Source organism: Malania oleifera, chromosome 3 (genome assembly GCF_029873635.1).
Source record: "Malania oleifera isolate guangnan ecotype guangnan chromosome 3, ASM2987363v1, whole genome shotgun sequence".
In the NCBI taxonomy this organism is placed as follows: domain Eukaryota; kingdom Viridiplantae; phylum Streptophyta; class Magnoliopsida; order Santalales; family Ximeniaceae; genus Malania; species Malania oleifera.
In genome coordinates this window covers 22,813,409-22,957,587 of record NC_080419.1, presented here as the reverse complement: position 1 = coordinate 22,957,587, position 144,179 = coordinate 22,813,409, and the positions used below count along the sequence as shown (strand labels likewise).

At 35.5% G+C, this 144,179-nt stretch overlaps 4 protein-coding genes across 5 annotated transcripts; 2 read left to right on the top strand and 2 right to left on the bottom strand.

Moving 5' to 3' along the window:
* Positions 1–40,201: 40,201 nt before the first annotated feature.
* Positions 40,202–80,252, top strand: LOC131152419 (cullin-1). 2 transcript variants are annotated; one of them, XM_058104288.1, is made up of 21 exons: positions 40,203–40,366; positions 40,962–41,134; positions 41,257–41,356; positions 71,676–71,861; positions 72,055–72,102; positions 72,187–72,390; positions 72,474–72,551; positions 73,150–73,233; positions 75,870–75,959; positions 76,085–76,165; positions 76,276–76,338; positions 77,608–77,643; positions 77,730–77,816; positions 77,899–78,048; positions 78,124–78,179; positions 78,281–78,401; positions 78,503–78,664; positions 78,774–78,917; positions 79,000–79,218; positions 79,324–79,491; positions 79,574–80,252. In XM_058104288.1, exons 2-21 carry the CDS (start codon positions 40,995–40,997, stop codon positions 79,673–79,675), a joined length of 2,319 nt encoding a protein of 772 aa, XP_057960271.1. In that variant the 5' UTR covers positions 40,203–40,366; positions 40,962–40,994; the 3' UTR covers positions 79,676–80,252. The 2 variants fall into 2 exon arrangements, with proteins under 2 accessions (XP_057960272.1, XP_057960271.1); XM_058104289.1 differs by lacking the exon at positions 73,150–73,233 and having other exon boundaries at positions 40,202–40,366.
* Positions 80,253–82,769: 2,517 nt separating this feature from the next.
* LOC131152064 (protein SRG1) lies at positions 82,770–85,548 on the bottom strand. Its single transcript, XM_058103669.1, has 4 exons — positions 84,978–85,548; positions 84,634–84,881; positions 84,094–84,421; positions 82,770–83,983 (listed from the first exon to the last, which is right to left on the bottom strand). The coding sequence occupies exons 1-4, from the start codon at positions 85,362–85,364 to the stop codon at positions 83,723–83,725; spliced, it is 1,224 nt and encodes a 407-aa protein (XP_057959652.1). The 5' UTR covers positions 85,365–85,548; the 3' UTR covers positions 82,770–83,722.
* Positions 85,549–124,311: 38,763 nt separating this feature from the next.
* LOC131151203 (pentatricopeptide repeat-containing protein At4g15720) lies at positions 124,312–126,172 on the top strand. The gene has a single exon (XM_058102450.1). It carries the CDS (start codon positions 124,312–124,314, stop codon positions 126,133–126,135), a length of 1,824 nt encoding a protein of 607 aa, XP_057958433.1. The 3' UTR covers positions 126,136–126,172.
* Positions 126,173–129,506: 3,334 nt separating this feature from the next.
* LOC131152031 (cysteine-tryptophan domain-containing zinc finger protein 7-like) lies at positions 129,507–140,676 on the bottom strand. The gene is made up of 11 exons (XM_058103609.1): positions 140,078–140,676; positions 138,854–138,926; positions 138,620–138,753; positions 138,102–138,488; positions 136,549–137,927; positions 135,887–136,287; positions 133,820–135,789; positions 133,551–133,708; positions 133,034–133,194; positions 131,277–131,434; positions 129,507–130,206 (listed from the first exon to the last, which is right to left on the bottom strand). Exons 1-11 carry the CDS (start codon positions 140,171–140,173, stop codon positions 129,991–129,993), a joined length of 5,133 nt encoding a protein of 1,710 aa, XP_057959592.1. The 5' UTR covers positions 140,174–140,676; the 3' UTR covers positions 129,507–129,990.
* Positions 140,677–144,179: the final 3,503 nt, after the last annotated feature.

Here is a 144,179-nt window from a genome sequence, read left to right as displayed (position 1 = left end):
GCTATATCATATAAAGTTATTGTTTTATTTGATATAGGTGTCACTCACTCCTTTATATCGGCGGGATATGTAAGAATGACTGGAGTAGAGACACAGCCATTAAATGTAGAACTATCTGTGGGTACACCGATAGGATCTGTAGTAAGATGCAGGAAAGTGCTTCAAAATTTCCCAGTGAATGTTCAGGAGAGAGTACTACCCGCGGATCTCATGATTCTAGATATGTAGGGGTTTAATGTGATACTAGGCATGGACTGGCTAGCAACTCATCACGCCAATATAGATTGCCACTAGAAAGAAGTGATTTTAAGACCCTCGGGTGAGCCAGAATACAGATTCGTAGGATCACGCGTACGTGCCTCACCACAGTTGGTATCAGCTATTCAGGTGAGGAGGTTGCTTCAGGATGGTTGCCTGGGGAATGTCGCATACATAAAAGAATTACTAAAAGAAGAATTGAGACAAGCTGACATACTAGTAGTGAAAGTATTCCCATATATCTTTCCAGAAGAATTGCCTGGTTTCCCGCCTGACCGTGAGATTGAGTTTACTATAGATCTATTGCCGGGATCTGTACCAGTATCTAAAGTACCATACCGTATGACTCTAGTCGAGTTGAAAGAATTGAAAGATCAATTACAAGAATTGCTGAACAAGGGGTTTATCAGGCCCAGTGTGTTGCCCTGGGGAGTGCTAATTTTGTTCATGAAAAAGAAATATGAAACTATGAGATTGTGCATCGATTATAGGGAGATAAACAAACTGACAGTCAAGAATAAATATCCTCTCCCTAGGATCGACGATTTATTTGATCGACTCCAAGGGACCCGGGTTTATTCTAAAATTGAAGTGCGATCGAGTTACCATTAGGTGAAGGTTAAAGCAGAAGACATATCGAAGACCGCATTCCGAACTAGATATAGGCATTATGAGTTTCTAGTGATGCCATTTGGGTTAACTAATGCACCAACAATATTCATGGATTTGATGAATCGAGTGTTCCATCCGTATTTAGATCAGTTTTTAGTTGTATTTATTAATGATATACTGGTTTACTCAAGAACTTTTGAGGATCATGAACATCATTTGAGACTGGTGTTACAGATATTGAGAGAGAGAAAATTATATGCAAAATTCAAGAAATGTTAGTTCTGGTTAAGGCATGTTACTTTTCTCGGCCATGTGATCTCTAAAGTGGGAGTATCAGTTGATCCAAGTAAGATAGAGGCTGTGGTGAGTTGGTAAAGGCTGGGAAGTATTCAAAAAGTTAAAAGTTTTCTAGGATTGGCAGGCTATTACCGACGCTTCATAGATGGCTTCTCCAAATTGTCTGGTCCGTTAACACGACTTACAAGGAAAAAAGTGAAGTTTGATTGGACCGACGACTGTGAGCAGAGTTTTTAGGAGTTAAAGCGGTGGTTAGTTTCAGCCCCAGTACTGGCTATTCCTTCAGGGGAGGATGGGTTCGTAATATATAGTTATGCTTCCCTGAAGGGACTTGCCTATAGGCTAACTTTATCGCTAGCTCTGGCTCGAATTCATGACGTGTTTCATGTTGCTATGTTAAGGAAATACGTCTTAGACCCATCCCACATCATCAGCTATGCAGAGATAGAACTTAAGGATTCATTGGCTTATGAAGAAGCACCAGTACAGGTCTTGGATAAAAAAACACAACCACTACACACAAAAAAAATTCCGTTAGTAAAAGTTTTGTGAAAAAATCACGCTATAGAGGAAGCTTCTTAGGAACTCGAGGAGCAAATTAGACAGAGATACCCGCAATTGTTCTAAGAGAATTAGTGATAGCAGGTAAAGTATAAGTAGTTAGATAAAGTTTCTTTTTCAGGTACATGTATTGAATTAGTTAGTAGGTGATCTTTTATTTTTATTTGTGTAATCTCCCAAAGCATAGTATATAACCACAATATTCCTCTGCCATAAGTTAGGGTAAGTAATAAAATAAATAGACTCTTTACCTTTATGAAATGGTAGAGTGTATAATGGTGTTCAATCCAGATAGTAAATTTCGAGGACGAAATTTTATAAGAAAGGGAGAATGTAATAACCCAAGGAATTTTTCAGCATCTCATTGACGAACACAGGGGATTCGTCGACGAGGATATAAGCAGAGCTCGTCGACGAGGACAGGTATCATCGACGAGAAAATACTGAGAGAGGTTCTTGGGGCAATCTGTCGTCGACGAAGGAGGAAGTTTGTCGACAAAATTCCCTAAGGACTCGTCAGCGAGATGATGTGTCTTGTCAAAAAATCTAGGGCTATAAATAGTGAAAACTCGAATTTTTCAACAGAAAACTGGCACAAAAAATTCCTCTCTCTCTCTCCAAAATGTCTCCCACTCCTTCTCTCTTCAATTTTGGGTCTGTTGCTCGCTGAATTGAAGATCCGAAGCCACCACGACGCTCCTGACAAAGTTCTCTATAAGTCTACTAGAGTTGATTGTTGGTGGAGTTAGTTTGGAATTCATCCCAAACTCAGGAAAAGGTGTTTTATTTAGAATATGTTTTCCCTGCAGTTATAGAAAATGTTGTATGCAAGAAAATACTGATGTTTTGTTTTGCAGGATGTCGTTTTCAGGGTGTTGAGTGGAGAACCCTACAAGTGTAGGGCTAGAGTTCAGTGAAGGCTTTTTAGAAACTAGGTAAGGGAAATATGCTATGCTAGGAGATTTACTTACGCTATCAGAAATTTTATATATATATATATATATATATATGCATGTATACGAGTTATTATATAGAATACAAATTTTTAAAGTATGTGTGACCTGAGTAAATTTTATCTGATATGGAGTTTTATACAGTTTTTCAGTATATCAAGTTGTATAGATATAGTTAGATATTTACAGATTTTATACAGACAGAATGTGTATACATATATAGTTTTTATTCAAATGATTACACAAACATATATATATATATATATATATATAACAGTATAGAGACATTTATTCAGATCAGTATATATAGTATTTACAGAATATTATGTTTTTCCTAAATGCCATAACACTCAGAGTGTAATGCCCCAACCTAGGTCTGCCAGGAAGCACTGCGTCTCTCCTCCTCCACCTGGACCAGACAACAGGGGATGGGCCTTATCAGACTAATAATTGGCCCCATAAACCAACATATGTTTTTTTCAGTGTGTTTTGTCCTCACTTACACACTTCCTGAGAAAACTTCCCAAGTGGTCACCCATCCCAAGATTGCTCCAAGCCAAGCACGCTTAACTATGGAGTTCTTATGGGAGAGCTCCGGAAAAGAAAGGTGCACCTTGTTGATATGAGTAGTAACATCTAATCCTTTTTAAGTCTTTCATTCATAGGGTATTACATTCTCCCCCACTTATAGAACGTAACGCCCTCGTTCTGAACCCACATTTCCAAACCCAGGCGATGTGAATCTCATCACACTTTCGACTGGGTGTTGGCTCTGATACCATTTGTAACGCCCCAACCTGGGTCTGTTAGGGAGCACTACATCTCTCCTCCTCCACTTGGACCAAACAACAAGAGGTGGGCCTTATCAGACTAATGACTGGCCCCATAAACCAACATGTGTCCTTTTCAGTGTGTTTTGTCCTCACTCACACACTTCCTGAGAAAACTTCCCAGGTGGTCACCCATCCCAAGATTGCTCCAAGCTAAGCATGCTTAACTATGAAGTTCTTATGGGAGAGCTCCCAAAAATTAAGGTGCACCTTGTTGATATGGGTAGTAACATCTAATCCTTTTAAGCCTTTCACTCATGGGGTATTACACAGAGTATATAGACAGATTATATAGATAGAAGATACAGACAGATTATACAATTAAAGCATCAAGATGCTATAGATATTACAGAATTTATAGTACAGAATTATAGTGTTATGGTTATTTTTGGAAACATGATGAAAACAGTAAAAGAGTATATATGTATATATAGTATTATATCCTTGTGAACAGATTACAGACAAATACAGATACAGATACAGAATACAGAGAATGGTATCGTTGCTAATACAGATAGAGTGCAACCACATATTTCAGATAGTGTGTGGGAACCATCAACTGTGCTCAGAGAGTATGCAACTCCCCAATTCGCTGGGTTGAGGGTGCCAGTTTGACGAGGTAGCAGCCAGTCCCGTGCCTAGGAGAGTATGCAGTTTGGCCAGGTTGAGGTAGGGTAGAGTATATTGACTTATCTGGAGGGCCAACCAGATTAAGTCCCGCCTACGGGCCGCACAACCCTTCCATGATGGGTCAAATCATGACATACAGAGTTCTAGGGATAAAGCACAGTTATGTATATGTATACAATTTTACAATATTTGATAAATATAGTATGATATTAGCAGTATGAAAAGTAGAAAACTTAAATGATATAGTTATGTTTTAAACAGCGAAAAATGTAAGATATGCTTTACAGATTTACTCTTTATTACAGTTCAGATGTTATTTAAAGTATATGTAACTAAGTCGTCACACACTAGTAATAGCATATTTCCACTTACTAAGCGTCGACTCACCCTATTAATCCAACATTTTTCAGGTGAGCCAGTTAGGCGAGTAGATCAGGTTCGCGGATAGAGATTTCTTGGTTACCCTAGTTACAGGGTAAGATGGTGCAGAGTTTTGTATTTTTGAGATAGATTTTACTGGGGAGAGATGTATTTTATGACTATGTGACGGAAATACCTAAGTTCTGGTATTGTATGGTATATGTGGTTGTATGATTTATGTTTCCACTGCATAGGTATGATTTTTTATACAGGATTACCCTAGTGCCTTCTGAACCCGAGTTTCATAGCAGGGGGTATCAGAATAGTTCATCTGTAAAAAAAAATGATATAAATTTTGAAGTCGTTACATGCACTTTCTACGAAAACATAAGGCTTTAATTAGGAGAATTGATCTATAGAATAGCCCAACTCAGCCATTGGATGGTCCTGCCCCCTATTTGTTCACACCACCTCAGTCATAAGCTATTGTGTGAAATCCTGTAGTATCACTGTAGAGTCACTGCTAGCCTCATGGTCGGCACCCTCACTACTACTGTCTCCTATGTTGGAAATATTATCCATGGACTCCATCTTGAAGAAAAAATTGTGAAAATCGATTAGAAGTTTAAATAACCTACTTATCAGTTAATAACACAATACTATAAACTCATTTCCTAAAATCAACATTCCTACTACTAGCGTACCTTGATAATTCAACATTCTCATTCTAACTCAAGTTTCGCCCCTTCACTTGGAAACGAAGCCGTCAATGGATTGCCGTGATTTTTTGAACCCTAGATTGATCCAGAAAAGCACAAAAGTCTGTCAATGGATTTTTGTCTCCAGGTATACAAAGCTAAAGTCGAAGATCTTATTCTCATCCTATACTCTGGTAAAGTCTAGTCTACAGAACCTAGAAACCTAAGCTCTGAATATTTCCATAACCAGGCAATGTAAATCATATCACACTTCCGGCTGGTTAAGGCTCTGATACCAACTATAATGCCCCAGCCCTTTATACAACCCCGGAGTGCTATTACACTTGTATAACACACCTATCTATGATAAACATACATATACAACCCGCCCTGAAAGGGACATACGGGTGTTTCATACTGATATGTATTCTCATGTACAACAAAAAACATAAACATTCATACATAATCTAATAGACATACCAGAGTTCTAACTGTATCTTTACATACATTCGTACATACTTAAAACATAATCTTTTTTTACATTCCCAAAAAGACATTCTAAACTAAGTCTTTTACATATACAAAACACTTACGTAAACTGCACACAATACTACGCTCCAAGGCCCTCTAGAAACTAGGTCCGACGTTTTGCGGGGCTTGAAACGAAGGTTTCGTGTTGGGCTGAGACACTTCTTAGTAAGGTAGAAGATATTACATCAATGTGTGACAACATATGTTTAAGCCAGTAGAAATAGTTACATAGATAACATATTCTCAATACTATAATATAGAAGATATATATATAATTCTAGCAATAGATAATTCAGCATCATTACAAGTGAGAGTTCTCGAGGTTAGGGTAGGGCATGGACCCATACACTGTACAATACCTCCGCCCGGTACTCAAACCTGTGACTTTGCTCATTTTAGTTTTTAAATCATGTATATGCATATTTAAAACATTGTCTAGTTTTGAAACATCATAACTATGCCAACACTACCCCTTGGCGCGAGTTGTGTGATGATAAAGCACTAAACAAGCCCTACCTTGGCACTATCAAGCATTATACATATGATAGTTCAACTAAACCTCCTCCACCTAGTCCATTAATTCACCAGTGGCCCTTTGTGCTAGTCAACTATCTTAATACCCACACTTCAATCAACTATCTTGATGCCCACACTGAAAAACAAATGTGTGGTTACACTGTACCTGAATTATAACAACGATACTGCGCTTAAGCTTTTTAAGGCTTCCATATAACATTGAGCTTTTAAGGCTCTCATAGTAACAAGCTGCGGTCCTAATATTATATATACAATTTACAACAAGACAAATTAACTTGTTTATAATTCATAAATCACATGTACAGTTCCAGTATTTTCACAATTTCATTCATTCATACTGTGGTATCAATCGGCACACACACTCTTAATTTAATCCTTTTTCACATATAGAGCTTGGTATCTAACCGACACATGTTTTCCTGCATTTTCTGATAACAATTTGAAACTACGATTCCTATATTCCATATACATATTTATCAGTTCAGCATATCCTATTTCATGTCATATGCCACACTTATTTGGGTAAAAACATACTATACATAGTATATAGTTCAAAAATATCATTTGTACTACAAACAATGAATTCAAGTATCTCCTACTTTAAGTTTAATACAAATAAGGAGTTTTAAGAAATTTGGAGTTCATACGCCAAAATCCTAGTTTTTACCAAAATCGTAAAATTGTAAAACCAACATTTTTACCAAGTGAAACTTTGTAAATAAGCAGTCATATTGTACATATAAACATAAGCTATAGTTCTAGTTGTTTAGTTTTATGAAATAACTGATGTAAACAAATCCCTTTACTTATTTCCTGAAATAGACCGAACGCTCGAAAACCGACCTTTGACTTTTTTCACAAACTCAAGAATCTGCTCGGCTAGGATTGAAGATCTTAGCTCCCTCATCCTTGTGGTAACCTCTGATCGTCGAAACGAGCAACGAACGACGAAGGAATGAAGAGAGAGAGAGAGAGAGAGAGAGAGAGAGAGAGAGAGAGAGAGAGAGAGAGAGAGTGTGTGTGTGCTCACCAGTTCTAGCGAGAGAGAGTTTTGGGTTTCTTAACCCCTAAGCAATGAAAATGATATTTATAGACCTCTTGACCAGGTCAAATTCGTAGACGAAATGGTGCCTTCTTCGATGAACCACATAAGGCTCTTCGTTGCATGGGTAGAACGTTATTTGGGTGGTCGTAGACCGACTGACAAAGGCTGCTCATTTTCTATTTATTAAAGTCAACTACTCTATGAATAGACTGACAAAGTTATACATTCAGGAGATAGTTCGACCCCATGGTGTGTCAACATCTATAGTTTCAGACTGAGACCCATGTTTCACGTCACGGTTTTGGAGGAGTTTGTAGGAAGCTTTGGGGTATCAGTTATCTTTCAGCGCGACATTTCATCCTCAAACTAACGGGCACACGGAGAGGACGATCCAAATACTTGAGGATATGCTATGAGCATGTGTGTCAGATTTCGGGGGTAGTTATATTCAGTATATGCCGTTGGTTGAATTGGCGTATAATAATAGTTACCAGGCTAGTATCGAGATGGCACCTTATGAGGCATTATATGGCAGGAGGTGTCATTCTCCACTATACTGGGATGAAATGGGTAAAATGCGAGTTTTGGGACAAAGTTGGTGTAGTTGGCATATGGTAAATTCCAACTTATTAAAGATAGAATTAGTGCAGCTTAGAGTCGATAGAAGAGCTACGCAGATACTCGCCGCCGGATGTTGGAGTTTGATGTGCGAGATCAAGTATTTTTTAGAATAGGACCGTTGAGAGGAACTATAAGGTTTAGGAAGAAGGGTAAACTGAGCCCTAAGTTTATTGGCTCATTCAAGATACTTAAGAGAGTGGGTCCAGTTGCCTACAGGTTAGATTTACCACCAACATTATCCAAGATACATGGCATATTCCATGTTTCTACGCTGAGAAAATACGTCTCGAATCCCTCACACGTGATCATCTATAAGGAGTTATAGCTTAGAGATACTTTAGCATATGAGGAAATACCAGTACAGATTCTAGATAGAAAAGAACAGGAGTTGTGTACCAAGAAAATTCCACTAGTAAAAGTCCTATAGAGGAATCATGCAGTAGAGGAAGCGTCGTGGGAGCTTGAGGAGAAAATACGATAGAAGTACCCACATCTATTCAATGGGAATCAATATTAGTCAAGAAAATGAAGGAAATGGACCAGATAAAATCAGTATCGTCTATACAATGCAGGGTAATTAATGTATAAGTTGTATTTTAGATTATAGGATAGGTAGTATTTTTGGGTTTTGGGAGAATTTTATTTTATGTGTATACTTGTAATCTCCCAGAACCATAATTGCAATCACGGTATTCCTCGAAACCATATTTATCAGGCCCAGTGTGTCACCAGGGGGAGCATCAGTTTTATTCGTGGGAGGCCCGATCATATGACTCAACCGTGTCAGATGCCATCTAAATATGTAACAACTCCTATGCCATTTTGAAGTGGATATCAGGCGCCCTGTAGAGGCCAGCAGAGGAATACTACTCCGGCGAGGGTCTATGCGTTGACGCCGGGTGACGCTGAGATGGCTGGAAACATGGTCACAGGTACCATTATTGCTTTATCACATAAAGTTATTGTTTTATTTGAAACAGGCGTCACTTACTCGTTTATATTGGCAGGATATGTAAGAATGACTGGACTAGAGACACAGCCATTAAATGTAGAACTATATGTGGGTACGCCGATAGGATACATAGTAAGATGCAGGAAAGTGCTTCGGAATTTCCTAGTGAATGTTCATTTGAGAGTACTACCCGCGGATCTCATGATTCTAGGTATACAAGGGTTTGATGTGATACTAGGCATGGACTGGCTAGCAATTCATCACGCCAATATAGATTGCCACCAGAAAGAAATGTTTTCAGACCTCCAAGTAAGCCAAAATACATATTCGTAGGATCACGCGTACATGCCTCACCACAGTTGGTATCAGCTATTCAGGTGAGGAGGTTGCTTTAGGATGGTTGCCACGGGTATGTCGCATACATAAAAGAATTACTGAAAGAAGAATTGAGACAAGCTGATATACTAGTAGTGAGAGAATTCTCATATGTCTTTCCACAAGAATTGCCTGGTTTGCTGCCTGACCGTGAGATTGAGTTTACTATATATCTGTTGCCAGGATCTGTATCAGTATCTAAAGCACCATACCATAAGACTCCAGTCGAGTTGAAAGAATTGAAAGATCAATTATAAGAATTGCTGGACAAAGGGTTTATCAGGCCCAGTGTGTCGCCCTGAGGACCATCAGTTTTGTTCCTGAAAAGGAAAGATGGAACTATGAGATTGTGCATCGATTATAAGGAGATAAACAAACTGACAGTCAAGAATAAATATTCTCTCCCTAGGATCGACTATTATTTGATCAACTCCAGGGGACCCAGGTTTATTCTAAAATTGACCTACGATCGGGTTACCATCAGGTGAAGGTTAAAGCAGAAGACATATCGAAGACTGCATTCCGTAACAGAAATAAGCATTACGAGTTTCTAGTGATGTCATTTGGGTTGACTAATGCACCAGTAGTATTCATGGATTTGATGAATCGAGTGTTCCATCCGTATTTAGATCAATTTGTAGTTGTATTTATTGATGATATACTAGTCTACTCGAAGACTTTTGAGGATCATGAACATCATTTGAGACTGGTGTTGTAGATATTGAGAGAGAGAAAATTATATACAAAATTCAAGAAATGTGAGTTCTGGTTAAGGCAAGTTACTTTTCTCGGCCATGTGATCTCTGAAGCGGGAGTATCAGTTGATCCGAGTAAGATAGAGGTTGTGGTGAGTTAGGAAAGGTCGAGAAGTATTCAAGAAGTCCGAAGTTTTCTAGGATTGGCAGGCTATTACCAACGCTTCATGGATGGCTTCTCCAGATTGTCTGGTCTGTTAACATGACTTACAAGGAAAAATGTGAAGTTTGATTGGAACGATGACTGTGTGAGCAGAGTTTTTAGGAGTTAAAGGGGCGGTTAGTTTCAGCTCCACTACTAGCTATTCCTTCAGGGGAGGATGGGTTTGTAATATACAGTGATGCTTCCCTGAAGGGACTTGGGTGCGTGTTGATGCAACACGATAGAGTTATTGCATATGCGTCTAGACAGCTTAAAGAATATGAGAAGAATTATCTCGTGTATGATTTGGATTTAGCTACAGTGGTGTACGCTCTCAAGATCTGGAAGCATTATCTATAAGGTGGAAAGTGCGAGCTTTTTATGGATTACAAGAGCATGAAATATTTCTTCACCCAGAAATAGCTGAATATGAGGCAAAGAAAGTGGCTAGAACTCATTAAAGACTATGACTACACCATTGGTTACCACCTAGGGAAAGCAAATGTGGTAGCAGATGCTCTGAGTAGGAAATCAGTAGGACCCGTACTAGCAGCTATAGAGATTCAGCATTCAATTATGATGGATTTGGAGAGGCTCAGCATAGAATTGATAGAGGAGAGTTCTCAGGCAATCATTGCCAGTCTAGTGGTTCAGCCTACGTTATACGAGAGGATTAAGGCAGCCTAGGGTGATGATGGATAGTTGGCAGAGGTAATGGCTAGGGTGCGAGATAGTCAGGGTGAAGAATTCAACATATCAGATAACGGAGCCCTGCGGTTTTGTACTAGGCTCTGTGTTCCTGTAGATACCGAGATTATGAGAACTATATTAGAGGAGGCTCACAGATCCCCTATACATTGTACATTCAGGTAGCACTAAAATGTATCGAGATCTGTGGGAGTATTTCTGGTGGAGTGGAATGAAGAGAGAGATAGTTGAATTTGTATAGCAGTGCTTGACATGCCAACAGGTTAAAGCTAAGCACCATAGACCAGTAGGGCAGTTGCAGCCATTGTTTATTCCCGAGTAGAAATGGGATCACGTTTCGATGGATTTCGTTGCGGGATTGTTGAATGCGATTTGGGTGGTTGTTGATCATTGGATGAAAATTGCCCATTTCATTCCGATTAAAGTCGGTTATTCCATAGACAGATTGGTAGAAATATATATTCGGGAGATAGTTCGCGTCCATGGTGTGCCGGTATCCATAGTCTCCGATCGAGATCCTCGGCTTACTTCACGATTTTGGAAGAGTTTTCAAGAAGCTCTGGGTACACAGTTAGCATTCAGCACTGCGTTTCACCCCCAAATAGATGGACAGACCGAGAGAACAATTCAGACCCTAGAAGATATGCTTCATGCTTGTGTGCTTGATTTTGGAGGTAGTTGGATTCAGTTTATGTCATTAGTTGAATTTTCTTATAATAATAGCTATCAAACTAGCATCGGTATGGTGTCTTACGAGGCATTGTATGGTAGGAGATGTCGTTCTCCTCTCTTCTAGGATGAAGTAGGTGAAAGTCACGTGTTGGGTCCAGAGATTGTACAGCAGACGTGTGATAAGGTCCGACTCATTAAAGAAAGAATCAGCACCGCGCAGAGTTGGCAGAAAAGTTACGCAGACACTCGCCTTCGAAAACTAGAATTTGATGTGGGAGATCGAATATTTTTAAAAATAGCTCCTTTGAAAGGAATTATAAGATTTGGAAAGAAAGACAAATTGAGCCCTAAGTATATTGTCCCTTTTGAGATACTAGAGAGAATAAGGTCAATTGCCTATAGGCTAGCTTTATCGCTAGCTCTAGCTCGAATTCATGACGTGTTTCATGTTGTTATGTTAAGGAAATACGTCCTAGACTCATCCCACATCATCAGCTATGCAGAGATAGAACTTAAGGATTCGTTGGCTTATGAAGAAGCACCACCAGTACAGGTCTTGGATAGAAAAACAAAGACACTACACACAAAAGAAATTCCGTTAGTAAAAGTTTTGTGGAACAATCATGCTATAGAGGAAGCTTCTTGGGAACTCGAGGAGCAGATCAGACAGAGATACCCGCAATTGCTCTAAGAGAATTAATGATAGCAGGTAAAGTATAAGTAGTTAGATAAAGTTTCTTTTTCAAGTTCATGTATTGAATTAGTTAGTAGGTGATCTTTAAATTTTATTTGTCTAATCTCCCAAAGCATAGTATGTAACCACAATATTCCTCCGCCAAAAGTGAGGGTAAGTAATAAAATAAGTAGACCATTTACCTTTACGAAACGGTAGAGTGTATAATGGTGTTCAATCCGGATAGTAAATTTCGAGGATGAAATTTTATGAGGGGAGAATGTAATAACCCGAGGAATTTTTCAGCATCTGGTCGACGAACACAGGGGATTCGTCGACGAGGATATAAGAGGAGCTCATCGATAAGGACAAGTTTCGTCAACGAGAAAATACCGAGAGAGGTTCATGGGGCAGTCTGAAATTCGTCAACGAGGGAGGAAGTTTTTTGACAAAATTCCTTAAGGACTCATCAATGAGATGACGTGTCTCATCGACGAATTCAAGGCTATAAATAGTGAAAACCCAAATTTTTCAGCAGAAAACTGGCACAAAAAATTCCTCTCTCTCTCTCTCTCTCTCTATAAAATGTCTCCACTCCTTCTTTCTTTGATTTCGGGTTCGTTCCTCGCCGAATTGAAGATCTGAGGCCGCCATGACCCTCCTAATGAAGTTCTATACAAGTCTACTAGAGCTGATCGTTGGTGGAGTTAGTTTGGAATTCATCTGAAACTCAAGGAAATGTGTTTTATTTTGAATATATTTTCCCTGCAGTTATAGAAAATATTATATGCAGGAAAATACTGATGTTTGGTTTTGGGGGATGTCGTTTTCAGGGTGTTGAGTGGAGAACCCTGCGGGTGTAGGGCTAGAGTTCAGTGAAGGCTTTTTAGAAACTAGGTAAGGGAAAATATGCTATGCTAGGAGACTTACTTATGCTATCAGAAATTTTATATATATATATATACCAGTTATTATACAAAATACAAATTTTTAAAGTATGTGTGGCTTGAGTAGATATTATCTGATATGGAGTTTTATACAGTTTTTCAGTATATCAAGTTATACAAATATAGTTAGATATTTACAGATTTTATACAGACATAATGTGTATACATATTAAGTTTTTATTCAAATGATTACACAGACGGATATATATATAACAGTATAGAGATGTTTATTTAGATTAGAATATATAGTATTTACAGAATATTATGTTTTTCCTAAATGCTGTAACACTCAAAGTATATAGACAGATTATATAGATAGAAGATACAGACAAATTATACAGTTATAGCATCAAGATGCTACAAATATTAGAGTATTTACAGTATAGAATTATAATGTTATGGTTATTTTGGAAGCATGATGAAAACAGTAAAAGAGTATATATGTATATATATAGTATCAGATCCCTATGAAAAGATTATAGACAGATATAGATACAGAATATAGAGCACGGTACCGTTGCTAATACAGACAAAGTGCAACCACATATCTCCAAATAGTGTGTGGATACCGTCAACTGTGCTCGGAGAGTATGCAGCTCCCCAGTTCTCTGGGTTGAGGGGGCCAGTTTGACGAGGTAGCAGCCAGTCCCATGCCTAGGAGAGTATACAATTTGGTCAGACTGAGGTAGTGTAGAGTATAGTGACTTATCTGGAGGGCCGACCAGATTAACTCCTGCTTACGGGCCGCACAACCTTGTCATAAGGGGTCAAGTCATGACATACAAAGTTCCAGGGATAAAGCACAGTTATGTATTTGTATACATTTTTACAGTATTTGATAAAAATAGTATGATATTAGCAGTATGAAAAGTAGAAAACTCATATGATACAGTTATGTTTTAAACAGCGAAAAATGTAAGATATGCTTTACAGATTTACACTTTATTACAGCTCAGATGTTATTTAAAGTATATGTAACTTAGTCGTCACACACTAGTAATAGCATATTTCCACTTACTAAGCATCGACTCACCTTATTATTCCAACATTTTTCAGGTGAGCCAGTTAGGCGAGTAGATCAAGCTCGTGGATAGAGATTAGTAACAGGGTAAGATGGTGTAGAGTTTTGTATCTTTGAGATAGATTTTACTGGGGAGAGATGTATTTTATGACTATGTGACGGAAATACTAAGTTCTGGTATTGTATGGTATATGTGATTGTATGATTTATGTTTCCGCTCCATAAGTATGATTTTTGAATACAGGATTACCCTAGTGCCTTCTGAGGCCCGAGTTTCATAGCAGGGGGTATCAAAATAGTTCATGTGTAAAAAAAAATGATATAAATTTTGAGGTCGTTACATGCACTTTCTACGAAAACATGAGGCTTTAATTGGGACAATTGATCTATTGAACAGCTCAACTCAGCCATTGGATGGTCCTGCCCTCTGTTTGTTTGCACCACCTCAATCATAAGCTGTTGTGCAAAATCCCCAAGTACCACTGTAGAGTCACTGCCAACCTCATGGTTGGCACCTTTCTACTATTGTCTCCCACATTGGCAATATTATCCCTGGACTCCATCGTGAGGAAAAAATTGTGAAAATCGATTAGAAGCTTAATAACCTACTTATCAGTTAATAGCACAATACTACAAATTCATTTCCCTAAATCAACATTCCTACTACTGACGTACCCTGATAATTCAACATTCTCATTCTAACTCAAGTTTCGCCCCTCCACTTGGAAATGAAGCTGTCAATGGATTGCCGTGATTTTCTGAACCCTAGATTAATCCAGAAAAGCACAGAAGTCAATCAATGGATTTCTGTCTCCTGGTATACAAATCTAAACTCGAAGATTTTATTCTCATCCTATACTCTGGTAAAGTCTAGTCTATAAAACCTAGAAACCTAAGCTCTGAATATTTCCATTACCAGGCAATGTGGATCACATCACACTTTCGGCTGGTTAAAGCTCTTATACCAACTATAATGCCCTGACCCTTCATACAACCCCGGAGTGCTACTACACCTATATAACATGCCTGTCTATGATAAACATACATATACAACCCGCCCTGAAAGGGACATACGAGTGTTTCATACTGATATGTATTCTCATGGACAACGGAAAACATAAAAATTCATACAGAATCTAATAGACATACCAGAGTTCTAACTATATCTTTACATACATTCATACGTACTTAAAACGTAATATGTTTTTACATTCCCAAAAATACATTCTGAACTAAGTCTTTTACATATACAAAACACTTACGTAAACTACACACAATACTACACTCCAAGGCCCTTCAGCAACTAAGACCGATGTCGTGCAGGGCTTGAAACAAAGGTTTTATGTTGGACTGAGACACTTCTTAGTAAGGTAGAAGATATTACATCAGTGTGTGACAAACATATGTTTAAGCCAGTAGAAATAGTTACATAGATAACACATTCTCAATACTATAATATAGAAGATATATATATATATATATATATAATTCCGGCAAGAGATAATTTAGCATCATTACAAGCGAGAGTTCCCAAGGTTAGGGTAGGGTATAGACCCATACATTGTATAATCCCTCTGCCCGGCCTGTGACTTTGCTCATTTTAGTTTTTAAATCATGTATATGCATATTTGAACACTATCCAGTTTTGAAACATCATAACTATGCCAACACTACCCCTTGGCGTAGGTTGTGTAATGATAAAGCACTAAACAAGCCCTACCTTGCGTAGGCACTATTAGGCATTATACATATGATAGTCCAACTAAACCTCCTCCACCTGGTCCATTAATTCACCAGTGGCCCTTCGTGCCAGTCAACTATCTCAATACCCACACTTTAGTTGACTATCTCATTATCCACACTGAAAAACAAATGTGTGGTTACACTGTACCTGAATTATGACAACGGTACCGCGCTTAATTTATTAAGGCTTCCATATAACATTGAGCTTTTAAGGCTCTCATAGTAACAAGATGCGGTCCCAATATCATATATACAATTTACAATAAGACAAATTAACTTGTTTCTAATTTATAAATCACCTGTACAATTCTAGTATTTTCATAATTTCATTCATTCATATTGTGGTATAAACCGGCACACACACTCTCGATTTAACCCTTTTCACATATAGAGCTAGGTATCTAACCGACACCTGTTTTTCTGCATTTTCTGATAATAATTTGGAACTACAATTCCCATATTCCATATACATATTTATTAGTTCAGTATATCCCATTTCATGTCATATGTGACACTCATTTGGGTAAAAACATACTACACATAATATATAGTTCGAAAATATCATTTTTACTACAAACAATGATTTCAAGTATCTCCTACTTTAAGTTTAATACAAATAAAGGAGTTTTAAGAAATTTGGAGTTCATACGCCAAAATCCCAGTTTTTACCAAAATTGTAAAATTGTAAAACCAACATTTTTACCTGGTGAAACTTTGCAAATAAGCAGTCATATCGTACATATAAACATAAGCTACAGTTCTAATGGTTTAGTTTTCTAAAATAACTGATGTAAACAAATCCCCTTACTTATTTCCTAAAATAAACCGAACGCTCGAAAACCGACCCTTGGCCCTTTTCACAAACTCAAGAATCTACTCTACTAGGATTGAAGATCTTAGCTCCCTGATCCTCATGGTAACCTCCGATTGTCGAAACGGGCAATAAACGACGAAGAATCGAAGAGAGAGAGAGAGAGAGAGAGAGAGAGAGAGAGAGAGCTCACTGGTTCTGGAGGGAGAGAGAGAGTTTTGGGTTTCTTAACCCCTAAGCAATGAAAATGATATTTATAGACCCCTTGACCCAGTCAAATTCATCAACGAATTGGTGTCTTCATCGACGAGCCACAGAAGGCTCTTCGTTGCATAGGTAGAACGCTATTTGGGTGATCGTAGACCGATTGACAAAGGCTGCTCATTTTCTATTTATTAAAGTCAACTACTTTATGAACAGACTGGCAGAGTTGTACATTCAGGAGATAGTTCGACCCCATGGTGTGTCAGCATCTATAATTTCAGACTAAGACTCACGTTTCACGTCACGATTTTGGAGGAGTTAGCAGGAAGCTTTGGGGTCTCAGTTATCTTTCAGTGTAACATTTCATCCTCAAACTGACGGGCAGACGGAGAGGACGACCCAGATACTTGAGGATATGCTATGAGCAGGTGTGTTGGAGTTTGGGGGTAGTTAGACCCAGTATATGTTGTTGGTTGAATTCACGTATAATAATAGTTACCAGGCTAGCATCGGGATGGCACCTTACGAGGCATTATATGGCAGGAGGTGTCATTCTCCACTATACTAGGATGAAAAGGGTAAAATGCGAGTTTTGGGACCAAAGTTGGTGTAGTTGGCATATGATGAAGTTCAACTTATTAAAGATAGAATCAGTGCAGCTCAGAGTCGGCAAATTCTCGCCACCGAAAGTTGGAGTTTGATGTGCGAGATCAAGTATTTTTGAGAATAGCACCGCTGAGAGGAACTATGAGGTTTGGGAAGAAGGGTAAACTGAGCCCTAGGTTTATTGGTCCATTCGAGATACTTGAGAGAGTAGGTCCAGTTGCCTATAGGTTAGCTTTACCACCAGCATTATCCAAAATACATGGCGTATTCCATGTTTCTATGCTGAGAAAATATGTCTCAAATCCCTCCCACGTGATCATCTATGAGGAGTTAGAGCTTAGAGATACTTTAGCATATGAGGAAATACAAGTGCAGATTCTAGATAGAAAAGAACAAGAGTTGTGTACCAAGAAAATTTCACTAGTAAAAATCCTATGGAGGACTCATGTAGTAGAGGAAGCATCGTGGGAGCTTGAGGAGGAAATACGATAGAGGTACCCACATCTATTCAGTGGGGATCAATGTTAGTTAGGAAAAGGAAGGAAATAGTTCAGATAAAATCAGTATCGTCTATACAATGCAAGGTAATTAATGTATAAGTTGTATTTTAGATTATAGGATAGGTAGTATTTTTGGTTTTGGGAGAATTTTATTTTATGTGTATACTTGTAATCTCCCAAAACCATAATTGCAACCACGGTATTCTTCCACCATAAGTGAGGATAATTAATAAAATAAGTAGTAAATTTTCCTCAGATGATGGTGTATAACACGGATAGTAAATTTCGAAGTCGAAATTTTATAGAGGAGGGGAGAATGTAGAGACCCGGAAGATTTAAATTATGAAATTAATGATGGAAATTTCAAAAGGTAGGGTTTGTCAACGAACCACCTGGTTTTGTCGACGAACAGCCTCATATAATTCGTGGATGAGCCTCAGTGTTCTGTCGACAAAAAGATACCGAGGTAGGAAAATCTCAAACCTAGGTTCGTCGACGAACTTCCTTCATTGGTTCATCGATGAGGCCACATGTCTCATCAACGAAGCCACATGGCCAGCCATCTATATATAGTCGAAAATTACATTTTCAGCGAGAATTCTGCTCCTTCCTCCGTTTTCTCTCTCTAGAATTCGGATCCTCTGTCTTCTCTATTCATTTCTCGCTCCGATTCACCCCGTTTCGACGATTAGAAGTTACCACGATGATCCTGGGGTGATTCTCTAAAACTTAACAGGAGCAGAATTTTGGTTTGAGAAGTTTAGGTACCATCCCAAAATCAAGGTAAGTGGGTTATTCTAGGGTTTATATGGTTGTAGGCTTTTTCTGAACGCAGATCTTGTGTTAGATGAAAATATACTGAAATTTGAATTGATTTAACTAGAGTGTTGTAATTTTAAGGTTTAAGTTTTCAAACACCACAAACATGGGTTGAGGATCCTAGCGGGTGTTTTCTTAGGAACTCAAGTAACATCAATAAATAATTAATAGTTTAGAATTTTATGGATAAAAGAGACATGCGAGCCTGGGAAAAGGCGAGTATAATTATTATTCTGAGTATGGGATAATTGAATTAGGAAATGTACTGTAAAGACCTGAAAAAAATAAATAAATAAATAAATATTAATTGTTAATCAAATAATTAAAGTAATTAAATAAATGGTATGATAGATATATAAGTATATATATATATATAGTATAACATAATAAAGTAAGTTATAATAATATATATGATATTATTATAACATTATTAAATAGGTTAGTGGGTTATGGATGCTTGCTTGTAAGCCAACCAACGGAATCAAATTAGAATTGGTGAAATTGGAAATCAAATCCAATTTCAAACAGAACTTCACGCCCTCTCTCTCTCCAACTTTCTTCCACGGCCACCTCATCAATAGACTGACCCTAGGACTCTTGCATTTTATAAAAAATCTATAAACTTTTATCCTAGGATTGGATTTGCATTTTAGATGCAAAATAGGATTGAAAACAGAGGCCTCGTTGACGAATTCATAAAGGCCACTTGGAGACGAATGGATGTCCTCGTTGACGAGAAAATACTGAGAGCTCAAAAATCTCAAATAGTCCACCCGTTCACGAATCCATGTTATCGTCGACAAATGAGTGTTGAACACTCGTCAACGAATGTGTCCACCTGTCGATGAGTCCAACAGGCGAACTGACGCTCCAATGCTGAAATGGGCAGATTTTTTAATTAAAAATATCTATGATTGATCCAATGGCCAGAAATCTTTTAGATTCCGAAAATACTTATAAATATCAAACCCTAAACCCTAGTTGAACAACTTTTACATATCTTGCCAACACTCTATCACGTTCATACATTGTTTTGGACATTCTCTCAACTTTTCAAGAGCATTCACGCACACATCTTACGAACACGTTTTGATATTGAGGTTTGGTATACAAGGTTTTATATTTGGGCATTTAATCTTCATCGTAAAAAGTTTTTCTTCTCTCATATTTTTATTTAATATCTTATTAAGATCAAGAACTCTAATTCTTCATCGATTTATTATTTGAAATCTTTATTTAGAAAAAGTTTTGTTAGAATTTAAATCTTTGAAAACATTCATGTTTATACTTTATTCAAAGATTTCATAGTAATTCATTATTGCAAAAACTATTTGAGAGTAAATCCTAAAATCTCCAAAATACATATTTTTGGGATATCTTTTGTTGAGAAATTTTTAAATAAAGTTTAGATCTTTGGAGCAAACATATCATATATATTTTTATATACAAAGATCATATATTTAATTATTGCAAAAATATTATTGAAAATCACATACATTCATTGAGTTTCAAATTATATCATGTGAGTATGCTTAGGAATTTATTGTACTCATTAGCTTGTTGAGAAGCAATCTGAGTGAATCCAGATTTATTTGTTATCACTTGTATTAGCAGTTTGGGCTGTGAATCGGGAAGAAGGAAACCAAATTTGTGCTTGTGTGGTTGGGTTTTCAATTAAAGATTGAAATACCAAAATATTTTTAAATACTCAATTCACCCCCCCCTCCCCCCCTCTCGGGATTACACCTAAATTAACACAAACTGACGACGATTTCTTCCTGCAACTTAGCTGCCTTATTCTTGTTTCACCGTGCTTTTCCCTTGAACATGTATTTCACTCAATATAAGCCACATAATCCAACAAATTGATACAAAATTAGTTTGCAAAAGCATGAATAACCAATTCTTGGTGAATCAAAATAATTTAGTTAACTGAAATTTGATAGCGTAGCACAATTATTCACAATACATAATTTGATGTTTGGTTGATGTAGACCGAGTGAAATGATGTCACGTAGCATCATTGAAATGCCTTCGGCCTAGGTATGCACAAGACATGACCCGATGTGTGATTTGCATATGATATGCACGGTACATAATGATGCTTCCCATTATCAAGGATGATGAAATTTCCAATTTCGAATATTCTATGATCGAAAACTTAGCTCATAGGGTAACTAATTTATTGATTTGCCATTTGAAGATTGTGAGCATAAGCTTGGAGACATAATTTATTGATTTGCCATTAGAAGATTGTGAGCATAGGCTCGGAGACATAGAAGAGATGGTTTGGTGAATGTTAGTATTGATATGAATGATACTAGCAATTAACAACAATGTTCCTTCTTAGAGTAAAAGCCTACACGTACATAATGATATTATAATTGCTTCGACATGTTCTAAAATCAATGTGAAAGGCCTACATAATTTTTAGAAATAAAATTCTACACATAGAAGTACCTTCCAAATAATAAACTTTAAATTTATTTGAAGTTAAAAAAACTAATTAATTGATCATTAAGTAAAAAAATAATTATAAATATTTTAGGTTTCAAATCATAATTAAAATTTTCAATAAACTTAATGATATTTTCTTTGGAAGAAGTCATACGTTACTATTTTTTACAAAATAAGAAAGAATGAAAATTCCATGTGCATTTATCTATATATATATATATATATATATATATATATAATGCCATATAACTACTGAAATTTAATATTTTGTGTAGTTTTAGTTAGACCATTTTTGCCATATATAACATATACTATATTTTTAAGATTTGTCACTTCATCATATCTATTAATGTCAAAATAGTATTTCATGCCTATGTTTGGATTTATAATTTGTTCTAAAATAATTTTGTCTTTTTAAACAAATTTAGACATTCATACTTTAATTTTTCCAAAACTAATTGGGAAGATATATTAATAACTTGTTTTTCAAAAATATCTAAATTTTATAATAATTGATGAAAATATTTTAGACAAGATTATTCACATGCAAAGACATGTGTTTTACTAGCATGTATACATTTTGTCTATTTTTTATTATAAAAATATTTAAATTTTTTTATTATAGAAAAGTCAATTGATACTTCTTAAGAGGATACTTCTATACAAGTAAATAAGCTCATGCTCAGTAGGACTACTGGAACGTAAAATTAATTTATGGAATTAAAATACAAATATGCACCATACTAATATCCGAAAAGGATTGGCAAAAGTATGACAGATTCACACTAATATTTTGATTAAGTGCTTCAAATCTCATTTTAAGGCACAACATAATGGATTTGTCGTGAAGTTTAAAAATGATCTACAAATATAAATTGGATTTAGTTTTCTTATAAATAGCATTTAAATCTTCAATATATTAAAGCATAAATATGCAAAACCTATATACTTTTGTATTGTAAAACACAGTTGAACATTCACAAAATATATTTTATTTTATTTTGCTTTTTATTTAGAAATTAGAATATGAATACATCCTATATCTTATTTAAAAGTGAGTATAAATACATGCATGACATGCATATTTTATATTTTTGTAATTTTAGTTTGTGTAAATGTAATATGATATACACATCCCTGCTTTTTTTTTCTTCATAATTTGGATTTATTTTATAATTTTAATGCATGTAAGTATAAATAAAGGTGTTGGCTTTTTGAGTCAAATCCCTAATTTTGATAATGACAAACTGCAGGTTACTTATGTGTGTCTTTAGTGATTGAACATGTTATAATTCAACACATACATAAGGGGACTGATTATGGAAGTCAAAGACGCATAAAGTTCATATGATCAAGGGTTTTCCATGAAGATTAAAGAGTAAAGAAGATCAAGAAGAAGACCTTTTGATTTTATTTGTATAATGCATTTAAGTTTTTATATGTTGGTCTGTAATAACTACACACATCCAACATGATATGTCTTAATGCTCAGACAGAACCGTAAACGGACCTTAGGGCTGACTTCACTTAAGAAAAATAACAGGGGTAAAATATAACATAAGTTGAAAATTGAAAGGGTTTTAAGCGACCAAACCAGGCAAGTCAAATTGCCTTGGTTGACCAAACTGTTGACTGGTCAAATAGTTGACCTAACTTCGAGCGACCAAACTCAAATGATTGTAGCGTCTTCAGTCAACTGAACTTGTACCCTATCCTTTTCCACCAACTCAGGCGCTCGAACGTTTACATTCAAAATACCCTCGGGCGACTAAACATGTAAGTTCAGCAAACCGAACTTAAGGACGGGCGACCAAATCTTGGACATTTTGAAAATCGTATAGTTCAATCATCCGTTCAGGTGACCGAACCTATAGCTCGATTGACCAAAACTCTCGGGTTGGGGTATTTTTAAATGCTAAAATGGGTTTAAAATTTAATTAAACTTTTCTAATAATACCCAGCGTATCCTCAACGGTAAAAAATTCTTTAACTCTACATATACCCCTTCATAAGTCAAGATTAGCAACTTTGATTTACTCCCAAAATCCTCTCAAAATATTTTGTTAATGAAAGTTCCCCCAACTAATTTTTATTGCAAAAACTATTTCTTAGGACAAATCTTTTACTCTCCAAAACTCTCTTTCATTTTTTCTTGAAAATCATTTTTACAAGAGAGTATTATTTAGGCATTTTGTTTACATTCAAACCCTAGGTTCTCCTATGTCTTATTAAAAATATTTTTCAAAGAAATATTTAGTTTAAGGTTTAAATCTTTGAAGTGCTCATCATACATATTATATTCAAAGATTACAAAAATTATTTTGAAAGCACTCTTACTCTCTGAGCTTTATTTCATATCATACTAGAGTGTTTGTATTGAGCTTTAATGGTGTATATCCATGCTTGTATTTAGAAGTTTTTTCATATGTACAAAGATGTTTTACATGTATCAGTTGGGTTCAGCCCGTAATTGAACTAGGGAGTTTCAATCTCGTAAGTGAGACCGGTTCTATTCAACTCGAAAATTGAATTAGAGAGTCGCAGCCCCGTAAGTAAGACCGGTTTGATTCAGCCCAAAAATTGAACTGGGGTTTTCCTTACCCCGTAAGGAGAGGATGTAAACAGCTTCTGCTCCGCCTGTTTAAGTGAGCAGGTTTAGTGGAATCCTTGGGGGGTATGCCCAAGGCGAGAATATAGGCTGGTTTAGCCAAACCTCGATAACAAATATCTTGTGTCGCTCTTTTCTTATCTCATTTAAATTACTGCACTTTAAATTCAGTAGCCTATTTATTTACCTTTATATTATTTGCATGCATACTCTTATTAAAATGAGATATACTGCACGTGTATATTTACATTTATCATTTTATTAATTTACATACTCACATGAAAATGAGATATGAATTGTGGTGAATCGAAATATTTTAATTAGCCGAAAAGTTTTTAAATATTCAATTCACCCCTCTCTTGGGATCACACCAATTCCAACAAAAAGACATAAAAAAGTGGAAGCCAATAATTTGGATTGCTCATAATTTGAATTTATGTAAATATAAAGGTATATAAAGGTACCAAAAGAGGGGTTGAGGTGGAGGCCAATCAGAGAGAGAGAAAGAAGGAAGGAAGAAATTAAGGAAAAGGAAAAAAAGAAGAGGGAGAAGGAAAAGATAAAAGGAGAGAAGGAAAAAAGAAAAGAAAATCAATTAGAGATATTCGATGGGCGTCATGTGTGTATAGTGGGCTAACCCACATGGACACTTGAGAGGTTGCTCCAAATGTGCTTAGAGAGAGAGAGAGAGAGAGAGAGTTTTATAAAATAAAATAAAATAAAAAGGAAAAGACAAGGAAAAAAAAAAACAAATGAGGCCAGCATGTGTATGCATGGGACCTACTAACATGGGCACCCCGGATGTTGCCCAAAATGCCCTAAAAGAAAGAGAGAGAGAGAGAGAGAGAGAGAGAGAGTAAAAAGGAAAAAAAAATAAAAAATAGAACACATGTGTCCACCAAGGATAGAATTCTCAGATACATGAACATGAGATAGTTAATTGGAACATAAAAGATGCATATCTTGCAACATAGATTCCATTGTTTAAGTTTTAAACTAGATTAGAATATATATTATGAGAGTTTACCTCCCTCTTTCCTTTGCCCAAAATGTGTGACTCGATGGCGGATCACATTTGTTTAGGGCAAGGGTAGAAGCTCTCCTTGTTACTTAAAAACTAGTATAAGGAGCTCTCCCCATCACAAGCTCCTTGTGCAAACAAGACGCACACAGTACTTAAAATCTTATAACTTGGTGTTTAGGTGCAAAACTAGAATATGATGATCACTTGCCATAAGAACCTTTAATTCCATGCTCCCAAATGAGTAACATCCAACTAGTTTGAGTTTTATAAAACCAGCTATGTATGTCCACAAAATTATAAAACTCTTTGACTTGGACTATATATCTAAATTTTTGTATAAAATACAAAAAAAAAAAAAATTCTCCATTAAATCATATAGAATGTGGTAATAATGAAGAATGTTGAACATAAGCAAGCATCATCCATTCACAAAAAAGTTCTAAATAAGATTATGTTTATCAAACTATACAAAAGGTCATATTCAATGGAGATACTAACATCATATAGATCAAAATATACATAACCTCGTGACCATACACATAGATCTAGAATGAAATCATGCACATCCAAAGTGTAATTATTTTTACTCAATGGTTACTTATATCAAAACCCACACAATCTTGAGACCATCATGGCAAATTTTGATAAATATGCATGTTTTGCAAATGGTCCAAGCATTTTCCCAAACAATCTAAGCATTTACCTAATGTGCTCAAGCCCCAAATTTGGTTGCAACCCATAGATTCCAGTTCTTCCCGCATAGCCTCCATCCATTGTGATGCTAGAGGACTATCGATAGCCTTAAGACTATCAATAGCCTTTTTGCAAATTATCAGATCATCAGCAAACATATTCATGTTCTTATAGATATATCCTGAAATCATATGAAATTGTAGGTCTTCTAACTTGTTGAGATCTCCTCAATGGAAGATCAAGACATCCAAATCTCGGCCCCCATCATTAATTCATACTAGCTTATGATCTATGCTTTGTGGAACAATTGCTATGCTTGTAAAAAGAGAATTTTTGAATGTGGAACTGCAAGAATAGTAACAACAACATGTGTCTCTCACAAATTAACATTGTGTGCGTGCAAATTGTAACTGAAGATTTCATCATTAATGAAGGCATACAATTTGATCTAACTCTATTAATTTAGTGGGATGGGAAGGACAACATAATCTAGAGCCTATTGAGCTAGTGTAGTAGCCAATAAAACAATCACTATAGGCTTTGAGATCAAGCTTTTTCAATTGTAGACTATATGATCTAGCCTTAGCTTTGCATCCTCAAATATTTCAAAAAAATGCCTTAGGTTGGGCTTCTTGCACAACGAAAGCTTAAAGGGATTTTTAGGAACAAATTTGATAGACACTTGATTCATAATATATATATATATATATAGTATGTTAGCCCTAGTGGCTAAGGTTTTTCATTCTAGCTTGTTTTGATGATAACAACCCATTTTGTGGTTCTTTGGTTAACTGATATTTTTTCTTCAAGTTCAGATAATCAAGACAATACTAAAAGAAGAACAAGGATTAGACAAACCCTTAATGAAGTAATGAGCAAAAGCATACATCAGGAATACTCAAGGCACAACCAACTGAAGTCCACATAAAATTTTATATGTATAATGAGTTGTGAGTGAGGTAGAATATTCCTTTAACTCTTGTAGTATGATGTTGGTGAGAGTACTTAGCAAGAGTTGAGCAATTGCATCTACATGATAGATTATAGGATATCATTAACACACTTAATAAATTGTCAAATATACTTTTACAAGATATCCTATACTTTAACAAATTGTTATAAGGACAAGTTTTTAAACAAGATTAGTATTTTTAAATATCTCACAAACTTAGTCCCCATTTTCGTTTAAACAATGGTTAAGCACCTAAAGGAATGGAACAAATCAAAGTGCTTAGATGATTTTCTGAAAAGGGTTTGGCCTACAGCAACCGTCGACGGTTTGGGCCAAAATATGGCTATCCTACAGAAAACCGTTGACAGTTTGGAAAAGCCCAAAAAAACCGTCGACAGTTTTGTACGAAGGCATATTGTAATAAATGCACTAAAACAGCTAGTTTTTTTATTTATCTTGCCTCAATAAATGCCTAACGGCTAGTTTGTCTCCTTGGCCATAAATATACCCCTTTAGCATTCATTAAAGAGATTGATTGAAGCATTTGGTTGTTAAGATAATTAGTGAAGCATTCATTCTAGTTTTCTACTTGCTCAAAGCTCTCTTGCTACTTATTCTTAGTTACACATCTTTTGCAACAAAGAGTAGTGTGAGGTTTATACTTGTATTATCAGCTCAAGAAGGAGCATTCCATATTGTACTTACTTGCTTTCAAATTGTTGTATTTAGAGGTTGGTGGTGAATTGTTGAAAGGTGGTTCTAGGTGAACACCTTGTTGTTGCTTTTGGTGAGTAGTTGGGATACGGTCTCATCTTGTAAAGGCTTCTCAAGCTTGAAAGGAGTTCATATAGTGGATTTGGGAATCCTTGAGTTGGACTTAAGGCATGGACATAGGCTTAGAGCTGAACCACGTTAACATCGCGGTGTCAAGTCTTCTTTCCTTATCTTTGCTTTGCTTGATTGTGTTTTATGTGCTTTGATATATATATATATTGAAAACTAAGGTGTAGTCCCAAAAGGGGGTGAATTGGGTTATTAAAATTTTCTTTTAAACCTTTTATGAATTCTTAACCTCTTTTAATTTTTTTTAATGAATTCTTGACTTCTTGTTGATTTATCCAATACACAACAAGTTCTTAAGTCTTTATTCAATTCTCAAAAACAATATTTAATCTACAACCATTCACCAACAAAACAACCAATTGATCAACCAAACTTTAAACCATTCAATATATTCAACCAATCAAATATTCAATCAAGAAAGCTTTATAGCAATTCTCAACTTTTGTTAACAGCTCTATGTATAAAAATTTGATTTAAGCCCTGTAATAATGAAATTTGTTTCTTCAATGCAAAATACAACTCAAATTCCCAACTTAGAATTTAATAAACTCTTAGTTAATTTGTCTTTGAGTATTAACCAATCAATGTACTCCCTTTGAGGTTTCCACAAAGCATTAATCAACCAATGTACTCCCTTTAGGTTTCAACAATCCCAAAAACAAATTAAATTTTAGTCTATTTAATTTCCAAATTACATAGTATATATGATTAAGAAATTAAACCATCCATGCAGTTTATATGTTTGCTGGAATTTAAAAAGAGCAAAGGAAAGAGAGTGACACCAGGTTTTTACAAGGTTCGGCTTATCCCCAGTCTACGTCCTCGCTTTAGGCAAACTACCTAAGGATTCACTAAACTAGTTCCTTTCCGGGTGGAACAAAACCATTGCACACTCCTTCAATAGGCTAGAGCACCGCCTCTCCAAGTGATACCCTACACTCGGTTATTTCTTCATTAGGTTAGAGCTGCACCTCTCCAAGTGATACCCCACACTTGGCTAACGATCCAACAACTTGGAATCGTTAAAAAACTACAAAAAATACAAAATAAACGTTGCGTACAAGAACACTCTCAAACAGAGTAAATTAGTATAAATTCAGAACTATGTACTTCAAGAATTTAAATATCAAGATGAAATAGAATTGAAACTCAAGATAAGATATCACCACTTCCTTCTCTAGATGAATATCAGCAGTAGTTCAGTAGAATTCTCCCAGCAAGAGTGAGCTTTGTGAGAGATTGAAAGTAAGATACTTGATTTCTTTTTTTTTTTTAGATTACACACCGGGTATCCACGTGTCCGTTTTATGGTCCACGTGACTAATCCTGCGCCCCTTGAAGTTGACCCCACAACTCCAAAGGGAAGGTAAATTCAGGAGTCTAGGGGCAGAAACGAGTCCAGGAGGGTTTGAATACCTGACCTCATGAAAGGCACTCCTGCAACCCGCACTACCACCTGAACCACACCCTGAGGGTTTAAGATACTTGATTTCTTGATTGTATGCTTGGTGATTTGATTCCTTGAGTTAAAGGAGTATTTATAGACTTTTTAGAGTGAGGTTCCTTGTTTCCCAAGTTACTTGGAGTGTCCACCAAGTTTTTATAATGTTTACATTTGAAAAACTAATTTTTAAAATTTTTTCGTTAAAGTTCAAAATTTGAATTCTCATAGGGCCAGTCGGCTGGACAGATGGCTAAGACCTTTCTGTCTGTCAAAAATTAATTCCATTAAATTGTCAGTCGGCTGAGTGAACACAGTTCAAAAGTGTCAATCGGCTAGGCTTGCCAGTCAGCTAACTGATCATAAGTCAAAATGGTCAGTCGGCTGGGCAGTTATTCAACTTGTTATTTTTGTCAATCGACTGAGAAATTTCAGAGCAATCTGGTCAGTTGGCTAACCAGTCAATTTTTTCAAAACTTCTATTTTTTTTTAAGATTTTAAACATTTTTTTATTTGAAAAGCTTAAATGTGACTTTTTAAAAACATTTTCCAGGGTTTTCAAAATCTGGTCTCTAAGTCGTTGTTGCATCCTAATGAGCTTTAACATATTTCAAGAGATATTTAAAATATGAAGCACTTACATAAAGACTTCTTAGGACTTTTGACATTCTAAGTGCTTAAGTCTGCATGTTTGTTTTTCTTTGAGCTCTCTTGCTTTGCTTCGAGCTTTGATATACTTTAAGTTTTTTACTATCTATGCTCTCATATTCTTCAAGCTTTGATATACTTTAAGCTTTTTACTATCCATGCTTTAAGCTTCATATGATCATCCTTGTTTGAAATATAAGCTTTCATGAATCATTTTGAACCTTGCTTTCTCATGGTTGTGTCCTGAAATGTCATTACTTAACCAAATATGTTAAGTTCCACTTGTTTGTTAGCATTCAAATAGGATGTTTAGCCTTGTAGGCTAACAATCTCTCCATTTTTTATGATGACAAATAAGGAACAAAAATTTTAGTGAGCCTCAAAAAAACTTCCCCTTACAATAAGCATCATCTCAACAAACTTAACAATATCAATATCAATTTCAAAAACTCTTTTACTATCACGCTCATCACATTATTCAAGTTCAAGATCATCATTCAAGTCCAAATACTCGTCCTCCTTTTGATACATATATCATGTTCAATTTTTTAATACCATGCCCAATTTTTACTCAAAACTTCTCCCCCTTATGACATCAATCAAAAAGAGTAAATTATAAAAAATGATTAAGTTCAAATAAAATCATATTTTGAGCATATGAATATTAAACATGCATATCAAGTATATGTACACACTCAATTCATTATTTTTCAATATGGCACGTGTAGCGTGCTTCAATAGTCAAATAGTCATGTATATTTCATATTTGTAATTCATATATGTATTCCACTTGAAAATTTCATTAATTCAAGATACCAATTGAACTTTTGAATTTGTGATACCAATTAAAACATCAAAGAATAATACTAATTGAACATTTCATTACTTCATGATATCAATTGAAAATTTCAAATGATACTAATTGAAAATTAGGAAAAAATCATAATACAAGCAATGAGTCATAATACTCTCCCTGAGTTTAATACATTCAGATTTGATACCAATTATGTTTTTAAGTTTATCATCTCATGTTTCAAATATTGATTCATATCATGTATGTGCTCATGGATACTAATATCAAATACCAATATCATGTCAATATCATCAATATCATAACATGCTCATGGATATAATTACGCTATCTTGCTCAAATACCAAATGATATATTCATGGAAACCAATGTACTTCATGGATACTAATGCTAATGTCACATTATGCACTACTTATGGACACTAAATTATTTAGATGCCAATTTTTCAATTTATCCATGTGATCCATCATTAGCATGTATGGTCAATAATTAATTTCATATTCATATATCAATATCATATCAAAATTTATGCTTCTAAACTTAATAACTCCATGCTCAGATTTTCAATATATAGTGAGCCTCAAATCATCAATCATTTTCATGTCTTTGGAGATTTCAAGACATACACATGTAGCATATATCATATCAACACAACATTTAAGGATAGAGCATATCATTATCATGTGCATTGTACTACAATATTGCTCAATTTGTTCTCATTCTCAAATATCTTTTCTTAATTAAAAAACTCAAGCAATTAGCTCAAATTTTCTTACTTTTGATTTCATATAAATTCACATTGCTTTCCACATCTTTAATACTTTCTAAGTTGAGGCTTGTATGAATCATCTTATATTTTGGCCAACAATGTTATTTTTGTTTTTATTCATTTCAATAAGCTCTTAATTTCTTCTTTGAGATTTTATCAAGGCTTTTTATCTAAGTATTCATACTTTCTTGGATCTGGATGGTTTAACAAGAGATGTTCTTTTTACTTTCCAAATTTGTTTAATTTTTACACCCTTTCTATTTAATGGGCATTCGAACTTAACATGCCCCTTTTTTTTACATAGGTAGCATATGGTGTGAGTGTAAGCATTTGACGAGGTGCTAGCATAATTTTTTGAGGTTTTTGTAAAGTATCCCATGCAAATATTCTTTTTCTTTGTATTTTCAATTCCATTAAATCCTATGCATTCTTTATTTAAAGACATTCTTTGTGTGCCAACCATTCTATCAAAGTTTTCTTTTCCTCTTAAGAAATTGTAGATTATTTTAGCTTGATCTTCAATTTTCCCTTTAAGATCATTGATTTCTGAATTTTCTATATTTTTACCCTTTTCTTTCTCATTTTCTTGATTTTGAGACATCTTAGTAATTCTATTCTCTAATTCAGAAATATATAAGTCTTTTTCATTATCCATGGAAGTTTTGGACTTTAAATCCTCTAGTTTCTTTATTATCTTCTCATTCTTGCTTTCTAGTCTTTGGATTTTTAAATCTTTTTCATTTTTAGCAAGATTTTTAGATTTTAATTCTTTTATCACAACTTTATTCTTATTTTCTATTTTCTTGATTTTTAAATCTTTTTCTCTTTCAGCAAGTTTAAGGGATTCCAACTTCGTTATTGTACCTTCATTCTTATTTTCCAATGAAGTATATTGTTTAGTTACTTTGACTAAGATCTTATGAACTTTGAATAATTCATTTTGTAACTCATCATAAGATGACACATGCTCTCATCATTGGATTCATTAGATGAATCACTACTATAACCATTAACCAATTTGGATGAAGAGCTTTGTTCTTCATCATCGTCTCATGCCATATAACAAGCAACCTCTTGGTGACTTGATTCACTTTCTAAACTACTTTTACTCATGTTGTCCCAAGTAGTGACTTTCATTGCCTTTTTCTTTTTCTTTTTCTTTTTGGAATCTTTCTTAAGTAGTGGACATTCCGATTTTATGTGTCCATTTTTCTTGCAATTATAACATGTAGGGATTTTATTTCTTGATTTCTTTGTATTAGATTCTTCTTCATCTGATTCGGATTTTAAGTTCCTAATTTTTCTTGTGAATTTGTTCTTCCTTCTAAGAATCCTTGCTAGCTTCTTCGATATGTAGGCTAATTCATTTTCATCCATCTTTTCTTCATCTTTATCACTAGATTTTTCTTTTGATGTTTTAAAAACAACAGCTTCTTGGGCTTTAGATTTTCCACTTCTTTCACTCATTGTCATTTCATATGTGAGGAGAGAACCTATGAGTTCATCTAAGGAGGTGTTTTTAAGGTTTCTTCCTTCCGTTATAGCTATGACTTTTGGTTCTCATATAGGTAGCAGCCCTCTAAGAATTTTTCGGATCATTTCATAGGTGGTGTATGTTTTTCCTAAGGCATTGAGGGAGTTAATAATATGGTTGAACCTAGTGTACATGCTAATGATGGTTTCATCTGAGTTCATCTTAAAAGCTTCATACTTGCTAGTGAGCGTATCAATTCGACTGTCCCTTACATCAATAGTACATTCATAGGTTACTTCTAATTTATCCCTTTTTTTTTTTTTTGCTAATTTACATGTCATGACTCTATTGAATTCATTCATATCAATGGCACAATACAATGCATTCATAGTGCTTAAATTTACTTGTAACATCCTGTGGTCATTGTCAGTCCATTCTTTTTCTTATTTGGGCACTTCTTTGTCAACTACAAGTTTAGTGGGGATCAGGTCACCATGTGTGACAACCTTCCATGCCTTTCAATCCATGGTTTGTAGATAGATTCTCATCTTTTGTTTCCAAAATGTATAATTTAAACCACAAAAGATGGGAGTCTTAGTAGAGGATTGACCCTCTGCAAAGGGAGCTTCTTCTAGGTGTGCCATTTATATATTTTTATAACTACTTATTAAGATTTGCTATAACTGTAGTAATCCTAAAAAAAAAAAGATTTGTTATTAAAAAAATAAATTAAATTAAATTAAAATTAATTAATTATTAATTAAATAAGATAATATAATAATAATATGATATTATAATGATATATATATATATATATATATATATCTTGAAGGATTTTAGAATCCTCCAGGCGGAAGCAAGCCCCCCCTTATTCTTCATCTCCTCTACTCATCTCTCCCACTCTCTTCCATCTCGTCTCCGTTATTTGGCCGATCAAAAATCTGAAAATACCATTGGGCTCTACTCGCTGCCACGGACATTTCTACTAGAGCGGATCTGTCGTGGGAGCAGCGTAGGCATATCTCTTGGGGTAAGGTCAAATCTCAAACTTACCTCAATTTCTCTTAAACTATAAGCCCTATTAACGAACGGAAATTGTCAGGACACTCGTGGGGAGATTCTCTATAATCTAGTTGGAGCGAGTTTTCGAATTGGAGCTCCGGTGTACCAATCCTAAATCGAGGGTAAGTTTAATAATTTAGGTTTTTATTAGGCTATTTAGGGTATTCAGAACATAGGAAAATTTTAGGGAAAATTATTCTAGGAATTGTGACGAATAATATAGTAAATTTTGAATTTCAGGGCTCAGGGATTTTTTTAACGCCTGGGGCGTAGGCCGGGGTATTAGCGGGTTTTTTTTAGGAATCAGGTAAGGGGATTAAGTTAAGTCAAGAATTTTATTTAATTTGAATCAATTAAATTAATATATTTATTTATTTATTCATTTGAGAATTTAAAATGCTATTTTGGAAACCAATCGTTCGAAGTAGGTTTTATAAACGTAGGATATACGGTATGATATTTTTGAATAAAATGAACGGTGGAAAGCTTGTTTATTTATATGGATATGTTAGAATGTGGAAAATTGTGTGGCAGATAATTTAATTTGTATGGATTATTGTATATCTGCATTTGAGATTTTGAAATACTGGAATTGTTATGAAAAATACTAGAAATGCTTGTGAAAATACTGTAATTGTTTATAAAATGTAGGGTTTGAACTAATGGCTAGTGGTCGGGTACTATTTGATTGGCTAAGGGTCAGGATTATTATTTGACGGCTGAGGGCCGAGTTTTATTTGATGGCTACATATCGAACTGTATTTGTGGCCGGAGGCCAGATTTTTGGAATAATAGGAAATATATGTGAATTAACGTTTTAAATGGTGATTTCTATTATCTAAATTACATTATATGCTTTAGGAACCCTAAGGACCAGTGTAGTGTGAGCACGATACCGTTGCTAGAGATTTGTTATGTGGTCGTGTGCGCCCACACCTGTGCTGAGAGGTGTAGGGATACAATTTAAATAAAAGAATGCACCCCTGGGTGAGGGCAATTGGACCATCAATTGGTGTTGCATGTACTCGCGGAGTATGTTAGCGGAGAGTATAGATGACTACCATTTGGATGGATCCCCCAGGACATTAGTCCAGCCTTCGGGCCGCACAACCCGCGCCATGGGGATGTAAATGGCGTTTTTGTCACAAGGATTGTCTTATATGCATATCTGTTAATTTATGTGAATACAGTTAATTAATAAGATAACTTCGAAGGCTTACTGAGAAAGGTGAGTACCCTGGTAGTAGTAATGGTACTAGAGCAGAGAGAAGCTACTTGTTTGAGCAGGTAATCTTCCCTATCCTCGACTAATTGTGTGTGTGAGTGTAAACTAAGAATGTTTTTGTAAATGTGTTTATCTATTTAGCGAACTGGTTATTTTCTGTACACTAAATGCATGTTGGCTATACACCGACATTAACTTAGTCTTTTCCTTACTGAGCTGTGCCTCACCCCTACTTTACAAACTGTCTTTTCAAGAAATCCTATAGAGCGGATCTAGCAAGCTAGAGGAGTCGGGCTAGTGGTGTAAATTTTATGTAAGTAGTGTGTAGATATAGATTTTATTTTTGTTTAGTTTTATGGGATGTAATTATGTCAAAGTAGATATATTTGTGTATAAAGATAGTTAGAACTCTGGTAATGTAATTTGAGGTTTTTTATATTTTATCTCCGCTGCGTATGTGTGTTTTATATTTGATGATTAAGGTATCAGGTACACTGATGTCACTAAAGTAGCACTCCGGTTCCACGTAGTGGGTCGGGGTCGTTACAATAACCCCACTTTGATACCAATTGAAAACAAAGGTGTAGTCCCAAAAAGGGGGTGAATTGGGTTATTAAAATTTTCTTTTAAACCTTTTATGAATTCTTAACCTCTTAATTCTTCTAATGAATTCTTTACTTCTTGTTGATTTATCCAATACACAACAAATACTTAAGTCTTTATTCAATTCTCAAAAACAATATTCAATCCACAACCATTCACCGACAAAGTAACTAATTGATCAATCAAACTTTTCAATCAATCAAATATTCAATCAAGAAAGTTTTATAGCAATTCTCAACTTTTGTTAACAACCCTGTGTATATAAATTTGATTTAAGCCCTGTAGTAATAAAATTTGTTTCTCCAATGCAAACCACAACTCAAATTCCCAACAACTCAGAATTTAAATAAACTCTTAGTTAATTTGTCTTTAGGTATTAACCAATCAACGTACTCCCTTTGAGATTTCCGTAAAGTATTAATCAACCAACGTACTCCCTTTCGATTTCAGCAATCCCAAAAACAAATTAAACTTTAATCTATTTAATTTCCAAATTACGTAGTACATATGATTAAGAAATTAAACCATCCACACAGTTTACATGTTTTTTGGAATTTAAAGAGAGTAAGGGAAAGAGAGTGACACCGGGTTTTTACGAGGTTCTACTTATCCCCAGCCTACGTCCTTACCTTAGGCAAACCACCTAAGGATTCACTAAACCAGTTCCTTTCAGGGTGGAACAAAATCGTTACACACTCCTTCAATAGGCTAGAGCACCGCCTCTCCAAGTGATACCCCACACTCGGTCACTCTTTCAATAGGCTAGAGTTGCACCTCTCCAAGTGATAACCCACACTTGGCCAATAATCCAACAACCTGGAATCGTCAAAGAACCACAAAAAATACAAAATAAACGCTACGTACAAGAACACTCTTAAACATAGCAGATTAGTACAAATTCAGCACTATGTACTTCAAGAATTTAAATATCAAGATGAAATAGAATTGAAGCTTAAGATAAGATATCACCAATTCCTTCTCTAGATGAATATCAGTTGTAGTTTAGTAGAATTCTCCCAACAAGAGTGTGAGCAAGAGTGAACTTTGTGAGAGATTGAAAGTAGGATGCTTGATTTCTTGATTGTTTGTTTGGTGATTTGATTCCTTGGGTTAAAGGAGTATTTATAGACTTTTTATAGTGAGTTTCCTTGTATCCCAAGTTACTTGGAGTGTCCACTAAGTTTTTATAATGTTCATATTTCAAAAACTAATTTTTAGAATTTTTTTGTTGAAGTTCAAAATTTGAATTCTTGTAAAGTCAGTCGGCTAAACAAGCAACTGGGTAAACATTTTATACAGGGTCAGTCGGCTGGACAAGCGGCTGAGACCTTTCTGTTTGCTAGAAATTAATTCCAATAAATTGTCAACTGGCTGACTAAACACAGTTCAAAAGTGTTAGTCGGTTGGGCTTGTCAGTTAGCTGACTGATCATAGGTCAAAATGGTCAATCGGTTGAGCAGTTATTCAACTTGTTATATTTGTCAGTCGGCTAAGAAATTTCAGAGCAATCTGGTCAGTTGGCTGACCAGTCAATTTTTTCAAAACTTCTATTCTTTTTTTTAAGATTTTAAACCTTTTGTTATTTGAAAAACTTAAATGTGATTTTTCAAAAACATTATCCAAGGTTTTCAAAAACTGGTCTCTATGTCATTTTTGCATCCTAATGAGCTTCAACATATTTGAAGAGATATTTAAAATATGAAGCACTTACATAAAGACTTCTTAGGACTTTTGATATTCTAAGTGCTTGAGTCTTCATGCTTGTTTTTCTTTTAGCTCTATTGCTTTGCTTCAAACTTTGCTATATTTTAAGCTTTTTACTATCTATGCTCTCATATTCTTCAAGTTTTGATATACTTTAAGCTCTTTACTATCCATGCTTTAAGTTTTATATGATCATCCGTATTTGAAATATAAACTTTCATGAATACTTCTGAACACTTGACCTTACTTTTTCATGGTTGTGTCCTGAAATGTCATCACTTTACCAAATATGTTAAGTTCCACTTGTTTGTTAGCATCAAAATAGGATGTTAAGTCTTGTAAGACCAATATATATATATATATATATATATATATATATATATATATATATATATATATTTTCTTAACATTTGACCTTGCTTTCTCATGGTTGTGTCCTGAAATGTCATCACTTAACCAAATTTGTTAAGTTCCACTTGTTTGTTAGCATCAAAATAGGATGTTAGGTCTTGTAAGACCAACATATATATATATATATATATATATATATATATATATTTTCTTAACATTTGACCTTGCTTTCTCATGGTTGTGTCCTGAAATGTCATCACTTAACCAAATATGTTAAGTTCCACTTGTTTGTTAGCATCAAAATAGGATGTTAAGCCTTGTAGGGCCAACATATATATATATATATATATATATATATATATATAGTGGTATAATACTCTTGTCTCTTACCAAAGAATTTTGTGATTGTAGTAAAACTCAATATTTGCGCAAAACGTCTATTCATCCCCCCTCTAGACGCACACTTGGGCTGAAATAGTAGTCTTCCATGCATCACCCCACAAAAATTTTCTATAATGTTGAGTGATTAATCACGCATCTCACTATTTTTATAAGAGTGTGACTCCATTGCTATGCCATTCCATTTTTCTAGGGAGTTCCGGGCATGGTATATTAACTTCCCATTCCACACTCCTGAAAAAACCTAGCAAAGGTTTCAAGATTTCAACTTGTCTCACCAAACCTCCTATAATAACTCACCTCCTCTACCAAAACTCACATTTTTTTTTATCCTTTTCCCCATTTTGAGCTTAATCAAATCTTCGAATGCCTTGAATGTATCCAATGACTCATATTTCTGAGGGGTGAGCTCAATAAAAACCATAGTATGGGAAAAGTTATTAATAAATGTGATAGAGTATCTATAATTGCCTATTGCAATAGAAGTGAGAGGACTACAAATATCTATATGAAATAATTCCAAAATATAGTAACTTTTGTTAGCCTTTTTAGTCCCAACTCTAGTTGTAAGTTTTCTTTTTATACAATTAATACAAGTATCGAATCAGAAAAAAATTAATTCATGGAGAACACTCTTTAATTAGTCCTATTGAAATGTGTCCTAGGCGTCTATGCCACAAAGTGAAAGAATTATCATCTAATTTACCACTTGTAACCAACAATAACATTCATCGTGGATGAGAAAAAATAGTTAAGAAAAATTGGATGCAAATCAAGCATATAAAAACCATCACACAAAATCAAAACCAACAACAGAAAAATTAAATCTTAAAATGATTTTTCCATTATTGAAATGAAAAGGTTAACTACATAAAGACGTGAACCTCATCAACGAAGGTGTTAGAAATCAAGATAGAATATTACAGTCTCACATCGAATGTATGCTATGTAGATCAGGGCCTATAGGGTTGGTTTAGACTCCAACTATTTGACGCGCTTTTTATAGGACAAGATTGTGAGTTAGAGGACCAAAACGAACAATATCTGTTTGAAGCTGGGCCAAGACTTTTTGCATTGATTTCAAAGTTACCCTAGAGGCACTATTATGTTGGTAGATCTTACAGAAGGTATAGACTTTCTTTACGAGAGCGTCGAAGGTCAAATGAGCATGTCATGGTCCCACATAAAATGTGTGTTAGGGAGATTTGATATTTATAAGTTGGTTTATCAAGGTTGGGTCAAGACCGTCTCAGTAATTTCAAACTTCGTAAAAGACAGAAATATATTTGGGATATGGTATGAGCTATCTTGGTTATGTAATGTATGTTTAATAAGCCTCCTAATTCATTGAAAAGCCATAACTAATAATTTATATAATAATTTGTAACTTTTTATAAATAAATAAAAAAGCTCGTTTGTGATACAAAATAATAATAGATGCAATATGAGAAATAATGGGTAAAAATAAAAAAAATAAAAAAAAGTGAGATGTCATGGATTTCAAGCCATGGATAATAAATATAAGACACTCATGACAATAAATATGAAAGATAATAATTAAGACAAGCAAATCATAACAATGATATACTCAGTGTCTGAATCACCTAAGCTCGTTTATGTGATTATGATTCAAATTAAAGGAGAGTATAGGAGGGGTTTAGAGTGTGTATGTTTGATATTTGAATAGCCACACCTTAAAAAAGGACAAAAGAAAAAATAGTAATAGCAATTGAATCCTTGTAAATTTTATTATTTGGGTTGGTTAAATGAATTTTTAAAATATCAATTTTTTTATCAATTTTTTTAAAAAAGTAGGGAATTTACCAAATCATTATTTTTTTTTTGAATTATCAAATCATTATTTTTTTTCAAATATAATTAATTTTATTAAAATAGTATTTTCATTTCAATGGATTGCTTTGTCAACAACACATTTTGAGGGTAAAAATGTCATTTCATACAATTAATGAATAAAAAACAATAAACTAATGCAACAATTTAAGGCAACAAAAGCATAAGGGGAACAAGGCTTAAGTTCTGGATATTTCCCATTCCCATGCCGTAACATAAACATGGCGACGGAGGGCTTATCTGAAAATAATTAAAATAAATATGCCTAGTATCACAAAATCACGAAAATATGGGGGTTTCGATATAAACATAAATGTAGGAAGGAGGGCTTATCTGAAAACAATTAAAATAAATTTGCCTTGTATCACAAAATCATGAAAATATGGGGGTTTCGATATAAACATAAATGTAGGGGAGGTGAATGCAATAGGTGAATGTAATAGAGAGGACTTTGTACCCGGAAGAGACCGCTTTCCAATTCTCTCTCTCTCTCTCTCTCTCGTTTATTCCTTCTCTCATCAATGCTCTGTCGGAACTCTCCCCTCTCTGCTCTCTCCTGCGATTAGGGTTTTTGCGCCTCCACGAATCAGGTCTGTCTCTGTCTCTTTCTCTTTCTCGGAGAGTTTGATTTTAGTTGTTTGGTGGCTGTAGTCTAATCGAATATCTAATTCGTTTGTTCTGATTTTTTTGTTGATTTTTGATGAATTCTGTTGTTGAATTCAGTTGTGGTTCCGGTTTTGAGAATTTTAAGTTGTCGATCTTTTGCGAGCTTCGATTTGATTTCGTGATTTGAAAATGAGTGCCTTTTGGTTGTTGACAAACCCTTGGGAGGAGAAAAGTAATCATGACAAACATTTGCAGTCTTGAAACAGTCGTTTTGAGCTTAATTTAGCGCAAAATTTAGAGCATTTAGTTGTTCTTAGGATATATCGGCAACCAAAAGGTGCATCAGGGTTTTTGCTTTTTGGATTTCATCTTGTAGCCGAAAGGGGGTGGGAGATGCTGTTGGTGCCTTGATTGAGGGTTTATTTTATGTTTTTCTTACAGAATTAATTTCTTAGGGTTTCTGGGTTTTTGCTTGTTTTGGAGCTTACTGTTTGCTGGGCTAAGATTGCTTGGGTCATTTTATGGTTCCTGTTTGGTAACGTGAAGTACTTTCTGAGGCATTGAAGTTGTAATTTACAGATTTTCTGATTTGGAGTTCGAAATTTTGCGAATATGACGTTGAATGAACGCAAGACAATTGACTTAGAACAAGGATGGGAGTTCATGCAAAAGGGTATAACAAAATTGAAGAATATTCTGGAAGGACTACCTGAGCAACAATTCAGCTCAGAGGACTACATGATGCTCTATACGTATCCCATTTTCATGTTGTTTATATTTGCATGCTCTTGTCCAATGTTTCTTTGTATTATCTATTTTGATAGTTAATTATGTTGTGTTATAGGGAAGTTATTTTCCTTAATTATATTTATAGAACTATTTATAACATGTGTACCCAAAAGCCACCACATGATTACTCTCAACAGCTATACGATAAATATCGGGAGTCTTTCGAAGAGTACATTACTTCTACGGTGAGGTTTCTTTTTTAATGCTTGTTATGTTTATCTGTCTTCTTGGTGTCTGTATTTATTTATTTATTTATATTTATTTGCATGAACTTTTAAAATAGCTTTGTGTTATCTTTCTTGTCTTTCAAGGAATTTGAAATGCAGTGTTCTTAATGAGGAAACCACGTAATGTAGCAGATATTTAAAGTTTTGCTCCCCATTCTTGCTGAACCTGTCTGGCATCACCTAGGGAGCTATAAGACTTGGATAGAATGTCACTAAGTTAGATTTGAACTCTCTGTAAGAAACTAAAGACTGGGTTTGAGGCACAGCATTTGGTCTGCTTGGGAATTGCGATCATGCTGAATTCAAATTTTTTCTCCTTTCAGTGTCGATTGCTTTTACAGATTTGGGGTTCATGCATTAAAAGTCAGTACCAAATTCATTGATGAATCTAACAATTTGGACCCTTGATATGGATTTGGGAATTCCAGTTTCAATTCCCAGCCCCCAACTCTATGCAAACAGTTTTTGTTGTCACAAGTTTGATTTATCTTTTCTCATATGGGAAGTTCTGGCACTGGTGTAATATTGTTGACCTCCCTTTGGCCTTAAGTTGATCTCTAGACCTCATTGGCACGTGATAAAAGGCTTTATAACCAATAGTGTAGCACTTGCAGAAACGGGTAATGCTTGCTGCTTTTCATGAATATAAATATGTGGGCCTACAGGCGAAGTGTATGGCTTGTGCTGAATGAGATGGTTAGCTATCAAAGCCTCCTGATCTAGACCGGCAAGGGAAGGGGAGAACCGGGGAAATGAAGGGCTGGAGAGAAAGAAGAAAGAGAAAGGGAAAACAGAAGAGTTAGGAGAAGAAGGGAGGAAGAAGAAGAAGAGTGGAGGTGAATGTGAGGGAGGAGAGAAGGGAGAGAAGAGAGAGAAGAAAGAAAAAGGAGGGAAGGAATGGACTTATGGGGGGACAGAAAGGCAGGGAAAATCTAATTCAAAGTTTACAACTTTATTCTAACTGTACAATGCATATATATATGGCATACTTATACGCCCGGCATTAAAAGCAGAATAATTATTACAAAAAATTGGCGCTGGAAGGAGAAATTGGCATAATACTGAAGAGGTGCCCAGAGGGCTTTATTAGGAGGCTGCTGGTTGCAGAAGCTCTTTGCTGAGGCTGGAGCTTCAGTTTGCTGGAATTCAGAATAAGAATCGAGTTTGCAATGTATTGCTTTCAGAGATGGAGCATAGATCTGAGGGAGGTAATGTGGAAATAAAGGTTAACAAGGTGTGTGGTAAGGCTGATGATTCTAAGGTGTATATGCCATTGGACTGTGAGGCAGTAGAGGCTAGGTAAGAAAAGGTCTTTTGTTGATAATTGAATGAATTCTAATGTGCTTGTAGGTTTCTAAAAAGAAATATGTATGGGACTTTTTATATTGAGGAGTCTCAAAACTGTTCTAAGATAGGCTCAGAGAAGAAGGAAAATGAAGGACGTCTTATTAAGGAGGAAAAGGAATGGGATGATGTTTTAGAAGATTATAGTGAGTTTGAAAGTGATTTTTCCTATGATGGAGGTGTATTATTGTATTGAGTTCGTGAACAATTAGAATATGTTTCTAATTCATCTGATTGGCTTGGGGATATTTCTCATGTGCCACCATCTCTGCTTGAAGGTTTGGAAGATATATCTATTTTTTGAGGAGGATGGTTTGGATAAAGAGCTGCCGATGGGTAATTAGTGTAGGGATGGGATTTTACCCACTCTCGTGTAGGAGTTTTGTGCAAAAGACATCAAAGCTCGACAATTGTTGAGTAAGATGGATGGGATTGTGGCTGGCTGATCCTGGAGGAAATGAAGATGGGATTGTGGCTGGCTGATCTTGGAGGGAATGAAGCTCATTTGGATGGTAGTAAAAAAAATAAAAAAATTAAAGAATTGTCTGTGTAAATTGGTGTATTTGCAGTGATCTGTCGACTATGATGGGAAGGTTCTAAAGAGGGGTTTTCTTAATTAGATTTTGATAGGTTTCTTTTCTTGTTTTTGCCTTTTTCCTCCCCCTTCTTTTTTATTTTAAGGATCTCTTGCACTCTCCTTGATTGTAATTTCATTCTTATCTTTTTGTTATCTAAAAAACTTTAAGAACCCTCCTGGGGTGAATGAAGATGGGATTGTGGCTGGCTGATCCTGGAGGGAATGAAGCTCATTTGGATGGTAAAAGCAAAGAAAGAACGGCCTATGTGAATTGGCAGAGTTGCTGTCAACTATGATGAAAAGGGTTTAAAGAGTAGTTTTCTTATTTTAATATTGATCGTTTTTTTTTTTTTGTGTGCCTATTTTAAGAATCTCTTGCACTTCAGTAGATTCCAATTTCATTCTTCTCTTAATATATATTTGCAAAAAATCATTAGAGAGCTACCCAAGGTAACCCTAAGTCAACTAGAATTTTTGACATAACTATATTTTCCGTACTTAATAGAATGCTTAATTCTTAAATCTATTGCTACAATATAAGTGCCTAAAATTCTCCATAGGTGGTTCTCCGTCACATACCCTCTGCACAACAGCTTGATGTATGAAACTCAACTTCATGTTAATGTTTTAACATCCTTTTACCTTCATGGATTAACTCAATATTGGAGAGAGAAATAGTGAATACTTTTCCATTCATACAGGATTTAACAATTACTTCAGTGTAGCACATTTTTTATTTTTTAAAATTTCCCATGAATAATAGTCATACAAAATAGAAACTCTGTATTTGCTCACATAATCCTTCTCTATGCTCTGTATGCATACAATGTGCAAATCGGAAATTTCTTTTTGAATAGGTAATTGGGTGCTCAAGGCTCCTCTCACGTTGGAACCTATCAAGCCGGAGTCATTTGGATTGTTTTAGAATTGTTTATTGGAAATCTGTTTCTTTTATGTTGTTTGAGGTTACAGATAGGTTCCAAATTTGAGCTTATTTGGTTTTTCCTCTCTTTGCCAAGAATTTCTTAAATTTTTTTTTTAGTTAAAGTAGTTCTCACTTTTTTATTTTCCTTCTCTTGCTTTCATTTGCGCAATTCAGAAGAGGCTCATTATGACATTTTACAAGATTTCTTCATCAACAATGCAAAATTTTAATAGGTTATGCATGAAGATTGGTGTATGTTGCTTGCAGATGATATTGTCTTAATAAATGAAACTAGATGTGGAACAGAAGCTATATAGAGGGAAGCTCTAGAATGTCCCAAGGTTTCAGGACTGGAAGTCCAAAAAAATGGAATTGAGTTTCAGTGATTCCAGGATGATTGATGAAGAAAGTGTTAAACATGATGGTCAAGAAATTCCTAGTGGTAGATTCTGTTGCTTTGGGTCTGTTATACAAACAAAAGGAGAAGTTAAAGAAGTTGTGAAAGTGATACATAGAGTTACAGGTTGGGTTAGATGGAGAAGTACAGTTGTTGTGTTATCTGATTGTAAGTTACCTGTAACTAAGGGAAGGACTTGCAGAATGGCACAACTAAGGATCAAACTGTTTGGACAACTAAGGAAAAACTTACCCAAAAGGTGAATGTAGCCACAATAAGGATGTTAAGATGGATGGACAGCAGAGTGTCACGAACCCCCAAAATGGGACTCAAGTAAGGGCCGTGTGGCACTCGTTGAGAGCTCTCCCTCGACAAGTCAGCCAAGTCTCACACGTTCAAACCTGCAATCATGAGCACCTAGTGAGTCTCAATACTCAAGAAAACCTAGGAACAATAGGATATCACATGAGCAATATATTCTTATACACCGAATAAGACTATAACAATCAGAGACATCACAATCCAAGGCAACAAAACACCACAATAAAAGGGACTACTTATATTATTCAACAACAAGAGAATAATCATATAAACGATCACATAGATAATCATATATTCATTCCAAATCCCTGGATAATACAATTATAGTTGTATCTCTCTCCCCTTTTTACCCATTACATTGTCACTCCCTAACATCCTCCCCCACTCATTTTATCGACGCCCTCATCGATGTGTTGTAGAAGGCTGTCTCACTCTTCTGATGTCGAAGTTGATGTCATTGTCTTCAATTTTCTGAAATCTTCAATCTTCTGTATGGCATGCTGAAGGTTTGCTGCGGGTTCCCAACTATTCTCTTCTTCCCCCAGCCCCAGCCACTAAACTAGAAATTGCTGTTGTTGATGACCTTCTGCATTGACAACTCTGTCTGCAATGATCTCCTGGACTTCTTTGTTGATAGGCTGCCTTCTGGAAATGGTTGATCTCCTTAGCTTTTGTCGGTGCGGATCTGCTTCATCTGTGTGGAATGGCTTTAAATTGCTTACATGAAACACAGGATGAACTGGACGTTTGTGGCTTTTCATCCACTCGGGCTGCTCAAGCCGATAAGATGCATGTCCCACCTTCTCGATCACTCTAATTGGACCCTCGTAGCGGCGTAACAACCTTTTATCCTTGCTGCGAAGAAAGCGAAATGTCTTCGGCGGCACTTTTACAAGAACCAGATCTCCAGTTTCAAATTGTTGCGGTCGTCTCCCTTTGTCAGCCCATTTCTTCATGCGCTTCGATGCTTTTTCTAACTGAACTCTAGTGACTTCGATGTTTTGCAACCAATGTTTCGTGAATTGGTATGCTTTTGGGCAATTTTCTTTGTATGGACCATCCAGAGTGTGCGGGAGAGTTGGTTGCTGACCTGTCACGATCTCAAAAGGGCTTTTATTAGTCGCAGAAGATTTCATGGAGTTAAAACAGAATTGTGCCGTGTCCAGTAAAGTAACCCAATTCTTCTTATTGGAGTTAACGAAATGTCGCAAGTATTCTTTCAGCATCCCATTAAAACGTTCGGTCTGACCATCTATTTGTGGATGATAGCTGGTGGATAGATTAAGGTTTGAACCCATCAAGCGAAAGAGTTCACCCCAAAATCCCCCCGTGAATCTAACATCCCTATCACTGATTAGGCTTTCTGGAACACCCCAATATTTCACTACATGCTTGAAGAATAGCTGAGCTGTCTTCTCTGCTGAACATGGCTTCGAGACTAGTACGAAAGTTGCATACTTTGAGAACCGGTCAATCATCACCAAAATTGTGTCATACTCCTCTACTTTTGGCAACGAGGAAATAAAGTCCAAAGAGACACTCTCCTATGGCCTGGCAGGAACAAGCAATGGCTCCAATAAGCCTGAGGTCTTCTTTCTTTCAACCTTGTCTTCTTGACAGATCAAGCAAGTTTTGGTATAACTTATCACATCATCTTGCAAATTCGGCCAATAATACCCCTGTGTAATCAATGCGTGAGTTCTTCGCCATCCCGGATGACCAGCCCACAATGAATCATGGCACTCTTTTAGTAGGGTTTTCCTCAAGTTTCCCGCTTTGGGCACATAGACTCTCCTGCCTTTAGTCATAATCAGACCATCTTCTACCTAGAATTGTCGAGTTTTTCCTTCTTCTATTAGTGTGCTCAGGGACTGCGCCTGCTAGTCTGTACTTAAATGTTCCCTGATAAGATTCTTCAAAGATAACGCCACCCTACTAGTTGATAGATGACTGATGAGTTTCAATGCTGCCAATTCAGTTTTTCTACTTAAAGCATCGGCCACTTCATTCATCTTCCCTACTTTATATTCAAAATCAAAATTAAATTCAGCTAGCTTCTCCTGCCAACAGGCTTGTTTTGACGTTAATCCAGGTTGTGACAAAAAGTGAGTAACTGCCACATTATCGGTTTTTACCACAAACTTGGACCCCAAGAGATAGTGCCTCCACACCCGAAGACAGTGTACCACTGCGAGAAGCTCCTTTTCCTGTGCTGTATAGTTCCGTTCGGCACCCGATAATTTTCTACTTTCAAAAGCAACTGGATGCCCTTCCTGCAAGAGAACTCCCCCTAATGCAAAGTTTGAGGCATCTACTTGCACTTCAAACGGTTTTGTCACATCAGGAAAGATTAGCACAGAATCTCCTACAATCTTTTCCTTTAATTCAACAAATGCTAATTGGCACTCTTTTGACCACCCCCATGGTACCCCCTTCCTTAGTAAATTTGTTAACAATACAACTCTTCTGGAGTACCCCTCTATAAACTTTCGATAGTAGTTGGCTAGACCCAAGAAAGATCGCAGTTCTCTAACGGACGTAGGTGCTCGCCACTCCTTGATAGTTTTTACTTTAGCTGAATCCATCCGTATCTGGTCCTCCTCAATGATATGCCCCAAGAATTTAATACGCTTTTGAGCGAAAGCACACTTCTCCCCTTTTACATATAACTGATTTTCTTTGAGTTTTTGAAAAACCTTTCGAAGATGATCTTTATATTCTTCTAAGGATGCGCTGAAAACCAATATGTCATCAAGGTAAACAACAACAAATTGATCAAGGTAGTCCCGAAAAACCTGATTCATTAGAGAACAAAAGGTAGCGGGTGCATTTGTTAGCCCAAAAGGCATGACAAGGAATTCAAATGCTCCATACAGGGTGACACAAGTGGTCTTCAGTTCATCTCCCTCAACAATGCGCACTTGATGATATCCCGACCTTAAGTCCAGTTTCGTGAAATATCTAGCTGTACTTAACTGGTCAAAAATATCAGCAATCAGTGGAATGGGATACTTGTTGCGCACTGTCACCTTATTAAGTGCCCGATAATCTACACACAAGCGCAAACTACCATCTTGTTTCTTCTGAAATAACATTGGGGCCCCAAAAGGTGCTTTTGAAGGACGAATGAACCTTGTTGCAATAAGATCATTCAGTTGCCTTCTAAGTTCAGCTAACTCCGGCGGCGCCATTCGATAAGGGGCACGTGCTGGCGGCTTTACTCCTGGCAAAAGTTCAATTTCGTGGTCAATTTGCCGTCGAGGTGGTAAAACCCTCGGTAGCTGTTCCGGGATCGCCTCCTTGAACTCTTCTAAAACTTCCTTAATCTCAAGTGGATATTTTCCTACCTCTGCATTTTCTGAGACTATCGGTAGAACCACGAAAGAAGATTTTCTCCTTTTTACTCCCTTTTTGAATTGGAGGGCTGAAAGCAACTTCCTCTCATTGAAATTGTTGTAGGCTGCGGGGACCGCACAAGGTGCACTTCCCATAATCACAAGACAATCCGCAGCTGGGATCGGCATTGAGCGTGTCACTTTAAGAAAATTCATCCCCAATACCACATCAAAGTTGTCAAGGGGTGCCACAGTGAAATCAATTGTTCCAGACCATGATCCCATTTGGCATGCCACTTTAGGTTCCACCCCCACCGTGGTTAACGCTGGAGAATTCACTGCTTTTAACTTGCCCACATCCTTATCTACTTGCAATTCTAACCGTTGAGCTTCAGAATCAGCAATGAAATTATGGGTGGCCCCTGTATCAATCATGGCCCTGATTTTCTTTCCATTTAAAAGTAGATCAACATACATTAGTCCCTTCTCCTGAGACTTGTTTTTAATTACTTGACGCTCTAATGCCCCCAAAAATCTCAATGCTCCCACCATATTCGGTTGTTCTTCTGGGGTTGCTGTTGGGGTTTCGGTTTCCCCTCGAAGGGCCTTTATAGCATTCAAAGCCTTACGTTCAGGACACTCCGCCACTCGATGTGGTCCCATGCAAAGAAAACTGGACATCGGTCGACGCTCTCCACCCCCCGTTCGTCCGCCCCTCCACTCTTTAACCATGGGCGCTCTTTTATCTTTCCAAGAACTATTTGTCTCCCTATCCCTTCCCCCATTTGTGGGCTTATATACTTTACTGGGCCTGGAATTATTATTGGCGGACGTAGGGAAATTTTGCTTCCCATAATTATTTGAAAAATCATCCAACCGTTCGGCAGTAGCGAGAGCAAAAGAGAGATCACTAACACCCTGCCGACGCAATTCATTCCTTGGCCATGTCTTCAAACCCCGAAGAAAATGAATTAGTTTGTCTGATTCGGTCATGTCTATAATGTCCAACATCAAGGCTTGGTATTCTCGTACATAGCTTCTTATTGAGTCAGTCTGTTGCAATTCCATTACTTTGCACTTTGCTATGTACTCCACATTTTCGAGATAGAATTGAGTCTTCAACGCCTGTTTCAACCCCTCCCATGTGTTGATAACACATCTATTGTGCTGAATATCATTCCATTTAGTTCTCCACCACACTTTTGCATCCCCTACCAGGTATATCATTGCCAGATTTACCCGGTCCACTTCTAGATCCACTCCTGAGCACGTGAAGTAGTGCTCCATATCAAAGAAGAAATTATCCAGCTCCTTGGCATCTCGCGTACCCCCAAAACTTTTAGATTCCGGTACCTTAGATCGAAAACTCTCAATGGGATCTGCAACCGGCCTTCGGTCTAACTGTGCCACTGCATTCACTTTCACAGTGATCTCTTGTAAATCCCTCTGGACTTGGACCACTGCACTTCGGACATTGCCCATCTCCTTCAAATCTTCCTTCAAAGTAGTAATGGACTCCTTAACATCTTCTGCAAGGAAATCAAAATTATCCGTTAGCTCCCGTAAGGAGACCTCAAGCTCTATTGGCTCTCCTTGTTGGGACGAAAGAGATGGCAATATGCCCTCAATATGTTTCAGCCTACTCTCAAAGGCTTCCAACTGCTCGATACTCTTCTTGAAGGCCTCAAGCTCTCTTGGCCGTTTCTCCAGGGATTTCACACGTGGAATGAATTTTTCAAGTTTCTCAAGTCTCTCTACAACTTTTGATACCCAATAGAGAGTTTCTCTATGGTTTTCTTCAGCGGCCTCAAGCTCTGTTGGCATGCTTTTCTCTTTTATCAATGTTGCCACCAACCCTTGGAGTTCACCGCACGTTCTCTCTAGGGTTACAAGTTGTGTCTCAAGCGCCTCAATGCGCTCGACTTTTTCGGACTTGTTTCTCGTATTACCACTCATGGTGCTCGCACAAATTGTGCTCTAATACCAACTGTCACGGACCCTCAAAATGGGACTCAAGTAAGGGCCGTGTGACACTCGTTGAGAGCTCCCCCTCGACAAGTCAGCCAAGTCTCACACGTTCAAACCTGCAATCACGAGCACCTGGTGAGTCTCAATACTCAAGAAAACCAAGGAACATTAGGATATCACACGAGCAATATATTCTTATACACCGAATAAGACTATAACAATCAGAGACATCACAATCCAAGACAACAAAACACCACAATAAAAGGGACTACTTATATAATTCAACAACAAGAGAATAATCATACAAACGATCACATAGATAATCATATATTCATTCCAAATCCCTGGAGAATACAATTATAGTTGTATCTCTCTCCCTTTTTTACCCATTACATTGTCACTCTCTAACACAGAGCTTAAAAATAAATTGAGAAATGATTTTATATGTAGTAAGCAAGGAGTAGCCCTTGCAGAAGAGAAGATAATCATGGGCAGCTAAGATAGTATACACTCTTTTTTCTAGGATTGCTGGGATGAAGTGAAAGTGGATTTCTTGAAGGATTTTCAAGAGTTTTTCTTTGATGAGGTGATTGAGAAAGGCATGAATACCACCTTTATTACTCTAGTTTCCAAAAAAAGATCTCTATATTAAAGTGAAAGAGTTTAGGCCCAGTTGTGAAGTTCCCTTGAAGGAGTTGAGACATTCACTTGATTCTAGTTCTAAGCAAATTGTTACAATGATTTGTTCAAGTGAGGAGGTTGTATAAGCTACTTAGTCTAAGTTTGTGTTTTGTGTTAGTCTTCAAACGAAACTAATCTCACCTTCTTCTACACAGTAAGAATGGAAGTTTGTTATGGACCAAGTTGATTGATGTTTTTGATGAGTTTTTGAGTTTCTCTATTTATACTGGTAAATTTTTCATGACAATTTTTTTGGGGTTTGGTGGGGAAAGGGAGGGAAAGGTTTGTGATTTGTGTGCATAGAGGAAAGATAGGAATTTGTTAGGATTGGTTACTTGTCTTTTTTTATAGCACTAGATTGATTATTTTCAAGATTGATTTACTTCTTTGACTTTGCTTTGGGACAAAGTTGTTTTCTTAGCTTCTCTCTAGGTTTTGTTGTCAAGTTCTATTGTTCTTTGTTCTTGAATGATGTCTAGTTCTCCCTCGTGTCTTCTGTACAACAAGAGCAGATTAAACCTTAAGGCCCATTAGGTGGCGTTGACTACATGAATCCTTTTTCGCCAACTCACACGATCGAGGACATTTTTCCTTTCATCTTAAAAGCTTTTAAATCCTTCCTCACTTGCTCATTCCATGTTATCTTATGTCTACCCCTGCCCTTTCTACTACCAGTAACATTGATTAGATCGCTCCTCCTGTATTATTAGGCCTGCGTTTCAAATGCTCAAATCATTTAAGTTGTCCTTATCTAATCATCTACTAGTGCTATGCCTAACTTATTGCCAATATATTGGTTCCTTAATTTATCCTTTAATGTTATACCATCCATTCACCTTAACATTTGCATTTGACGACTTTTACTTTTTGGATATGTTGTTTCTCAGTTGGCCAACAGTCTAATCTATATAGCATCACTAGTCTTATAGCTGTTCTGTACTTTCCTTTTAATTTTAGGGGTATTCTACAATCACACAACACACGTGAAGCACTCTTCCATTTTACCTGACCTGATTTAACTCTTTATATTATCTTCTCTTTGTTTTCTCCTTTCGCTTGCATAATAGATCCTAGGTATTGAAATCTTCTAGTGTTATTAGTTTTTTGACCATCAAGACCAATCTTTTCTCCAATATTTCTCTTACCAAGGTTGAAATTACATTTCATATATTTTGTCTTATTTCCATCTATTCTAAAACCTTTAGACTCTAAAGCTTCCCTCTAGAATTCTAACTTAGATTCTATTCCATTCCTACTTTTTTTAATCAAATTAATATCATTTGCTAATGACGTACACCATGAGATCTTGATTTGGATACTCCTAGTGAGTTCATCAATCATTCAAGGGAAAAGATAAGGACTCAAAGTAGAACCTTGATGTACACCTATTATAATTTGAAATTCTCTAAACTCACTTCCTACATTCCTAAAGTTAGTCGTTATTGATCATACATATCCTTAATGACATCAATGTACCTACTACATACTCCCTTCTTTTCTAAAATCCACCATAGAACTTTCCTAGGTACCGTATCATAGGCTTCCTCTAGGTCAAACAAAAATCATATGCAAGTCTTTTTCTTTTCCATAATTTTTTCCATTAATTGTCCTAAAAGATGTATAGCTTTTATTGTCAATCTCCTAGACATAAAATCAAATTGATTCTTTTTTTTTTTAGAAGTAATAAGTTTATTGATATAAAAAATAAACACCAACTACACACGGAGTGTACATGGGGTAAACAAATCAAAAACAAAAGTTACAAGAATCAAGTAAATCAAAAACAGAAGAAAATGATTTGTTTCGCAAAGCAGCCAACCAAAAAATAGGGGGGGAAGGCCGCTGACCCGTGAGTTTGGTGCCTCATCGGGTGGTCCGAAGAGTGGCTCGTCAATGGCTGGAGTTCTCACGATAATCCAAAAAAAATATATATATATAGCTTCAGGTCCGAAATGGATCTTTCCTTATCTTCAAAACACCTATTATTTCTCTCCCTACAAAGACACCACAATTAACAATGAGGAACTATCAACCAAATAAACCCATTTCGATAACGACCAAATCTGCCTTGCCAACATGCTAGAAGTCCCACTACAGATTGCGGTATAACCCAGCTCACTCCAAACAATCCCAACACCATAACCCACAATTCCATTGCAACCGGACAGATTGATTCTTTGATACCCTCGTTCCTAACCTTATACTTTGTTCAATTACCTTTTCTCACATTTTCATCATATGATTCATAAGTTTAATTCCATGATTGTTATTATAGTTTTAAATATCACCTTTATATATATATATATATAGGCATTGATGTGCTTTTTCTCTATTCATATAGCATTTTCTTGGTTTTTTATAATTGTGTTCAATAAATTTGTGAACCATATACTTACATTATCCCCTAGCCATTTCCAAACTTCAATTGGAATTTTATCTAGTACTATACATTTTCCACTTTTCATTTTTTTTAAAGCCATCTTAACTTTGGTTATTCTACTTTTGTAAATAAATATCAAATTTTCAGTCTTTTTCCTGATTTGTCACTTCTAAGTTTAAGCTTTTAATTTGGTTTTTGTTAAACAACTTATTAAAGTAGCTTTGCCCCTCTGTTTAAGTTGTCTTCTTTAACTAAGACATTATCATCCCCATTCTTTATACATTTTACTTTACCTAAATGCTTGCACGTTCTTTCTCTAGCACTAGCTTATCTCTTTTCCCCTTTTTTTATCTAGCCTAGCATATAAATCATAAGCTCTGTGATTAGCTTTATTAATGTCTTTTTTTTTTCCCATCTTTTCTTGCCTTTTTATGCTTCTCAAAATTTTCTATGTTTTTGCAATTTTGTGATTGTTATACCGATATTGTTTTTCTTTGCAGATTTTTGAACATCTTGATTTGACCACCAACTTTCTTTATTGTCCAAGAATCTTCCTTTATATTCACCTAAAACCTCATTTGCTATCTTTTTCATAGAACTTGCCATCCTACTCCAGAGAATGTTTGCATCTTTTTATCCCCTATTGTCCAATCACTTTTTTTTTTATCATTTTTATCTTTAAATTTTACTATGTTTTCTCTCATTGGTTTCCCCGACCTAGTTCTCTTGCATTGTTTTGTGTTACTTTTTCTCTTCCATTTTTTAGTACATTTATGTAACACTAAAACTTTATGTTGTGTGATCAAATTTTCAATTGGGGTAACTTAACAATCCTTACATGATAAACGATATTTCCTCCTAGTTAAGGAAAGAAAATCTATTGGCCTTTATTTTGTCCACTCTTCAAGGTTATTTTGTTCATCTCTCTTCTTAAAGCAAGTATTCATTATGAAAAATCTAATGACATGGAAAAATCTAAAATCATATTACTAGGCTCATTTTATCTCCATATCCATGGCCTCCATATATCCTTCAATAACTTTTATTGCCTTTCCAATTTATCCATTCAAATAAACTCATATGAATGTTTTCTCAGACCTTGATATCCGTTATATAATACTATTTGAATCTTCCCAAAATTGTCTTTTGAGGTTCTCTGCGAAGCCTAGTTAGGGGGCATAATCACTAATGACATAAATTATATCTTGGCCTAAAGCTATCCTGATTTTTATGATTCTATCTCCTACTCTTCTAACATCTACTACACTATCTTTAGGTCTTTGTATACAATGATTCCCACTCCATTTTTATATTGTTCTTTTCTAGTGCACTAAAGCTAAATCCAAAATTTTCAATTTCTCTAGCTTTCTCTCTTACTCACTTATTCTCTTGAAGGCAAATTACGTTGATTTTTTCTTCTAATCACTGTATCAACTATCTCCATACTTTTATTTGTAAGTGTCCCTTGTGTCTTTTATCTCTATATTAAAATCCTTTTATTCTACTATATATATCATTACCGAGGTCCTTGCAAAGTTCTTTTAATCATTGTATCAACTAATCATTGTGTCAACTATCTCTGAAGGTTGTTAGAATCAAGGTCTTAAATTCCAATTTCGACTCAAATTTCGAAGCTCCAAAAGTAGGGAAATTTCGACGGAAATTTCGATTTGAAAAATAACAGAAAGTAGTAGTAAAATATGGAATTCTTTGTGAAACTTTAGGAATGGTTAACAAACATAATAATGTAAGTTTTAGGACTAATATATTACAAGTTAAATACATCTATGTTGTGTATGAGGTGGAAAAGTTGTAATATAATAGTATGTGTATCAAACATATTTGTAAGATAATGAACAGTAAACATATTCAGCTAATACAAATGAAATTCATAAATTTTTTAAATATTATTTATTATACAAATAATGATAATTTAGACATAAATGGTCAAATAAAATGCTGCTTTAAGTTTATTTTTTTCATATAATTTCAAAAGCATTTGTAATAATATTTTGTTTCGATAAAAATAAATTAAATAAATTAAGAGAGAAATTTCACTTTCACTCCTAAATTTCTTATTTGAATTTCAACAAAATTTCATTGTATGGTTAAAATTTTGTCAAGTTTTGCTGAAATTTCGAGATTTCGATAAATTTTGTGATGATTCATTGAGATTTCGATTGAAATTATGCAAGACAGAAATCGACCGCCATTTCGATTTCGAGGGTGATGGAAACTGGAAATTTCAACAATTTCATGGAAATTTAAGACCATGGTTAAAATCGGGATTCTAAGTGGGATTGTTGGAGGGGTTTGCAGGATCAAATTGTAGAATTGGATCGAGAATCGTAAGAGTCTACTTTCAATGTAAAATAAATGTTAAAAACTTATATATGTGGAACTTAATGACAAGTTTTAAGACTAAAAATTTGGTTAGTAACTTAGTAAGTGTAGAAGTTAGAAATAAAATGAAAATTCAAACAATAAAAAGAAGAAGAAGAGCAAAAAAAGGAGGAGAAAAACAGTGCTCAATATTGAGTCTTTTCAAGAAGCAAATCTGTTTCAAAGCATAACTCTGAGCTCTACTGGGCCTGCTGGCTTGGCTCTTTTGTTGGCTGCTGCTGCTGCTGATCAAACAAGAACTCTGAAGAGGACTGACGTGTTCTTGTCGAACACCAAAGAAGGAAGAGGACTGAGGACTGAGTTCTTGTCGAACCCCAAGAACTCTGGTTGTTGAACACCAAAGTACTGTTGATCAAACAGCAAGACTGCTACCTGCTGCTGATCAAACACCAGTCACCAGATGGAGGGCTCTCTGGTTGTCAAAACAGGAGAGAAATTTGTGTGCTGGGTTGCTGAATTTCAATGAGTAGAGGACTGAGGTGTCAAACTCTAGGGAAGGTAGGTGCAGATTCTGCTGAATCTGTTCATTGATGGGAAGCTGGGAGCCATTTTGCCCCAGTTTTAGAAGAGTTTGGCCCAAACATAAATCTTTTGGGGCCTTTAGGCGAATAAAAACATGTATTGGGCCATTATTGAAGCTCAATCCAGGTAACAAAGTAGGATTTATACGATTCTACTTACGTCTCTATGATTCCGATTCTACAATTGTACCGATTCTTTTATGATTCTACTTGATTCCACTTTTTGTTGCGACTTGGATCGTTTGGGTTAATTTGGATTGTAGTATCGTACGATCCTATGATCCGAATCGTGATTTTAATAACCATGCTATCTCCATGCTTTTCTTCTAATCTTTTTCTTTTACTTGTAAGGTACTCCTAGCACCCAAAGTTCTTTTGTTGGGGGTAGGAAAATTTTGGATGCTATGTTAGTGGTTAATGAGATTGTAGAGGCTTCTAGTGGAATGGATAGAAAGGGCCTAGTGTTCAAGTTGGAATTTGAGAAAGCTTATGATCATGTGAGTTGGAGTTTTCTTGATGAAGTATTGGAAAGGAAGGGATTTGGTTGTAGTTGAAGGAGATGTATTTTGGGGGAAGGGGTTGTTTGCCCTCAGGTACTGTTTTTTTTTTTTTTAATTTTTATATTTCTGGATCAATAGTTTGCATAAGACCTTGTGCTTTATCACTCTTTCTTGTTTACTCTTGTTGCAGATGTCTTCGGTATGATGGTCAGCATGGTCGTTGCTAGCAATTTTGTGCAAAACATATATATTGTTACATGTCCTTTAAAAAGATTGGGGTTTAAGGATTATTATGTCAAATCAAAGAGTGTCTTTCCTATTGTGGATTTTAGTTCTAGCAAGCTATGTCATTTGAATTTTTTGACTAGGTCTCTAAGTTTGCTTGTTTGGTTGATTCATGATTGTTTTTTGTGATTGTGTTTGCTAAAGGTTTCTAAATAGTTGATAGTTGGAAAGGTACATCAACATGAAGCCTAAGTTCCATTATGTGTGGTTTGTCTGTATGAATCCTTTTTGGCAAATTTATGCGATTGAAGGCATTTTTTTCAACTACCTTAAGTGCTGTTAAATGATAGTAGGAAAGGTGCTCTCTCTCTCTCTCTCTCTCTCTCTCTCTTGTTGGTCATATAATTTTATTCAGGCTTCTTTGTCTACCATTCCTCTTAGTTTCTCGTCTTTGTTCAAAAATCCTGCAGTTGTTGCAGTTAGGTTGAAAAAGGTGATTGAGATATTTCTTCTTTTGGTTTGGGTTAGGAGAAAGTTTGGTTAGTCAAGAGCTAGTTTGTAGGCTGCAAGCCTGATGTGGTTTTGATCTTAGTAATTTGGTGTTTAGGAACACCGCTCTAGTGGAAAAATGGTAATGACATTTTAGGAAATTAATTTCCTTTGGTTCAAAGAGATAAATAGTTAGTTTGGTATTGACTAGAATTGTTAGGATGCTAATTAGGTGGTAATTTATCCATAGTAGTCCTTGGAAATCCATTTCCTAGATTTCTGCTGTACCCCCTTGGGTTCAAATATGAAGTTGGAATTGGGTTCTAAGCTTGGTTTTGTAGAGGCCTTTGGGAATTAATTTCTCTCTAATCAAACACACCAAATGATTGCCATAACAATGCACTGCTACGGAGCTTTCCCTTCCTTCCCTTACCAAAACACCTATAGTGTTGAAAGTCTCCAAAGAAGGAGAGGTATGCCTAGTTTTGCCAAGGTCTTAAATTTCGATTTCGGCTCAAATTTCGAAGCTCCAAAAGTATGGAAATTTTGATTTCGATGTCAATTTCGATTTGAAAAAGTAACGGAAATTAGTAGTAAAACATGGAATTCTTTGTGAAACTTTAGAAATGGTTAACAAACATAATAATGTAAGTTTTAGGACTAATATATTACAAGTTAAATACATCTATGTTGTGTATGAGGTGGAAAAGTTGTAATATAATATGTGTATCAAACATATTTGTAAGATAATGTACAGTAAACATATTCAGCTAATACAAATGAAATTCATAAATCATTTAAATATTATTTATTATACAAATAATGATAATTTAGACGTAAATGGTCAAATAAAATGCTGCTGTAAGTTTATTTTTCATATAATTTCAAAAGCATTTGTAATAATATTTTGTTTCAATAAAAATAAATTAAATAAATTAAGAGAGAAATTTCACTCCACTCCTAAATTTCTCATTTGAATTTCAAGGAAATTTCATCGTATGGTTAAAATTTTGACAAGTTACGTTAAAATTTCGAGATTTCGATAAATTTCAGATGATTCGTTGAGATTTTGATGGAAATTATGGAAGACAGAAATTGACTGCCATTTCAATTTTGAGGGTGACGGAAATAAAAAAATTTGACAATCTCGAGGAAATTTAAGACCATGGTTTTTGCCAATAATACAAAATACCATGTGCCCCAAGTATAGGGACACGACTCTGTGAAAACAAATGTGAACAGGTCTCCCCACTCCTAAAGCATAGGACACAAACGTATGGTGCACCTCAACAGTGCCTTGTTAGGTCTTCACTTTTGAAGCTAGTCATTGTTATTGATTTTGTCAAGGATGAGTCCAAGTAGAAGCCTTTAGCTTTCCAAATTGAAGAATACAAGGCTGAACGAATAACATTAGATAACAAATCATATAAGAAAAGAAAGATTTGCAAGAATAATTCCCCAAAGAATCTAAGCTCTACTTCTTTTATCAATCCCCAAATGGACATGAAAAGAATCGAGTGTGTTAATAAAAAAGCAAGCTTCTTAGTCTCTCTGTCATTAAGATTCCTCACAACAAAATGGCAATCTCAAGAACACCCATTCTTTTGCAAACAGGGGAAAGCAGAAATGGGAGTTTCATGAAGATTAGATAACCATAAAAGATGAGGACACCCAAGTGCCAAAGGCGCCTCCTTAACTGAATGATCCTTAGAAAAATGAATCCTTTACCCATTACCAACTTCTTTCTTTTTCTTTTTTTCTCAGCAAAGAAAGTTTTATAAAGCAGCATCAAGGGGGTGCCACCCAAGTTCATATGAACAAAAGAAATTCACTCTCATTTGTGGGTGTGCAAAATGTCAAGAATTACAAGTGTCAGTCAAGAACAATGTACTGTATCAACTAGTGGCAGTTCTGATCCATTGGTCTTTAGTGACATGTAAAGGCATAGCCAATCCTTTGAGATCTCTCTTCTATCTTTTCCACCAACAAAAGAAAAGATGGCAAGGGATTGGTGCTACATGTGCAAGTGTAATAATGAGACGGTTGATCATCTTTTTATTCATTGTCCGGTTGCAATGGACTTGTGGGTTATGGTGTTGGGTTTGTTTGGAGTGAGCTGGGTTATGTCGCAATCTGTAGTGGGACTTCTAGCATGTTGGCAAGGCAGATTTGTTCGTTATCAAAATGGGTTTATTTGGTTGATAGTTCCGCATTGTTTATTGTGGTGTCTTTGGAGGGAGAGAAAGTAGGTGTTTTGAATATAAGGAAAGATCCATTTCGGACCTAAAGCTATTTTTCTTTACAACTTTGATGGATTGGTTGGCTGCTTTGCGAAACCAATCATTTTCTTCTGTTTTTGATTTACTAGATTCTTGTAATTTCTGTTTTTGATTTGTTTACCCCATGAACACTCCTTGTGTACGTGTTGTTCATTTTTTATATCAATAAACTTATTACTTATAAAAAAAAAAAAAAAAAAAAAGATGGCAAGGGAGATGAGGGACAAAGCTTTCCCCTTTCCTAGCCCATAACTCTCCTTCCACTGTTTTAGCAGTTACCCACTACTGCCTTATCAGAGAAGTGGCCGCAAGTTTCTGGTCCTGAAGCTGTGTGATCAATATATTCATCATTTACCAAACACAAGAATTACTCATAAACAAGGGGCAGCCCCTACTTCTGCAAGTTATCAACAGCAAGAATTTTTTCAAGAGTTGCCTCACATGCAACTGAAGTAACCTTTGAGGGGCTGTTGTTTTCTGGATGGGCATCCAGGGGAAGTTTTCGCTGGTTCCTGCTAGAGGAAAGAGATTTCTATATTAGGATTTGTAAATCTACCATTTTTTCAATCCAGGATTCACTTGGGATTTTTGCTTTCGATAATGGATTTTGTACAAGCTACCATAAAAATCCGTTGGATATCTAATTTCCCATTCAACTTCATTTCTAACCAAGGGAACATTCCAGAAAATCCCTTGATCTGTATTCTGAAGTTGATAACTGATTACAGCATCCTTGTTGCAAGCCAAACTGAATATGGAAGGGAATTTTGTGCTAGGAGGAGATTGGCCACATCAAGTACCATGCCAAAAGAAAACATTTTCTCCATTCTTGACTTGAAAACTGATGAGGGAGAAAAATATCCTGCTCTTCCACTCATTTTATAGAAATCCAAATTCAGTATGAATTATCTTATCCCAAAGAGAGTTAGGTCACATTCACGGAATAGGTATTTCTTGGAATAAGATTGAATACAATGTGAAATTTGGGAGTAGAGGTAATAGCGATACCTTGTATATTCCTTATTATTTCATCCAACATATAATAAGAAAGGAATAGATATTCCCATGGTGAAATTTGAGAATAGTTATTCCTTGTCTAGTCCTTATTATGGATTTATAAAAAGCTTCATGTTATCAATTTCTGTATGGTAACAACATGTTTTTTCCTATAAATAATTGTAATTAACCTATTATTACTAATCACTTCATAGGAATAGGCATTCTGTGAGCCAAACGTAACCTTAGGTTCTAAAGAAAAGTTCAATAACCACTTCCTCACCAAGAAGATGTTTTTAGATGCAAAATTGCCCAGACCCTATTCTTCCTTCCTTTAGACCCACTTAGAGTCGCCCAACTGACGGTCTCTTTCCCCCTCACCAACCATTAAAAGTTCTCCATCAACATCTCTAATCTCTTCATTATTCTCATAATTCTAAAAAGAACAATAAATATGAAGGAATGGAGGACCAACTCATGGACAAGAGTAAAGCAAGTTAGGAAATCTCCTCTCCACCCATCTAACCTCCTAGCAGATTTTAGGATTACCCCGGGATGTTTGGTTCAGGCCATCTCTCAACATTCTTGGGAATGTGATATCCATGGCATCCTAATTTTATGTTTGTTTTATGACTTGTATATGACATGGCAATAATATCTCATTTTTTGGGTAAGTTTCATGGGAATCCTATTTTTGGGACCAAAGTGCCCTCACTATTGCCAATTGTACATTAATGCCCCATGATATAGTATTATTGCACGCCACTACTATATTTAAAATAATAAATTATTGTATTAACGAAAGTAGAAATCAGTACAAAAAAATTGAAAATAATTTTGTTACTATCCTATAATAATATAGTATAATAATTGAAATTTTGAGGTCATATTGCCCCAATTATTTTGGTTAATTGGATTATTAAGTGTTGATGCGGATTCCTGCATTAAAATCAAACACTTGGGCATTCCATGTGCATTTATGAGAATCTTACAACACCCATACAAAACTGTTCCTATGAGGCAGGCATCCATTCCCAAGGATGTCACTTCAGGAGAATATTTTTTATTTCGTGAGCCAAACAACCCCTAAGGGACACCTGAATAGGAAGTTGGCCAACTTAACATGCTAACCTAGTAAAAGAACCTGAATCAATATTGAGTCGCACAATGTTACACTTAGGAAAGTTAATTCTTAACCCCAACACTTATTCAAACACCAACAAAATGGTTAGCACATTAGTGGAACTGCCCATAACAGAAAGAGATAGTATCATTTGAAGATGCACAATGGACAAATATTTATATTCCACCTTAATCCCTCCACCAAATCTCTATCAATGCCTTCGTCAATCATCCTGCTCTAGGCTTGCCACAACACAATAGTAAAAATAAAAGGGGAAAGAGGATCTCCATATCTAAGACCCTTAGAAGCTCAAAACCAAGACTCAACCTTGCTGCCCACAAAGACAAAAAACTGAGATGCCCGTGAACTTATTTCCTCCAATCTCACCTTAAAACCTCGTCTGTCCATAACACTGTCCAAAAACCCTAGCCCAATCACAAGCCTTTTTAATAACTAATTTCAAAACTAATCCCAGCCAATTTCTTCTAACCAATCACAAGCATTTTTAATAACTAATTTCTTCTAACCATATTTTTTTTGAACACCTCATTTGCTATCAATGATGCATCTGGGATTTGCCTATCACCACTGGAAGCACTCTGATTATGGGAAATAGTATTCTCCAAAATCGCAGCCAATCTCTCTTAGATAAAACTTGGTGAAGATCTTGTAGACACCAGTCACCAGGCTATGGCCTATAATCCTTGTTTCTAATAGCATAATCTCTTTTAGGCACCATGGTAAATAAAAGTTGGGTTAATACTTATCCCAACCATCCCATTATCAAAAAACTCAATAAAAGATTCTGAAAAGATTTCTCTTTGAAAAATCCCCAGTCCTGAGAAAATGCAATCTCATCTCTATCCATCTGTAACATTTCACCTCTAATCTCTCCCCTAAAAGGTCTTTCTAACTACTTTACTTTATCTGTTGAAATAGGGCACTAATCCAGCCCCTCTGGGCCCTAACCATAGGCTTTCCCTCTTCCCCCCTCTGAAAACAAAGTTCCTATAGGAATCAGTAATCATACCTGCAGTGCAACCAGGATCCCTAGGAACCTCACTTTTATCATCCTGTGACTATTATACAAAATTCCATGCCCAACCACTTGCCACCCTATGAAAGAGTCTTGATGTACAATCCTCGTCTTTGACAACTGAGCTCTTTTACCAGCTAGTCCTTGAGATTCCCTCTCCCTCTGCTAATGTATCCATCTTGAAAAGTGCACCTTTAATCTCCTCCTTAAAAGTCCTTTCTCATCACTCCGCTTTGTCCTCTGTTTGCAAGTTCCTATGAAAATCAATAATTATAGCTGCAATGCAACCAGGACCCTAGTAACTGAACCCCTATCATCCTCTAACTCCCTTACCAAATTCCTCCATCTCCCACCACCACCTGCCACCCTATAAAAGAGTCGTGACAATTCCACATCCTTAACCCTATTCATTCTAGACTCCGCCTCCAGCTCACTTCTTCCCTTAAAGAGCTTGTTCAAACTCATTAGAAAATTGAACTCGTTCGCCAGCTTGTTCCCCTATGCTAATCTATCACACTAAATTCCTGAAAAAATGCCTTTTTCTTTTCTTTTCATTATTTTCTTTGAATGAATATCACAAAATACCTCCACATTCCAGATTTTGAGTTTTCTTTCATTAATCCTAGATTCTCCCAATTTCTCTGTAACCTAATAACATTGAAATCTCCTCCCAAATACCAATATGGAAAGCTTAACCATAAACTGCAGTTAACCTATCCCGAAAATACCCTCAATCAAGGACATTAGGTCCATAAACTAAGGTAAAAACCACTACTACTCCTTTCCTTAACATCTAACTGAACAGACGCAGAAAAGGAACCTATCAAAATATCCAATTTACCAGAAAACCTAACATCTCAAATAGCCACAATTCCCCCTGAGGAACCAATAGATGCTAAACCCAAATCCTTAAATGTGAAATTCCAAATACTCCTTTCAAGAAACCATATGCCACCTCTAACTTAGGCTCTTGTGACACAAGAAGATATGGGGAAATCTTGCCTATAATCTCCTTAGTCTTACAACACTTAACCTAGCTTCTTCCCAAACGCCTAACCTTTCAGCTCAGGAACTTCATTTGAATACCCATAACCCATGAAACTATTTGGAAGGCTCAAATATTTTTCCGCTCTATAAAAAAAAACTATTTGAAAGGCCAAAGTACCCCCAAAAATCATGGCTTCTATTAGCTGTGCTTAATAGAGTCAATACCAATAACTTGTCACAGAGTAGGAGACTGTTGATGGCACTTTCTCCAGATGAATGCGTTCTTTGCGATAACTGTTCAGAAACTGCATCCCATTATGTCTGCACTATGATTTTGCGAGGAAAGTGTGGAATGAGTTATTTGGTTTAACAGGACAGAGTTAGGCATGCCCAGAGATGGTGGAGAATTTTTTTGGCAGTTTCCTATGTTAGTTTTGGAAGGAGAAAGGACTGGACAGCGCTATGGAAATGTGCTTATTTTGCAGTTCTTTGGGATTTGCTGTTGGAATGCAATGCACGCAGTTTTCCAGGGCGGACATTGATTTTTTTTGCTGGTTTGAGAGAAAATTCACTACCGGCCATTGCTCTGGTGTGTTGGCTATGGGTATTTTAAAGGAGTGAGCTTCGTGGATGTTTAACAGGATTGGCTCTACTTGCTGGCTTGATTTTGTGTGTTCTATCTCTGTATATTCCCTTTCTGGTTAGTTGCAGATTATTTCTAGGAGGATGTCCTATTCCCCTCTTTCTGTATTCCTGATCTTTTAATGAAGTTTATTCTTTTTCTATCACAAAAATAAATAAATAAATAAAAAAATAAATAAATAAACTTAATTACTCTACTTCTCTTACGCTTCTTCACCCCATAATTGACAGCATAGTAGTTAAAAGCGCGCCTCCTAGGCGCAAGGCGCAGTGAAGCAAAGAGGCTTGCACCTCAAACCAGGTGAGGCGAGGCGACCTGCAAGAGGCGACGCTAGGCGAGACGAGGCGCACTGGGGCGACAGGCGCAGTGAGTCGCGCCTTGTGAATTTTTAGTCATTTAAAGTAGAGAAATAGCCACAGCCAGACCCCGTAGCCCTCATTCGACTCGAACGAACATAGCCCCTAGCCCCTCTCAGCCCTTCGAAGCCCTTCGTGAGTTCGTTTTGCAGATTCGAACCAGCAGGAGCCTTTGCTACTTCATCTTTGAGCTTCAAACCATAATCGTGAGTTCGTCTTCGACATTTTGAAGAAGCACGACCCTTCGCGACTTCGTTTCCAACCAGCAGGAGCCCTCGCGAGTTCTTCTTCTTCTTCTTCTTCCTGCTGCCTGCTTGCTGTGTGCTGCGTGCTGCTGACTGTTGCATGCTGCCTGCTGCTTCTCTTTTTCTTCTTCTTTATATGTAAGCTTATAAATTAAATATTTTCTTTAATTAATCTAAGCTTATAAATTATAACTAATACATAATATTTATTTTATTTACTGAAATTTACCTACTGTTTTTAAATTTGTAATATTTAGTTTAATTAATGAAAGTTTATAAATTATAACTAATACATAATATTTATTCTTTTTATTGAAATTTGGCTACTTTTTTTCCTCTTCTTCTTTATATGTAATTACTAATTAAATATTTAGTTTAATTAATGCAAGTTTATAAATTATAACTAATACATAATATTTATTCTTTTTACTGAAATTTAGCTACTATTTTTTAATTTGTAATATTTAGTTTAATTAATGTGAGTTTATAAATTATAATTAATACATAATATTTATTTATTTTTATTGAAATTTAGCTTCTATTTTTTGATTTGTACTCTTTTCTTTTGATGATGAACTATGTTGAATTGTTGATGCTTTTGGGCTAAATTTTCAATTTTGTAATTGAGTTTTTTGGCATTTTAAATTCTAATGTTACTAGATATTCATATGTTCATATATCAATTACCCCATATCGACATTTTACACCATTTTAATAATTGTGCGCCTCGCCTTCATGAGGCGTGCGCCTTCGCCTCGCGCCTCGGCTTCAAAGACCCTTTGCACCTCGGCTCGCCTCACACCTCTAACTACTATGATTGACAGTAGAAGCCAATCTTTAAACTCCTTTTACACTCTCCCTTCTGCTCATAGGTTCTTGGAGTAACAGTAACATTCAAGGCTTAATGTAGAGGATTAAACAACTTGCACCCCATTCTATCCTAGAACTCTTGTGGGTCCTGGCTGTCCTCCATCCCCAGTAGGTCTAAGGTGAAAATCCACAGGTATAGGCATAATGCGTTTGTCAGAATTAATAAGCTCATTTCAAGTACCTTATATGTGAACAGGTTTAGTTGAAAATTGTAATTCAGACTGACAAGAAGAGGAATTACCACCCCCCCCCCCCCCACCCGGGGGTGGGGGGCCACTTTTTTTATGAGAGAACATGTATTAGGAACCAAAACAATATAGAATGGATGAAGACAAGATGTCCTGTAGATACAATAATCTACACCCAGAAATATTACACCAGAGCTGCTTTTCAATCCTTTGCAAATTGGACAACGACAAACCCCCCAAAAAACCAAAAAATGGGCCCAGAACGATGTCAAGAACCCCACTCTATCCCATAAGAGACCAGGGCAAGTTGTGTGGCCATTAAACATTCTTGTGTTCCTCTCGATCCAGAGGGTCCATAAGATAGCAAAAATTGCTCCACTCTATAATACACATCCTTTTCTACTTGATTCAAAACCCCTATTCCTCACAAGAAAGAAATTTGCCACATTTTGAGGTGCCATCCTTCACCTACATAAGAGAAAAGAACATAGTGCTTGGATAGAGAGGAACTGTTACATGTCCTTGCACCCTTTTATAGCACCTCTTGCTTTGAAATCTGATTTCCATTGACAATCAAAAATTCCCCTTGATCAGCTAAAAATTCTGATTCTGCCAAACCTACCAGGGGAGGTGTATCAAAGTATTCATCCTCACATTCATGAATCTCTCAATAACAATTTACTATCCTCGTGTCATTCTTATTCCTGCTCATGTTCAGGGAGAACACCTATCACTCCACTGGACTGTGACCTTCCTTATCTGATTCTTCCCTCAATTTTGATTCCAAAACTGTCCTTGTTTCAATAATCGCTGGGGCCTGTGGAAGCCCTGCAATATTTTTGTTCATGCTCATTAGGGCATCAACCCTCCCTCCCTCCCTCAAATTATCCCCTTTTACTTGTATTCCTTCATTTTCCTCTCCCTTCTATTTAATGATTTCATTATTCTAGCACAAAAAATATTAGTTGAGGGCTGTAGAAGAGGAAGGGTGGACCTAGAATTACTTTGACTGAGATAGTTAGAAATAATTTGTCTGTAGTTTAATTTTTTTAAGGATATGCTCTAGCATCCCAGATTGTGCATAATAGAGAGGGAGGGTGTGTGGGGGGGGGGGGGGGGAGGATTCCATATGATTGCTCCCACCTAATAGGACTTAAGTTTTAATTTTTTGTTGTTCATGCATGAAGTTATGAAATTTGTTAGAAAAGGTGTATTCCCAAGAGGGGGGGTGAATTGGAATTTAAAACTTTTTCTCCTAGGTTAATCTATTCAACAACAGTATATACACAACTTAGGGTCAGTCTATGCAATTTCCAAATGTGCTGATAAATAAAATACGTGGAATTTAAATCAAGCACATCATTCATACTATAACATATACGTGCGGTAAATATAAAGTGCTGAAATGTAAATAGACACAGGATATGTTATCGAGGTTCGGCCAACTGTGCCTACGTCCCCGCCTCTAGCTCGCAAACTGGAGGATTTCACTAAAGGCTCACTTAAGGGTGGAGCGATACCATTTACAACCAGGTCAAAGTAATACAGGGCTAACCTCAACCTTAACCAGGTCAATTAGCGGGGCTGACCTCAACCTACACGCCTTAACAAGACGACGCACCTAGCTTTCCTAACTGGGTCTAAGCCAATTCGGGACTATTCCAGGGCTAGTCTCCCTTTTCAGGCCCGAGCCTGGATATACAACAAATGTGTATATAATCAAATGGTACAGTGATTGTGTTTTCGTGTAAAGCAGATATGTACCCAGATGCGTGCAATAATATACACCACAATATGATTCAATATGTAAGCTTAGTGTGGTCTAAATGGTTCAACTCTCAAAGGTATTTTCTATTTGTGTAATGCGTACGTGAGAGTGACAAACAAACAATCTTTGTATCACAAGATATTTAGCAAATCAGTTCACACAAAGATGTCAAGTCTCCAGTATTTCAATCAGCAAGATATCTCAAGCATGTAAATATTAAATGATGTATATGCTTGGCTTGCAAGAGATGTGTAATCTTTGTATTCAGCAAATAATATATGAGTGAAAGAATATTACAACAAAGATCACTATCACACAAACAAATATCTCTTCAAATATTTTACAAGATAAAAGTGTAATAGATATTTGGAAGTGTTTGAAAAGAGTTTTTGCAACCAAAATCAAATATAAACTTCTCAAGATATTGCAATAAAGGTGCAAGCTTAGAAGATCAAACAAAGTCTTCTTAGGATAGGCTTATTAGCAAAAGCCCCCTAAGAATCCTTAGGTTTGGCTCTCAAGAAAATGGTGTCAAACAAGTACACTAGGAGAGCAAACCTATTTAAGCAAAACACTCAATCAACTTACAAATGATATAGGCAATAATAGAAGGCAAGTATGAGTGATTTGAATAAGAAAATGAGTAGTATAGGGTTTTATTTTTCAGAGAATTCTTCCCTAATCAAAGTGGCTAATCACTCTTAATTTTCTCAAATGAACTTTATATATATAGACATGGGAGAAAATATGACCGTTGGGGACCTTTTGGGTATTATTAGAAAAGTTTAATGATGTTTAAAGTATTTTAACCCTGTTTAAAAATATTAACTGTGGTAAAAAAATCAGGACAACCCGAGAGGTCCGGTCGACTAGAAATGTTTTGGTCGACCAGGACTCAAATGGTATGGTTGACCAAGGGTATTTTGAACTGAGTGGTCAGTCGATCGGTGCAAGGTGATTTTCCAAATCTCTGAGGTTTGGTCGACCGGGCCAATTTGAATTGGCTGGTTCGGTCGACCAGACCGCTGGGATTTCTCCCGAGGACCCTCGGTTAACTAGGTAGTTGGAGTACAAAACTGGCTCGGTCAACCAGATGGTCAAATATTTGACCTAGGGAGGTTTCGGTCGATCAGGGCTTTTTGAACTACCTAGTTCGGTCGACTAGGGCCTTGGTCAACTGTTGATCCAGGCCTGGTACGGTCGACCAGGGCAGAATGAACTGCCTGGTTCGGTCGATCGAAAGTGCACCAAGTGTGCATTTCGGTCCCGTTTTGAGACATACAAACCCTAATGAAGTGCCTAACAAACATGTGTAAATGTGTGTGTCCTAGGGTCACTTGAGGTCCAATTTGAAGACACCGAAAAAGTTCGGCATCGGTCGACCGAAGGTTGACCGAAGGGTACACCCTAAGGTCTTTTGTCATTCATAGTTTGTTTGAGCTTACGTAGTAAATCATACATGTGATGTGTGTGAGCTTATTACAAACCAAATACCTACTTACTATTACAGACCAATTAAATATATTACAATGCTGAATTATAAATTGGTCTTCAGTCTTTGCTTGCTTTTTGCACATCTTGATCTTAATAGTCTTAGTTCCTACACAAAAACTTAAACACTCATTAGATACAATGAGTATTTGTCATAATCAAAACCGAGCATGACCAATAAGGTCAACAAAATTTTTTATTTTTTATTGTTTATGCATGAAGTTTTGAAAATAGACTGGAGTTTGACAGGCAAGGTTAATGCTGAGATGTGATTTAAATTTTTTAAGTAAACCAGTTTACATACAGTATGTGTGTGTCTGTTTTTTTTTTTTTAGGGGGGGTGGTTGTGGTTGGAGGGGTGGTACTGTTCAAGAAATATGATGTATTCGTTAAAAGGACTGCTGAGAAAAGCAATTGAATGCAAAAAACTGTCCACAGACCTAGGTACAAAGAAAGGTAATAGAATAAGAGGATATTAACCAAGTTGACAATATCATTGCTATTATAATTATGATCCATCATTCTTTTCCTCTTGCCAATAGATTGTGGAGAGCTAAAGTTTGCTTCAAAGATAAAGGCTTTTATGTGGATAGCCATTCTTAAAAGAGTTAGCACCAATTTTCTAGGTTCGAAGACCATGCGTGGCACTATCTCCAAATGTGTGTGTTATATATATGGTAGTAATGAGGTCCAGAGGGTAATGCAAGTTATATTGCACTGCTCCATATCAAGGTGTTTATGGAATAAACTGTTTTGTTTGTGGGAGAGCATTGGGTGTGTCCTTATTCATTGGAGGCTTTCTTGATGGTTGATTTAGAGCTTTTGCAAGGTGTAAAGACTGAAGGACTTACTGGTGGTGGTCAATTTTTGCTGTTATTTGGGTTATTTGGTTGTAGAGGTGCCTGTATTCTTAAAGATCATGGGTTATGGGTCATGGGTCATCTGCAGGATTGATTTGAGAGAGGATTGGTTCTTAAGAGTCCCATGTGGCTCTTCACTACAGGGTTCTTTTGCAATAAGAATTTTTTCAATATTCAACATGATTGGTTGTCTCATTTGACTTAAATCTTGGATCTCTTTTTGTATTAGCATCTATTTCTTTTTCATTTTTTGAGGATTTCTCATCTCTTCGCTCATTCTTCATCTATGAGAAGTTTCTTTTTCTATCAAAGTATAATTATGGACCCTTCTTTTCAGGAAATAAGGAATCTGAAGCGACCTTCCATTAAACTTTGAAAGAAAAACCCTCTCATTCAGAGGTTCTATTGCTTCTTTCCCTATATGGTATCAAACATCAAGAGGGATTGGAAGCAAATTCTTTTCCTTAACTATCTTATAAAGAGCCCTTGCCATGCATAAATCTTGCTTTTCTGTGGATTTAGGATACACTTGGTACATTTCCACTATTTCATGTCAATTCTTGAAGAGGAAGACCTCATGTATGTGGAGTGTGAAGAAGAAACTCTGGGCACCATCCAAATATAACAAGAGGTCTTATTTTGGCATATCCTTCCGAACAGGCTACACTCTGACCTTGTTGATTATGATATCTTGGTGTGCGATCCAGTTCCTATGGTTAGGCACTGGCAAGGAATTGCTTGGTGATGGTATCTTTTGCTCTCTTTTTCTTTCTTTTTATGAGGTTGTGGGGATTGTATGCATATCGAATGAATAAAAAAATGTTGAAGTGATTCTCTTTATTCTTCTTTTCTGGTTCTTTCTTTTGGAGATTCCCTGAGTTTCAAACTGTCTTTGTTCCACCTCTTTAAGACAAGAAGGCTCCTATTTGTTTGATTATGTGTGTGTAGATGTACAGCATTTTTTTTTTTGGGGGGGGGGGGATGTGGGTTATTGTTTTTATCCTGTCAAGTTGGTGAGATATTTTTAGTGGGGGGTATTTAGTTCCATATGAAGCAAAGGAAATTTTGCGTCACCAGGCAAAAATAGCCTAGTGCACAAGGCTCTCACGATGTATTGTGGGGTCTTGGACATGATGTAAGCATCCTTACCTCCACAGTTGAGCACACAAGACAAACTACAGTAATTTTGCAGCATCTGTTTGGTCATATCTTATGTCCAGCTCAGTCTGCACTTTTAACAAAAATTGGATTTCACGTATTTTTCATGTAACTTACTGATCTATCAATTTTTTTTTTTTCATAGAATCCTTTTATAACATTGTCTTCTACATGTTCCCATTAATTTAATTGATTGTATTTTCTAATTTAGGTGTTGCCATCTCTAAGAGAGAAGCATGATGAATTCATGCTGAGGGAGCTTGTCAAAAGGTGGCAGAATCATAAAGTCATGGTTAGATGGCTTTCTCGCTTCTTCCATTATCTTGATCGGTACTTCATTGCTCGAAGGTCGCTTCCTGCACTGAATGAAGTTGGACTCACCTGCTTCCGTGAGCTGGTATGACCAATGTACTATACCGAACCATTTTGTCATCTTGACATATTAATTTTTGTATGTTGGAGGCTGTTATTTATGTTGTTGCATTGGTTGCTTTATTTTAGGTGAGAAACTTGTCAATGTTGCTGTTCTTTTGATGTTCAGTCATACTCTCTAGATACATTGCATGTGTAAGCATCTATTTTGATTTCAGGTGTACTTGGAGATAAAGGGCAAAGTGAGGGATGCTGTTATTTCTTTGGTATGCTTCTGCTTGGCTTATGTTACTCGCTGTTTTTCTGTAATCCTCAATTAAAATTAAGCAACAAAGTGTTTTTTGAACCAGATTGATCAAGAGCGTGAGGGGGAGCAAATTGATCGTGCTTTATTGAAGAATGTTTTAGATATATTTGTTGAGATTGGAATGGGGCAAATGGATTATTATGAAACTGACTTTGAAGCAGACATGCTCAAAGATACTGCTGCTTATTATTCTCGGAAGGCTTCGAACTGGATACTTGAAGATTCTTGTCCAGATTATATGTTGAAAGTATGCCTCTGTATATTTTTGTTGTTAGATTGAGATCACTTTTCTTCTTCATGTTAGATGATTTCTGTTATTGTAAACTTCAGGCTGAGGAATGTTTGAAACGTGAGAAGGATAGAGTTTCACATTATCTACACTCTAGTAGTGAACCAAAGCTACTGGAGGTTAGTTCTTTCTTTTTTTTTATACTAAATTTATATTTGTGGCAAAAGTAATTTATATTCATGGTTCCTTCTGTATTTTAGAGCTGGAACTTGATAATACCAAATTTATTATCATGGCAGAAGCTATTTATGGTTCCTTCTGTATTTTAGAGTTGGAGCTTAACCATCTCCATGATGTTTCTTGTTAAATCTTGATATACATTGTTGGCCCACAATCTAATAGCTTAAGCTTTTAGGTAAAGTGGTAATCTAAATATGGTATCAGAGTTGGTTACCAGTAGGTTCTGGGTTCTAGTCTTGTTGCCTGCATTTATTTTGTGGTATTTAAAAAATTATTGTATTCCCTATAATGGGTAATATTATCGTGTCTTGATCTTTCCACATGTTGCCGGGCTGCATGTGTGGGGGAGTGTTAAAATTTGACATACATTGTTGGCCCTCAACCTAACATCTTAAGCTTTTAGGTAAAGTGATAATTTAACATTACTGTTACTGTAAAAAGTTCAACATGAGTTGCTGTCTATATAAATTGTTGGCCCTCAACCTAATAGCTTAAGCTTTTAGGTAAAGTGGTAATTTAACATTTCTGTTACTGTAGAAAGTTCAACATCAGTTGCTGTCTGTAAATGCTAACCAACTACTTGAGAAGGAGCACTCTAGTAGTGAACGAAAGCTACTGGAGGTTAGTTCTTTCTTTCTTTTATACTAAATTTATATTAGTGGCAAAAGTAATTTATATTCATGGTTCCTTCTGTATTTTAGAGCTGGAACTTGATAATACCAAATTTATTATCGTGGCAGAAGCTATTTATGGTTCCTTCTGTATTTTAGAGTTGGAGCTTAACCATCTCCATGATGTTTCTTGTTAAATCTTGATATACATTGTTGGCCCACAACCTAATAGCTTAAGCTTTTAGGTAAAGTGGTAATCTAATATGGTATCAGAGCTGGTTACCAGTAGGTTCTGGGTTCTAGTCTTGTTGCTTGCATTTATTTTTGTGGTAATTAAAAAATTATTGTATTCCCTATAATGGGTAATACTATCGTGTCTTTATCTTTCCACATGTTTCCGGGCTGCATGTGCGGGGGAGTGTTAAAACTTGACATACATTGTTGGCCCTCAACCTAACAGCTTAAGCTTTTAGGTTAAGTGGTAATTTAACATTACTGTTACTGTAGAAAGTTCAACATGAGTTGCTGTCTGTATATATTGGTTGCTCTCAACCTAACAGCTTAAGCTTTTAGGTAAAGTAGTAATTTAAAATTTCTGATACTGTAGAAAGTTCAACATGAGTTGCTGTCTGTATATGCTAACCAACTACTTGAGAAGGAGCACTCTAGTAGTGAACCAAAGCTACTAGAGGTTAGTTCTTTCTTTTTTTTTATGCTAAATTTATATTTGTGGCAAAAGTAATTTATATTCATGGTTCCTTCTGTACTTTAGAGCTGGAACTTGATAATACCAAATTTATTATCGTGGCAGAAGCTATTTATGGTTCCTTCTGTATTTTAGAGTTGGAGCTTAACCATCTCCATGATGTTTCTTGTTAAATCTTGATATACATTGTTGGCCCACAACCTAATAGCTTAAGCTTTTAGGTAAAGTGGTAATCTAATATGGTATCAGAGCTGGTTACCAGTAGGTTCTGGTTCTAGTCTTGTTGCTTGCATTTATTTTGTGGTATTTAAAAAATTATTGTATTCCCTATAATGGGTAATATTATCGTGTCTTTATCTTTCCACATGTTGCCGGGCTGCATGTGCAGGGGAGTGTTAAAACTTGACATACATTGTTGGCCCTCAACCTAACAGCTTAAGCTTTTAGGTAAAGCGGTAATTTAACATTACTGTTACTGTAGAAAGTTCAACATGAGTTGCTATCTGTATATATTGTTGGCCCTCAACCTAACAGCTTAAGCTTTTAGGTAAAGTGGTAATTTAACATCTCTGTTACTGTAGAAAGTTCAACATGAGTTGCTGTCTGTATATGCTAACCAACTACTTGAGAAGGAGCACTCTAGTAGTGAACGAAAGCTACTGGAGGTTAGTTCTTTCTTTGTTTTATACTAAATTTATATTTGTGGCAAAAGTAATTTATATTCATGGTTCCTTCTGTATTTTAGAGCTGGAACTTGATAATACCAAATTTATTATCAAGGCAGAAGCTATTTATGGTTCCTTCTGTATTTTAGAGTTGGAGCTTAACCATCTCCATGATGTTTCTTGTTAAATCTTGATATACATTGTTGGCCCACAACCTAATAGCTTAAGCTTTTAGGTAAAGTGGTAATCTAATATGGTATCAGAGCTGGTTACCAGTAGGTTCTGGTTCTAGTCTTGTTGCCTGCATTTATTTCGTGGTATTTAAAAAATTATTGTATTCCCTATAATGGGTAATATTATCGTGTCTTTATCTTTCCACATGTTGCCGGGCTGCATGTGCGGGGGAGTGTTAAAACTTGACATACATGCTTGGCCCTTAACCTAACAGCTTAAGCTTTTAGGTAAAGTGGTAATTTAACATTACTGTTATTGTAGAAAGTTCAACATGAGTTGCTGTCTGTATATATTGTTGGCCCTCAACCTAACAGTTTAAGCTTTTAGGTAAAGTGGTAATTTAACATTTCTATTACTGTAGAAAGTTCAACGTGAGTTGCGGTCTATATATGCTAACCAACTACTTGAGAAGGAGCACTCTAGTAGTGAACGAAAGCTACTAGAGGTTAGTTCTTTCTTTATTTTATACTAAATTTATATTCGTGGCAAAAGTAATTTATATTCATGGTTCCTTCTGTATTTTAGACCTGGAACTTGATAATACCAAATTTATTATTAAGGCAGAAGCTATTTATGGTTCCTTCTGTATTTTAGAGTTGGAGCTTAACCATCTCCATGATATTTCTTGTTAAATCTTGATATACATTGTTGGCCCACAACCTAATAGCTTAAGCTTTTAGGTAAAGTGGTAATCTAATATGGTATCAGAGCTGGTTACCAGTAGGTTCTGGGTTCTAGTCTTGTTGCCTGCATTTATTTTGTGGTATTTAAAAAATTATTGTATTCCCTATAATGGGTAATATTATCGTGTCTTTATCTTTCCACATGTTGTCGGGCTGCATGTGCGGGGGAGTGTTAAAACTTGACATACATTGTTGACCCTCAACCTAACATCTTAAGCTTTTAGGTAAAGTGGTAATTTAACATTACTGTTACTGTAGAAAGTTCAACATGAGTTGCTGTCTGTATATATTGTTGGCCCTCAACCTAACAGCTTAAACTTTTAGGTAAAGTGGTAATTTAACATTTCTGTTACTGTAGAAAGTTCAACATGAGTTGCTGTCTGTATATGCTAACCAACTACTTGAGAAGGAGCACTCTGGATGTCATGCATTGCTGAGAGATGACAAGGTACTTGATCAGTTGTGTTATTATCGAAACATTACGTTGCCATGTTGGAACCACCAAACCAAAAAAAAAACTGCATAATGACACATTTATTTCTGTTCCCTATCACTCGTTTTTGTTCAATTTAGGTTGAAGATCTTTCAAGGATGTATAGGCTTTTTCTTAAAATACCTCGAGGCTTGGATCCCGTTTCTAATATATTTAAACAGGTACAGTTATCATCTTGCATGTCAAGGAATACACTAATATTGTATCACCTTTATATTCTGTTCTTTATCTATTAAAAATATATCTTTTTTTTCTTTATTGCATAATGCAGCATGTTACAGCCGAAGGTACAGCCTTGGTCAAACAAGCTGAAGATGCAGCTAGCAACAAGAAGGTCTGTATCTTGATTGTCTTCCTCTCCCTCCCCCTCCACACACATACCTACACCAAAATGTGTATCTTTGTTGGTGTTTTTTTAATTCACTCCCTCTTTACTTGTTTCTATAGAGTTTTTATGAAATGAGTTTATAAACATTTGGTTTTAAGATTAATGAAGCATCTGTTTCCATGTTTTCGTGATTGAGGGTGTATTTTGAGTTGAGTTGTGACAATTCAACGAAATGCTTAAACCCGAGTTGGATTTTTATTTTGAAACTTGACTAGAATTCTATTGATCCCTAGAGTTGTCACTTGGTTATGCTAAATTTGATTATTCTAAAGTAACAGTATATGTATAAATAATATCAAATACATGTATAAAAAATATGATATATAACCTATATATTGAAATAACAAAAGCTCAATTAAGCTCACGTATAGCATTGTGAAACCTGAAATGTACTCGTCAAGCTAGCAGTATCTCAAAATCAGATAGAGTCGAGCTTGACTAGTGAGCCGGCTTGACTCATTTATGCCCTATTTGGGACCTCTTAAAAGTAAATGTTACCACTTTTTTTCCTGATAGATAATTTTTCTGTCTTGTACAAACTATAAAAGAAGTTTTTTTTTGGCTTTGAATAAAAAACCAGTCTATTCTTGCATTTTCGCAACAGGATTTTTAGTCTTTTTGGGATTGATTTACTTATTGCATTTTTTTTCACCCTGATATGTCAGATGCTTCACATTGTAATACACATATACTGTCTTGGCCTTGCTTGATTAGCACTTGATTGCTTGTTAAGTGGACCTGTAAAATGTTCATCATACTTATGTTTTAGATTATATAATGGGTATGAATATGAGGTCTGTGTTGGAGGTGCAGATTTCAGATTGCTGAAATCATGTCGATGACATGAAAGGAGAAATTCCCTTTATTTTTTGATTTTTTCCTATATTGCACAGAAATGCGTGTCTAGACCTTAGCTTGTATAGGTGCTTCATTTCCCTTTAATCTCTATTCAACAGCTAAAAGGTGGAACCGGTCCTGCTAGTTGTTCCACTTCCAGAATTTGTATTATTCTCAATTTTTCACTTTATTATGAGACACAGAAAATCCATTAGGCAGTTCTTAAGAGTTGATGCCTATTGCTGTTGCCAATTCTATTTTGCAATTCATTTAGGAGAAAAAAGAACTAATCTATTCATGCATGTCAAAATTGTAAATAAACTATTTTTTTTTTTTAAGTTCTTCTATATCTCTGATCTAATGAGCATATCTTCACAGGCAGATAAAAGAGATGTGGTTGGCTTGCAAGAACAGGTAAAAATTTTTATGATTTTATACTTCATATTATTTGAATGAATATTGGTCATAATGTGGAAACTGACCTTGTGTTTCCTTGTCAGGTTTTTGTTAGAAAAGTAATTGAACTTCATGACAAGTACCTGGCATATGTGAATGACTGTTTTATGAATCACACTCTATTCCACAAGGTTTGTTTCAAAGAATGGCTTCATGATCATTTTGATCACTTTTTATTACCCTTGCACTTGAATGTCTTGCTATTTTCTTTAGGCACTCAAGGAGGCTTTTGAGGTCTTCTGCAACAAAGGTGTTGCTGGAAGCTCAAGTGCAGAACTATTAGCTACATTTTGTGATAATATTCTTAAGAAAGGTGGAAGTGAGAAACTGAGCGATGAAGCTATTGAAGAAACACTTGAGAAGGTGTGTTGCGCTCTCTTTCTAGTATGCTTTTTTATTTTGATTCATGCGATGTTAAATTTTGTAATTTATTTGCAGGTAGTGAAACTACTTGCTTATATTAGTGATAAAGACCTGTTTGCAGAATTCTATAGGTAAATTCCCTCATTCTTGAAATTGGTGGGTTGTTTACAATCTGAAAACATAATTCTTTCGACATACGGATGATTATTTTGCAATGCATTAATATTGGCAGGAAAAAGCTTGCAAGGCGACTTCTTTTTGACAAGAGTGCTAATGATGACCATGAGAGAAGTATCCTGACAAAGCTGAAGCAGCAATGTGGTGGTCAGTTCACCTCAAAGATGGAGGGGATGGTGTGTTATCCTTGATTATCCTTTCTGATTTGAGTTATGTCTGCTTTTTGTTTTTTTGTTTAGGATTGATGAAATCTCTTTTTTCTTCTTCTTTCTTCCAGGTCACAGATTTGACTTTGGCGAGGGAAAATCAAGCCAATTTTGAGGAGTATCTGAGCAATTATCCACATGTAAACCCTGGAATTGATTTAACTGTTACTGTGCTGACTACGGGCTTCTGGCCAAGTTACAAGTCCTTTGATCTCAATCTCCCAGCAGAGATGGTACATTCGTAAATTTATATTCTGACAAATGAAATTTTAAATTTGTTTGCTAGTCAAATTTACAGGAGTGGGCTTGTTTGAACACTAACTACTATTTTGTATGCTTTAGGTTAAATGCGTTGAAGTTTTTAGGGAATTCTACCAAACAAAAACTAAGCACCGAAAATTGACATGGATATACTCGCTGGGCACATGTAACATCAATGGAAAATTTGAACCAAAAACCATGGAGCTGATTGTGACAACTTATCAGGTAACTTGTCCATGGAGGTTAAGTTATGCTCAAGCTTGTTCACTGTTTACTTGGTTTGAATTTTTGTAATGTTTTGTTGTAGGCCTCTGCCCTGCTGTTATTCAATGCCTCAGATAGATTAAGTTATTCAGAGATCATGACTCAGTTGAACTTGACTGACGATGATGTTGTTAGACTGCTTCATTCTTTGTCATGTGCAAAATATAAGATTTTAAACAAGGAGCCAAACACCAAAACAATTTCTCCAACTGATTATTTTGAGTTTAACTCCAAATTTACTGACAAAATGAGGAGGATCAAGGTATGGTTATTGTCCAAGATAGTTTCTCTGGTATTTTGTGTTAAAAACTCCTTATCCTGAATTCATTTTGTGGGAAGGTGAAATCTTGATCTGTTTAACATGCAGATTCCTCTGCCTCCCGTGGATGAGAAGAAAAAGGTAATTGAAGATGTTGATAAGGACAGACGCTATGCTATTGATGCCTCAATTGTGCGCATCATGAAGAGCCGGAAAGTTTTGGGTCATCAGCAGTTGGTTATGGAGTGTGTTGAGCAGTTGGGTCGCATGTTCAAGGTAGTCTATAGCATTTTGTCTTCTCTTTTATGACTGGCTCTTCTTTAGTTTTAATCAATGGTGTTGAAATGTGAATTTACAGCCTGATTTTAAGGCAATCAAGAAACGGATTGAAGATCTGATCACTCGAGACTATCTGGAAAGAGACAAGGAGAACCCCAACGTGTTCAAATATTTGGCATGACTCAACCCAGCTGATAATCCAATCAAAATTGTTGTGGGGGATGCTGGGGCTAATAGCATGGAAAGATTGGTAATCAGCTGGTGGTTGGAGTTGGGGCACATACTGTAAATGTTCACTATTTGAGTGCCCTTCCGATGATTGCCTAGAGATGAGAACTGAGAATTCTTGTACATTTTGCCTTCGAAGTCAGGTGCGAACAACTACTACAGATTGCACATCCATGGAGAAATGCAATCAATTCTGTAATGTGTTCCAGAACACCAAGGGGACCATCTGGCATCTGTAGCATCTTTTTCCTGCAACCCCCCTTTCAGGACTTTTATGCTTGTTCTTTAGTCGTCAATTTGCTGTCTTATTAAAAAAAAAAAAATCTGTAATTTAATTCCACTCTTTGATGTGCATTTTATCAGTTCCATAAACTGTCAGGCAAGTAGCCTGTCTTTGAATTCAAACCAAAGACTTAGGTTATCTATCCGTTTGTTTATAATGCGCTCATAAAGGAACGTCATGTGGTTCTTTAGTTTTAACTGGATGATATGATAAAGATGCGAGGAAGTGGCATGCTCTTATATGTTTATTTTTTGGGATTTACATTTCAGCAAGTTACTGGCTTTGGAAATTAGTATGTGTATTGTACATCTGTGATCATTTTTAATAATTTTTTGAATTCTGCCAGTCCTGTTATTCAGTGGTTGAAAGTTGTGTGTACCCAAATGATGTTTGATGATACTTTCATTTCCGACGGCATTTCTGAACCCAAAATCACATTTTGACTCTTAATGAATGAGCGAGTTATGATGTAATTAGTTGGTCAACAGAAATCCTTTCAGTCCCACTCCGCTCTGAGCCTGTGCCGGATTTCATTATGTAGCTCTCATTAATTTAGTTACCTGTTGCAGCCGCAGCACCCTTCACTCCTCGATTATATTATATAAAATGCAATTAAATCTTCCTTTTTAATGGTTTTTGGATTTGGATCATCAGTTGCCTATTATAATATTCCTATGGATTTTGCAGATCTTGTCATCCATCATTAGAAAGGAGAGAAATTCTACTTGCCAATTGATTGATTTGATGCCCTAGTGAAGGATTAAAAAGTTAAAAAAGGTCAAATGTGCATGGTGTGGAAAATTGGGTGGCCTAGGGATAATCGGTAAGACGCCCTCATCAGGCTCTAGTCTTTGCTGCCCATTAGATTTGCTACAGATTCTGCAGCTTAAAAAAAGTAGAAAAGAAAAAAATAAGGCGTCCCAGCAGTTTGGGGCTGGTTGGTTATTCAATGGATGTGGGCAAAGAAAACGAAGTCAATTTTAAGCAATACGTAGTGCGAATGGTATGGTGGTGAGAAGCAAGCGATTATTTAATTCGAATTTTGGCATATGCAGCTTTCGCAAGTTGAAGAAGTTCCATAGACATGGCTCCTGGGCCCTGCTTGGTTGCTTGCTGAAGTCACCATTCATCCTCAAACCCCCTGTGCCGCCAGAGTTTGGCAGAAATCCACGAACACCCTGCAAGCCAGCTCATGGAATCCCATGCTAGGGCTCTGTTCTCCCAGTATCACTAGAATTGTAAAGCAAATAGTTGGATTATTTTTCTTTTGCGGTTTTATTGGATTCTCTTATGATGACTTACAATGATCTAATCGTATATTAAATTTGAATTATAAGATATAATAATATCAAATCGTACTAAAATTTACCTAAATCTAAATTTAAAGTCTGATTCGAAATATTCAATTGATTCTTGGCTTTTAATTTATTTTCAAAAGATTGGTTAAGATCAAACTACTAGAGAGGCTGAGCGTGATGGGTTGTCAAATCCATGAGTCAAGGCCTAGCTCAAGCATGGATTCCCGACCTTCCTGGACCCATGAAACAAAATCAAAATGTTGAAAATTAAAAAGTGATTGTGTCATAGTTCACTTTTTCCCCTACCATTTTTTTAATCAATGAATATTGATCATTGCCATTCTTTTCTCTCTGTCAACATTTATTTAATTTTTAGGTTTTGTTTGACAACATAGATTTCAGTGTTTGTATTTTGAAGCTCAATAACAACGACAACAAATCAAGCCTAAAGTTTCACTAGGTGGATTGGCGGATTGGCTACGTGAATACCTTTTTACTAATTTACACGATCGTGCGTGATTTCCTCCCATAATTAAAAGTTGTTAAATCTTAACTATTTCATTCCAAGTTAGTTTAGATCTATATTTGCCCTTTTGGCAACACGAATAGTAACTCTTTCGCATGGTTTATTTTACACAACAAATGTTTAAACTATCTTAACCATTCTCTTCTTATATTCTACAAATGTCATGCTTAACTCGTTGCAAATATGTTTTAAACATTATACTACTCATCCAACTTAACGTTCTGAATCATCAATACAATTTTATACTGCAGTTTACCTAAATGTGTATAAATTCAAACTCCAAGCTTCCAACTTCCAAGCACATGATTAAGATAGGCTTAATGCGTTTTAGTGCCCCATATGCCCATTCTAAAGAAGCAATGCTAGACGTTTTGTTGAACTAAAACATGTGATTTTTTTGCTTTCACCTGTTTGAAGTACTTGATTACTTTTAGAATGGATTTGAGAGATTCATTTTATTTAACTTATCTATTTGCTTATTGGCTAGGTACGACTGTATTATGTTAATGGAGCTTTTGGATTTTTGTGGGGTGAACAATGAGCTGAAAGCAAATCTATTGTCCAAACCCTAGCTTAATAAATTCAAAGTAGAAGTTGCTTTCAATCAATTTCAAGACTTATAAGGATGGTTTTAAAGTTCATTGTTTCGAAAAATTAAATTGCTCCCTACATATTTTTAACTTATGTCATTTTGAAATTTTACTCAATTTTACCTACCGTTTTGCATTCAAATTCCATTCTATATGATGAGGTGATTTTATTTCCATGAGACTTTCGAATGCATCAACTTTCCTCTTTCCATGTGCTAGGGAATTGATGAGATGGAGGTAATCATTCAGGTATCCGCAAATCTTATAAAAGGAAAAAAAAAAAAATGTAAAGAAATTTACTTTACTTTTTTATCATGAAAGTGAAAAATAAAATAAAATATGTAGTTTAATTTTCTTAAATTTTTAGTCAAATTAGAATAAATTTTTACTTTAAATAATACTCTATGGTGAAGAAATACAATGAAAAATGAACTTTCTCTCTTTCTTATTTAATCCTTCACCGAGCCTCAAGACCTACTCATTGTCCTTCCCTTGTTGAAAAACTCTTTCATTTTTTATATGAGATTTTGATGATTTTCCTGCCCTCCACTTCCCCAACTGCATCATCATCCCTCAGCTACTTTGAAATTCAAATTTTAAGACAATATTACTTTGAGCAACTTGTGGTGGATCCCTGCCAAAGTCATAGGTTGCCTATTGTTCTTGTCTACTGCAGATCTCATGTCATGAGTGGATTGAGGCTTTAAGCTCAGCCTCTGCTCTACCCTGTGCTCTCTTACTTCCTACTGCTACTCGATACATTATTTCAACTTGGAACCACAGTAAACCTTTCACAACTTGCTCAGTTGGTGCTTCTCTCGCCAATCAGTTGAACAATTTAGAATCATATACACATGATCTGTGGGCTCTCCTCTGTTCATCCACTGAAAAAGCTTTCCCTCCCCTCGTACAGTGGGCACCCTTTTGTCACCTCAACCGGTGGTTTTGGCTGCCCTTGCTACTCACATGATTGCATCCTTCTTTGCCGTTTTAGGAATCTGATAAGAGGATGCACCAAAAGTGACCTCTCCTTCTGTTTGATTCTTCCTTTTCTTTTCTCACAAAACAACAATTTTGAGAAGAAAAGCTTACAAACATAAGACCCCACAGGCCACAAGCTTCCATTCATTGTCACTGTGAACCCAAGTCCGAGTTGTGCATATACAGCCACTGTGCATCAAATCAGATGCTTCTCAACCTGTTTTGGTTTAGTTGGTTCAGACCCAATAAACTAATACTTGCTTATGATATGATGTTACTTTATATTAGCCTAAATGGAGGTACCCCAAGTTGATCCTTCTAATTATGGGGAGTTATTGGTTTGGATTTTAGCAAATTCCAGGGCTTTCTTTCCTTGTAGCTTGTTAGTTACATAGTGTTTGCTGTATTCTCCATGGTTGTATGTTCTATACTTTGGGAGGTTGGTCTCATCCACTAGTTCTGGAATTGGGCTAATCTGTGTCTCATAGCTCGGAGCATAGAATGTGACAATCGAGAGACGATCTTTTTCCTGATGTGCTATTGCTCTATGCTCCACACTCTTGTATCTTCCATTTGTTAGAACCTGCACACACGTTTGCATTGAGAATCACAATGACAGATTGACAGGTGATGCTGATCTGCAAACACAACGAATTAAGCAGTAGAATAAGCAAACATTTTCCTGTCTCTTACTTCCATCGTGTCGCCAATGTTGACTACTAGTGCATATGGAATAGGCTGAACGGCTACCCACTTATTGTTCTTAAGGATTTGGAGGCCTACAGAGCTATCCTTCCGCTGTTGCAGAACTGTGAGGGCACTTCCATCTGAATGGGGGCTTAGGCCCATGACAAGGTCAGGCCTTAAACATGGAGGGTAGTAGTTCATTCTTACAGCTTGGACCGCTAACCCGAACATCTCATTGAAAGTTTCCCCCTTCAACCCAAGAGTCATAGCAATGAACCTCAACAGATCCTGGCACAGTTTCCTCACTTCTCTTGAATAAACCTCTATGGTGTCACTGCAGAAACAAATATGTAACTCCTAGAAATCCAACACATGCATACGTAATGTTTGGTTTGCGGAATAGAATGGGGCAGGAATGAAACAACATGAAAATTGTAACGGAAAGTATGATTAAACTAAGTGATAAATTTGATTTAAATTTTTACGATTCTATTTCATTTCATTTCGTTTCTTTGTACCAAACGTGCAGTCATTGGACTCTTTTACCTGAAGTTGGCTGGCTTTGTTGGCCATAGTTTTGGGACTCTTATAGACTGAGGTTCAACCCCAAGAGCAAACATGTTGCACCAGTCAAGCTTTTGGTCTTCAGAGAAGACAAAAGCTTGTCCATAGCCCTGGATGGTTCCCGGCGCCATCGGGTACTTCTGCTTCTCCTTTAAAGGGAGCATGAAGAAATCCATGGCCAGCTTTTCTATGCTCTCAAGTACACCAATTTCAACTCCATGATTTATCACCTGCCACAACAGCTAAGACTTAGTTTCTGTGAACACACAACCTTAATTAGGCGCTGTCAAGTTCTGAAACAGGAGGAGAAGTGAAAACACTTGTACCTGGAAAAACCCCCACTCTTCACATGAAGCTTTGAGCTTCAAAATCTCATTCTGCTGGAGCTCATATTTGCTGTCATTCACGAGCTTCGACAAGTCGATGATGGGAATGTCGACACACGATGGCAGTGGTGCATCAGTGGTTAGTGTTGGCCTCTCGGTCATGTCCCGTACAAACCTTTCTGGAATTGCCTCTGTCTGGGCCTTCTGCAGTTCTTGGACATCATGGATGTGGCCAACTTTGATGGGAGAAAGGGGTACTGGCGCCATGGAAACAAGAGTTTGGTTATGAGAGGCTGACTGATGAAAGCTTAATTGGAAGCTGTTTTTGGTGGCTTTTCCTTTGGAGAAGCATCTATTTATAGGAGAAAACCCAATACTGTTGATCATGCAAAGGGAGAGGACTTCGTGAGTGACTCAAAACCTTTTGTCCAAGAGTGTCCTTGTTGTCAAGAAACTGGGAAGGGTTGTCCATTATGAAGTGCAGTAGGTGTTTGGGGGACAGTGGCCCAAGAACCAAAAAAAAAAAAACCCTACAAAAGGATTAACTTCGAGATATTCGCTTTCTTAGGTTAGATTTGGTTCACATATAGAATATCTATTTCTAGAATAAAATAATTATAATATAAAGATTTAATAGCTCTCCTTTAACTCATAGAAGGAGATGCTTTGCCATATAAAACAAAAGCTTTTATGAATCCATGAAACGATAAGGATCAACTACACTCAAATCTTGTCACGATATTTCTACTTCTATCTAATTTCATGCTATTAAGAGTAGACATTTTACTAACCAAACGTAACTTTAGATCTTTTAACAAGAAACTTATGATGCTAGGAAAGAAAGGACTACAAAGGAAGGAAAATTGAGACAACTACAAATCTCTTGTTGTTTGGTTATTTTTTCACAAACCAATTTGATGGACAAGTCCTTTTTCCACTTTTGCAAGGATCGATATTTTAAAAGGAAGAGAAGGTCGTGATTCCATCCATTTTCTTTCCTATGCTTTTCACCTTCGCAAATCATGTAAAAGTTTTCTCTCCTCTTATCTTTCTTTTATCTTTCCCTCCTACCACTGGTGTAGACGTTCTATGCAATGCAATTGCAGGAATTTTATTTTTTCTAATTAAAAGATTGCACTAAGGTGATAGTTCTTTCTGTCCCATATTCCTTTTTACCCTTCTTCAGAATCATAAAGATTTCAGAGTTTAATCATTGGGACAATGTATAAGAGATGAATTGAGATATTACTTTACAGAAAACTTTTAAAGAATAGCCATTAGTTTTACCATCCATTATAGGACATTAAAAAAGTCTATAAAAGTATGAATAATATAAATTATTTTCTGAACAAAAATATCATTATATTTTAAAAATATTTTTTTTAAAATAAAGTAAATTCAATCAAATTTTGCTAAAATTACATTGAAAAAGTCTATTTAAGATAACTTGTTGTTTGAATTTAAAAGAGAGAAGTTCATTACATATTGTATATAAAAGCACAAATAATATACAATATTTTTATAAAAAAAAAATAGTATTATCTTTTAAAAGAAACTAAATTCAATAAAAAAAAAATAGATAAAGTTGCATTGATAAATTAGATTTTAAATAGGTAAGGTTTGAATCTAAAAAAATCATTGGATGAAAATAAATAAAATCATTGCTCCATAAATGCTAAATTAAAAGTATATCTCAAAATAAAATAGTTTAATTCCTCTTACGTTTTCTAAAATTATGCAAGTGTTACATTATTTAGATAAATAATAAATTAACTTTTAAAAGATAAATTTTAGAAATAAATCATAGACCTGGAAGCTACAAACAATAAAATTTAGATTTACTTTAATTTAGAAAAATCCATTACTTGATCTTAAGTAAACAAAAAATAGGAATTATAATTATTTTAGTTAGTAAATTACAATTTTAAAAATGTAATAAATTTGCTGATATTTTTGAATGGAGGAAGTCATATATACTAAGACTTTGTACAAAAGAAATAATGAAAAATGCACGTGTATTTATTTCAATTTTTTAATATAATATTACATGAACTTTAAATTTTAGTATTTCACATAACTGTAAATAAGCGGAGAATTTTTATCATACTATATCCTCTATTTTAAAGATTTTTTATGTGCTGTACTTGTGTGGTAATAGCATCTCATGTATATACTTGTATTTTATACTTTGAAACAAATTATAAATTTTTGTAAGTAACTTTGAATATTCATACTTTAATATTTACAAACTTAACTATAAGGATATATTATTAATTTCTTTTTAAAAAATATCCAAAATCATATAATAAGTACACAAGATTATTCAAATCCAATAACATATTACTAGTTGCATATAATAAATTAAAAACAGAACCATAGCTTTTCTCTCAACATCAATCTTAATTATTAATAAAATTGAATAAATATATGTGGACCAATCACAAGAAACGATTTAAATTATAATACAAGAGGCCCACATATTTTTATTTTATTTGGGACAATTTTTTGTTGAAAGAAAAGGAATATTTAATTATGTCCTTCAAATATTTACTTTCATATTTTTTAAAATAAAAATATGCACGTTACAAATTTTTACAGTTAACTATTCTTAGTAAATAGGTTTACAAATTTTAATTGTATGGAGGGGTTCATGTGGACCCCATAATTTTAAAACATATATTGACTTTTCGCCCTTTCTCTCGGCATAGGTAGAGGGCCCATGCGGGTTCTATTAATTTTTTAAATAATTTTTAATTTATTAAAATTAAAATGAGTTATTATTTTCTCAATTGCCTTCCACCAAAAGGTTTCAATATCCAAATATTACAATTATATATATAAACTCATGTAATTTAATAAGTGTTCAACTTTTCATCCGTTATAAAATAAAATATTTTAATTTTAATAAAATTTTACATTTTAAATTCTCATTCAATATTATTATGGTTTATATCTGTATTTTAATTTCACTCGATTAAATTTACATTTATATCAATTCGCCTCAAACAAATATATATCATATGAACATGTCCATAAAATATTTTTTTTTTATATGGATCCCAACTGAACAACTTTTTATCACTTTCTTTCTCAATAATTTTATATTACCAAATTAATTGAAATTATTACTTCCTACTTTCGTCTTTTTGGTTTACATTCATTAAAATTATAGAATTAATTTTAATTTATATTATTCATAAATATCAAAATATATATAACGTGTTACATTTCTATTCATATACATTATATACATTAAAATTTGGATTATTTTTAAAATGTTATATACATTTCTCATATGCTAGAAGATAAAGTATTTAAATTTTACATTTTAAATCCTTATTCAATCTTAGTATAGTCTATATTTGTATTTTATTTTGCTACATTAATTTTACATTTAAATTGGTCTACTGCAAATAAATTTATATTATATGTACATGTCCTTAACATTTTTAAAATTTTATGTACTACATGTAATTCATATAAATATTATAGTATTCATATAAATTTATCAATATTTGACAATTCTGTTGAATAAATAGTATAAAATAATATATTAAATTTTAATAATATTTTTAAAACTAATGATCGAAATACATATATATATATACCCGCTGCGAAGTGCGGGTTGGTTTTACTAGTATTTATTATTTCCTGAAAATGAATGAGATACATGAATTTTTCATGATTAATTATTTTCAATTTAATTATGTAATATTTTACTTTTGGAAATAAATAAACATCTATTTACTGTAGTTCTCTATCGAAAATTAATGTGCCTGTTATTTGCAATATAGTTAATAAACTAGCCGCGACCAACTAAGATAAATAATTTAGTTGATTAATTTATTATTTTATATGTTGCTCGATTTCTAAAAGCAAATCTATACCAATTATATGAGCATAAAAAGTATATAAATCATTTTTTTTTTTTTTTTGAGCTAGTAAAAGTAGAGTTCCTTACTTTAATTTAATTTTTTTTTCAAAAAAATTAGTCTAGTTCTCAAGCTATATATTTGAAAATAAATGATCATGCTTACTTTTAAACAAATTAAAATCTCCTTCAACCATTAATATAATGCCCTATATTTGTTTGGCATCTAAAAATTTCAAATTAGACGTTCTTTTTTATTTTTTGGAAAATAATCAAACCTTAAACTTAGTCGCTTACATATTATAAAAATTTTATATAACAATTTGTAGTAATTCTAAAGGCACACATGTAATGACCCGAATAATAATGGAATTTAAATAATAAAGAGAGAGGAAAATGAAAATTATAAAAGGGGGTGACAGCAGACCTCGTCGACGCATGCGTAGTGTTCATCGACAACGTGACATTTTGGGCTTGTCGATAAGGGTACGCTTTGTCGACGAGAAGATACCAAGAGACTACCTTTTTTTAGTTCTAAATTTCATCGACGAGAAATAACATTCGTTGACAAATTTCCTTCTTGACCTCGTCGACGAAGTGACGTGGTTCGTCAACGAAGGTTAATGTATAAATAGCCATAAACTCGATTTTCTCTTAGAAATTTCACGCAGAAGACTCACTCTCTCTCTCCTCTTCGGTTTCTTCCCCTTCTCTCTAAGATTTCGGGCCGAATTCTCGTCAGTTCAACGATCTGAAGCCACCACGACACTCTTGGGAAAGTTCTCTACAAATTTGCTGGAGTGGATCGCTGGTGGGGTCAATTTGGAATTCATCCCAAACTTAAGGTAAAACTTTTTATTTAGTTTTTGCCTTCCTTGCAGTTGTAGAAAATGTAGTACAAACATTTTTGACTAGGCAGTGGTCGGTCAGCCATCGTTGGGTCCTGCCTTCGAGCTGCACAACCTGTCATGGAGGGTAATATATGACATCAGCTAGCTATACATATTGGGTAAATTTCAATATTATTAGTTATATCAGAAATTAATGAACAGTATGATTTATGAGAATTATGAAATTATATGTTTATTCAGTTACGTTATGATCAATGTTCTCTAGTATGTGAAATGTATTGTATATCTACTATGGTATTAAATATTCATATTGTCACACAGTTATATTTAGTTTATTTTCCTTTACTGAGAGGTGTTTCACCCCAAGAATAAATAAATTTTTCAGGAAACCCAGAAAGACCGTCGAATTGAGGCCGCTGTTGAGTTAGTTTGGTGCTACCCCGTTAGGAGAGTAAGTTTTGTACTAGGATCAGGAGATTTTTGTTGCGAGATCCTAGATTTATTTTGAATGTTTTGGGGATTGTATATAACACACTACTATGATGGATTGTAGTTTACTCTAGTAATATGTACCTTTTGGTTTGGAGAATGTAAATTATACTTGCTACTGTTTAGGTATCCGCTATGTATGACAGGAGTGTCCCCATTACCCACGGGTTTAGGTTGACTATATATGTGATTAATTGTAAGGGAATTTAAGCAGGTCATTACAACACATGCCATGTACTTACCAAAAAAAAATATATATATTAGAAGAAAGAAGTAGAGAAGATGTCACCCATAATGATTTGAAGTACATGTATATTGTTTATTTTTTAGTTGTGGTTCATATTTAGAGCATATATACTTGAAGATTATTATAAATGTGAGGGCTCAAGGGTCTTGCATGCACGAGACCTCCTTGTCTGCTTAAACTAGCTAAGTGGGGATGCATTGGGTAGGTGTAGAGGGAGCGAAACCCCTACGATACGATACAGTACGTTTGAGTCAAGGTGTAATATAACTATATATCATATGAGGGTATTTTATAGATTTTCATATGGGGTTATGTATACACATTATAGCCGAGGGTTGAAACCTTAAGACAATTTTTGGGTTGATAGTGAAAATTACACAAAGATTTTGTGGACATAGACACATTGCCGAATCACGTAAATTCATGTTCTTCTTCTTCCTTTTGATTTTCTCTAATTTTTATATTCACTATGTGTGCACACGCATAATTGTAGGGCATAAATTCATAATAATTTTTAAAATATATATTATAATTTTTTAAATGAATATTGACATAGAGTAAAATTTTATCATATTTTATTTTTGGATAAAATTTTGAATATTGGAAATTGCCACTTACCACTAAAAAGTAACACTAATCCTATAAAATGCAAAGAATTAATAAATTTTTCATTTAAAAATTTTGTTAATTAAAATTTTTAAATATAGAATAAATATATAATATTATTCTTACATCACATTTATGGATTTCCAATGTTAGCATATGTATATTGTACAACCTAACATTCTGTTGGGTTATTTTCTTCCATGTGGAGGAAAGCCCAAGTGGGCTTTATTAAAAGCCCAAAGTCCAGCTCTTTTAGTGTGAAAAACCTAAAAGAAGTTATAAAAAGATGGAGAAGAGAGAAGTCGTCACTTCTAAAAAGAAAGAGAGAAAAACGTTATTTTTCTCATGCTGGGCAGATTTCATCAAGACTTCGATCCCGCTTTTTCTGTGGTCCAATCGAGCTGAAATTTGGAGGAGAGGTTCACGACTCAAGGAGCTATAATCTGAACGGTGGAGATCTGATTTGGAGCTCGAGAGTTGAAATTTTTTCCCGTGAATAGTAACCGCGAATTTGGTATATTCTTTCCAATTCTCTTTGTATTTGCCAAGATTGTTGATTTCTTGATAAGAGATATTTGTATCCTCTAATTACGATTAGAGAAGACTTTGTGTACCCATTATTTTATTGATAGTGGAGATTTTAACTGGACTAACTCCCGTGGTTTTTCTTCCTCACACTGAGGAAGTTTTTCACGTAAAAAATTGATTGTGTTCTTGTGGCTTGGTGTGATTGATTATTTTTCTTATTATTTTCAGCACGTATAAAAGTAGAGATACACTATATTCGCTTGCATATAGGGAGAAGAATTATTCCGTTGTGGTTGTTTATTGATATCTCTCCTAACAAAGTGGTATCAGAGCCCGGTTAACAAATTGTCAGGTTGGCAGTTTGAGTTATGAAAACAAATACTAGTAGAATGATTAATCTCAATGGTTTAAATTATCACATATGGAAAGGAAAAATGGAGGATCTTCTTTATGTGAAAGATTATTACCTACCGGTATTTAGTGCTGAAAAACTAGAAAAAAAGTCTGATGTAGAATGGACTTTGTTACATCGACAGGTGTGTGGGTATATCAGGCAATGGGTAGATGATAATGTTTTGAACCATATTAGTGGAGAAACAAATGCACGTTCTCTATGGAATAAACTTAAACAGTTATATGCTAAAAAGATTAGAAATAATAAGTTGTTTCTGATTAAACAAATGATGGCTTTGAGGTACCAAGACGGGACTCCTTTATCTGATCACCTGAATACATTCCAAGGAATTATTAATCAGTTGGCTGGAATGGGTATTAAATTTGATGATGAGATACAAGGGTTATGGTTGCTTGGTTCATTACCGGGCTCATGGGAGACGCTCAGAACTTCATTGTCTAACTCCGCTCCAGAAGGTGTAATCACAATGGATATGGCCAAGAGTTGTTTGCTAAATAAAGAGATGAGAAGAAAAACACAGGGGTCCTCTTCACAGTCAGAGATCTTGGTTACAGAAAAGAAGGGGAGAAGTAAGAGCAGAGGTCCGAAAAACAGAGATAACAACAGAAGCAAGTCCAACAAGTTTGCAAATGTTGAGTGTCATCATTGCGGGAAAAAGGGACACATCAAGAAATATTGCAGACAATTGAAGAGAGAAAACAAGAATGAGAAAGGGAAGGGAACGAAGAATGGAGATGACAAAGATGGTGATGATAGAGTTGCTACTACCACTCCTACAGAATTCCTCATTGTTTATGATGATGAGATGATAAATGTTGCATATCATGAGATCGGTTGGGTGATTGACAATGGTGCCTCCATTCATGCTACATCTCGGAAGGATCTCTTTACATCCTATAGATCTGGTGACTTTGGAACAGTTAAGATGGGCAATGATGGCTTGGTTAAAGTCATTGGAATTGGGGATGTGTATCTGAAGACAAATAAGGACATGAGTTTAGTTCTTAGAGATGTGAAACATATTCTTGACATTCGTTTGAATTTGATTTCTGTAGGTAAACTTGATAACGAAGGGTGTTGCAACACTGTCAGTGATGGCCAGTGGAAGCTCACCAGGGGTGCTATGGTTGTGGCTCATGGCATGAAGCACTCTGCATTGTACATTCTGCAAGCAAAGATCTCCAATGACATAGTTAATGCGATGGAGGATAATGGTACAACAGAGTTGTGGCACAAGAGACTGGCTCATATGAGTGAGACAAGATTAGCTCTACTAGGGAAGAAAAGTCTACTATGTGGACTGAAAAGTACACTTCTGAAAAGGTGTACTCATTGTTTGTTAGGGAAGCAGAGCAAAGTTTCCTTCAAGAATTCCCCTCATTCGAGAAAGTCAGAGATACTGGATTTAGTACATTCGGATGTGTGTGGCCCTATGAAAACGAGAACACTTGGTGGCTCGAGATACTTTGTGACCTTCATAGATGATCATTCAAGGAATTTATGGGTATATATCTTGAAGTCAAAAGACCAAGTGTTGGCCGAGTTCAAGAAATTTCAAGCCCTAGTTGAGAGATAGACTGGGAAGAAACTGAGGTGCATCCAGACTGACAACGGTGGAGAATATTCTGGTCCATTTGATGAGTATTGCAAACAGCAAGGTATTCGACATCAAAAGACTCCTCTGAAAACTTCTCAATTGAATGACATAGCAGAAAGGACAAACAAAACACTCCTTGAGAGAGTGAGATGTTTGCTTTCATAAGCCTGGTTGCCAAAATCCTTTTGGGGGGAGGCATTGAGCACTATTGTTCATGTGTTGAATCTTATACTCTGTGTTCCTCTACAGTTTGATGTGCCAAACCGAGTTTGGATAGGTAAGGATGTTTCTTATAATCATCTGCGTGTTTTTGGGTGCAAAGCATTTGTGCATATTCCAAAAGATGAAAGGTCCAAACTTGATGAGAAAACGCGACAGTGTATATTCCTTGGCTACGGTCAAGATGAATTTGGATACAAGCTTTATAATCCAGTTGAGAAGAAAATTGTGAGAAGCAGAGATGTCGTGTTTGTAGAAGATCAGACGATTCAGGATATTAAGAAGGTAGAAAAATCTATGTCTCAACAGGGTGACAGTTTGATTGATGTGGATCCAGTTCCTTTGAAGAATTTTTCATCTCAGGTTGAGAATGATGTTCAGGATGACCACTAGGGTAGAGGTGATATGGATATTCCCTTACAGGTTCAGGGAGATGTTAAGATTGATGAGCAGTTGACAGTGCTAGAGATTCCACTAGAGATTCCATCTGGGAGGTCAGCTAGAGACCGACATCCTTCCACTCAGTATTCAACAGAATAATATGTGTTATTGACTGACGGGGGAGAGCCCCAGTGTTTTGCAAAAGCCATGGAAGATGAACACAAGACAGAGTGGGTTGAAGCCATGCAAGATGAGATGCAATCATTGTATGATGACCACACCTTTAAGTTAGTGAAGCTGCCTAAAGGAAAAAGAGCTTTGGAGAACAAGTGGATTTACAAGAAGAAGCCAAATGAGTTCTTTTCATGACCACGGTACAAAGCTAGATTAATTGTCAAAGGGTTCGGTAGAGAAAAGGTATTGATTTTGATGAGATCTTCTCTCCAATTGTAAAGATGTCATCGATCCGTACAGTACTCGGTTTAGCAGCTAGTCTTGACTTGGAAGTTGAGCATATGGATGTGAAAACTGCCTTCCTTCATGGTGATTTGGAGGAAGAGATTTGTATGAAGTAGCCAGAGGGTTTCAGAGTGAAAGGGAAAGAGGATTATGTGTGCAAGCTGAAGAAAAGCCTACATGGTTTGAAACAAGCACCGAGACAGTGGTATAAGAAGTTTGAGTCGGTTATGGGGGAGCAAGGCTACAAGAAGACAACTTCATATCACTGTGTATTTGTTCAAAAATTCTCTAATAATGATTTTATTTTCTTACTGCTTTATGTGAATGACATGCTAATTGTTGGCAGGATTGCTTCAAGGATTGACCAATTCAAGAAGCAATTAAGTAAGTCATTTGCTATGAAGGATTTGGGGCCAGTAAAGAAAATTTTTGGCATAAGAATCAGTCGTGAGTGCTAAGAAGTTATATTTGTCACAGGAGGAGTACATTGAGAAAGTGCTTTAGAGGTTCAATATGGACAAAGCTAAAATGGTTAGCTCTCCTCTAGCTATCCACTTCAGACTAAGTACAAAGGAATGTCCTTCTACAGATAAGGAAAAGGAAGACATGGAAAGAGTTCCTTACGCCTTAGCAGTAGGAAGTTTGATGTATGCAATGGTTTGTACAAGACCAGATATAGCCTATGCAGTTGGTGCAGTTAGTCGATTCTTGTCAAATCCGGGAAGAGAGCACTAGAATGCAGTGAAGTGGATCATGAGGTATCTTCGAGGCACTTCTAGTTTGAGACTTGGTTTAAGAAACATACAACCATTGTTAGTTGGCTACACATATGCAGATATGGCTGGGGATGTGGACACTCGTAAGTATACTTCAGGCTATTTGATAACTTTTGCAGGTGGGGCTATAGCTTGGCAATTGAGACTTCAGAAGTGCATTGCTCTTTCTATGACAGAGGCAGAGTTCATTGCAGCAACGGAAGCAACTAAAGAGTTGTTATGGGCAAAGAAGTTCTTGAGAGAACTTGGTTTCGAGTAGTAGAGGTATGTGTTGTTTTGTGATAGTTAGAGTGCTATTCATCTTGCTAAGAATTCCAGTTTCCATGCAAGATCGAAGCACATTGATGTACGATACCATTGGATCAGAGATGTGTTGAACGATAAGTTATTGGAACTTGAGAAGGTTCACACTGATGATAATGGTTTTGATATGTTGACAAAGACACTCCCAAGGGAGAAGCTTAAAGTTTGTTGTTTGATCGCCGGGATGGCGATTCCCTCCATATAGTTGGAAAGGGGGAGATTTGTTGGGTTATTTCCTTCCATGTGGAGGAAAGCCCAAGTGGGCTTTATTAAAAGCCCAAAACCTAGCCCTTTTAGTGTGAAAAACCTAAAGGAAGTTATAAAAAGATAGGGGAGAAGAGAGGAGCCGTCACTTCTCAAAAGAAAGAGAGAAAAATGTGATTTTTCTCATGCTGCTTAGATTTCATCAAGACTCCGATCTTGCTTCGTCTGTGGTCCGATCGAGCTGAAATTTGGAGAAGAGATTCACGACTTAAGAAGCTACAATCTGAACGGTGGAGATCGGATTTGGAGCTTGAGAGTTGGGGTTTTTTCCCGTGAACAGTAACCACGAATTTGGTATATTCTCTCCAATTCTCTTTGTATTTGCCAAGATTGATGATATCTTGATGAGAGATATTTTAATCCTCTAATTACGATTAGAGAAGACTTTGTGTACCCATTATTTTATTGATAGTGGAGATTTTAACTGGACTAGGTCTCATGGTTTTTCTTCCTCACACTAGGGAAGTTTTTCACGTAAAAAATTGATTGTGTTCTTGTGACTTGGTGTGATTGATTATTTTTTTTATTATTTCCAGCACATATAAAAGTAGAGATACAATATATTTGCTTGCATATAAGGAGAAGAATTATTCCGCTGTGGTTATTTATTGATATCTCTCCCAACACATTCTCCCAACACATTTACGGATTTCCAATGTTAGCCTATGTATATTGTAAAACCTAACATTCCCCCAATTTTTTTTCCTTCCTTTTCAAGTAATACTTGAGCAGTACCTTCTTTTTCTTTCTATCTCACTTTTTTTAGCAATTAAAAGTGTAGAGTCTAAACTACGCACTAATTACCTCTCATACCCTTTTTCTGTTCTCTTTGAGATTTCAATAGGACCACTAATATGAAATTTTCAAACACATGAAATATTTCGTAAGAACTATACAATAGTTTTTTAATTTTGTTACTTACCACTTTGTCTATTTTTCTCTTGATTTACCCTAACAATATCCCTGATGCATGCGATATACATCTAATACACGCGACTAATTTCAAATTGACCATGGGAAATGACACAACCTTAATTGTTAATTCCAAACTTATTGATCACTTGCTCTTTTTAGTTGTTGAAGCTAAGATCGAATAGAAGAAGATAACAACTGCACAATGATATACTAAAAAGGATAATTAAATTGCTCATAAATTGTCGTCGTTTACATATCCCAAATAGGCTCTTTTTTGGCAAAGAGTTTGAAGGGACGAAAAAATTAGGGTGCCCATTGTTATAATTGAATGGAGATGATGAAGTTGCTAGCATGCAATTATTAAGACTCATGGGCTTATCATGGCCCAAGGGAGAGCACCACCCTATGCAACTCTAGAAATACAACTTCCACTCTCAAAAAATAGACCCTCTCAACAAGCCCCCACCCCCAACACCCTCTCTAGTTTTTTTGGTTGCTAGTCTCTCATAAAGTTCATCAATCTCTAATCTTTTTCAAGTTTTGTGATAGCCTTTTTTGTTACTAAAAGGCATTCAGCCAATTTGTAATGACAAACAACTTGTATGCATACAAGAAAATGATTGATGTCTTACTCAAGGAGGCAAAAGGGGTAAGGATAAGGATAAGACTAAGTGCATGGTGTCAAACAATCTATATGTCGACAAGAAAATGAGTTCCATCATCTAGTAGTCGAGTAGTAGAAAACGTTAAGGATGAGGCTTGTTCTATGCTCAATATCTTTTATTAGGTCATTTTTTTTAATCGACAAATCAAATTTGTAAATTTAGGTTCAAGTTATTCATTTAAAAAAAAAAAAAAATTTTTAGGTACAAGTCTAGCTTATGTGCGAGTTTTCCAGCCAGATTAGCTCTTATCACACATAGTGTGGGTTGTTGTATCTCCTGTAGTTGGAGCTATGCCATATATATGCACAGAAAAACATACATAACATTATTTTATTTGTCATTTTTTCTTTTTATTTTCTTCCAATCTTATTAATACTCGCTCTTGACCAGAAGTTATCTTTCTTTTTTAAAGGGTAAGTACGATCAATTTTTCAATTGCTTGAGTAGGTCCTACTATCATTTCATATATGCCTCAAATTCTTTCTGTTTTCTTTTTGAAATAAAATTGAATTTATCATTTGATTTTTCCATAAAATTAGGTCTAACACAACCATTTGGTTGCAATTCATTCAATCTCAAATCATAATCCTTAACTTTAATGCCACCTACTAAGCTTTAAAACGTCACCATTCAAATTTAATGCATGATGGTGTACACCAACCTGACACAAAAGCGTCCTACTCCTCCTTCTCAGGTGTGAAATAGCTTACGAGCAAAATTTTCATGTTAACACACATAAAACTATAAAACAATATTATTCTCAATCTCCTATTTTCTTTCCAAATTTTACCTTATTCCATTTTTGTAATACCAAAATCAACCCACTCACATGAGTGCCATTCACATGACTTGTTTAATGCAGTGACAATGTGACATAAAGGGTAGGTACCAAAACTACAAGGGGATTCTAATTGATAGGAACCCTGCCCCTCCACTAGTCCATGAGGACCATAAGGTTGTCTCTTGTGGCAGGCTAGCTCCATGGGTTGAGCACTGAGTAGGGGCCATTCTCCATTGAAACATACATGCATCAAATATCCATTTCCAGAGGCCAAATCTGTCTAGGCTCCCTACCAGTAGCTACCTCTAGTCTTTGTTGTCATCATGCCCTTTGTCTAGGAATTGGGTTCTTGCCTCTCAACCTCCATGACCCAAGTGGAACAAAGCCCTAGGGGGTCCCTCTGCACTGCTCTACCCTAATTGGGCTTAAAGGCACAGGAAGTGGCATTGGTCCACCTTTCAAAGGGTCCTTATATGGTGACTCTCATTTCCCAAAAAAGGAAAAGTGCAGCTTGTATTTTCTTTTCATTTTCATGTTTGGTTATCGAGAAAAATAAAAAATAAAAATAAAAAATATATATCAAATTTATGAAGAAAATTTTGATCCTACTTATCTTTAATATCTGATTTTTTTATATTTTCAATCATATTAAAATAAACTTTCAATTTCAATTGTATTTAATATAGAAAGAAAATATAATGAAAAATGAGTTGCCGCCTCCTTTTTCTTTTCTTTCCTTCTCCCAAGTAAAATTCTTGATTCAAACGGACCCTTAGGATTTGAATAAAAACTATTAATACTAAATAGATTTCGTATACATAAAAACAATTTCGATAACTTCAAAATTCTTAATCTTATATTTGAAACTTAGAAAATACTACGGAAAGAAAGAAAAATATGAAGGAATTCCTATTTTCATGTTTGATTATCAAGAAAAGTGAAAAAGAAAATAAAAAATTATACTAAATCTATGAAGAAAATTTTGATTCTACACGCCATTAATATTTGATTTTTTTACATACTTTCAATCATATTAAAATAAAATTTCATTTTCAAAAGATAATATAATGAAAAATGAGTCTCTTCCTCCTTTTACTTTTCTTTGTTTTTTTCCAAATAAAATCTTTTATCAAAGGGACCCTGATTCAAAAAGTTTTATAATCAAATTATCTCTAACACATGTAGGTGAATTAACATATAGAATAATAGTGTTGGTATAAGCAATGAGCTACCCTAACCTTTTTCTCCCGCATTTGAGGTCCGATTTGAAACTTAGAAAATATTAGGGATGAAGAATTAAATAAAAAATATTTCAAATCAATGAGCAAAAATTTAATTTTGCACATCACAAACATTTACTTTTTTTAATTTTTAATCGTATTATAACAAAATTTTATTTCTAATAGTATTAACTGTACATGGAAATATCGAGAAAAAAAAATGAGTTCCTTCTTATTTTCCTTTCCTTTTCTTAAACAAAATCTTTAATCCAAATCTAAATATTTTAAATAAAAAATCTCAACTTGTCCCCCCCAAAGTCAAAGATATTTTACCTTTAGGGATTGTTTAAAACTTGAAAATATGAAAGAAAGGAAAGAAAAATATAAAGAAATTTGCTTTTTTTCATACTTTGTTATTAAAGATAGTGAGAAGAAAAATAAAATATATAGAAAATTAAAAAATAAAATTTGATCCCACAAATAAATAGCATTTATTTATTGTTTTTCTAATTCTTAGTCTCATATTATAATAAATCTTTATTTCCACTGCTACTTGGTGTAGACTGGCAAATATAATAAAAAATACATTTCCTTCTTATTTTCCTTTCTTTCTTTCTTTTTTTCTCAAGCTAAATACTCGATTCAAACAGGGCATTAATATTTTGACCTTATGACTAACTAATAACTACGTACTTGATTATTGGGTACAATGATTAAACATTTTTCTTCATAATTTGCTTTTTTTTTTAATAATAATAATAAATCTTCATATTAATTTATTTTTTAATGTTGATAAATCTATGACAAGCCTCCTAAAATTCAATCAAGTCATACAATCATTATCCTACGTTGCACATACTCTACCACTCTTAGAGCTTGGGGAATACTCGTTCCACATCAAAATAAGGCCAAGGGTCGCCGCGAGCCCAATCACTTTTGTGAGTTCCTTGTCAAGAATGCACAATGCTCGTTGTGGATAAGAATTGAATTGTAGGAATTTGCCCACAAATGTAGAGAAGACATATGGTTGAGAGAGCTATGAAAGGGAAAGATTTGAAAAGAGAGCATGGGTTCTCTTCATGAAGGAGAAAATTGAAGGAGAAGACAAAATGAAGTATAAATTTTTTATTGAAGATGGTGTCAAGTAAATAGTGCAGATGTGAAAGGTTCGTGTACCTAATTTCTCTTTTTTGTGGGTTGAAAAGAAAGAAGTTCGTGTACCTAATTCCTCTTTTTTGTGGGTTGAAAAGAAAGAATTAGGTGCAGGAGTGCTTTCAGGGTGCGGTTGGTTTGTAAATTAGGTTTCACAAAGTTAAATTAGGTTGTGATAAGTAAAATTGAAAATTACTTTGATTTGTACTTAACTCAACGAAAGGGACATGACAATTGGCATATTGTCAAGTGTATGTATATTTATTTGGTGCAATATACATATATATACACAATACGATTCTCTAGCCAAATATGTGAGCACTAGGTATGCATTATGTGAGCAGTGTATATCCAAACTTATTCTGTCTTATCCAACAAAACAAATATGATTTAAAAAATGTGAATCAAAATTGATTTTTTACTTGTGCTATTAACGCTCTAACATCATCAAATGTTGAGGAAAGTTTGTAAAAATTTTAAAATCTTAGAGATTTGTGTTTTTCTTATTAGATTTTAGAAGAAGTTTGTAAAATTTTTAAAATTTTATTTGAAATTTTTTTTTTTTTTGCGAAACCTGTTAGATTACCATTTTACCTAAAGTTTAAGCTATTAGGCTGTCCCGACAGCATCTGAAGAGATAAACACATGATAAATAACACCCATTATAGGGAACACAGTAATTTTTTTTTAAATACCACATAATAAATGCAGGAAATAAGATTAGAACCCAGAATTTTTGGAAAATCAGCTCCGAGACCATATTAAATTATCAATTTACTTAAAAATTTATGCTATTAGATTGTGGATCAATAATGTATATCAAAACTCAACAAAACATCAAGGAAAAACGTCTTTTTAACCTAATTATTTTCTAACTTGAAGTTGGAGGAGGATGCCAACCAAACAATAGTATGTGGCCTTCTGCATTGCTCTCTCTCTCTCTCTCTCTCTCTCTATGCATTGCTTTCTCTCTTTATATTGATATATATATATATATATATATATATATATATATTGAAAATTATTCACCCATTATTCTTTCCCATTTTTTGCTTTGTGTTTGTGGGGAGAGAGAGAGAGAGAGAGAGAGAGGTTACAAATGGCTTTCAAGAGATTCTCTTCACATCGGGTCACACTTCACTTTTTCTTTACTTCTTTTTTTATTTTTTGCATATCCACATCCAATTAGACATTCAATAAAAATTGAACAAGAGAAGATTGGCGTGGCTCCTACCCTTTCTCTTGCACTTGTTGTACTATTTTTCAATATAAAGTTATGTATTCCATTTATAAGTTTCAAAATCAATTGTTTTTTTCTTCTTTAAAAAAAAATTTGTTCTTTTTTGTGGACAAAAGTCATTCGCGTCTTCTGAAATTTGATAAAACGATAGAGATATTTCTTAAGATTTCAAAAATACTATAAACCTTTCTGAGATTTCAAAAACGTCAAAGATCTTCCCTAAATTTTCAAAAATAGCACAAACATTCTCTCAAAAAACTTATCTTTCTATAAAATTTAAAAGAAAGTTTGTATCTTTTTGACAAATCTTAGAAAAAGTCAATAAAATTCTTAAAATCTCATAAGGGGTTCTTAAAATTTTTGAAATCTAAAAAAAAAAAATGATTACTTTTTGCCCTCCTTTATTTTTATTTTTTCCATTTGTTTTCCTTACAACTTCTCATCCTTTTCAGAATTGGATTTTAAGATACCCGAAATGCAAATTTTAAACTTTAATCACTAAAAAATGCCCATTACGTATATTTATATACATATACTTACAATTTATATTAATTATAGATCAATTAATCGCAATTATTAAATGGGCTGAATTAGAACCATCTCCCTAAAAAAAATTTAAAAAAAGAATGAATGGAATTTTTTGTTCTATGAGCTCAACTTTTACTGTTTACTTTGATTTTTTGATTTTTATTTTGGGTCTACATGGCCCACCATATGATGAGTGCCAAACCCAATAAGAGAATGATCTCCCTATTTCTAGAACACAACTTTTTCTCTTTGCTCAACCTGTGGTGAGTGTCTATTCAGCTCTAACAATGGAATAGCTTTTTATTTAAACTGAGTTTTCATGAGGACAAAAATACAGAGTTTGAAAGAGAAGGTAAGCACTATTTACTAATATATATATATATATATATATATATATAGTAGTAGTAGTAGAGACCTTCTGGAATCTTTAACTATTTAGTTTGCTAAGCACTACACAATATATATATACACATACATATTATTATAAAATATTAAAGATAAAATAAAAATAAATTGTATATGTATATACTTGGTTTTTTACCTATTTTTAATTTGATTTGCTCATTCAAATTGATTAATCAATATCTGAATAAATAACGGAAGAAAATGCTAAGAAGTGAGCATAATAATTGCATATTTTGAATTGTGTGCGATATTATAATAAATATATTATTTATTATATATTTATTATCAACGTTCTACTCTGAGTCCTCATCTCTTTACTTTAGTAATTGATGAACTAACTAAAATATTCAAAATGAGATCCCTTAGTATATCTTGTTTGCAAATGATATCGTATTGATTGATGATAATAGTGTGGGGGTGGAATCTTAGCTAAAATTTTGGAAAGTCACATTAGTTTGAAGGATTTACAATAAGTAAGAATAAGGCAGAATATATCAAATATAATTTTAGTAATATAAAGAGTAGCAATAAAGAGAAGATTAAACTTGATAATCAAGATAGTGGTAGCATTACTAGATTTAGATATCTTGATCTATTATGCAAGTCGAAGGCGAAGGAGAAATTAAATAAATATATATATATATATATATATATATGAATCTCTTCAAACTTCCACCATTAATTTCTCATATTAAATAAGCTAACCCTTTAGTTAACTCATACAACCATTACTTCATATCCTTATCATATGGAACACATACCCTACATGTGGGACCCATATCATTCATGTGAGACATATCATTTGGGATATAAATCCTACATTCTCCCACTTGACTCATATGAATGATATTAATATGACTTAACAAATAACCATAATGTGTACAAAACATTAGTTTATTTATACTTTTCAATGAGATTACCATAATATCATAATTAGGCAACCCATTAGTACGAGTCATGGCGGTAAATATCATTAGAGCAACATCTTCCCTTTCATGTACCACAATACTAATAAACCACTTAACTATGATCCATAATAGGAAGTTGTCATACTGTCCCTGTAATGTCTTTGTCAAAGACCATTTCTGTTTAACAGTAAACCATCTCCATAATCACGTGATTGATGGTAAACAGAAATAATGTTTAGAAACACTTTTATTGATATCATTATACATGTTATAGAACAAAACATAAAGATCCACTATCATACATCAAGGATTACAACAAAGACCCATGTTATCAGCATGTTCTTTAAATGTCTTTAATGTCAATCCCTTCGTTAAAGGATCTGCTATCATGAGCTCAGTTCTTATATGTTCTATAAGCACTGTTTGTTTCTGAACTTTCTCCTTAACAGCCAAATACTTGAGCTCCATATGCTTAGCGTCATTAGAGTATTTGTCGTTTTTGAAAAAAAAAACTGCTGCGAAATGATCACAATAAATTCTCAGCGGCCTGCCTATACTGTCGACAATCCCAAGTCCTGAGATAAAGTTCCGCAACCACAAAGCCTGTATCGTGGCTTCAAAGCATGCCACAAATTCAGCTTCCATAGTAGATGCTGTTATGATAGTCTGTTTGGCGCTTTTCCACGATATTGCTCCTCCGGTTAACAGGAACAAATAGTCATATGTTGACTTACGACTATCGACGCATCCAGCAAAATCTGAGTCGAAGTAGCCAACCACCTCTAACTAATATGTTCTCCTATATGTGAGCATACAATGTCTGGTTCCTTTTAAGTACCTCAATACTTTCTTTGCAGCTTTCCAGTGCTCCATTCCGGGATTACTTTGGTACCTCCTGAGCATCCCAACTGCAAAACTAATATCTGGTCTTGTACAAGTCTGCACATACATCAAACTCCTAACAACAGATGCAAAAGGAATATTTTCCATACTTTTATTTTCTAATTCATTCTGTGGACGATCTTTTGCACTAAACTTGTACCCTTTACAAATAGGAGCAGTAGTTGGTTTACAATCAGCCATATGAAATCTTTCTAGAACTTTATTTATTTATCCTTTTTGAGACAACCTTAACAGTCCAAGTGATCTGTCCTGGAATATTTCAATTCCAATCACATAAGTTGCCTCACCCATATCTTTCATTTCAAAGTTCATAGAAAGAAATCTCTTGGTATCATTCAATAAGCCAAGATCATTACTGGCGAGTAAAATATCATCAACATATAAAATCAGAAAGATAAACTTGCTCCCACTGACCTTTAGATATATACACCGATCAACAGTGTTTTCTTTAAAACCAAAGGTCGTGATGGTATCATAAAACTTAAAATACCATTGCCTAGAAGCTTGTTAAGTCCATATATTGATTTCTTTAATTTGCAAATCATGTGCTCCTTTCCTTTAACCATTAAACCTTCAGGAATATCCATATATACCTCTTCATCTAAATTCCCATTTAGAAAGGCAATTTTCACATCCATTTGGTACAACTTTAAATCAAAATGAGCCACCAAAGCCATTATGATTCTAAGAGAGTCTTTTTTAGATACAGGAGAATAAGTCTCTTTATAATCAATACCTTCCCTCTAAGTGAAACCCTTTGCTACAAGTCTAGTTTTATATCGTTCAATGTTGCCATTACAGTCATGTTTGGTCTTAAAGACCCATTTACACCCAATTGTTTCAAACCCATTAGGGAAATCAACGATGTCCCAAACTTTATTCTGTTCCATAGATTTCAACTCATCATTTATGGCATTGATCCACTTTTCAGAATCATCACTTTTAATGGCTTGTGAAAACATAACTGGATCCTTACTGTTAGAATTGGTGAAATATGTGAAAATTCAAATCATGCACATCATTCATACCATAGCATACACATGTGGTAAATATAAAGTGCGGAAATGTAAACAGACACATGATATGTTATCGGGGTTCAGCTAACTGTGCCTACGCCCGCGCCTCTAGCTCTCAAGCCCGAGGATTCCACTAAAGGCTCACTTAGCAAGTGGACAACGCCTAATACAATCAGGTCAATTACCATAGGGCTGACCTCAACCTTTACAATCAGGTCAATTAGCGGGGTTGACCTCAACCTACACCTTAACAGGATGGTGCACCTAACTTTCCTAATCAAGTCTAAGCCAATCCTGGACTATTTCACAAGGCTAGTCTCCCTCCTCAGGCCCATGCCTGGAAATACAATAGTATGTTCACAATCAATGAAATGATATAGTGATTATGCTTTCAAGTAAAACAGATATGTAACGACCTGAAAAATAATGATAATTAAATAATAGTGATTATGCTTTCAAGCAAACGCTTCACGTTTGACGACGACATTGCATTTTGGATATAATAACCCAAGAAATTTTCCAAGCACTCGTCGATGAGGGTTCTTCAGATCTCGTCGATGAGAAGATACCGAGAGAGGATTTTTGGGAAGTCTGAAATTTGTCAATGAGGGTGCAGATTCGTCGACGAACTTTCTACATGACTCGTCAACAAGGTGACGTGGCTCGTCGACGAATCCAGCAGTATAAATAGCCCTAAACTCAGTTTAATCGCAGAAAAAATCAACACAACTTCTCTCTCTCTCTCTCTCTCTCTCTCTCTCTCTCTCTCTCTCTCCTACGGTCTCTCCTCCATCTTTCTTCGATTTCGGCCCCATCAGACGCTGAATTGATGATCTGAGGCCACCACGACGCTCCTGGAAAAGTTCTCTCCAAGTTTACCAGGGTGGAATGTCGGTGGGATCGAGTTGAATTTCTTCCCAGAGTTAGGGTAAGGCCTTTTATTCAGTTTTTTGCCTTCTGGCAGTTATAGGAAATGACGGAGACAAAGAAATAATGATGTTTTGTTCAGGAAAATGTTGTTTTCAGGGTATTGAGTAGAAAGCCCTGTGGGTGTTGGACCAATGTACCATAATGGCTTTCCAGTAGTCAGGTAAGGAGAACATGCTATGTTAGGAAACTTCATTATGATTTCAGTACAAAATATAGGTTGTTATCAAATTATAATTCATATTATATATATATATATATATATATATATATATATATATATAGTTTCCAGAACCTAATAATATTAATATTTATTTGTGTGGCTTGAGTTGATAATAGAACAGTACTATATTTATAAAATTTGTGAATACCATGTCTATGGTTATTAACAGAAATACCATATTATTTGCATGTTATAGAATAATGAATTTTTCAGTGTATAGTATACTAAGAAATATGTATTTTCAGTAATCTTAGAATAACATGTTTTTCAGTACCATAATGCCCCGATATACAGATATTCAGACAGCAGTTCAGTTATACTGAAATCAGATTTTCAGTCAGTTATTTAGAATTTCAAATAAATTTTATGGGGTTATGGATGTTTTAGAAACCACAGTAAAAACAGTATATTACAGATATCAGTTACCTATATAGTATCAGACCCTGATGGATCAGACAGCAGAGCACGGTACCGTAGCTACAGATATTCAGTTCAGAGTGCAACCACTTTACTCAGGTAGTAAGTGGTATGAGGTTGATCGTGCCCACATTGGGACAGGCTCTCCATCAAATATGGATTGAGGGGGCTGATCAAACTGTCGGAGTTCAGTTGACTTACCCTGGTAAGCCAGCCAGGATAGGTCCTGCCTTCAGGCTGCACAACCCTATCGTGAGGGGTTAAATCATGACATACAGTCATCCAAGAAAATTTCTCAGATATTATAAGTACTATCAAACTTTTAGAAATAGTAGTGTTAATATGAAAAATATTTTCATACAAATTGGCATGTTCAGTTATGTAGTTAATGGTTTTATTATACGTTATGTAATATCAGCATTTTTAGATTCAATTATTCATATTACTCTTAAATCATATTATTTTTACCAAACTATAGCTCAATAGCCACACCCTAGTAATAGCATGTTTCGTCTTACTGAGCGTTGGCTCATCCCAGTGTTGAATTGTTTTTCAGGTGAACCAACTAGGCAAGCAGAGCAGACTCGCAAGTAGAGGGGCTATTGTACTGCCCTTTTTTAGAGTGAGTAATATTTTTTGGTGGCATGTTTTGGTAAACTCTTGGTATCTGTAAGGGTAGTTTTCGAGAGAACAACAATGTTTGTATATGGTGGGATGATTTGACACTCTGGTATTATATTATGTGTGGATTTATTTTATATGATTAGCTTTTCGCTGTTTAAGTTAATGATTTGATATTATAATAGGGGAAAAGATTTTATTTTATTAGCAAGTCGTTTCAAGATATGCACTCAATTACGTGCAATCACATACACCACCAATATGATAAAATGAAGTAAGCTCAATATGGTTTAATATGTACTCTCAAATAAATATTTGCTATCGATGTAATCAGTACTTGAGAGTGCAATCACTATAATCTTTGTATCACAAGATGTATTCAATCATAGTGCTCAAACAAATATATTAGCCAAACAACATATATATATATATATATATATATATATATATATATTTATTTCAATCAGCAGATTTTCTCAATCGTATGATACTCAAGTAATGTATATGTTTGGTTTGCAAAAAGAGTTTAATATTTGTATTCAACGAATAATATAAATCAATGAATATTGCAACAAAGATTTTTATCACACAAGCAGATATCTCTTCAAAGATTTATCAAGATGATACACACTAGATATTTGAAAGTAATTTGAAAAGAATTTTTGCAATCAAAATCAAATACAAATTTCACGAGATATTGTAATGACGATGCAATAATCAGAAACTCCAATGAAGTCTTCTTAGGAATGATGGTCCCCTAAGAATACTTAAGGTTTTGCTCTCAAGAAAAATCGAATTAATCAAGCACAACACAAAGGAGAGCAAACCTATAGAGCAATCAAACACTCAAATCCAACTTACAAAATATTTTTGGCAATGAGAGAAGGTAAGTATGAGTGTATGGAGCTTAGAAATGAGTATTATGGATTTTGGGAATTTCAAAGAATTTCTCCTAATCAAGATTGCTAATCTTATGCTAATTATTCCAAATGAGGGGGTATTTATAGACGTCCCCTGAAATATAACTGTTAAGGACATTGGTGGAATAATTAGAAAAGTTTTAATTATATTTAATTACTTTAACCTCGTTTAACTGAGTTAACCACGGTAAAAAAATAAGTTTAACCCGAGAGCACCGGTCGACCAGGACAAGTTCGATCGACCAGAGTTCTTGGAGTTCGGTCGACTAGGCTAAAAATGAACTGCCCGTTCGGTCGATCGGACATGTATGTTCGAGGGCAATTTTTCCACATTTGCGAGGTTCGGTCAACCAGGGTCATTTTGAACTAAACTGGTCGGTCGACCAGACCATTGGGCTCCCACACGTGGGAACTCGGTCTACCAGGTTGGTAGTATACAATTTTCTTTCGGTCGACCAGGAGGTCAAAATGTTGACTTCCTAAGAGGTTCGGTCGACCAAGTCCAAATGAACTACATAGTTCGGTCGATCGAACTGTGGTCAACTTGTTGACCCAGTCCGAGTTTGGTCGACGGGGGCTAGAATGAACTACATAGGTTGGTCGACCGAGTTGTGGTCAACTAGTTGACCCATACTAGGTTCGGTCAATTGGAGCCAAAATAAGCGTGAAGAGCCAGTCAACCGAAGGTGCACATTTTGTGCATTTCGGTCCTGTTTCATCCAACAATGACCCTATTCAAGTGCCTAACACATACAAGTGAGTGTCCTAGGGTAATTTCTAGGTCCTTTTTGAAGACACCAAAAAAATCTGGCATCGTTCGGTCAACCGAAGGGTAATCCCAAAGGTCATTTTCATTTTGAACTTACCTATCGTATTATGCAGGTGATGCATGCAATTATTACAATCAAAGCCCTATTTACTATTATAGACCCTTTGCATAAATGAAATACATTACAACACATATATTGGGTCTTCAACTTCAATCTTTTCTTTGTGCCATCATTATGATTTGCCAATTTAAACCTGCACATGAACTAGATAGTCATTAAATGTCTAAGTATTTGTCATAATCAAAACAGGGTATGACCTATAAGGTCAACACTTACTAGTTCCTAAATCATAATCAGCCTCTTACAGATATACTAAATAATCATCAGAAATAGCTAGTTTCCTTACTTTTTGAGATCTCCTTAATGTTATTATTGTTGTTCAATGTTATCATGCCTTCTGACAACTAAAGGAACAACAATGTCTGTTAAAGGTCAAGATATCAGTATAGAAACCTGAATTTCTTTAATGACCACATTTCATGATATATCACTCCCACTGATTTCACCATTTTCAAGGAACTTTGCATTGCCAGATTCAACTATTCTCAAACTATGATTAGGATAGTAAAACCTATATCCTTAAGACTTTTTTGGGTATCCAATAAAATACCCACTCACAGTCCTTGAATCCAATTTCCTTTCATTTGGATTATAGACTCTAATCTTTGCTGGACAACCCCAAACATGAAAGTGCCTTAAACTCGGTTTCCTTCCCTTCTAAAGTTCAAAAGGAGTTTTCTGAATTGCCTTACTAGGAACCCGATTTAGCACATACACTGCTGTTTTAAGGGCTTCCATTCATAATGAAATGGGTACTAAGAAATTACTCAACATACTCCTAACCATTTCTATACGAGTACGATTCCGCCTTACAGCCACGCCATTCTATTGAGGTGTACCACGCATTGTGTATTGAGCACAAATACCATGCTATTCTAGAAATTTAGCAAATGGTCCTGGACAGTGTTTTATGTCATCATACCTACCATAATACTCACCACCTCTGTCAAATCTAATGATTTTCACTTTCTATTGACCTTATAGGTCACGCCTGATTTTGATAATGACAAATACCTATTGTATTTGATGCATGCTTGAGTGTACAGGTATTCTAATTGACAGATCATAATGATAACACAAAGAGGAATTAAAGCTGAAGACCCAATATATGTTGTATTTTATTTCATTATTATTTAAAGGGGCTTGGTTGGTAATAATCACACGCATCACCAGCATGAATTGATAAGTAAGCTCAAACTAAAAAGAACGTAGAAATGACCTTAGGACACTCGCTCATGCATATATATGTATGGTCATTTGAATAGGGTGTTTGCACAAATTGAAAAGAACCGAAATGTATGAAAATTACATGTTCGGTCGACCGTACTTGTTAGTACAAAATCATCCCAGTCAACCAAACCGGGACCTGGTCAACAGATTGACCACAGTTCGGTCGACCGAACTTACCTAGTTCATTTATATCCGGTCGACCAAACTCCCTAGGAGTCAACATATTGACCATCTAGTCGATCGTGCCAAAATTGCATGCTAACTACCTGGTTGACCGAGTTCCCATGTGTGGAACTCAACTGTCTGGTCGACCGAACTATCTAGTTCAAATGTTTCCCAGTCGATCGAACCGCGCCAAATGAAAAAAAAATTGCCCTTTGACTTACATGTCAGGTCGACCAAACTTGCAGTTCATTTCCTACCCGGTCGATCGAACCTTAAGCAACTCAGTCAACCGAACTTCCTTCGGTCGACCGATGCTCTCGGGTTGCCCCAAATATTTTACCGTGGTTAATTTTAAATGGGGTTAGTTTAATTAAATAATATTAAAACTTATATAATAATTCCATCTGTGTCCTTAACAGCCATAATCAGGGGAAAGTCTATATATACCCCTTCATTTGGAATGATTAAAACAAGATTAGTAAACTCGATTAGTGAATTTTCTCTCAATTCCAAAATTTCTATTACTCACCTCTAAGCTCCCTACACTCATTCTTACCTTGTCATATTGCCAAAAATCCTTTTGTAAGTCTGATTTTAGTGTTGTTGTTCTATAAGGGTTGCTCTCTCAAGATTGTGATTGTTTGAAATTATTTTATTTAAGAGTTAAACCTCAAGTGTTCTTAGGGGACTTTATTAATAAGTCTTTCCTAAGAAGACTTCGTTTGAACTTCTGAGTATTGGACAATCATTGCAATATCTTAAGAAGTTCGTATTTGATTTTGGTTGCTTAAATACTTTCAAATCATTTTCAAATATCTAGTGTGTTTCATTATAATAAATCTTTGAAGAGATATTTGATTATATGTTAAAGATCTTTATTGCAATATTCCTTGAGTGATATTATTTTTTAACACAAAGATCAAACTCGTTTCTACAAACAAAATCTATACTTCTCTTGAGGATTATGTATTGAGAAATAACATTTGTTGAGATATTTAAGGTGTTACTAATATCTTTGTTTGAGTATTTAGATTGGACACATTTTGTGATACAAAGATCATATTGTTCGCACTCTCACGCACTGATTACAACGATTGTATAAATATTTGAGAGTAGATATCTTAGACCACATTAAGCTTACTTCATTATATCATTTGGTGGTGTATGTGATTGCTTAGATTAGGTACACATCTGTTTTACATGAAAGCATAATCACTGTACCAATTTCATTGTTGTGAAATTACTGAGTGTTTCCAAGCGTGGCCTGAGGGGACGGTAATCCAGTCCGGTAAGGATTTATCGTAAAGGTTGAGGTCAACCCTGTGATAATTGACCTAGTTTGTTTAGGTGTCACTCCACCCGTTTAAGTGAGCAAGTATAGTGGTAATCTTTGTACTTATTAATCAAGGCGGGGACGTAGACAATTTGACGAACCTCAATAAAATTTCTACATGTCCTTTCCCTTATTGCTTTCTGGTGCATGTGTAGTTAATTACATTGCATTATTTAATTTTTAGTACATATTATAATTGATTTGCTTTACTTGCACTAGATTGATCATAGAGTTGTGAATATACTGCCGTTAGGATACTCACCTCGGGCATAAATTTTAAAAGTACCAATTCACCCCCCTCTTGGGATCACGATAAAGCTAACCATTGGTATTAGAGCCACGTAGCATAGACTAGTAGTTATTTTACAAAAGATCTCATATGACTCATAGCTCCATGACCCCTTTCCTTGAGGGACCATCTTCCACACGACCTCCGGTTTTCAGTGGTGTAAATTACACCTTCTGGAAACAGAGGATGTGTATCTACTTTCAAAATACTGATTGGAAGGTGTGGAGGATCGTCTCTAAGGGAAATTATGTTCCTATGAAAACAGAGGGTGCAACTAGAGTTCCTAAAACTGAGGATGAATATGATGATGATGACATGAAAGCTGTTAGTTTGAATGCCACTGCTATGAACATTTTGTATTGTAGTCTTGATGTAAATGAATTCAACAGAATTATGGCATGTTCTACTACAAAAGAAATCTGGGACAAGTTAAAGGTCACATATGAGGGTACTAGGGATGTGAAAGATAATAGGATAGATATGTTGACTAGTGAGTATGAGGCCTTTAGGATGAATGTAAGTGAGTCCATTCAGAGCATGTACACTAGATTCACACACATCATTAACTCACTGCATGCATTAGGAAAGACATATCCCACATATGAGATGATTAGGAAGATCCTTAGAGGCTCTCCTTCTGTTTGGTAAGCCAAGGCTACGGCCATTGCTAAGGGTAGAGACCTTAAGGCCATGACTCTAGAAGAATTGATAGGTTCCCTGATCACCTATGAATTAACTATAAATGAGAGAGTAAATGAACAGAATAGGTCAAAGAAAGTGACTACATTGAAAACCTCCACTAACTCATCTAGTGAATGCAGCGAACCTGACACTGATGATGATATGGTTATGCTTACTAAAAAATTTAGCAGATTCTTCAGGAAGAATAGAAAACCATACAAAAAATATAGGGAGTCTACATCTGAGAAGGGAGAGTCTAGAAAAAGAAAAGAAAAATCAAATGCTCCTATATGTTACAATTGCAACAAAATTGGGCACATCAAGTCGAACTGCCCACTACTGAAAAAGGAGGCTAAAAAAAAAGAAGAAAGCCATGAAGGCAGGCACCTCATGGGATAAATTAAGCAACAGTGACTTAGAATCAGACCACAGTGACTTAGAGGTTGCTAATCTGTGCTTGATGGCACACAGTGATGAGGTGTCGTCTTCTTGTTCATTGTCTTCATATTATTCATTTGATGATTGTGATTTTGACTGCAAGCCTATGTTTAGAGAATTGCAATGTGAATATATTCGTGTATCCAAACTATTGAGTAAAATGACCAAAGAAAATGATGATTTGAAAAAGTAATGTGAAAATTGGTCAAAACTATTTGGTATTGCAAAAACCTCTCATGCTTCGATTTTAAAAGAAAAAGATGTGACCATTGCTGAGCTTGAGAGGAAATTGGAGGATAGCTCCAAAATTATTTTTAAATTCACTGAGGGCAAATGCAATTTTGAAAAACTACTTGGTGCCCAAAGAAATTATTTAAGTAAAGAGAGTCTAAGTTTTAATGGTGTTGAAAATGTTAGACTACATGAACTTTACATGAGACATTTCACGCATGAATCAAAATCTCAAGTCCCTCCTAAAGATCCTAAGTGTAGAATGAAATATTTTAAATGCAAACAAATTGGTCATATTCAATTTGATTGTCCACTTAGGAACAAGCATGAGAAAATTAGGAAAGCTTGGGTAGTTAAGGGTGATCCCGTGGACCCAACAAAATTTGGAGACCAGCATCAGTTACTTAGTCTATTTTCCAAGTGTGTTTGAGATCGTCCTCCTCCAAGGACAGGTGGTACCTGGATAGCGGGTGCTCACAAAACATGACCGGCGATAAGGGAAAATTCGCATCAATCATTCCCAAGGATGGAGTACATGTGACATTCAGCGACAATGCAAAAGGACACATCATCGGGGTAAGTAAGGTTGGTAAGGATTATTCCCTTACTATTGATAATATTTTATTGGTTGATGGGCTGAAGCATAATTTACTAAGCATAAGTCAATTGTGTGATAAGGGATATAAGGTATCATTTGAAAATGATAAATGCATAGTTGAAAATAAATCAGAACACAAAGTGTTTTTTACTGCCGATCGCCATGAAAATGTTTATACTACTTCTTTTGATAACTTAACTTCACAACAAGTAACTTGTTTTTCTGCTGTAAATGAAGTTAGTCGGTTATGGCATAAGCGCTTAGGACACACTAGCATAGACTTGTTGTCAAAACTTGTTAGATAAGAATTAGTAAAAGGCTTGCCTAAAATGTCATTTGTGAAAGATAAAATTTGTGATGCATGTCAAATGGGTAAGCAAACAAAATCTAGTTTTAAGAAAAAAAAATTCATATCTACCACTAGACCGCTTGAAATGCTTCACTTGGATTTGTTTGGTCCTAATTCTGTGCAAAGTCCTTGTGGTAAATCATATGCTTTTGTAATTGTAGATGGCTTTTCTAGGCTCACATGGGTGTTATTTCTTGCACATAAAAATAAATCATGTGAGCAGTTTACCAAGCTTTGTAGAAGAATTCAAAATGAAAAGGGATATAAGATAACTCATATAAGAAGTGATAGAGGCACTAAATTTAAGAATGAGAGCATAGAAAATTATTGTGACTTAGAGGGCATATCACATAACTTTTCTGCACCTAGGACACCTCAATAGAACAAGGTGGTAGAAAGAAAGAATGGGTCATTACAAGAAATGAGTAGAACTATGCTGAATGAACATAACTTACCTAAACATTTTTGAGTCGAGACCATAAATACTTCTTGTTATGTCATGAATAGGGTTTTGATTAGACCATCAATTAATAAAACCCCTAATGAATTGAGGAACAACCATAAACCTAATATTTCATATTTTCATGTTTTTGGTTGTAAATGCTTTGTGCTTAGGGATAATGAATATTTAGGAAAATTTGATTCTAAATCTAATGAAAACATTTTCCTAGGCTATGCTCTTAATAGTAAAGCATATAGGGTTTTCAATAAAAGAACATTGACTGTCATTGAATCTATCCATGTTGTGTTTAATGAATCTAATCCATTTTCTAAGAAAAATGATGAAAATGATATTGATATTAGGAAATGCGTAGATAAATTGTCTATTAAAAACAATGCAAGTGAAAATTCAAAAGTAAATGATAAATCATCTGAAGATAATAATAATAATGAAAATGAAATTCAGGAGTTGTCTAGAGATTGGAAGTTTATTAGGAACCATCTTATAAATCAAATCATAGGTGAACCATCTCGTATCGTAGCCACAAGATCCTCCTTGAAAAACCTAGTGAGTCATTCTACTTTCTTGTCCCAAGAAGAACCTAAAAATTTTAAAGAAGTTATAGAAGATGAGTTTTGGGTGATGTCCATGCAAGAAGAACTTAATCAATTTGAAAGAAGCAAAGTGTGGACCATTGTTCCGAGACCTAATGATCATACAATTATTGGAACCAAACGGGTATATAGAAATAAGAAAGATGAGAATGGGGTAGTAACTAGGAATAAAGTTAGACTAGTTGCCCAAGGTTATAATCAGGGGGAGGAGATTGACTTTGATGAAACACATGCTCCTGTTGCTAGGTTAGAAGTCATTCATATGCTACTTGCTTATACCGCTTTTAAAAATTTTAAATTATTTCAAATGGATGTTAAAAGCACTTTTCTAAATGGTTATATTAATGAAGAAGTATATGTAGAACAACCACCCAGTTTTGAAAATCATAAGTATCCAGATCATGTTTACCGGTTGTCTAAGGCCTTGTATGGATTGAAACAAGCTTCTAGAGTTTGGTATGAGAGGCTTAGTGGTTTTCTACTAGAAAATGGGTTTACCTATGGTAAGATTGACATTACACTCTACATCAAATCCAAAAATGATGATATGCTCCTTGTTCAAATTTATGTGAACGATATCATTTTTGGAGTCACTAATGATAAGTTGTGTAATGAGTTTACCAAATGTATGCAAAGTGAATTTGAAATGAACATGATGGGTGAACTTAGTTTCTTCTTATGGCTACAAATTAAACAAGCTAAGTATGGAACTTTCATATGTCAATCTAAATATATCAGGGAATTGCTAAAAAAATTTAATATGGAAGATTGTAAAATTCTTGGTACCCCTATGAATTCTTCCATTAAACTAGATAAAGATGAGCAAGGGATCCCTGTTGACGTGAAATTGTATCGTGGCATGAGTGGGAGTCTCCTATATCTCACTGCTAGTAGGCTTGATATTATGTTTAGTGTTTGTATATGTGCTAGGTTTCAGGCTACTCCTAAGGAATCCCATCTAAAAGCGGTTAAACGAATCCTTAGGTATCTAGTTGGAACTATAGAGTTAGGTTTATGGTACCCTAAGCATACTACCTTTGAGATTGTGAGTTATACTGATGCTAACTTTGTCGGTAGTAAGGTTGATAGAAAGAGTACTAACGGCACTTGTCACTATTTAGGACAATCTCTTGTTTCTTGGTTCTCCAAGAAACAGAACTCAATTGCCTTATCCACAAACGAAGCAGAATATATTGTGGTTGGAAGTTGTTGTGCTCAAACTCTTTATATGAAACAACAACTTATGGATTTTGGATTGCACTACGATACAATACCGATTAAATGTGATAATACTAGTGCAATCAACATTTCTAAAAATCCTATCTCACATTCACGAACTAAACACATTGAGATTAGACATCATTTCCTTTGTGATCATGTGCGTAATGGAGATGTAGCTCTTGAGTTTGTATGCACTAATGAGCAGTGGGCGGACATCTTCACTAAACTACTTCTAGAAAATAGGTTCATACAAATTAGATGTGAATTAGTTCTAATGCATAGTAGAGGTGTTTCCTAGATATTTCACAGTTTGCATAAATTCAGGGGGAGCTTTCAAATAAATTTTAAAAGTCTATCTAATATAACTATTGATATCTTTTAGTGGATTAGACTTTGTGAACATTGATTGTTGTTTGTAATGCATACTTCTCACATCTACAGCATGATAATAATGGACTTTATGTTTTATTGCTTTAATCATACTGGAATTGTTTGAGTTGTTGTGGATAAATTGTTAGGTTTTATAAACTCAAATAGGCCATTATTTATACAGGATTTTTTTTGGAAAGTCCTATTTTCAAACGGCACTCTGCCAAAATTTTTTCAAAATTTTCCAAAACTTATAATGTATAAAATTGAATGTTGACCCATTGCCTAGAGCTATATTTTTTATGGCCCTTTTTGCTGTTGCCAAAAGGGGGAGATGAAGAGAGGCAAAATTATTGGGTTAAAATTAGGTTTTATTTAATGCATATTGTTAGGGGGAGTCTTCTAAGACTAAACCCATATTTTTGCTTGATGTATTTGCCATCATCAAAAAGGGAGAGAATGTTGACCTTATAGGTCATGCCTGGTTTTGATAATGACAAATACGTATTGTATTTGATGCATGCTTGAGTTTATGTGCAAGTATTCTAATTGAAAGATCATAATGATAGCACAAAGAGGAATTGAAGCTGAAGACCCAATATACGTTGTATTTTATTTCATTATTATTTAAAAGGTCTGTAATAGTAAATAGGGCTTGACTTGTAATAATCACACGCATCACCTGCATGAATTGATAAGTAAGCTCAAACTAAAAAGAACCTAGAAATGACTTTAGGACACTCACTCATGCATATATATGTATGGTCATTTGAATAGGGTGTTTGCACAAATTGAAAAGAACCGAAATGTATGAAAATTACATGTTCGGTCGATCGTACTTGTTAGTACAAAATCATCCCCGGTCGACCAAATCGGGACCAATTCAATAGATTGACCACAGTTCGATCGACTGAACTTGCCTAGTTCATTTATACCCGGTCGACCGAACTCCCTAGGAGTCAACATATTGACAATCTGGTCGACCGTGCCAAAATTGCATGCTAACTACCTGGTCGACCGAGTTCCCAGGTGTGGAACTCAACTGTCTGGTCGACTGAGCTATCTAGTTCAAATGGTTCCCGGTTGACCGAACCGCTCCAAATGAAAAAAATCGCCCTTTTACTTACATGTCCAGTCGACCGAACTTGTAGTTCATTTCCTACCCAATCAACCAAACCTTAAGCAACTCGGTCAACCGAACTTCCTTCGGTCGACCAGTGCTCTCGGGTTGCCCAAAATATTTTACAGTGGTTAATATTTTTAAACGAGGTTAATTAATTAAATAATATTAAAATTTTACAATAATTCCATTTGTGTCCTTAACGGCCATAATCAGGGGAAATTCTATATATGCTCCTTCATTTGGAATGATTAGAACAAGATTAGAAAACTCAATTAGTGAATTTTCTCTCAATTCCAAAATTTCTATTACTCACCCCTAAGCTCCCTACACTCATTCTCACCTTGTCATATTGCCAAAAATCCTTTTGTAAGTTTGATTTGAGTGTTGTTGTTCTATAAGGGTTGCTCTCTTAAGATTGTGATTGTTTGAAATTGTTTTATTTGAGAGCTAAGCCTCAAGTGTTCTTAGGGAACTTTATTAATAAGTCTTTCCTAAGAAGACTTTGTTTGAACTTTTGAGTATTGCACAATCATTGCAATATCTTAAGAAGTTCGTATTTGATTTTGGTTGCTTAAATACTTTTAAATCATTTTTAAATATCTAGTGTGTTTCATTCTAAGAAATCTTTGAAGAGATATTTGATTATGTGTTAAAGTTTTTGTTGCAATATTCCTTGAGTGATATTATTTTTGAACACAAAGATCAAACTCGTTTCTGCAAACAAAATCTATACTTCTCTTGAGGATTATGTATTGAGAAATATCATTTGTTGAGATATTTGAGGTGTTGTTGATATCTTTGTTTGAGCATTTAGATTGAACACATTTTGTGATACAAAGATCATATTGTTCGCACTCTCATGGACTGATTACAACAATTGTATAAATATTTGAGAGTAGATATCTTAGACCACATTGAGCTTACTTCATTATATCATTTGGTGGTGTATATGATTGCTTAGATTGGGTACACATATGCTTTACATGAAAGCATAATCAATGTACCAATTTCATTGTTGTGAAATTATTGAGTGTTTCCAGGCGTGGCTTGAGGGGGCTGTAATACAGCCCGGTAAGGATTGGTTGTAAAGGTTGAGGTCAACCCTGTGATAATTGACCTGATTTGTTTAGGTGTCGCTCCACTCGTTTAAGTGAGCAAGTATAGTAGTAATCCTTGTGATTGTTAACCAACCCCACATAGGCAATTTGCCGAATCTCGATAACATTTCTACGTGTCACTTTCCCTTACTACTTTCTGGTGCATGTGTAGTTAATTAAATTGCATTATTTAATTTCTGGTACATATTATAATTGATTTACTTTACTTGCACTAGATTGATCATAGGGTTGTGAATATACTGTTGTTAGAATACTCACCTAGGGCATAAATTTTAAAAGTAATTTTTCACCCCCCCCCCCCTCTTGGGATCACCGTAAAGCTAACACTTTCCTATCTAATTGTCACTCCACTTCAACAACATATGCCTTTAAAGCATCGATTGCCTGATACTTTTTATGCAACAAATAGATATAGTCATATCGTGAAAAATCATCAAGAAAGGTGATAAAATACTTTTCTCCATCTAAAGATGGTGAGTCAAAAGGCCCACATACATCAGTATGAACAATTTTCAGTAGATTCTTACTTCTTATGGCTCCTTTCTTTGTATGTTTAGTTTGCTTTCCTTTAATACAATTAATACATACATCGAAATCAGTAAAATCAAGGTTCGTGAGAACCCCATCCTTTACCAATCTCTCCATTCTTTCCCTGGATATATGACCCAGTCTTTTATGCCACAAGAAAGAGGAATTCTCATTTATTCTACTACACTTAGTTCCAATATTATGATGCAGAGTGAGGAGTGTTTCAGCAAACTTTTCATTAAGATTAAATTTATACAACCCCTCATACAAAATACCAGAGCCAACACATAAGTCACCTTTCATAAGACAAGAACCTATATGTTCAAAATACAAACCATAACCGTCATTATCTAATCTGGACATGGAAATTAAGTTCCTAGAAATATTTGAAACATAAAAAGTATCAAACAAGTCTAAACAATGACCCGATTCAAGATACAACAGATTAGTTCCAACACCCATAATAGGCACTTGATTTTCATTCCCCAAGACTATCATGTGTTCATTTTCCTTTACGCTCTAGATCATAAGGTATCCCTGCATCGAATTGGAAACATGAACAGTAGAACCAAATTCAATCCACCAAGTGTTAGAAGGAACTTGTGTCATGTTTGATTCAAAATATACATAAGCTAAAAGCTTACCTTTCTTTTTAAACCATGCTTTACGTTTTGGGCAACTTTTTTTATAATGCCCATAGCCACAACAAAAGTAACACTTGGGACCATAATGTTCCTTCCTTCAAGCCTCACCACCAAACGAAGTACTCGCCATCTTTAATGGATCTCTCTTTAAACCTTTCTTTGTTTTCTTCCTTTACTTCTAGCTGCGCGACTCATGACATTTACTAAATGTTGTCCCTGTTGTTTAAGTCTTGCCTCTTCTTCAATTAACATGCTTGCCAATTCATTCACATTCCATTTTTCTTTAATTGTGTTATAGTGAATCTAAAAAGGCCCGTACTGTCGAGGCAAAGAGCTCAAAATAAACTAAATAGGGAAGTTTTCATTAACATTCATTCCCAAAGTATTAAGTCTAGTAGCCAGATTAGTCATTTCTAGGATATGTTCATTTATTCCTTTGTAGCCATCAAATTTCATTGTGGTCAGTTCAGCCATCAACCTTCCTGCAAGGGACTTATCAGCTGAATGAAATCTATCCTCCACTACCTTAAGATATTCCTTTGCGTTATCTAGTTGAGAGAGTGTTGATTTAATATTATTTTCTATACACATTCGCATAAGCATCATACTTAATTTGTTCGACCTTTCCCATGACTTAAACAAAGCTCGCTATTCTAAACTGCTGGTTTTAGTAATAGCAGCCGGTTTATCCATTCGCAGAGCTAAGTCCAGATCCAGAACACCAAGGTGAAATTGAATCTGCTCATTCCAGTCAGAGAAATTTGTCCCATTGAAGATCGGAACAGAAGAAGCCAGCGAATGCAATGAAACAGGAACAGACACTGCAATAACACAAAATGCTCACTACATCAATGCTTTGAGTTTAGAACATTTCATTAGTAAATTGAGTTCAATATTTGGATCAACTTATGCAATATAATAATCCTTACACTTACTGGTAATTTTCATTCATCCAGACATAATTGATAACTTTATAAAGTTTGATTGGTCTGTCACCTTTGGGCAGGCATCCCAATCTCATTATCATTCTTCAATTATCCTGATTTATTCAATGATTATCTGAAAGTTGGTGCACCTTTGGGCCAGCCATAATATTCAAATAAACATTCTGTTATTATTCTTTGCCATATTATATTTCAATTAACGTTTACAACTTTTCTCAGCAAGATCACTTTGGTGACAACATGCTAACCATAATAGAAGCATTGATTGATTCCTTATTCAACAAAATTTATCCATAATTTACAGCAGATAATCAATTCCCTAATATAAGAATTTTACTAACTTACTTTCATGTAAAATTATCTAACTTATGCATGCCTAACATGTGAGTGTTCCATTATTAATCAAGTTATAATAAAATTATTTGCATGCATATCATTCAGCAACCCTACTTTAATATCACTATACAGGGGAAAACCGTCAACGGTCCACATGTAAGAAAATTTTGAGACCAACAAAAATTTCATAAATCCATCAAATATCACATATATTTTCAGGAATCATTTATTATATGAATTCTTTAATTCGATTCCAGAAAATATCATGAACACAAATTTTCACACGAACCTATAATAAGATTGTAAGGGGTTAAAAGAAACGATCTTTATCATGAAAGGAAGATCATGATAATTTCAACCTTCGCTCTGATACCACGTGTAAGAAAATTTTTAGATGCTATTATTTTTTTTTAGGAAAAATTTCATAAATATACTGCAGTCAAGGATCTTCAATTATCATGATCTTCACATCAATAACCTTTATGCGAAAAATAAATAAATCATAAACTATAAACTTCACATACCAGAATCGGCCGTATCGAACCTATCTAGAAGAACACCCGGAGATTCTGAAGAAATCGTTTCTTCCACTTTTCCTCTTTCTCTTTCCTTCTTTCACCAGATCTATGAGATCTCTTGATAATTAGAGAAGTAGAGGTAAAGAGAGGACAATTCCTTTCTTCCTATCTTTTCTTTGTAGCTAACATCACCATGTAGCTAACCCTTAGGGCTTATGAGCTTAGTTTTTCCTTTCTCTTCTTTAGCTCTCTTTTTCTACACTTAGAGCTTAGCTTGATGTATAGTGTGCCTTTATAACTACTCCCCATAATAGTAGCTAATATTTTATATATATACATATATTTATGTATAAGAATCTCTTCAAATTTCCACCATTAATTTCTCATATTAAATAAACTAACCTTTTAGTTAACTCATGCAACCATTAATTCATATCCTTATCATATGGGACACATACCCTACATGTGGGACTTATATCATTCATGTGGGACATATCCTTTGGGATATAAATCCTACATAAAATGTAGCACATAGAATTAAAACAAACTGGGTAAAATGGAGGAATGTGTCACGTGTATTGTGTGACCATAGAATACCCTTAAAATTAAAATGAAAGTTTTATTAAATGGTTATAAGATCAATAATGTTTTATGGTTTAAAATGTTGAATAACTAAAAAACATATATAAAAAATAAAAGTTGTTGAGATACGAATGTTAAGGTGGATGAGCGGTTTAACATTAAATGATAAAGTAAGAAATACGCATATGCGTAATAATTTAGACATAATACCAATTAAAATCAAGATAAGAGAGGAACTGCTTAGATGGTTTGAGCATTTAAAACGCAAACCTGGTAGAGCACCTGTGAGCAGGAGTGAGTTAATTATTGTATTTGACATGAAAAAGAATGGAGGCAGACTTCAAATAACTTGGAATGAGGTAGTGAAAAAGGATTTAATAGCTTTTAATCTAATAGAAGAAAATGATTTTAATCAAGTGAATTAGCGGAAAAAGATTTATGTAACCGATCTCACCTAATAGGACATAAGGCTTTTCATTGCCACTGTTCTTGTTGTTGTATTTAATTAATTATTCAAAAAAGTTATAATTGATTAATTTAGTTTTATTTTATTTTTAAAATCAAAATCACAATAAGTTATTATTGAAGTTTTATAAATAAGGACCTTATTTAGCTTTTAAATATGTAATTTACAAATGCTATTTTACTGATAAATCAAATTTCAATTTATAGCAGGTTTTTTATTAATTTATAGAAATCCTTTCCTGAAAAGAAAAAGGGTTCATCCCTACCTCTCACCCCTTATTCATACATTAAATTAACATTGGATTATAGGCCAGCAAGCAGACCAAAATGCCCTTTAAAAATTTGTCAAGTGGCTTCACCCGAAGCCACTTTGCCACAAATGAATAAGCCAGAAGGTCGAAATGTCCTATTTACCCTCACCTCCTACTGCCTTTCTCGCCAGAATAAACGGTCATCTTTTCACTCCAAAGCCCATTTCATTCAACAGCTTCAAGATTGCGGCGATTTCAAATCCTTAACCGCCACCCACTCCAACGTTCTGAAATCTGGATTCTTGGACGACACCTTCACGACCAACCACCTCATCAACGGCTACGCAAGACTTCAAAAAAGCAATGATGCCCACCACCTGTTCGATGAAATGTCCGAACCAAATGTTGTCTCCTGGACTTCCCTCATGGCTGGGTTTGTCGACACTGGTCGACCCAAAATGGCCCTTTGGCTCTTTACAAAAATGCCCCGAAGGTCGGTTATGCCCAATGTTTTTACATTTGCAACCGTGGTTAATGCCTGTTCGATCCTCGCTGACCTTAGAACTGGCAAGAAACTCCATGCCCAGGTTGAGACTTTTGGTTTTCAATCTAACCTTGTGGTTTGCTCGTCCCTCATTGACATGTATGGGAAATCAAATGAAGTGGAGGAAGCTCTTCGGGTTTTCAACTCAATGAGTTGTAGAAACATTGTTTCTTGGACTTCAATGGTTGCTGTGCTTGGGCAAAACGCACAAGGGGATAATGCACTCCAACTTTTTAGGCAATTCAACCATTCAGTGTTGGACGCCCCAAACCATTTCATGCTGGCCAGTGCGATCAGTGCCTGTGCAAGCCTCGGGAGGCTAGTCTCTGGGAAAGTCACACATGGAGTCGTGATTCGCCGTGGGCATGATTTGAACCATGTAGTTTCAAGTGCACTTGTTGACATGTATGCGAAATGTGGGTCCATTAGTTATTGTAATAAGGTGTTTCAGATGATTCCCAATCCCTCGGTGATTCCTTACACTTCGATGATTGTAGGGGCAGCAAAGCATGGCCTCGGAGCATTCTCACTTTATCTCTTCAAAGAAATGCTTAGAAAAAGAATAAAACCTAACGATGTCACCTTTGTTGGGGTATTGTATGCTTGTAGCCATTCAGGTCTTGTTGATGAGGGCCTCAAACACTTGAACCTTATGTACAAAGAGCATGGTATTATGCCTGATGCAAAGCATTATACATGTGTCGTTGATATGCTCAGCAGATCTGGCCGTCTTAATGAGGCTTACCAGTTAGCAAAGTCTGTAGAAGTATTAAAACCTGATGAAGGGGCTCTCTTGTGGGGGACTCTTCTTTCAGCCAGCAGGCTTCATGGAAGAGTAGATATTGCCGTTGAAGCAAGCAAATGGCTAATAGAATCAAACCAACAAGTAGCAGCTGCATATGTTACTTTGTCAAACACTTATGCGTTGGCCGGGAAATGGGAGAATGTATATGGCATTCGATCCGAGATGAAGCATAAGGGAGTTCACAAGGAACCCGGTTGCAGTTGGGTGGAGAATAAGGATTCGAGTTACGTGTTCTATGCTGGGGACGTGTCTTCATGTCCACGAGGAAGTGAGGTGTTGAGCTTGTTGAGGGAGTTGGAGAGGAGAATGAAGGAAAGAGGTTATGTGGGAGGGAGTGTGGGTTTGGTGTTTGTAGAAGTGGAAGAGGAGGCCAACGAGGAAATTGTGGGTTTGCACAGTGAGAGATTGGCATTGGGCTTTGCATTGTTGAGTATGCCCAAAGGAATGACCATTAGAGTGATGAAGAACTTGAGAATGTGTAGGGACTGTCATGAGGCTTTCAAGCTCATTAGTCACATTATGGAGAGGGATATTGTGGTGAGAGATGTGAACAGATTTCATCATTTTAAGAATGGGTGTTGCACCTGCAATGATTTTTGGTGATGATCGTTCAACAAAGATAATTACATATACAAGCTCATAACCTAAAGACATTAAGCTAATTGCCTTCAACCAAACTCCATTTAAGATTTGTAATGCGCAAATCGAACACCCCTCAATCCTTCCACTAATGCTGATCAGCAACCAAGGCCCTTGCAATCCTCAACAAAAGGGAACCCTAGAGATGCCAACCATGAACCCGACAGAAACCCAAACACTTGTGGAACCTGTGGGTTTAAAATGTCCATAAATTGTGAAGAAAAGGGTGTTGATTTTGCAACAATACAACTGCATGACTGTTGTAAGATGGAGGGGACAGGGAGAGAGGGGATGAATGTGGAAAAGGGAAAAAAGAAAGAGAAAAAAGAAGATTATTCATAAGCATATTATAGTAAGTAATTATTCAAGGGTATTTTGATAAAATGAAAAATGAGTAACAATTCCACGAAATGAATAGAAATTTCAGCTTCCAAGCTGGAATCACAGATATGTCATCCAAAAGTCCGTCGGGAATCCCTTTTCCATCCAAAGGTCCGTCGGGAAACCTTTTTCCCGTTCCGCGTTATTGCTATGAAACCAATCATGGGAATAGATTTCCAAACCAAAATCATGAGCCCACTTGGAAACCCAGTCTTGGATTATTTGTAAAAATCAATCTAACCTTAATGCTTTGCACCATCAAAGTGCATCATTTTCCATCCACCAGGCCCTGTTTGGAGCTTCAAATTAAAATTTGAAGAAAAAAAAATGTAGATGAAAGAAAAATATGAAAAATCTACTCTTTTCATAATTGGTTAGCAAAGAAAGTAAAAAAGATCATAATCAAAATTTTGAATTTCATATCATTATCATTTTATTTATTTTTTTAATTCTTAGTAAAATTCAAAAAATAAAAAATCACTTTTAATACTACTTCTCAAGATAAAATACTAAATTTTTTTCTTTTTGTCTTTTTGTTTTTTTTCAAACAAAATCATTAGATGTAATGGAGCCTAGGAATAGGATTTGAGAATCTTTTCGTATCCATAGAGCACATACATTTCTCAAACTGGGAAGACGTAATATTACCACAATGTCATGTTTGTTTTGTAGAATAGAATTGGGTAGAAAAGAAATAAAATAAAAATTCAAATAAAACGAATGACAAAATCAAGAGACAAATTTGATTTCATTTAATTTCTATGTACCAAACATTCAGTAAACGAGTAACTTTTATGATACCTAGTTTGTGTTAGAGAGAGAGAGAGAAAGAAAGAATTATTGATTGATTTTATCCTACTTATATTACAGAACGAGATATTGCATAACAAAACAAAAATAGCCTGCTTCTATTACACAACTGAAATGTTTTTGGTGAGCATTTTACAGTGAGGAAAGCTACCATCACTCTGAACAGGGTAACAATAGTGTTCATACATTCCAATCTATAAAACATTTCAATAAATGAAAATCTAAAAGCTGTGATTTCTAAAGTTTCATCCTGCACAATGGCTGCTGCTGCTTGGAATCCCATACCAATAACCTTTTCACTGGCCTGAAAACCACAAGGTAGAAAAGTGATAGAGTATATTTGCAAGGACTCCACTCAACTTACCTCTATAAAAGACCAGCAACAGAGAACCCCACCATTTTATATTTCCTTTTTCTCCCCAAAATTTCAAGCAGCATCTAACCCTGCAACTGATTAGATGTGTGATTTTATAAATTCAAAACAAAATTGTTTTGAAATCCAAACTCGCAGCCCATAGCTCCAAACTCAATGTTAGTAGATTAACTTCATCAACCTATCCTTCTGACAACCAAAAACCCAGAACAGAAAGAACAGAAACTGTGTAGAAACCAGGACAGCTTCCTATCTTCCCGGAATGAAAACAGCCAAACAGGCCACTCTGTCTAAAGTAAAAGCAACAAGAAATATGACAAGAACATAAATCAACACCACCACAATAAAGATCACTACTACTCGCATCAGGATGATTAGTGACCATGTAATATTTGGGGAAAAAAAAAAGGATTTCACAACAAGCAAAACAAGCTACTTCAACGTGATTTACTGTGTTTTCTCGTGGGGGTTTGGGGGCAGGGCCGCGCCGGGGGGGGGGGGGGGGGAGAAGAGGGGAAAAGAGATGATAAAAGGCCATTGGAGAGAGTGTAAAATAGAATGCCATATTATTTTAGCAGAACAAAAAAGAGGTTCAGCCTAAATATCTAATGCAACCACTCCAACCTGGCCTTGTCAGTTCCTATAAATCATCTATAATGCATCCCCAGCTCCTCAGTTTCAGAAACTCATTTCATAAAAATGTTTCTCAATTCACATTGCATAGTGATGCACTGTATCTTCGTCATGTTAAAATGCATGCACTTCGCTAACTAATCATCCATGGAACATTTAAGCATACATGAGTTTCAAAATCATAATCTACCAAAACTACAAATGCTGTGCATGCAACAAATGGACCCAATTGAGGTAGTCATGTAGTATAGAGCTGTTGTGCAAGATTTAGTGAATTTTCTATGATAATGATTTGGCAGCCAAGACGCAGAAAAAAAAGGAAAAAGAAAAAGCAGATGTGTATTTAGATGATTCGGCAAATATTCAAATCCATCTGAAGGCCAAACCTCATAACTGCTTAAAAAGCAAATGAGGGGAAATATGTTGAAACACGCACCCACACGCGCATGCGCTTACATACCTACAAAAAATAATTCTTCCTTTGACGTGTGTGCATGCGTATTTAGTCAGAAATGAAAGTATATCCTCACCTGTAAAATCTATTTGCAACACAAGCTGAAAGAATTGGAAGCTGAAAAGCAGCAAAAGACTGGATACATCCTCGGATAAACCTCAACAGATTTTATTGATGCATTAATAAACAGATACTGCCCTGTTGTTCATATCAAAAGGCAACAGTTAGGAAAAGTCACAATTCACAACATCAAAAGTACAACAAAATTCTTGCAATGTTAAAATGTCAGAAACCTCACAAACCGTGATCATAAGGCGACAACCAAATCTCCAAAGCTGTGGAATCCATGCAGATGTTTGCAAAATTTCTTGTCCTTCCAATTTCTTAATTACAGCACCACTTACTAATTTCCAACTTTTATAAAAGGAAACTCTACAAAATATGACCACACGAAATCCACCCTAATGGTAATTTTGATATCAGATAATTAATGACTAGAGATCCTCTAAACAATGGTGAATTATCAGAAACCTGAACATTCAATAACCTTGGGAACTAAGAAATCCAATAGAATTGGTCTAGAACTCATTTTTTTACAAAAAATATAGAGAAAATTCACATAGAAGCATTTTTTTGCCCCATCAAAAAGATAGAAATAATAATTGTAACAAAAAGAGAATGTCCTTGAGAAAATTGAAAGGTCATAACTATATTAGAAACCAATCTCCTCGAATCAGTTGCCTAGCATTTTCGATCTCTAAATATTTCTCCCTTTAGCTCCAAATAAATGGAGCCAAAAATTTTCGTAAAAAAGAAAAAAATAATAAAAATAAAAAAAATAAAACTGCAATATTACACAACCTCCAGATTTGTTTCTGAACCAGTAAGAACTGCATCTCTTTTTCCCAACCAACGAAACTTTAGGTTGGGCATGCCATGCCCTTATCCAAGTCAAGATTAAGCTGAACATTCAAAGAATACATAACAAAATTTTCAAATCAATCTCACTTTGTACACATGTACAGAGAAGTAACGAGCTCTCAAAGACCTGTCTCTTCTTGGGAAGCCAAGCTGCAAGTCTTCAAAGGCTTCCTATCCCCTAATATTTTTCCTGATGCCAGCTGATTGGGGGAAATGGACCAGAAAAATAAGAATATATACAGGGCTCTTAATCTCTACTTCCACCGAAACCTGAACGGCTGATGGCCCCCATTGCAAGCTGAACCAAATTTACGAGTTCTTCTACATCTTGAAAGCTGAAATCAATGACCTTTTTAACAGAAGAGATCCCCTCGTTCTGTGACTCTTCTAGGGTTTCATTAGCAGCTGCAAAAGCATTCTGTGATTTTCTTGAAGCCTCCATTGCAAAATTTACGTGCTGTGTCTGCAAACCAATCACATTTCAAATATTGACCTTTTAGATCACCACAATAAAAACATTGCTAAAGGGACAGAATAGGCACATCAAACTTGTGAGAGTTTACCATCCTTAGCCTTAGCCCTTACAAAAACAAGCAAGGTCCAACCATCCATAGAAATCAATAATTATGGTTGGTGTAGCCCAATACAAGTCTTCCAATAACCAAGCTCTAGAATGGAAAGTATAAATATGAGAAACCTCACTAGACTTTTTTTATTACACCAAAATTGATGCCTGAGATTTCCCAAAGCTGACCTACCCTAATACCATGGGTAATTTAAAGTTGTAGAACCAGTTAGTTTAACCATTAATAAAAAGTTATTTTCTCTGATGCTAACGAGTCCATATGTAAATTTCCCCTATGAATGTTTTATTGCTTGGTCATATTAATAAAACAAGTAAATCCATTCCATATACGTGCATCAGAATCATGATTGTTGGTTGTCCACTAATGCTATTGGTACCTATCATATGAATGATTCTTGTCCATGTGTGCTCCGCCGTTGTAGGCATTTCCAATGATTTACCATCATCATGGTGCACAAGGCTTGTGCTAGAATTATTTACATGCAAATAATTTGCCCTTCTAAAACGTTCTCTTGATATGGCCATTGTCAAAATCACTAGGGAAAAATGCACATAATTGAGTCTCACATCATAATCTCAAGGAAAGCAATATATAGAAATTCAGGAAGGCTGGACAACATATCAAACAAGTTTTCATAATTTATCAATTGACAAAATATATTCGTCTTTTAATGCAAAACTCGTACTCCTAGAATTGCAATACATGCACTTAGGTCAGAGGCAGACCATTCCCATTCACAACAATTTTGTCCATTACAAGAAGGATTTTTGCAGATTTCCCATACACACGCATGCACACTGGCATCCTCATAAAATATCACAATATGTCCAGACTGGCTGACTAGAATTAAGTGATTTGCATCTTTGTGCCCAGACCAGTTTCCCTTAGCCATATTTCCAAACAAATATGCATTACGATGATAGTATATTGAACTGAATCAACTTACAAAGTCAAGGAGCCGAATGAAATTGGGGCGGTTTCGAGCAACAATGACATGGTTTCCAGCAATATGAGAACTGATACCCTTTGATACAGCAGACTTATCCACTGCTGGTTGATTGTACAAGTTATCAACATCTGACGCAGAAGATGATGGAGATTCACCTAAGAAATTATTTAAGAGTCATTTGCTTTTTTTAAAAAATAGCTTCAAAAATACAGAGGTATACATTTCCACATAATGTAGGTATGTACTGTTTACTTGGCCAAGACAGGAGGAACACAATAAGACACAAGGTGGTTCCCGTTCAAACATTAAGGGCCACAGTAGTTACTGGGGTGTCTGACTCAATGTTACATCAACACTAAGAGAATAAAACACCATCCTCAAAGAATGGATCCAAAATGGAGAGTAGCTATTATCCATGCCTCGTAAATAATGCATATGCTCAAATATTCAACACTAATTTAAACCTCTTTATTTTATACTTGCACCAATAGACTTCTATCAATATGTGTCTGTGTGCATGTGTGAATCATACAGATATAGGTGTGTGTGTGTGTGTGTGTGTACCGATGGCCCACAAGCTAATCAGATACCACAGAAAAGCTTTCCAGAACTATGTTCTATTTAGAAAAGCAAGCACTTGCGCATATATAACACACACACACAACTACATGACTACGCATATAGGTGAAAAGTTGAATTAAAATAGAATCACTTGTCCATTCCCAGTAAAGCTCTTCAGTTTCCCATTATCAAGTAATGCAAGCCTCTATAAAATTTAATAACTACACCATATCCAGTAACTAAGAGTTTAAAAAATCATAATACTACAATAACAAGTACACCTCATCTATATGCTACTAAAAAACAAAAATATTTAGGGCATGCTTAGTTACGGAAAACATTTTTCATTTTCCATTTCTAATTTTCCAATGATAAAAAAATCCAGATTATTTTTTAGTTTTCTAAGATTTGTATTAAAAAGGTAGAAATAAAGAGTTTGTTTAGTTGTGCAAAAAAAAAAACACTTTTCCATTTTGTAATTTCAAAATAAATACAAAAAAAAAAAATTCAATTTTCCAAAAATTATATAAGGTAGTGTTTGGAATCATCGATACTAGGGCTTGGATTTTGACTTTGTGTCAATTTAGACAAAACTCAATACAATTTTATACATATTAGTATATTTTGTCATAATTCACCCAAATCCAAGAGCTGAATTACATGCTCCCAAACATTAAGTAAGAAATCGGAAATCTAGAAGATAACAAAAAGATATTTCCCAACTTATCTATATAAATTTCGAAAATTGGAAAAGCAAGGTGGCATTTTTGTAATTATTTGAAAAATTAGAAATAGAAAATAAAACTATTTCCACAAGAAAATAGTTCCAAAACTTCTAACTTTTTTTTCTTTTTTTATATATAAATGTTGTAAAACTGAAGAATTAGCTATTTTTTTGTAATTCTTTGGAAAACTAAAAATGGATATGAAAATTTTTTTCCACAAATAAACAGACCCTTACTTTTTTGCTTCACCAGTCTATAAACCCAATTATTACACCTAAGTTATGCGTGCAATAACGTGCAACATATTATGAGGATATGAAGTTTACATCAGCTTTGTAGTTTGCACATTATATAGTAAATATAAGCATAGCCTAATGAAAAAGGGTACGACACTAGAAAGGAAGATGTGGAATTTAAACACACGTGCATCAAAGGCATGTGCATAAACCATGACTTTGAATATAATACCATGAGGTATCATTTGTAGAGTTGCTTGCAATTCATGCCGATCTCTGCCTGTACTGGAATGTTTGCAATAAACCACCCTCATGTATGCCACCTCTATGCATTTATAGGCCAGGGAAGCAGCAGCCATTTCTTCGCGTCTCTCATATTCATGGGCACAGGATCTGTGAATTTAAGAAGTTCAGCATACAGCCTATAGTGTTGGAAAATAGAAGCTTGCAATTTAGATATATTAACTCTAGATCATTCTGTCTACGAGGATATAACAAAATTAGCCAACCACAATTATTTAGAATTCCATTGCAGAGTAACTGAGTAAATCTCCAAGCAGCTACATATGAGTAGGGGAGACCATGTGCCAGTGTGGCAGTTAAAATTACCCCCACAAAAAATATCATCCATACTACATTAGAGGAAGCAATGCAACAGTGTATCTACAATTTTGGCAGTGCTCCTAATTAAGTTGAGACCCAAACTTCAATAAAAACTTATTGATCCAGCTTCAAAATTTGTTACTTACTCACAAATTTCAGCAGTAGCACCATACATTTGCATTGGAGTCATGTCCCCATGTTTGTCACTCTCACCGTTGGAAGTTTCCATAAGTGAAGCACCACGAAGAAATTGTAAAGCAGATTGAAAGTACATTTCATTACTTTCAAAAGCAAACCCAGAGCTCTATGATAGATGATGAAATATTATCAATAGTTAGAGCAAGGAAAAAAAGCCAAACAGGATATCAAGGTTAAGAAATAAAAACCAGAAGCAAAAGAAAGAGCATTAGAAAACCTTGAGACGATCAGCATAGTCACGGAGATGTTTTGCTTTTATCAGAGCATCAGTGGCATTCTGCGAAGAAGAACCCTTTCTCAATGGATTTAGGGCACTGACATCCCTCAACCTATGCTGATTAGCTGGAAGATGCCCTAAATGACAGTGCAGTCCACTCTCATTACCAGCATAGCCATGCTGTTTCAACACCTTAGACACATCGCCACTGACAGAGACATCAGCTGAAACTGCTTCAAAGGATCCTCCTTTCTGGGACCCTAGCACTGATTGGGAACGCCGAGCCAATGTTTCTCTTTTATCTTCGTATTGAAGGTTTATTTGTAACTTCCCATCCTTCAATTCCATTTGCATAGGATTGGTTTTCTTCCCAGGAAACTGGTTAGAAGATATTTCAGCCTTGCTATTCTGAATCAGGTTCCGCTGCAGGGAACCTTGTTCATTTGCACAATGTAAAGCACCTGGTTTAGCATCTGAACCATCATGCACTCCAAATTTTAACTGATTTCCTCTCCTATTACTGTTTGAACATTTTCCTAGAGAATCCTTCTTACTATGATGATTCTTCTCATCCTTGTTATTATTAACTTTAGGCTGTTCAGGACAACTGTGACTGACATCAGTTTCTATTTCAGAGAATGGAGCAAGACGGTGGGAGTCAATCCCTGAACCTGAATCATACTTCAGGCTCTTCTGAGGATACATTTCTTCCTGCTCACTTGGTGGGTCAGAAACCTTCAACTTGTCTCCGCTATAATCAGATGTATAACTTCTGTCCCTGTGTTTGGACTGTACCAAGCAGCCATTTTGAGATTTCTTCGAAAACACATTCTCCGGGCAATGGTTCCGAGTTAATCTTTCTTCCTTGTAGCAATGCTCCACAGAATGCATATCATTAGAGTCCCGACCATGTTCTGGGTTAAAAGGACGATTATTCACCAAATGGCTATTACCATTTTCAGAACAAGTTTCACCATTTAACCTAGTAGTGCCACTGAATTTTTTGTTACCTTCAGTGTCCTGATAATCGAGTGCAGGAAATTCAAGGGATTCAATACAAGTGAGAGAAGAGACTTTGTCCTTCCTTGCAGCATCAACTTTACCTAAAAGTTCCATTCTTGTCGGTGTACAGCTGTCTAGATTGGAAGTTTTAAATGGAGAAGAGGAAACAGATTCTACAGGAGAGCCTTTTGCTTCTTGAAAACTAGCTCTACTTTTACAAGAACCAGAAACCATTGAAGAGCTTGAAGTGGCAATGGTTGAAGCTTGCCCAGATCCCAAATCCCTTTTCATATCTACACCATCCAGGACTCGTTGAGATAAAACATTTCCATTTTTCTTGTGCCATTGGTCCTTCTTGATATTTTTTACTTCTTCTGTACCATCAAGTGGATGAACTATACCACCTGACATGGGGGCTCGGATCGCTCGACCTTTTCTGGTTGATATATCATCACCCTTACTTGTACTGGACTCCTTTCCCTTCATCTTAGACACCCTGCACTTCCTCCCATTCCTGAATTCACTCTCACCACTCTCCTCCTTCATAGAAGCCTTGGTGTCTGGGATATGACACCGCACAATCTGAGCTGTCTCTGCATAATTCTGCTCATCTTTCCAGTCCTTTAATTTCCTCTTCTTCGCATAAATATCCACTTTATTGCATGTTTCTCTGTGTACTGGACCACCATTCAAGGAAACATGAGCCTTGTCTCCCCCTCTTTTCCCTAGTAGTGTTCCCTTCGCATCCTTGGAATAAGAGTATTCATTATGCTGCTGCGTAACCTTCCCAGTTGTCTTTTTTGCCAAAGCAGAACCAGAACTGTAATCCACCCCCTCAAGCTTCCCATCAAGTTCAGAGTTCTGATGTTTGTCAGTACAGAATGCACCCTCTGTCTTGGTTTTCTTGGAAGCTCCATATACAATTTGATCAGCTTCCCTCTTGTTCTTCCCCCCTGTTTGCTTTGCACCTGCATATACATCATCCCATCAAAAGGAATTACATACTGTCACACGGAAATATCTGACAGCAATTAAAAAAAAAATCTCAGTCAAAAATGAGCATACCTCCATTGATCTGATTCGCTTTCGGTTTATGAACAAGTTTTTCATTGGCCAAGTAGTGTGACATACTTGAATGCTGAAAACTAGATTTTTTCATCAAATTTGATTCAGAATGAGACAAGTTCACATCATTTAAGATCCTGCTTTTCAAAGATTCATGTTGACGACTCCTCGGTATTTCCTTTGACCCATGTTTCTTCTTTACTTTATTATGCATGGCATTAGAACTGAAATTATGGTGGTTTTGGTCAAGCTGTTGCGTATCAGCTGTCATTATTCCAAATGCAGTTCCATTGGCATGATTGTGTGTGTTATTTTGATTCTCAGGAAGTGGAAGTTGGTACAGTGCATTGAGAGCCTTTGTTGTCTCCTCCTCACTGATGTCACACCGGTTCATTCCAGGCCTATAAACATTATCAATTTTGAAAAGAATTAGGCTCTGAGGGTTCTCCATGGAAGTGTGTGTATGCCAGTATTTATGGTTGCACATGCATGGAGAGAGAGGGAGAGGGAGAGGGAGAGAGAGAGAGATACAGACAGACAACATCTGAAGTAAAGAAATAATTTCTTGCTCATCTTTTCAAAACACCATGATACCAATCAATTGGGCATTCTAGTTACCAAAGCTAATGCAAATCTGTAACAGAGCACAGAATGGAACTTACAGCCAATCTAGCATGCTACACAGCCACTTTTCCGGGAGCTGCTCTGGTGTTGTACCAAATGGGAGAAGTCGCCACTTCTCACAACTGTCACAACAGACCCAATTGTCTTGTATAACAACAGCAGGCACTGTTACCGGTGCTGTCTCAGAAGTGAGTCCATCTCTTAATAAAGAAGTGCCAGCATTTGGAGCCTCTTTCACAATATCTTCTGACGTCAACTTCTTATCACCTTTTTTAGTTTGTAATCTTCCTTTTGATTTGTCAAAGAATGCCTTGAGTTCTCTTTCATCACCCTTGTGGGCAGAGTCCTTTTGAGTATCACCAGAAGAACTCTGCAATAGAATCACTCGGGTGTCCATCCCCTTTGATTTTGAATCTCCCCTTGATTCCCTCCGCTCACCTCTGAACTTAACAATATCTTTCTGGGACTTTAAATTATGAACTTTACTTTTAAATGGAGAAAGGGCATAACTATTATTTTTCCCATCTTTTGGAGAACAAACCCTCGAGCTTTCTTCCTCTAGATCAGCAGCTGGCCTACCATTGCCTTGATTTCCCTTGGACTTTCTTTTGCCCTCATACAATGACTTTTCTGTCCTGCAAAGCACTTTAACTTCGTTCTGTCTAATGGATGCAATTTTCTGAACAACCTTCTTCTTTGAACAATCTACTGGCCCAACATTATGACCTTCCTTGAATTGAGACACATCTGAAATATCTTTAAATTGAGCAGAAACTTTTTCATCTTTTTTAGCCCCATCACCTTCCCCGACATCAACATAGCCGTCCTTATAGGAATTTGCTACTCTGCATTCTCTGATATTTCCCACTGAACTACTATTAGCCTTTTGCTTTTCACTGTTGTCACTGTCTTGACCAGATATTGACTCCAAGTACTCCTCATTTGCTAAGTTAGACAATATTGATCTGCACTTCTCCCCATCCTTATTGGGATTCTTAGAAGCCCCAACTCCGCTACCAGTACCTTTTGCCAAGTCAGCAAAATCACATGTTGACTTGGACAAAGGCTTTTGTTTCCCATCAGTAAGGAGTTCCTTGCCATCTGGAGTTTCATTATCTATTTTTCCCTTCAAGAAGGACCTCATTTCACTGTCCATTTTTATACCCTTCCCATGCTTCAATTCTAACAGCTTTTTACTTTTCCCCACTAACTTCACTCTTCTCTCTTTTAGCACCTTACCATCCCCTCGCATGGAATCAGACCCATCAACTGACAAGGCAATATGTTCTTGACAACCCTTGAGGTCAGCTGCAGGTTTACTTTTTCTCAGAAGCATTTCTTTTTTTGACAAGCAAAGCAAGCTGTCATCAAGAGGTGACAATAGTACTCCCCCAGGCACTGGAATTGTAGTCATGATCTGTATCACCACAAGAGAAAAATGAGAGGGTGAAGAAAGAAAAGATAAAGAAAGACAGGAAGAAAGGAAGGAGGGAGGGAAGAGTGCATATGGAGACACAGTTACGCACACCAAAAAGGGAAAAAAATACTTTAAGCCCATAGAATGTATTGAAGTGCAACCTATAAGCTTTACCTGAAGAATGCTGGTCAGAGATTCATTTGCAGTCTCCTGAAATTCCCCTCCACTTTCCTCAGGGCTCTTCCCCAGAGAGGAAGATGGAGAATTATCAAGCCCAAGACCACTATAGATCGCAGCATTTTTTTGAGAAATGCTATCAGAACCCACTTTAATACGAACCTTCAGTGTCCTATGGTCAGTTGGAACTGATCTCTGTGAAGTTGCCTGTTCCATGGGAAGCTGCTCCACAACATGATTTGGTGGCAAGCATTGTTCTTGTTTGACTACAACATCCCCAGATGGGAACCTTGAAGCATGCAATAAATTGACATTGCACAAAGCAGGTCTATGACTCACAGATACAGGTGCACTTGAGGGAGCTGTACGATTCTGGGAAGCACCCTGTACATAACATAACCACAGTGCTGGAGTAAAACTAGAATTTCCAAAACTGACAGAAGATTGGTCGTGTATTTCTCCTCATTAACTGATTATAAAATTACAAAAAAAAAAAAGGGAATTTGTCCACATACTTCCATGGGCAGATTGTCAAGAGATTTTGGCTCACTGTGATTCTGAAATCTCTCTGGGGATTTTGGATGAGACCATATGGGAGGAGACCGCTGATAGGTCGGCAAAAATGACCCATATCCACCAAATTTTGCCCCTGACAAAATGAATAAATTCCCAAACCATTATTTCTAGTGTAGGAATAACGCACTTACACTTCTCCATGTGATCCATAAGTCCCACTACAGATTGCTCACCCAAATTCTCTGCAGAAACCCCGCCTTCAAAATCTTTTTGAAAATGACCCAGGACATCTTTAATCTTTACATCCTTTAAAAAGAAAAGAAAATCAGTTATCACTACATATGTTAAAACATGAAGTGATGATATTCCTACAGGCAAAATGCCAAAAAAATAATTAACTAGAACACAATCAACATATCAAGAGAATAAGTGCATCTGTGCAAGCTTAGGAGACAGCTTATTCACATCCCATGAGGAAACTTCACAAATGGACCAGTTTTCATGCACTGCCTCCTGAAATTCAAGAGATACAAAATCCAAACACTGCTGTTTACATTCATTTGTTTATGCAAATGGGTTTGCTGGGTTCTTGAAATGTCTACCGCAAAAGTTGGCAAAACTTACACGGATGATCCATTTCAAATTGTGAATGAACTGAAGTTCCCAAAAGAAAGGAGGACACTACTCTTTATCTGTTGTTGCACTCCACTAGAAGTTGTAATAATCAACTCAATTTTCTCTCTCGATTATTAGCTTGTTGGTTGAACTCTTAAGTCTTAAGAAAGCTGTGAAGTTTATTTTTGCTTGACTTTTGTTATCTTCGGTTCTTGCAACTAGACAACCAGGTAGAAGGTAAACAAACTTGCCATTGCAATATAGATTGGGTGGCTTCAGAACTCTTAGCCAAAAATTCCCACGCCCACCCCCAGACCATCCCCCCAAAACAAACAGCTTACTATAAAAAATTTCTAACTCACGACTGATTTTAAGAGACAAAAACTCTGCCAAAAATTCCCACGCCCACCCCCAGACCCCATCCCCCCAAAACAAACAGCTTACTATAAAAAATTTCTTAACTCACGACTGATTTCAAGAGACAAAAACTCTAACGTATTACACTCACTCACCACTATATTATACCATATTTCTGCGGCATTCTCCCCCTCCTCCCTCCCCCCTCCCAAAAAAAAGTCAAGAAAAAGAAGAAGAAGCCTATATCCCTTGTGCAAACTCTTCGAATTCAGGAACATTTTCAATGAGTTTCTAACTTTTTAGTAATGTTATTTTTACGTGGCTATGACTACATTCAAATCATATATCCTGAATAATTGCCAGACCACGGTGAAAAGGAAGTCATTGTCTCAAGCCAATGCATTCCAAAGAAAAATAGGTGGCACCATACAGTGTTTGTGGAAAAGGATGAATCTTGTTGAAGTAAAACATACAAAAACCCTTACAATGTAAGAGAAATCGTTGTCAGGGTCAATGCTAGTGCCGTCATCATCCTCCTTGTAATAGCAAGCCTCTCCTTCCTCAATCTCTGTTCCTTCCATCTACCCTTCCCACTCCACGAAACCCTAACTCTAACACTAACCTAGTCCGAATACTAATCTCTAAAAGTAAAAACCTCTCGCTACAATCCCTACTCTCCACATAAAGAGCCAAAACCCTAGCCCGCCCCTTCCTTCCCTAAAATCTAACATCACTCCAAACTTGAAAAATCCTCTGACTCACCAAAGGATTCCAAAAGCCCAGCAAAACCCAGAAAGGGATTACCCTGAAACTGCCATGGAAGAGCAGAATCAGAAACCCTCATTGGAACTAAGCAAAAAACTATGAACAAGTGTTACAAAACTCGCTCTTGATGCCCACGATCGTTGTTTAGGAGTAGTATGACGAATGATCAAGGAAATTCTCTCTCCCCACCCTTGTCTCTTTCCTCGGACCTTGGATCGGCTCGACGCGCTCGTATCCCTTCGAATTTAACTCGTGTTTGGGGTTGGACAGCAGAGATCAGAGCTGTGTTTTCCTTTTCCGTATTTTAATGTTTTTGGCCTTCTGTTTTTAGACGATATTATTCATTTATAATTTATTTGAAGTTCAGAGGGGAAGCAGCCAATAACCGGACTCTGTTTGTACAGTTTTTTAGATCCATTGGATCTGGATGATCCATCCAACTTCTTAAATGGGTCTTTTTTGGAGCTTTTTCCGTTTTATTATTAAAATAAAATAAAATATTAAATAATACTCTAATTGAAAAAAAAAATTCTCAAACTAATGTCTACGTAATCTCGCAATTTAGTGCTATAAGATTTAAAGTTCCAGTAAGTGGGAAGGTGACACATGGTACGGGACTTAACAAATCTCGCAACACCAAGTAACGAGATTAAAACTCTAGTGAGCGGGAAGGTGACGCGTAACACGGGGTTGAACAAATCTCATAGAACCAAACTGCAAGATTTGCTGCGCAAAAGTTACCTGAGCTAACGCGTGGCAAATCTTGCAAGTTGTTCTTGTGAGATTTGCTTCACCCATTCTTCTGCCCCTTCCTCCTTCAATTTTCTTCGCGTTGCAGAGCAGCCAGCACCAGTGCAGCAGAGAGCAGAGGTCGAACGCTGCAGGTTATACCGTTGGTGAACATTGCTAGGTTACCGTTGCTGCTCGTGAACGTTGCTAGCAAGAGTTGCTTGAAGAAGAAGATTATAAAGGGGGGAGATAGGGTAAGACCTTTGAAACCCTAAGTTCATTATTTTTTGAATTGAAAATACATATTCTTTGATTGATTGGTTGATTTGTTAGTGTGCATTATTTAGTCTGAATTACCTTCAATTCGTTGATTGAAGGTTTTTATTTCAAACTCCCTAATTTGAGGTATGTATTTTAATTTTGTTCAGTTTTTCATTTAATTTTTCTATTGCTATTTTTATTATAAGTGTATTAGATATTTAAATATATATATATATATATATATATATATATATTTAACAATCATGAGATGGTATATTGATAATTTTAGATCCAATGCATATAGTTCAACAATCATGAGATGATATATTGATAATTTTAGATCCAATAATTAATAGATGATTTTTTTCTTTATTTTAAAATTGAATTATATTGCATCAATAATTAATATGTTAAAATATATGATTAGTTTCTAATATGTTTTACACTAAAATTATAAATAATTTTAATCAAAGTTTTAATTGATAATTATGTTCTTATTATTTTAACTAACATTAAAATGTTTTTATTAAATGATAATAATAAATATATTATTCTGTAATAAAAAATAATCTTATTCTTGATGTATATATATAACATGTGATTGTCATATTTTGTATGTATGAATTACATGCTGTGATTGTCATATCTTGTGTATATGTATATACATATTGTAGGATTCCATTTCCAATGGATTTTTGTTTCTTGAATAGCTTGTTTGATCTTATATTTCATATCTTTAGTGTCTCCTTTGATCACAACTAAATTCATCACTTTTCATATATTATAGACAATAGCTGTCTGTATTACTTTTGCCTTGTGATCTTTTGCACTCTTCAAATTAGTCAACTTGTCTAAAATTTTATTCCACTTCAAGTTTTGAAACTAAAGATTCAGTTGTTCCATTAATCCCTTAAATATCATTTAAATTTTGTTATAATTTACTTCCTAACTTAGCACTTGACATCATATGCTGAATATTTTCATAATATATGTTTTTAATTTTCTGAAAAACTTATTTATTTTATTTATTCATAATTCTAGGTCATATTGTGTGAGTTTAATTATTTTAAATTATATTGTATTTATGTGTAATAAATACGTAAACATGTAAAAATAAATAGCAAACTCAATCACATTCTTCTTAATTATATTCTATACATGTGTTTGAAAGAATGACTAGTTTCATGACAAATTATAAGTAGAATGTGAATCATGTCTGATTGAACTGCGTATCCTCGTGTTAATGTCATGATTTTATTAGAAGAAGTTTCATAAATTTGTCAAGATTCAATTTCTCGTCTATTTAAGTTACATATCAAGATTGTTGGTACTTAAGTGATAAAGTGAAGGGGTGAAAATTATTTATTTAGTTTAGAGCTTTCATTTAAAAATTAAAAATCAAGCAATTTATTTTTAATATAACTTATTTAATTCTTAATTGAACAAGAAATTAATAATAAATTTGAGTGACATATTGATCTGAATGCCTCCTACATGGCTGATGCAGTGATGTGAATTGCATGTTGGTAGATATTATAGGTTCTCGCATGCTCAGACTGAATTATTATATTGTTTGCAAACGTTTAAGAGACATGGTAAAAATGTGAAAATGTTCAAATTATAGATGGTATGCTGCCGAAATTTCTGTAGGACTTTCCCCAAAAAAGAATTACATGCATGCAAAATTTGTTTTAAAGTGACGAGTGAAACATTTAGGGAAGATTGCATGCTCATGAACATAGTGAAATTAATTATTGATTACTATTGACTTAGCATATCACTTATACATACAATTGTTGTTTTCCATAGGTATTTTTTCTTTCCCGAGCGTCGATCGAAATGGCAGGAAGTTCAAGCAGTACTCAAGTGACGGTATTGTTGTACATAGGGGGGACATTAGAATCGGACCAACTGGTGTTAGTTATAATATTCCGCCAGTTCGACCTATTCAAATTGGCATAGGTATAAATTAACTAAATTGTATATGAAGATATACAAGTATTTGCATATTGATCCAAATCAATATGCATTGCGGGTAATCGCAAGATACCCTATGCAAGGGCATCATGATACAATCATCTATGAGGCTGTTCCCGTAACTGACGATTACGGTCTGCGCATTGTGTTGGATGCACACTGCGTAGGGACGACATATTTAACTGTGCAATTATATGTCGAAACTATTCTTTACATGGGTGTCACCCCAGATGGCCAGACGGGAACCTCTGTTGAGCATGTGGTTGAAGCAGAGGAAGAAGATATTGAACCATACATAAGTGCAGATATTGGTGGGATGCCTGTTGTGGATATGAACGAATGTCCGGGATCGTCATTCGAGCCGCACACTTACGAAAGATCTATTCTTGGCACGGATGATCATGGTGTTTGCGAAGAAGTTCTAGTAGAACGTCCAGGATCGTTGTTCGTCATTGCAAACAACACGTTAGACGAGGGGATGAACATCACGAATGATGTTCATTTACAAGATGACACATGTGAGTAGGAAATTGGTGAAGGGACGAACGAGTTCCCTAATGATGTCGACCAACCCCCCGTGAAACAAATGATGCCACGTACAATGTCGAGTTCATAGACGAACCTCCTATGTATGGTGTAATTGACGTAGATGCTGCAGATTTGTCACGTGATGAGGAGCTTCCTAGACGGGTAACTCGTTGGGATGAATCGTTTGAGCTGAGTAAGGTGATGCTATTCGGGTCGAAAGATCAGTTGATAGCAGCAGTTCGAATATATCACGCTCGAACGCACCATAACTTCCACATCATGCAGTCTACCCCACTGTTATGGGTTGTTAGCTGTAAGAACTCTGAT

Coding starts and splice junctions, on each gene's coding strand:
- LOC131152419 (XM_058104288.1), top strand. CDS start 40,995: ATGACGTTGAATGAACGCAAGACAATTGACTTAGAACAAGGATGGGAG. Junction 73,234..75,869: donor GTGAACGAAAGCTACTGGAG/GTTAGTTCTTTC, acceptor CTGTTACTGTAG/AAAGTTCAACATGAGTTGCT. Junction 78,402..78,502: donor CCTCAAAGATGGAGGGGATG/GTGTGTTATCCT, acceptor TCTTTCTTCCAG/GTCACAGATTTGACTTTGGC.
- LOC131152031 (XM_058103609.1), bottom strand. CDS start 140,173: ATGGAAGGAACAGAGATTGAGGAAGGAGAGGCTTGCTATTACAAGGAG. Junction 138,489..138,619: donor TTGACAATCTGCCCATGGAA/GTATGTGGACAA, acceptor TGTTATGTACAG/GGTGCTTCCCAGAATCGTAC. Junction 131,435..133,033: donor TCTACAAATGATACCTCATG/GTATTATATTCA, acceptor ATAATTTCTTAG/GTGAATCTCCATCATCTTCT.
- LOC131152064 (XM_058103669.1), bottom strand. CDS start 85,364: ATGATCAACAGTATTGGGTTTTCTCCTATAAATAGATGCTTCTCCAAA. Junction 84,882..84,977: donor AAGAGTGGGGGTTTTTCCAG/GTACAAGTGTTT, acceptor CTGTTGTGGCAG/GTGATAAATCATGGAGTTGA. Junction 84,422..84,633: donor ACAAAGCCAGCCAACTTCAG/GTAAAAGAGTCC, acceptor TTGTTTCTGCAG/TGACACCATAGAGGTTTATT.
- LOC131151203 (XM_058102450.1), top strand. CDS start 124,312: ATGAATAAGCCAGAAGGTCGAAATGTCCTATTTACCCTCACCTCCTAC.